The sequence below is a fragment of the Puma concolor genome, chromosome A2, assembly GCF_028749965.1.
Source record: "Puma concolor isolate L17-30 chromosome A2, mPumCon1.1.hap2, whole genome shotgun sequence".
NCBI lineage: Eukaryota > Metazoa > Chordata > Mammalia > Carnivora > Felidae > Puma > Puma concolor.
The window spans coordinates 115,189,113-115,329,287 of NC_141668.1; the positions used below are offsets into that span (position 1 = coordinate 115,189,113).

Below are 140,175 nucleotides of genomic sequence, written 5' to 3' on the forward strand. Positions count from 1 at the left end.
TTGTGCTGGGTATAGATCTTAGTTGATATGACCTGAGGTAGGCACTTCCTTCTTTACAGGCACTGTCCCACTGATGATTTCAATTAGTTCTCAAGGAGGCCTTAAAATACTTTTCACTTGATATAGTTATGACTTCCAAGTTTGGAGAATTTTACTTTCACCTCTTTTAAGCCCCATCATGCTCAAGGGCATTAGAAGGGCGTCTCTGGGGGGCCTGACTCTAAGGTCCTCACCATAGCAATAACCAACACCAACACCTGCTTTTCTGATTGGTATCTCATTAACACCCTGCAACCACTACATTGGGGGAAAAATAAGGCTCAGAGACATGGAGGGACTCCCCAAGGTCACATGGTCAGAGAGGGGCAGAGCTAATGGTAAATCTAACTCACGCTTTTTTAAAAAAAGTTTTAAAATGTTTATCTATTTTTGAGAGAGAGAGAGAGAGAGAGAGAGAGAGAGAGAATATGAGCAGGGGAGGGGCAGAGAGAGAGGGAGACAGAATCCAAAGCAGGCTCCAGGCTCTGAGCTGTCAGCACAGAGCCTGACGCAGGGCTCAAACTCACGAACCATGAGATCATGATGTAAGCCTGAGTCAGACGCTTAACAGACTGAGCCACTTGGGCACCCCTAACTCATGCTTTGTGACTATTTACTATGTGCCAGGCATTGGGCCAGTCTCTTTTAGAGCAGCCCTCTAAGGGAGGCGCTGTTTTACCCCCTTTGCACAGGTGAGGAAACCCGGGCAGTTTCTTAGTAAATCTGCCTAAGCTGCACAGCCGGTGTGTGGCTAAGCTGGGGTTTAAACCCGAGCAGGCTGTTTGAGTTCATGTTCTTCACCCCAAAACTGCTGTGCCTCCTGAGGCCATAAGGCACAAGTTTTGGCTCCATTAATGGTGCTGGGCCAGGCTGGTCCCCTCTAAGACTTGCTTTTCTCGTTGTGATTTGGGGATAGCAGTATCTTCCCCGTGGGGCATGGGACAGCATCCACACAGTGCCGGGCTGACCTCTCAGCACAGAGCCGAGCACTCAGGGAATGAGAGTTTGCTATGAAAGAAAAGAAAAGAAATGTTTAAAAAGCCTTTCTCGAGTTAGACTGCCTCTCAGGGTCCTTCTGGTTTATCCATAAATTCCTTTGACCAATGCTTTTCCAAACGCCTGCCCAAGTCTCCCGGGGCCTACGAGTCCCTGTGATCTGGAAACTGTGACTTCTCCCACCTCATCCCCTGGACTCAGGCCACACAGTCTGCCTGGCCGCTTCCTGGCCTTACCTGGCACACTTGTGCCCCAGGGTATTTGCACCGGCTGTTCTCTGTCCTGGAAAGCACTTCCCCCGGAAGTCCCTTTGGCTCACCGCCTCATTTCCAAAGACTTTCATTTCTCAGGGAGACCTTCTCTGCCTACCATCTCCAAGATTTCAACACCCTCTTCCAGGCAGCGTGTTGCACCTGCCATCCTTAGTTTCGTTATTTCTCCTTAACCTTTATTGTGCTCTGAGACATCACAGATATTACTCATTTTTGTGGTTATTGTTATAGGACTATCGGTTCCACCAGAATGGGGGTTTTTGTCTGATACATTCAGCGCCTAGTGAGTGCCTTGCGTGTGGAAGTTTCTCGATAAACGTGCATGGGATGAGGCACGCTATGTGCTCAGACTGGATGTGGGAGAAGCCATCTCTGTCCTCAAAGACCTTGTGGGTGACAGCAGATGCCCACACTGGTGACCCCCGTGTGGGAAGTGGCGGAACCTCTGGTTGAAGCCAGCGCAGGGCCCTGGAAACGCCAAAGCGGGTCGTGGGCCCTAGGCTGGGAGGAGAAGGGCAGAGGAATTGGGGGAGGGGCGGAACTGAGAAATTTGCCATTAATACCTCAGGACCTAATTCACAAAAACATCTAATTACAGGGTGCCAGTGTTTAATTGTCATTTAGGTAATGACTGCAACTGCATACAAATTATAGGGTGATCAACCCAAACGTGCTTACAGCTGCTGTAAATGCCATTTAATCTAACGTGGAGCTCCCCAGCCAGAGTCTCCGGGGCTCAGGCAAAGGCAGGGTGCTGGGGACCTCCTCCATTCGGCTTGACGTGCCACAGTGAGGTGAATCGCGTGAAGCTGGGCTACGAACGCCAGCTGGCATGAATCTCTACCCGCCCTCCTACCCCGCCCAAGAACGGTGGCTTCCTCGTAAGCCCCGGTTTGAACTGCAGCAAAAGGGGAATTTAGGTTATTGACTCGGGAAAGCTTTGGGGGGTGGAAGGGGACGGTCGGCCTCCTGGTTGGCTGGGGGCAGGTGGGGAGCCCAGAGACAGGGCCATGGCCGGTTTGGCTTCCCCTCTACCAGTAGGGTTGGACCGAACTAGAGGTCGGAAACTGGTGCCCCCTGCTATGTTTTGTCTGGGCTGCACAGTGCTCTGGAAGGACGCATCCGAGAGCCTCAGACGGGGCATATACTCTCGCGTAACCATACTCCCCACAGCTCCCTATCGCCTCCCCTGAAGCCCACTTTCTTTCACCTTCCCTGGCACCCTTACCGCCTGGGTGCTATTGGCACTGAGCTGCCTGCCCCTTCCCAGAAGGGGTGTCCACGGGTGAGAGCAACACGGGCTTTGGAGCCGGACACCCAGTGGTTGAAATCTGCCCTCTGTCCCTTGCCAGCTGAGTGGCCTTGGGCAAAGAAAAGGGTCTCTCTGAGCCTCTCCGCGTGCCAGAGAGACTATGCACATGTGCAGTATGCCTGGCTTGCAGGGTTGGGTCGACAGATTCTCCAGCTTCAGGGGGCAGCGAAGTGTACCGGTTAAGAGGGTGGGCTTTGGTGCCTACCGCCCAGCTTCCCGGCTCAGGCCCGGTACCTGTGATCTCCCCGAACTTGCATACATTACTTGACCACTTAGAGTCCGTGTTTCTCCATCTGCGAAATGGGGATAATTGTCACGAGTGCCACCTACGTCAGAGAGTTTATGCCACGAGTTCACTGACGTGCTGAGAATAACGCCTGGCACACAGCAGTAGGCACTCACGAAATGTTAGCCACGCGTGCGTGCCGCGTGCTGAGCAACTGCGGACAGGGTGGAGGACAATATAGCCCCAGTTCCTGCACACCCCCACACGCGGGGTACACACACACACACATGCGTACACATGCATGCACGTGTGTGTGCGTGTGCAGGAACTGGGGCTATATTGTCCTCTACTCTGTGCACACCCACATGCCCTCCTCTTTCTCCTCTCCGTCTCCCTTGGGAACTCTCCCCTGCTGATCCGTCTGGGGAACTCTTACCCATCCTTCAAAACCCAGCTGGCGATATCTGTTGGGCGCTAGCTGCCCTTGTGGCATCCAGCTTAGGAGGCCCCTGGCTCGTCTCTGTCTCTGAGCGGGGGTGTTTGGGGGTGTTTTGGTGGCTGGTGTCATAACCACACTGGGCACGGCACTCAGAACAGCTTGCCAAGTGTTGGTTGAACTGACCCTGTTGGATCGGCAGGCAAGGAGGACCCTCAGAGAACTTCTATGCCAGGGCGGGTGCCTTTTAAAGAACCTGTCGGAAAAGGAAATACGTGTCATAAGGAAAACTGTATACAACAGTAAAAAAAAAAAGTACACAGGGCGAAAGTAAACCTTTCCTTCTCAACGTCCTGAATTTTCTCGAGGTAGCCAATGTTAATAGTTTCTTGTGCTGCACTGCAGACTGTTTTCTGCCTCCACACACAGTATATATTTTCTCTCCAAATGGACCCCATGGTCTGCATCTCTTTCTTTCACTTGCCAATGCTTCTTGAACATCCTTCTCTTTCAAATTTCATGGACCTTCCCCATTCATGGTACTGGCACCTGGTGTTCCAAGGTGTGACTGCCTCATGATTTATTTAGCTGGTCCCCATTTAGAGGCACTGGGGCTGTTCCTTTTTGTTTTTGTTTTTAATTTTTTAATGTTTATTTATTATTGAGAGACAGAGAGAGAGCACGAGCAGGGGAGAGGCAGAGTGACGGGGAGACACAGAATCCGAAGCAGGCTCCAGGCTCTGAGCCGTCAGCACAGAGCCCGACACGGGGCTCGAACCCACAAACCGTGAGATCACGACCTGAGCCAAAGTCGGACACTCAACCGACAGAGCCACCCAGGCGCCCCATCACTGGGGCTGTTTCTAACTTTTCTCCAGCCCACACCAGCTGCACAAGCCTCTTGGTCACACACACCTTGGCATTTGCATTCTGCGAGTGGTGACGCGTTCGGGGGGGACGAGTTCCCTGACTAGGCCAGACCCCCACCCCTGGACCTTTTGGTTGCTTTTGGTCCTTTGGCATTTCGCTCACCCTTTGGGTGCTGAGTACCCACTCTAGACTGCTTCAGAGATAGCCTTATCCCAGTGACGTCCTGCCACGGTTCAGGAGCTGCAAGGTTTTGATGGGAACCAGCACTGAGAGCGAGAGCGCAGACGGACAGGCACACCCCTCTCTGGCCATTCCCCCACCCCTCATCACCACCAACCAACTGTGGCATTTCTGCTTTGCCCAGTTTTAGGTGGATTTTTTTATCATGGATGTGGAGTTTCTCAGCTACAAAACCATGTCCAAAGGCATTTATTTAGTCAGGGACCCCCGTCGCCCTCCATGTTTTAGATCCAAGGAAACTGAGGCCTGGGGAGAGGTGCTTTGTGGGTGTGAGGCCCTGCCTTGGCTGGGGCAGGGAGCAGCCGACACCCGCCTTCCCCAGGGGCCCCCGTCAGGGGCCTTCAGCCCTGTCCCTTGGCCTAATCCCGTTTTCTGCCCAGCTGAACAGTGGACAAGGCTTATTTTCATCCCATTTTAATGCAAAGGAGGCTGCCAGGCCTGGCTTGTTCTGAGTGTGGTGACAGTGGCCGTGAATGGGGACCCCAGTAACGGGGACAAAAATGTGACAGGGCCCTCCATCACGGCATTGTCCGACAATCGGGACATTATGGTTGCTCCTGGAACCCTCTCCGGGAAGGGGCAGGGGCCCCCGCCTAGTATGCTAAGCAGACAGAGGCCAGGCCCGCCTTGGGCCACCCGGCCTTGGCCTGGTCAGTAATTCCATTGTGTCAGGCGCTTGGACCTGAGCAATCGAGAGCATCCCCCAGCTGCCTTCCTCCCTCTACCTCCTGCCACCGAGGCCTGGACGTCTGGGATGTGGGTGGAGGGGCTCCTAGACCCCGCCTCGGGGAGGCCGCTGATCCCGCTGCCCTGCTGCGTGACCCCAGGACAGGCGCTTCCCTCTCTGGGCCTCGGCGGGTAACAATAGCAGCGACAATGACAATAGCCACACAACTGTGGACATTGCTGAGTGTTTTCTGGAAGCACCTGACACGCATTCTCTCCATGAATCCTCACAGTCACCTTGGGGTGGAGATTTTAGCACCCCCAGCGTGCAGTGGAGACACCCCCGGAGAAGGAACCTGGCCTGGAGGGCCGCGGCCTGCTTCGGCGGGTGGCCTTCAAGGCTGTGGAATGCCAGCGTGGCACGGTAGAAATACAGTGCAAGCCGCGTGTGTTACAATCTCAGACTTTCCGGTGGCCACGTTAAAAAATATAAAAAGAGGGGCGCCTGGGTGGCTCTGTCGGTTGGGTGTCCGACTTCGGCTCAGGTCATGATCTCACGGTGTGTGAGTTCAAGCCTCTCGTCGGCCTCTGGGCTGACAGCTCCGAGCCTGGAGCCTGCTTCTCATTCTGTGTCTCCCTCTCTTTCTGTCCTTCCCCTGCTCATGCTCTCTCTCTCTCTCTCTCTCTCTCTCTCTCTCTCTGTCAAAAATAAATAAACATTAAACATTTTTTTAATTAAAAAATATAAAAAGAAACAAGTGAAATGAATTTTAACAATATGATTTATGTAACTCTACCCAAAGTATTATCATTTCAGCATGTAATCTACATTTAAAATACTATTAATAAGACATTTTACATTACTTTCCTTCTAAATAAGCCTTTGAAGTCGGGTGACTAGTGGACACTCACAGCACACCTCAGTCCAGACTTGGATTGAGCATTTCAAGTGCTCAGGGGCCACACGTGGCTGGTGGCCGTCGTGCTGGACAGCACAGCTCTAAAGGGGACCAGCCGACGCGCTCATAGCCTGGGCTGCTCACCTGCTCTGAGACCTCAGGCAGAGGAATCTGTTTCCCCCACTGAAGCTCCCATGACAGCCCAGATGATGCAGAGAAACAAAGTGATCCTCAGAGCCCTGGCTCAGGGGCCTTGGATCATTCGGCAGCCCTCCCCGAGGGTCTTTCTCCCAGACCCTGGCTGGGGCTGCCCCTCCTCTCAGCCACAGCAGAGCCCACGCAGCTTCTGTACGTCACCTCTCTGGAGTGCTGGGGTGGAGGCTGCGGGGTATGGTAGGTGGGAGGTGAGCTGAGTCAGGGGGGAGTCCTAAGCCTGGTTTCCTGTGCCAAACCTCCACACGCTGAGCCCATTTTGCAGACATGGAGACGAAGGCCCCCTTATCCAAAAACCCGGGGAAGCAGTGGCTGAGCTGCATGTTCACCTGCCTCTTGCGGGAGTTTAGCTAGGAGAGTCCTCCCCTCGCCAACTTCTTCAAAGATCTAGGAGACTCCTTCACTGACAGACGAAAATGCCACTCCCCAGGGTGAAAGCTGTGGACAGGCAGCTGGGAAGAGCCTGTGGTCAGGAACTGGGGCTGCGTGAACTTAGCTCCCGCTGGCCCTGGGTGGTGAGCAACTCGAGGTCAAGTGCTCGTCCTCGCCACTCGGTTTGCTCACGGCCAAGTCCAGGGTGTCTCTCTGCCTCAAGGACAAGGAAGGTGGCCATGTGCAAGCTGTTCCAGTCCGAGGTGGAAGGGCACAGGGAGTGGGCATGGACGCGGCTTCTTTCTCTCTCCCTACACCACTCTCCCCAGACCCCATTGATCAGAGGAGGCTCCTGTCCTCAGAACCGCAGGCCCACCAGCTCTGCCAGCCCCCGGCTCCTTTCCATTTACAACTGGACAACTTCCAGGGCCGGAGTTGGGACAGGCAGTAATGGACCACAGAGTGAGTGATGGAGCCCTGGGAGCAGACTGGGAGGAAATGGGGGCTGGGGTGGCAGAGGACAGGGCCGTCGGGCCTCTGTGCAGCTAAGGGATGGTGTGCTCCTGTCCCCCACTTCCCCCTGGCTCCTCCCCCACTTCCCATCCTCCTCCAGCCCTCCCTAGTTGGCGCGGCAGCTCCATTTTCCAGAATTGGAGACTGAGGCTGGGGGAGGAGAAGGGGTTTGTCCAAAGTGACACAATAAGCGAACTCCAGAGTCCCAGGACCTTCTTCTCCTGGTCCAGAGGCGTGTGGGGCCCCTCCCGGCATCCTGTGCTGTGAGTCCTCCCATCTTTAGGGTCCAGCCTTGAGGCCCCCAAGCCTGCTTTCTCCCTGGCCTTGGGTTGCATCTGCCTGATTTAGGATGCTGGTTATTTCCCACCTTACGTGATATGTGACTTTGGCCAAGTCACTTCTCACTGAATCTCAATTTCCTCATCCATAAAAACGGGGAGGGGGGATTTTTGCACCTGCTCACAGAGCAGTTGGAAACAATGTGAGAATAATTGTTAGGGCCTTGGCCCTTCAAGACATGCTTGTCTGAGCCTTGACACTGGGGCCTCCTATATCCTGGAGCCCAGATTCAGACTAGGGGTCCTGAGGAGCCCTGGGCTAGCCCAGAGAAGGATGAACCTGTGTCCTCCCCCAACCTCCAGAGCCTCTGGGGCCCAGACCACAGAGTTGCCTCTGACTACAGAACTTTTGTGGGCTCTACTGTGCCTGAAGGGAGGAAAGGCCACTCCAGCCACAGTATGGGGGAGAGGCTCTTGGTGGGGGTACACAATGCTCCAGTGGTCCCAAGAGAGGCCCTGACAGAGAGCGCCAAGTCGGGGCTCCAGGAATTATTTTGTTCCTCTTCATCACCAGGCTGTGAAGGGAGCCTCAGAGGGGAGGGGGGAAACTGATCCCAGGAGGGGCAGAGTGGCCTGCCCGGGGTCACAGGGCGGGTGAGCAGCTCAGGCAGAGTGTGGGCGCATCCCCCCGTCCTGATGCTTCTGGCCTCGCACCTGCCCGCAGCACACGGTGAGGGTGTGGGAGCCACACACGCATTCTCAGAGCATTTACTGAGCATCTGCTGTGTACTGAGCACCAGGTTTTGGGGTAGACCCAGCGAAACAGTCTCAGTCCAGAGACACCCAGCCCAGTGGGGGCCTCATCGACCAGGTGGAAAAGGCCAGAGGAAAGCTGCGTCAGTGATAGAGGAATTGAAAACCATGCAGGGGTAGAAAATCACTGAGCTTGGCAGGGGGCGGGGGGTGGGGGAGGGGCACCCGGAGGGGCTTAAGGAGACCCCTCTGAAGGGAGCCTAGAGCTGACTCAGGACAGCATAGTTGGGAGAAGCGCGTCCCGGGCAGAGAAAGCAGCAAGTGCCACGATCCCAAAGTGGTAAGAAGCTTTTGGGAACCTGTGTGGCTACGGTGCAGGGGTGAGGGGAAGGGCAGGAGCGGCTCTGGAGACTCAGCTGAGGCCAAGGTGAGGAGCCGGACTTCCTTCCCGCTGGGGCGGGGAGCACTGAGCTGTTCTAGACAAGGTAGCCACATCTCTGGTTGCTTGCTGGAAAGAGAAGCCAGGAGACTCGCTAGGAGGCTCTCGCAGCCACCTGGATGAGAGCTGATGGTGACAGGCCCAGGGGGGCATTGGATGAGCAGGAGAGCAGTAGATGGACGCCACGGCTGCTAAGGAGTGGGAGACGGTAGGCGCAAGGATCAGACATGGGAGGTGGTGAAGATGGAAGATAAGTGAGGAATGATGCTGAAGTTTGTGGTCTGAGCAGGAAGATCCGGGGGGAGAATCAGGAGTTCCACGTTGGGCTCACGGAGTTGCCCGTGAGACCTTCAGATGGACAGGACGCAGGCAGTGGGATGCCTGATCTCACTGAGGTCGATATTTCATACCATTGGATGAGGTCACCTGGAGACAGACACAGAGAAAGTAAGGAGGATGGGCCTATGGCCAACTTGAGCTTAGGTCCCATTAAGGAAGGTCTATACCTAGAAAGAAGGAGGTGACATTTGTGCTTTATGCTGTTCAGACTCTTCCTGGATCCTGTGCCTGGGACTGGTTGGGAGGAACCAACCAGGATCAGGAGGAGTCTGTAGACACCATTTGATAAGTGGGGCTGAGGACATTCTGCTCTCCATCTTGAGTCACTGCAGGCTGCCCCAGGCAGGGGGAGGAGGTGGGGCTATGGCTCCAGTGGCCAGAGCCCAGAGAGGCAGGCTCCAGTGTGGCGTGAGGGAGAGTTTCCTCCCAGATGGCCTCCACAGGCATGGGGCAGGCTGGCCAACAAGGAGGGGGCTCTGTGTTCGGGAAGCTATGTGAGTTAGGAATGGACAGCCTCTCGTGGAGGGCGATGCAGATGGTCTCTGGTACCGGGTGGGGGCTGGACTCCAGGATCGGCAGGGCCCCTCCTGCTCAGAGACGCGGCTTCCGACGGGGAACAATGTTCCCAGGGAGCAGCAGGAACCGCTGCTGATTACAAATTGCTCTGTGATTTTTCTCCCGTTACCAGGGCGACAGCAGGCTGAGCATCTTAAGCAGCGGCAGGATGCAGCCGGCTCTTTTAAAGCCGTACGTGGGTTCCCTTCAGGGTTCACTTTCTTTCTTCGCTGCCTCATCCTCTGCTTTCCCTTGCCCTCCTGTCTTCTTCACACTGTTCTCTCCCTCCCTCCCTGCCACCCACCCTGTACTTGGCATTAGGGAGCATACCTGTTCCTTATCCGCCTTCTCAGTACTGGGCCTCCTCCTCGTAACTCACGGCAAAAGCTTCTTGCCCACAGCGTCTCCGCGCCTTGGTTTCGCCATGTGCAGAACAGGAAGGACACGAGCCTGGATGACCCTACCCGTCCCCACATATGCACATATGCACATATCCAGCTCACCCTTGGATAGACAGTGCTGTACTGCCTCCGGCAGGAAGTCTCTCGATTTCCCCAGCCTGAAGCGCATTTGCACGCATTCGGCCGCCTACGCCTTCCAGGGCGGCAGCGGCCGCCAGTGACTACTGAGCCCTTGAAATGTGGCCGGCGCCGTGCAATGAAATATTTGAGATATATTGGCTTAAATAACATTAAAATTAATCACGCCAGCTTATTTTCACTTTTGAGAAAGATTTAAATGACCTCCGTGCCTCGCAGTATATTTCTGTTGGGGACGACGACGTGCAGCAAACATGTGTGAATGCAGAGCAGCACTGACGATCGCAGCCGCTGTGGACGGAGCTCGGTGACTCATTTCATCCCGACAAAACCCCCGTGCTGTTCTGTTAGTATTCCTGTTTGGTGGGGAGAAACAAGAGGCTTGGGGAAGGGAGCCCCTTGTGTGAGGGCACACTGCTGGGGTGGTTGTGGAGACCCCAGGCTCCATCAGAGGCTCTAGAAAATCGAGCCGACGGTCGTGGCGTTTAAGGCAGAGACCAGGAGATGTCACGGCCGGGTGGGGCGGGTGGTTCCGCTTCTCATGGAGGGCATTCAGGTCGGTAGCAATGGCCAGGTGCTATCCAACAGGGTGTCGGGTCGTGGTAAGCCCTGACGGGCTCATCACCAAGCCTTTAGCCCCTTCTCGGGGCATCGTCCTGAAACTCCGGCGTCACCGTTTCATCCAGGTGGATCCGACACTCAGGTGCCACGGGCTGCACAGAGGTCACCCGGCCCCACACATGCACAGCCCCGGGGCAGCTTGTACAACTCACTCGGTGAGTGTGTTTGGTCCAAAGTTTCTGCGGCCATAAGACTGTAGGGGAGGGAGGGAGCAGGAGAGCCACAGCCCACCCCAGGGTGAGGCTGCCGCCCAGACTCAGTCTAAATGGCTCCCAAGATCTTGTTCTTAAGCACCCTGACTGCCCCAGTAGGCCGGCTCTTCTTCTTACCCTACCCCATACACCCCTTGCCCTTCTCTACTGTGATCGGCACCCGGAGGCTGACCTCTGAGGACCCCCTCATCCAGGCTCTGTTGCCCTTCTGCTTCTCCACCTTTCTCTGTCCAGGGTCACCGTGGCTGCCTTCCTCTGCTCTAGTTGTAGCTCCCGCACAAGGCCCCCTCCCGTGGCTCCAGCCCTTTTCTGGGGACCGCCCCCTGCCCTGGTCCTAAGCCCAGGGTGGTGATGGCACTCCACCGTGCCCAGCCCTGGCTGCTGCTCTGGCCTCCAGGGCCCCCTGAGTTCTGCTCACATCCCTGTAAGTAATGCCTCCATCCGGCGCTCTTCAGGCACCTGCTGAGGGGACATCTGTGTCCTGCCTGCACCTGCACGAATCTACCTGTGGCTCACGCATGGCCGGAGCTTGGCCAGACGCTAACTCTGGCTCCGAGTGATATGTAGCTATGGCAGCCCCCGCTCAGTGTCCCTGGCCCTGCAGCCACCCCCTTACACCCAGTTTGCTCCACTCTCTGCTTCCTCTCACAGTTGGCAGCTCCTGTGGGTCTCGGCCTCCTCGCTGGGTCCTGGCCTCACTCAAGGCCTACAGCTCATTATCGCTCAGTGACAGGGTCCCTGACCCAGCTCAGGGGCTTCTGGAGATAGGGCTCTGTGTCCAGTTCTTTCCCCATCTCCTTTATCCCAGGGCCTGGCACTCAGGAGACCCCAGTGCATGTTGTTCAATGACTGAGTGAATGAAGTCATACAGAATATCCAGTCTGGAAACAAAGATGGACACATGTATGTGTTATGTGTGTGTGTGTGACACATATATGTATAGGCACACATACATACACACACATGTATCTAGTGCACATATACATTTTTGCAAGTGCACGCATATGCATGCATATGTGTGCATATATACACAAACACACACGTGTGATACACATATGTACAGGCACACATAACCTCACATACATGTACCTAGTGCATGTACACATATATGCGTGAGTATATGCATGCACAAAACATACACACATACGTACATTCACATGCATACACACATATATACATATGTATGTTTGTGTGTGTGTGTGTGTATATATATATACACATATATATATAAAATGTTGTCAAGGACATCTTCAATTTGTAAAACGATTTAAAAATGCCATGTAAGTGTCAGACTCCCTGGCAACTCCGTGCCCTGCAGATGCCAGCTGGACACCTGGAGGATAGGACACTCACAACAGCCTCCACAGCTTATCTGGTTCACTCTGTCCAGCAAAGCATCTAGCATATGAGGAAACGTTCGGTAAATCGATGGACAAGCGCTTGCTTGGCAGAGGCACGATATCCTTGGGACTCGGTGTCATTTCTGTGGCCGGTGCCAGGCCTGAGTGCTGGGCCTGGTCCCCAGGCAGCGTGGTGAGCTAGTGGACTGTGGGAAGTGTGTGCGTGGGCAGGTGCGTGCACTGTATGGGAGCCCAGGCTCTGGCATTCACCAGCTTTGTGGAGACGCAGGCTGGCTCTTCTGCATAAGCCCCTCCAGACCCGTGCTCGGCCCTGCTCTGTGCCCCAGGGGCTGCCTCTGGGGCCGCGTCCGTGGCCTCCCAGCCCGTTGGCTTCACCTGGCCTGATAGGGGGTCAGAGGCTAAGTGGGGTTCCCTGGACTCTCCTTCAGGGCGGCAGGTGGCTGTGGCTGCATCCCCCAATGACTGTGGCTCCTGTGGGTGGCCACTCCTCCAGCCGCAGCTGCCCGCAGCAGGTCCCAGGAGGGGCTGTTCTGTGCCCCAGGCCTCAGGAAAGAGCAGCCCCCCCTCCGGCAGCCCCTGTGTGCCTCACTGTCCCTTGCTGGTTTCTGTCACGCTGCCCACGCGTCTGTAACCAGCCCCTTCGTTAATTATTTGACTGTGCTCCCTGTTCCCTGCTAGGACCCTGTGTCGTTTTCCAGGCAGGTCACTTCTTAGAGTTGAGTCTTGGCTTCTATAAAACGGGAGTAGCCAGCATGCAGGGTGGTCGAACAGGTTACGTGAGAGAATCCCTCCGGGCAGCATGGCCAGCTCATTGCTATTGCACAGGAAATGGCTGTTCCTTGAGCATGCTATAAGGGCAGGGGAGGGGAGCAAGGTAGAGTAGCACGGATTCTGCAGTCGGGTAGACGGTCTGGGTTCAAATCCCAGCTCTACCACATCACAGCTGTGTGACCTTGTGCAAATTCCTCAGCCTCTCTGTGCCTCCCCTGTAAAACGGGGCAGTGGTTAACCGTAACGTCGATCACATATTAACTCTGAATGCCCCAAACAGCAAGCGCTGTGACTGCCACTACCTAGCGGCCACAGAATCCCCACGTGTGCTGGCTAGAAGTTAAATGTTAGTGGTGGGGGCCCAGTGGGCACCTCTAGCGTTTACACCGGGGTAACTGGCAAACGCTACAGATGGGAGTCTCCTCCGATCCTGGCAGGCAGTTCAATTTTGCCACATTCTCCTGGACTTCTTCCATGTTGACAGTTGGACCGATGTGGTCCAGCAGCCCTGGACAGCGTGTTCGCGTCCTCTCCTTACTGAGTGAGAAGTCTCGTATGACGGGGGCTCTGTGGCCCCTTCTTCACACCTGGCGCCCACCCCTGTGGCCTCACGGTCCCCACCCTTTCACTCTGGGTGGATCACTCCATCCTGCCTGCCGTAGGCATGCCGGGGCAGGGGTGGGGGGGGGGGGAGCCTGCAGCCAGGCCTGCAGCTCCACGGGCCCTTCCCAGGGCCGGCGCGCCCCCCTCACCTGTCCTGGCTGTGTAACTGGAGCCCCAACCAGTGGAGCTGGTCCCGGCGGCCAGATCGCACAGGTATCAGCTGACCGCCTGTGTCCCGTTTTCCTTCACTCGGGGCGCAGGTAACAATGGCCGACAGTCCTCACAGGGGGCCCGGGCCCCCCCAGGGAGAGGCCCCGCTGTGCTATCGGGCCACACGATCTCCCCCCTTAAAAGGCCTGCCCTCCCTGCTGACATATCGCACAAACGGGGCCTTCACTCCCTGCCAGCGACCGTCTGCTGCCCTGGGAGTGTGGGCCGGAACCCGGGCCCCCGTGCCAGCCAGGCCCGCGCGGCTCACCCTCTCCCTCCATGTGAACCTGCCTCTCGATACACCTGACCATTCTTCTCCCCTCGGCCTGAATTACACCTCGTGAAAGCCCTTTGTTCCTCCGCCCTGGTCGAAACTGGGTCTGGCACGGTGAGGGGCTGTCCCGTTTCTGCCAGTGTAGCCATCTGCCCGTGTGCGGCCCCGCAGGCCCCTGACCGGCTCTCGGTGGGACCTCCAGGCTCGGGGAGCAGACTGGGGATGGTGGCCAGGGTGAGGGGGTCCCGCTTTTGCCTCGGGTAGCCCTGATATTGCCTCTTTCCTGCCTCAGAATGCTGGCCTCCTTTGCTCTCGAGGGTTCTCCGCAGGAGCACGCGGAGGCCTGGGCCAGTGGTCTCATTCGGCCCTGCCTTCCTGGGTGAATCAGGGAAGCCCCGGCCCTCGCTAAGCCCTCTCTTCCTTACCTGCAGGGTAAGGTCTCATGATGAGACCCACCTCCCTGTGCTGTTGCAAGGACTGTGTGTTCACAGCACGTAGTGGGTCTTTGGGACTGCTGGTGCTGGTGGCAGCTGACCTGTGAGAGCTCATCAGGGTGGGGGGACAGGGAGGAGGGCCGCGCTCAGCTGCAGCCATCGGGGTGGGACCTTCACGATGGACCCCACGGAGAGGGGTGGGCAGGGTAGGCCACAGAAGCCCAGTTTTAGGCCAGGCCTTGGGGTTCGTGAGAGAGAATTCAGCCTAAGTGAAGTCGCACTGGCCCGTCTTTGAAGGACTCAGTAGCCACGAGTGGCCACTGCACGCTGGGCCCAACACTCTCTGGGATGTGCTACTGGCGGGTGACTTCATTCCGCACACGCCTGCTGGGCACCTGCTGGGCACCAGGACCGGCCTGGGCCAGCCACAAACCTGCCAGTCTTGGGAGGCCTCTGGGCTTCCTTGGCTTGCCCTTCCCACACGTGCTCATTGGGTGCGTGCTGCGTGCTGGCGGGAGGGGCACCCAAGCTCTGCCCGGGGCCAGCTCGCAGCAGGCAGCGTGGGGCGAAGGCTTGGGTGCATATCACACCCAAACCCGGGTGTGAAAGGTCCCCTGAGAGCTGTGCCAAAGGCCCTGGTGGTGGAGAAGTCCCCCCTGCTAGCGTGAGGGATGCTTGTGTTTCTCCACCTGGCAACGTGCCAGATGGTCTGAGAATGAACTGCCAGGTCTTTAAGTTCTGAGTTAAGCACCCATGACTTCCACTGCCAAGGTTTTGATAAGATGTGCTTTCATACGTCCAGGAATGGGGAGCTCATTACCTCAACTTTAGCAAGACTCAGCCTAACCTCGTTGTGACAGGTGGATAATGGGCCCCCAGATATGTTCACATCCTAATCCCTGGAACCTGTCAGTATGTTACCTATATGGCAAAAAGGACTTTGAACTTGTGAGTGAATGAAGGATCTGGAGATGGGGAGATTATTCTGGATTATCCAGAAGAACCTAATGTAATCGTAATGGTCTTTCTTATATGAGTGAGGAGGCAGTGGCAGGTGGTGGGGGGGAGGTATGATAACAGAAGCAGAGATTGGGGTGATGTGGAATGAGGTGCTCCGAAGGCAGAGGGAGGGTCCGTGACCCAAGAAACACAGGTGGCCGTAGACACTGAAAAGTCAAGGAAAGGAATTGACCTCTCAGAGTTTCCAGAAAGAACGAGCCCTTGCCCACACCTCGACGTTAGCCCAGTGAAGCTCCTTTCAGATTTCTGACCTCCAGAACTGTAAAGAGAACGAATCTGTGTTGTGTTAAGCCACCAAGTTTGTGGTGATTTGTTATAGCAGCCACAGGAAATGAATAGACTGGCACAGTGGTTAACAGCACGAGGTTTGGCGCTGGACTGAAATTGGTTTGAATCCCAGCTACTACCTTTTCTAAATGGTGGTGCCTCAGTTTACCTTAGCTGAAACGTGGGGCTCATAACCACACCCACCCAATAGTGTCACGAAGGGTCATCATTCAGAAAAGTGCTGTGTGTTGGCATCACGATCATTACCTTGTGAAAGGCAGTATGTGGTTTGCTGAGAGTGTAGTGACCGGGCCCAGACCATCTGGACTGTAGAATGACTCCGTCCTGCCTCAGTTTATCTGTAAAATTGCAGTAGTAAGGGGGCTGTTCTGAAGATTGGTGCCTGCCTCCTGGGAAGCATGTAATCAACACTAATTATTATTCTTGATTTTATGGTATCCCCAGCCCCACTGCCCCATCTTGGGGACCGCCCTCCAGGCACGGGCCCCCAACAGCCAGGCCCCGGGGGCCAGAGCCGAGGATGTGGTCAGGTAGGCTGCATGGCAGTGCCCTGCCAACGGGACAGGCAGCCTGGGCCTGCGACTGGCCTGGCCAGGCCTGGCTCTCTGTTGGTCCACTTTCTCTGTCCCCCGCGCCCCTCAAGCTGTCCAAACACGGGCCGGGCGCCCGAGGAGGACTCCCAAGGAACAGCCCTGGGAAAGGTTGGCCGTCCGCAGCATGCGGCTGGAGGAAGCGGCCCTTGTTTGCTTTCCTGCAGCTCCAGGAGCTTCCTTCCCTGTGCGTGTTTGCTTTGCTTTCCAGCAGCTGCCTGCTGTGGAGGGCTGGCCGCCCAGTGGACCCAGGTCCTAGAGCCCCGGACACTTCCAGACCCAGAGAAGCAGCTCGGAACAATAGCTCAGTCCCTGGCCTCAGCTCCCAGAATCCTCTCTCGGACTCCCTGCCCTAGAAACTAATTCAAGAACAACCAAAGCCAGCACATGCTGAGCGCCCAGTGTGTGCCAGGCCCACATGTACCCATGTGTATCAGCTGCTCCTTGAACCCTCCCTGAGGCACCAGGAGCCCGTGCCTTGCTGTCCCCATCTACCGGCTGGGAAACCCAGGCATGGAGCCGGCGGGCAGTGTGCCCAAGTCCTCAACACTCATGAGTTGGATTGGATCTCCAGGAGCCCCGCTCCAAAGCCACGCGCCCCATGCACCCCTGGGAGCTTTATCAAAGAATCAGAAGCTCAGAATCACAAGATGGGAGCATTTTAAAACAGAGTCATAGCATCCAGGAACCGGATGATGGAAATTCTCAACAGTAGTACAGGATCTTTTAAGAAAATCAGAGATCCTTATTCTCAGGCTCATTACATCTCATTGTCAGGAGACCCTAAACGTTTTACGCCCCTCCTCCTGCTCAGTCCCTCCTAGGATGCATTTTCTTGCACCGCCCCCCCACCCAGTGTGGGGTTCTCTTGCCCCCCCAGCCCACCCATCCTCCCACCGGCTTCCATCCCCTCCTCTCCCTCCTACTTGCCTGCATCAATTAGCACCCCTGCCTCTGAACATCTGGTGACAAACAGTGGCACTGATTACAAGGGCCTTGTGTTTCTTGTGTGGATTTCACAGGGGCGTCCCCGGGGAGGATGGGGGAGTTGCATCCTCAAGCTGGGTGTCGGTGGGAGGCTGCTCTAGCGACCCCAGCAGGCCCCCAGGAGAGGGAGATTGTGGTCATGAAGGAACCTCATACAATTCTCGGCCAGGAGCAGCCCCAGAACCTTTGTTCGGAAATCACATCTGCTAGTGGGAACGAATCAGGGTTGTCCAGGGCAACCCAGAACTTGATGGAGAAGCCTCCTCTGCAGCACCCCGGTGGGTGGTTGTTTCAAGTCCCTTGAATTCCTCCAGCAAAGGAAAGCTCATTAGCTTACGGGTTTTCCAGGGTTTCTCCAAGGTCATCCTGTGGGATGATCAACCCTCGTTTTGGGGGAATCCCTTAAAATGTAAAAGCTACCACTGTTTGACCCAGAATCCCACCTTCTAGGAGACAAGGAGACTTTGAGGCAAGACTCACACCAGTGCCGAAAGATACATGTTCAAGAATCTTTGTTACCATGTTGTTGATGATGGTGGAAAAACCAATGGAATCCTTGTCAATGTCCTTCAACAGGGAGTTGAGGAAATAAATTTGGGTGCTTCCATGCCGTTTAAAAAAAAGAATAAGGCGGATCTACTCATGTGGAATGTGAAGGTGGAGAAAATACCTTGAGGAACAGGCATGTTCCACAAGGGGACATATAAGTCCACATTTGTATTCACACAAAGTGTGGCCTGGCTCCCTCTGGGTAGCAGGATTTTGGAACACATTTTCACCTTTTACTATAGACACCTCTATATGTATATATTTTTTAAATTTTTTTTAACGTGTATTCATTTTTGAGAGAGACAGAGCATGAACAGGGAGGGGCAGAGAAAGAGGGAGACACAGAATCCAAAGCAGGCTCCAGGCTCCGAGCTGTCAGCACAGAGCCTGACGCAGGGCTGGAACCCACAGACCGCGAGATCATGACCTGAGCCGAAGTCGGATGCTTAACCGACTGAGCCACCCAGGCGCCCCTGACACTTCTGTATATTTTTAAACCAGGGAGCATGCATTACTTTCCGTTATTAAAAGATATAAAGGAAGAAGATGTTCCTTATCCTGAGGCAGTCTGCCTGGCGAGAGCACCAAGGGGAAGGGCTGGCTCACTGACTCCCGTCTATCCGCTCGTTTGCTGCGACTGTGGGCCGGGCACTTGCCTCTAACTACCGACGTGGACACGGCTCCAGTCCTGCTGTCCTACTTGGTAATTACAGCTGGTCTGCTAGTGAAACCTGGGCATCTCGGTGGCTTAATGCCATCGAGGTGACTCCTTTGGTGTCAGCAGTCTGGAGTAGGCATGCGGCAGGAGGCCGTACAGCAGGAGGCAGTCCCAGGCTCCTGCCACCTTGTGGCTCCTTTGTCAAGGAGGCTGTGAAGGGAGAGAGGTGGCAAAGCCCACCTGCTTCTTTCCCATCAGGGTCTGGGTATGATGCATATCCACTGCTGCTCCCGGATCACTGCGGGAGAAGCGGTCCTACCGAGCCATCTCCTAGAGGGCTGGGCCCCCCGGGAAGTGGCTCTGCTCTTGCACAAATGCTCTGGGCCTCCCTGCCTTCACTACCAGCCTCCTTTCTTGTGCAGATGAAGCGCCTTGATGTAGAAGCAGGCAGTGGGGCTCAGAAGAGAAGTTAAGTGGGCTCACCTGAATTAGAGCTGAGCTAATGCTTAATCTGCCCCAGGTGGATCTGGGGTTAAAGCTGCCCCAGGGACCGTGTCTGAGCGGTGCGGAGGAAGGTGCATGGGGTCCGTTTGGGGGCTCCTGCCAGGGGCTGCTCTGTGCATTCATCAGCTTCCTTGCCTCTCAACACCGCCAAACAAAAACCTGCACGGCATAGTGTGTGGTGTGGGCAACTGCCAAGAAGGAACACAAAGCTGGGCTGGGACAAGATGCCTGGGGAGCAGGAGAGGTTGACCGGGTAGCAAGCTTACCAAAGCTTTCCCAGGTAGTGGGCCAAAGGTGTAAGCAAGCCATTTACAGAAGAGAAGACAGAAAAGGCCAAGTAGCCGATGAGGAGATGAGCAAACTCATGAGGAGTAAGCAGAGAGGCACAAGGTGCCACTTTGCATCCGTTAGACTGGCAAGAATTGGAAAGCTGGGGACTGCCAAGTGCTGGAGTGGGTGGGGCACAGAGGACACCCGATGCCCTTCGTGGGAATGGCAGGGGTGGAGCCAGTCAAGGGAGCCACCTCCCAGGGCTCATGCAAAGGAAGTCACATCTATCCTAGCTGGGGCACAGCAATTCTGCTCCTGGATACTTACCCCCGACCTTCTCACACAAGTCCCTTAGGTGATGTTCGTGTGTAAGGATGTGCCCTACAGTGCTATTCAGGGCAGTGGGCATTGTAGGCACCGGATGCCCACCACTAGAGAGTTGATGGCCATGTCCTGAGCACGAAACTATTTTCTGGGCACTATGGGGTGCACTTGACCTCATTATTTGACTGCAGAAAGAGTCCTTATATCCCTGTGTTCTGCTGTGGAGGCTGAGGCTCAGAGTTAGGAGCTGAGGTCTGTGTGACTTTGTGTCCCCCAGAGTCAGCTGTTCTGGGTGGTTTCGCTCAGCTCCCTATTGAAGGGGCAGCTCCTGCACGGAGGGTGGTCACAGGGCTGGGCAGTACCGGGTCTCGTGGGACACAACCTGGCTACTGCAGGAGCCCGGGTAGGAGCCCGGAGCCTTGGCTCTGCTGCTTAATAGCCCCGTGACTTCAGACAAGTCATCCTCAGGCTTTGCACCTGTGAAATGGACACATTTCACACACTAAGGCATTGGAGGCCTTCGTGAGGTTGTTCCAGTCCAGCTCCGGGCACAATCAATGTTTGCTTCCGTTCTCCCCATTCCCCGGGTGCATAAGGGAAATCTCTCATCACCATGCCCTATGTAAATAAGGAAGGCTTCTCGGAGGGGGTGTATCTGATCATGGAAACTGGCTTTGTGACAGTTAGAGCCAGGCAAACTGAGCTCTTCTTCCAGCTGTGTGGCCTTCGCTTCATGCCTGTCCCTCTTGGGGCCTCCGTCTCCCCCATTGTGAAACTCGCTGGTCCCGGTGAGCAGGCACTCTGACCCAAGCACTGCTACTTTAGGGCCCAGGAGCTCTGGGGGCTCTTTATGAAAGAGCCCAGTGTGGGGAAGAGGGCGGGCCCCCAAGGAGTGTAGATGAATCTACACACCGATATGGGGTCATGGTGAGGGGTTCACAGCAGCCAGAGGCTGTGTGCGGGTGCCTGCTAGCCCCCCAGCCCTTCTCTGACCAGCAGACCCTCTTCCAGGAAATCATCTTAGCAAAGATTCTTGGAGTCCGGCCTCCCCTACCATCAGCCTGGACCCAAACATACCAGAGAGGCCAGGCATGGAGGTACAAACCCTCCTCATGAAGCAAGCCGGCATCGGGATGACAGTGGCTGGTACCTGAAGACCGACAGAGGCAGGAACAAGAACTACCTGAGGCTTCATGTTTTGGCCCCGCCCCCTCTCAGCAACCTGGGCTCACATCTCACCTCTCTGTACCTCCATGGGGACCACAGCAGTGCCTACTCATGGGGTTGTTGTGACCATACAATGGGGCAATCAAGGGGCATTAAGCACGCAACCCTGATAAAGCCACAGTCATTGTTACTCTTCTAAGTCCCACCCCTCCCGGTGCAAAGGGGACTGAGCCCCCAGGGTAGCCCTCGGGCTACAGAATCCCATTTGTCAGGACCCTCAGTCAGGAGAGGCTAAGTTATGCTGCTATAACAAAAGTCCCAAATCCCACTGGCTTAATACAACAAAAGCTTATTTCTCACTCCTGCAAAATGTCCCAAATGGGTCAGCTGTGGCTTTGTTCTGTGGCAACAGAGTAGCAGCCACCGTGGGGAACACAGCCCATCGCTCTGGCACAGGGGAGAAGGGAGATGGGAGGCTACTGGCTCTTAAAGCGTCCGCCTGGAAGTGAAACTCATCACTGCCCTTCCATTCGGGCTGGCCGATGCAGGTCACAGTCTGACCCTAAGAGGGTAACGAGCACGACCCTACTATGTGCCCGGAGGGTGGAGGGACAGAATCTTTGCAAGCAGTGCCAATGAATAGCATGCCATCCGACCTTTTTTTTTTATTATTATTATTACTACGATTTTGGCCGTTATTATTTTAAGTATGGGGCTCAGAGGGAGCAAGGAGTCAGACCCAGACCACAGAGAGCTGTCACTGGCAGAACAAAAGCCATTCCTTTATTCGACAAGGGTTTACTGAACAGCTACTATGTGCCAGACACTGTCTTCAGCAGTGGGGAAATTATACAAAAAGAGAGTCAAAAAGCTCTGTGTTCGATCTTTTATTTTATTTTATTTTGCAGGTGGTAGTGGGAACACAGACAAAGAAACAGTCAACATAATAAATAAGTGAATGATAGTGTAAGCAAGAAGGCAGAAACAAGAGCAAGGGCAGAAAGGTTGGGATCCTGGAAGGAAGAAGGCCCTTTCAGTCTTAAATAGGGTGGTCAGGCCTCGTTGAGAAGGTGTCACATGAACAACGACTGGAGGGAGATGAAGGGGTGAGCCATGGGGATGTCTGGGAAAGAGCATTCCAGACAGAAGCAGCAGCATGCACAAAGGCCCATTTTGTTACTCAGTCAACAAGCATTTATTTATTAGGGCCTACTCAGGTTAGGCAGGTGCTGAAAACCTTGGCACACAGAGAAGAATGAAATAATCCCTAACTGTGAACTTCAGAATGCGATAGGGAAGAAAGGAAAAGCCTTGTCATTAATGAATTTACCGTTCATCCATCCACCCGTCTACCCACTAAGCATTTATGTAGTACCCGCCGAGTGCCCTGCCCTGCTGGGGCCTCAGTGCAGGACCAGACGCTGTCTCTGTCTTGAGTCGCGCCCTGTCTGGCGGGGGGAGGCAGGCACAGACAGCTACTCTCCAGTGTGAGAGAGAAAAGCACAGTGGTCACAGGAGCCCAGGGAGGCCCAGAGAGCCGGGAGGCGAGGGCCACGGTCCTGAGGCCTGAGCAGGCAGCAACAGTGGGGGTGATCTTTGGGTAGGGGCCAGACATTGTGACTTTGAGCTTGTCGGGTGCAGATTTTTTTGCACGTTCCTGTGAATCTTCTCAAGCTTTATTCAGAGATGCCCTCACATCCCTTGGAAACGGTGTGCTTCTCATGGGTCTTGCTTTTGTGATCCAGTAGGTGGGTCTGGAGCAGTGCTCAGTCTGGAGCTAACTGTTCTCCAGTACCGAGGCAAGCAAGGCCTTCCAAAATGCTCCACCTGCTGTCCTGAGAATTGTGAGTAGGGGTCTGGTACTATTCCCAGGTACTTTCAGTCTGGTCACCAGGTGACCCTGTCTCTGTCCCTTTCAGGTGGCTCCTCCCCTGGCCTCAAGTACTGGCCTCATGTGCATGCACTGATTGTGTAGTTGGGTCCTCGGGGCCCCTGCAGATCCGGGCAACTCTGTCCTCTTGGTGTGGCCTGTGAAGCATGGCTGCCTCAGTCTCCATGGACCCCAGCAGACTCTAGGTGCTGTGGCTCCCTGTCCCCACGCCCCAGCCTGGAAACCCTCAAGGCAGCAAGCTGAGCAACCATAGGGCTTACTTCATTTGTGCCCTGCAATACAGGAACAGTACATTGTCCTCTGTGGCCTGAAACCCAGTGTTTCGAGAATTACTGTTTTGTGTCTTTTGTCTGTTTTTGTCGGTTTTAGGCAGGAAGGTAAATTGGTCCCTGTGACTCCATTTTGGCCAGAAGTGGACAACCCCAGTAATTCTATGCCCCCCTCACCTGAATTAAACCAGGTTCTTCTCTCCTCTCTCTCCTTCCCTTCTTCCAGCTCAGGCTGATGTGTGCTCTGGGTCAGACCCTTCACTGTGCCCTGAGGGACGCCACATGGCGGTCAGAGAGGGCCCAGAGCCTGGGGAGGAGAAGGAGGGGTTCACATTGTAGCTCTGGCCAGCGTGTACTCAGAGGAAACCTGGGAGCCCAGAGGAAGCTCGCTGTGACCTCTTGGGAAGGACTGCCATCCTCCCTGCCTTTCGCAGATGACAAAACTGAGGTCCAGAGAGGTGAAGCCCCTCCTAAGGTCACACAGCACAAGACGTCAGAGCAGGATTTGAACCCAGGCCTGGCAGACCATGATATTCATAGCTAACATTTGTTCAGTACCTTTTCCGCGCTGGGCACCATTCTAAACACTTCCGTGGCTAGGCTGTACAATCCCTGGCACAGCCCCATCAAGCAGGAATGCCTACTTCAGTTTCCAACAGGGTTTCAGGGTAGTGGGGCTCTGGAATGGGGATTGAATCCCACTTCTAGCTTGTTTTCTTTTTCTTTTTTCTTTTTAAGAGAGAGAGAAAGCACAAGCAGGGGAGGAGCAGAGAGAGAGAGAGAGAGAGAGAGAGAGAGAGAGAGAATCCCAAGCAGGCTCCACGCTGTCAGTGTGGAGCCCGACGTGGGGTTCCAACTCACAAACTGTGAGATCGTGGCCTGAGCTGAAGTTGGACGCTCAACCGACCGGCCACCTAGGCACCCCCCAGGTCTAGCTTTTAAAGCATGTGTGGGGGCGCCTGTGTGGTTCAGTCAGTTCAGCATCCAACTTGTGCTCAGGTCATGATCTCACAGTTTGTGAGTTTGAGCCCCGTGTCGGGCTCTGTGCTGACAGCTCAGAGCCTGGAGCCTGCTTCGGATTCTGTGTCTCCCTCCCTCTCTCTCTCTGCCCCTCCCCTGCTCATGCTCTGACTCTCTCAATCTCTCTCTCAAAAATAAACGAACATTAAAAAAAAGGTTTTTTTAATGTTCGTTTATTTTTGAGACAGAGAATGAACGGGGGAAGGTCAGAGAGAGAGGGAGACACAGAATCCGAAACAGGCTCCAGGATCTGAGCTGTCAGCACAGAGCCCGACGCGGGGCTCGAACTCACGGACCGCGAGATCATGACCTGAGCCGAAATCGGACGCCCAACCGACTGAGCAACCCAGGCGCCCCTAAAAATTTTTTTTAAAAAGTGTGTGTGATCTTGGATCCATTGCTTAAACTCTTTTCCTAAGTGTCCTTACCTAAACCAGATGTTATAAGTCAAATTGTGTCCCTCCCCCAAATTCATATGTTGGGGTCCTAATATCCAGTCCCTCAGAACATGACCTTATTTGGACATAGTGTCTTTAAAGAGGTGATCAAGTGGAAATGAGACCATTCAGATGGCCTTAATCCAGTATGACAAGTGTCCTTATAAAAAGGGGACATTTGGACCCAGAGAACATGGAGGCAAGACAATGTGGAGAGGCTCAGGGAGAAGGAGGCCATCTATGAGCCAAGGAGAGAGGCTGGGAACAGACTCTCCCTTACGGCCCTGAGTAGGAACCGACCCAGCGCATGCCTTGATTGTGCACTCGAGCCTCCAGGAAGGACTGTCAGGGGATCAGCTTCTGTTGTTTAAGCCCGCCCAGTCTATGGGCCCATGTTCCAGCAGGCCCCGCAAACTCCTGTACGAAAGCTGATAAGAACACCCATCTCCTCCTGTGAGGATTACACGACAGAGTGTGTGCAACGTGCTTGGAAAAGGGCCTGGCACTTTCAATCAATGCTCAGTGATTGATGAGGAAGCTGAGGCCCAGAGAGGTGAAGCGACCTTCCTAGGGTCACACAGCTCACACCTACGCTCCTGATGATTCTGCTGTCCTGCCTGAACTCCAATCTGAGTTCTCTCCTGAGTGCGCTTTGCCGGAGCTCCCGGCACCCTGTGCCTTCTTTGCCCGTAGCTGGTGCCTCACCGCATGAATCGATGATCCTTTCGGAGGTCAAAGGGGGAAAAAATGAAACAACAGAGAAGAGGGCCAGGCTGGCAGAGAAAGGATCTAACTCAAGGAAGTAATTACATATTAAGTGAAAAAGTCCTATGGGCGTGCTCACTGATCAGCACCGCCGAGTCCCTGATGGATGTGCAGCCCTGGACGCCTTCCAGTGGCAGGAGCCGTGTCAGAGTGTCTGCCTTAAGTCACGTCTCCACCGCCGTCCAGGTGTGCTGGCTAGCAGGTGGGGGCTGGCAGGTGGGCGGGAGGGTGTGCAGGGCAGAAGAAGACGTTCCTGTGGAGAGGAGGGCCTGGTGTTTCAGGATGGAGCAGCTCGATGCCTAATTAAGCGCTAAATGACGGGCCCTAGGAGCCGAGCCTCAGTTTCCTAGTCTGTAGAATGGGTGCCACTGTGATCAGGGAGAGCCAGGACCTGGGGGTTTTCAAGAACCTGTTGCTGAACCTGCTGGAGGCCAGAGAGGGTCGGGGTGAGGCTGCAGAAAATAGTCCTCTCTGGTCACCCGATGGGGGAGGGGTGCAGTTGGGTGCGGTGGGGAGGCAGAAGGAAGACAGGTGGCCTTTGGGGGATAGCAGAGGGGTGGGGTGAGCAGATTGTACAGCTCGGGGACAACCTCTCAAAGTCATCCTGATGGGCTGTGGGGTGCGGGGCTGTGGTGTGGGGGTGTGTGAAGGGGGCAGTTAGCTGGGTATTGAGAAAACTCCCCCAGGGTGTGAATTTGAGGGGATATGTTAGCAGAATGAAAAGTGCCTATAATCATCGCAGCTCAGCACCCCCCCCCATCTCTGCCCTGGGGAGAGGAACCATAATGCAGACCAGAGAGGGAAGGCATTGTCTCAGGATATACAGCCACAAAGTGGCTGGGCCATGCTGCCTGGGGACAGCACCCCAGGACGTCCAGGAGGCAGGGGCCCTCAGCACCCAGGGGCCTGGGCACAGTTTGGGTCACCAGATATTTTATGTATTTATATTTATTTTAGCAAATAAAAATATAGGATGCTAGTTAACTTGAATTTCAAATAAACAATGAATTCTTAGTATACATATGCCCCATGTAATATTTGGTACATACTTGTACTAAAGTTTCTGTCGTTGCTTATCTGAAGTTCAGGGTTAACGGGGCATCTTGTATTTCATCTGACAACCCCAGACACAGAGACAGGCAGGAGATGGCTGGGTTTGGGGAGGGAGCTTTCAAGTCGGACTCACTGGAAATTCAGCCTGAGTTTTCTCCTCCATCTTCAGGGTACCTGCCTCATGAGACTGACGTGAGGACTCCATGAGATCCTTCCAAAGCCCTTAGCGCGCGGCCTAGCATGCAGTCTAGACTCAATGTGTACCTTATTATTTACTGAATTTGGCTGATCAATTGCCAGCCATGCATGTAAGGCAGCAGGTTTCAAACCTTGGGGTCTCAGGACCCCTTAACACTTAAAGAAATTACTGCAGACACAGAGCTGTTGTGTGTGGTGTGTGTGTTTGATCTATCAATAGTTATGATAATAGAAATTAAAGCTTTGGAAAAAAATGTAAATATTTATGTATTCCTCTTAAATGATAATTAGCCCACTACGTTTACATAAATAACAGATTGAAACATTTTTTAAAAAAATTTAATGCTACTTATTAGAGAGAGAGAGAGAGAGAGAGAGAGAGAGTGAGTGGGGGAGGGTCAGAGAGAGAGGGAGACACAGAATCCAAAGCAGGCTCCAGGTTCTGAGCTGTCGGCACAGAGCCTGACACAAGGCTCGAACCCACAAACCGTGAGATCATGACCTGAGCTGAAGTCGGACGCTTAACCGACTGAGCCACCTGGGCACCCCCATAAATGACATATTTTAAATGGAAATGGCTCTGCATTTTAAAGCCCGTGGAAAAAGTGTCATCGCTTTACATTTTTGCCCATCTTTCCAATGTGTGGCTTCATCGAAGTCAGCTGGCCTCTCGCGTCTGTGGCTGCATCCGGTGCCCTATGCTGTCCCTTGTCATCTGGCCTCTGGGAAATTCCCCTGCACACCTAGGAGCCCAAGAGTGTGAAAAAGGCGAGTATCTTAGTATTACCATAAAAATAGTTGTGACCTTTTGATCTGCTAATCCCGACAGAGGTTCCCAGATCACAGGGATCATGTGTTGAGAAGCCCTGAGGCCCCTCGAAGCCCTGGCCACACCCGCTGGCGCTGGCGGTGGGATGGGATCCAGGCTGGCTGTGCGGCCGCGCTGGCCTGGGCTCCTCCGCGGTGGGTGTTCACAGCTGTGGCCTGCGCCGAGAGCCACAGGGAGCCCGCCTGGGATCCACATGCACTTTAGGCGACATCGCTGAGGTTCTGCCAGGGGAAGGACCTTCCTTGCCCCGTCCGTCCAGAGCGAGAGGGGGCAGAGCTGTGATCAGAGCCCAGCATCTTGAGCTTGGTTAGAGCGGGGCTTTGCCGTGGGGCGCGCTGCTTATGTGAGGCCAGAGCAGAGCCTCAGAGGGTGCTGTCCTGGGCCTCAGGAGTCGTCTCTCTTCATACTGTGATCTCCTGCCTGGGTGTGCTCTCCTGAGGGAGACGGCCCTAGATGTCCTCCAGCCTGCATACCCTGATTCCCACCTGCACCTGCACACAGCACACACACACACGCACACACACACACGTGGCCAGGGACTACAGGCAAGAGGTGAGGGTCAAGCCAGGGCCTTCCAGGTAATAAAGGTTGCTCAGTCTGTGGGTGGCCTCTGGGTGTATATCTTATGAGTGTGACCGTGTACCCCTTGGGGTGGCCTGTATGTGTCTCAGGTCCTGTCAACGGGGTCTGTCTGGGGCTCTGGTCACGGAGGATGTGTGTCTGTACTTCCCCTTTGTTTTGTTTTTTTAATTTTGTATGAGTTTATTTTTGAGAGAAAGAGAGAGTGTGCACGAGGGGCGGGGAAAGAGGGGGAGAGAGAGACTCCCAAGCAGGCTCCATAGTGGCTGCGCAGAACCCGATACAGGGCTCGGACACACACGCTATGAGATCATGACCCGAGCTGAAATTAAGAGTTGGACGCTCGACCATTTGAGCCACCCAGACACCCCAGTGTTTCCCCTTGGTGAGTGTCTGGTCCCTCCCTTGGCCATGTGCCGGTCCCTCTGGGTCTCTCGCTCAGTGTCTGTGTGCGACTGTGGGTCCGTGTGGACGCCACACAAGCGTGTGGCATGATCTCTGGGTCAGAGCAGCTCGCCATCGTGGGGGCTAAGCTGGAGGATGGCTGCAGAGTTTTCCTGTTGTCTCCAGCACATTCTTCTGGGGCTAGGAGTGTTGTTGTGGCAACCGGTGGCCACCTTGTCAATGGAGCAGATGTGTCTGTGACCACGTTAAGAGAGCTTGATCTGTCTTTGCGCTCCCATCTGGCCCCCGAGCAGGCAGGCAGCACTCAGGACAGGCCAACTCTTGTCCCCTATCTCCTTAGCTCTAGCAGCCCGCCTGAGCCCACTGCCCCCCCCCCCCCCCCCCTCTGCCTGGGCCCCAGCAGGGGCCCGGTGAATCTGGGAACAGGCTTCAGGTCTTCAGTCATTCCGATTCAGCAAATATTTATTAACCCCAACCGTGTGCTGGGCACTGGAAACCCAGTGGCACCAAAGACAGATGAAGTCCTACACTCGGCAAACTTAATAAACATATTAATACCCAAACCTCACACTTCCTTAGCCCTTACAGTGTGCCAGGCACTGTTTTGCAATTTATATGTGTCAGTTCATGTAAGGACTGCAATAATTCTGTTTTACAAAGGGGGAAATGCAGGCACAGAGAGGTTAAATTGCTTGCTCTAAACCACACGGCAAGAGAGGCAGGTTTGAATACAGGGCATCTGGCTCCATGCTCTTAACCACTATACTGCATAGCCTCTAATAAATAGTTAGAGCCTCTAATAAATAAGTAATAATAAATTACCACTATCTGAAATATCATTTCAGATAGTGGTAAATACCACAAAGAAACAAAAATAGTGGATGAAGGGTGCTGGACCCCAGGGTCGTTGAGGTTATACCATTGACAAGTTGGCATCTGAGTTGAGTCTTATTAGCCAAAGAGAGCCAGCCATGCAGAGGTCAGGGGAAACAGCATGTGTCAAGGCCCAGAGGCAGGACTGGAACACGGCATGTTGAAAGAACATTAGGCTGGAGCCTAATGAGGGAGGGGCTCTGTGCTATAACAGATGAACTTCCAAATCGAAGTGGCTTCCACAAAAAGACCTCTATTTCTTGCCTGTGGGTGTTCCTGACCAGCAGGGGGCTGTCCTCTGAGTGGCCATTCAGGGACCATCCAGGGCCCTACTTTCTGTGGTTCAGTGGAACCATACCCTATGGCCCCTGGGTGGCTGTGTCAAGCTAGTGGAAGGAAAGGAGCATGGAAGGGAAGGAAGTGTTGATGGGCTGGGAATGGAGTACTTTGTCATCCAGAACCTAGCCCCCTCGGCCACTCCCAACTTCAGGGGAGACTGCAATTGCTCCAGCAATGTGACCCGGAAGAAGAAGACCCGGGCATGGCAGGAACGCAGCCGGACTCCTCCAGCGAATGGCCGCCGAGTGTGCCGACAGAGGGATCAGATTTGGGTATATTTTGACTTAGACACATGGGATTTGTTGACGGATGGGAGGTGGAGGAAGACAAGACCCAAGACTGCCTCTAAGACCAGGCAGCCGACAGAGGTGACGAAACAGAAGTTCTGGGGTGGGGGAGAATGGGAAGATCTGGCGTTCCCTTGGACAGCTGCCAGGGTACTCCCTCCAGGCCTATCCCTTTAGGGCCCTTGGGAAGGCCCAGACCCTGCCCGGTGGAGCCTTGCGCTAGGTTTAAACAGAAGTCCAGAAGGCATGTGGGTGTGTGTGCACCTGCATGCGTGCATATGTATGTCTGAACAACAAATAGGAACTTTATCCCTCCCAACACCCCCTCCGAACTACTTTGCTGCTGCTGAGATGCACTGTGTTGGTGAAAGGCCTTCCCCAGGAGACATAAGTGCTGGCCTCAGTCTTCTTTCCACTAGACTTGCTGTGTGGTCTTGTGTAAAGCCCTGCCCCTCTCTGGGCCTCAGTTTCTCCATCTCTGAAACCAGAGGTTTGGAGCAAATCGGAGGCCGCATGCTGGTGGCAGAAAGGCCAAGTTCAGCTTGCTGCCTGCACCACCCTCATGGTGTTTGTCAAAATACCCCAAAAGTGGGAGATTTTACTTAACATTTTGCTTCAGTCTCTTAAGATTTTGGCCTTGTTAATGTTCGTTTTGTTGAAAAGCCACTTCAGGAATAAGCCAAAGAGGGGGAAAATACCTTTGCCCAGCAGAGTCAAATATTTATTGCCATAAGCTGTGTTTGAAGAACCTTATCATTACGGAAAGAAGAGTAATAATACTAATAACTAATAATATGTATCATTCATCTACTGCTCTGAAACTCCAATCATCAGCAGGAGGACCCTCACAGCAGCCCCGTGACGTAGGTATTATTTTCCTACTTTTACAGATGGAGAAACTGAGGCACAGAGCTCACCTGGGCTGGAGGCCTCGGAGAGGGAGCAGGCCCCAGGGTCGGGGACCAACAGTGTGCCAAGGGGCCAGGTGACAGATTGGCAGCCGACCCGGCCACTCTTCTCGTTGGCCTGGCTTCCCTCATGCCACGCGTACTCTTCATCTGGATAGTGAGGGACTTCTGGTATCTGGGGAGGCTGGTCAGAACCTTCCCCCTTCTCAGGCACCATGAGGCCAGGAACAGAGGGATGCAGGCTTGGAAACTCTTCTTGCTCATGGCAGACTCTGGTTTTCTAAGGCAGAGAGAAACTGTGACGTGGGATCTGCAAGAAACTGTTGTACATCTTCTCCTCCCTTACCTAGCCCCCCAGCCCCCCAGCCACGCACCCAGCCAGCCAGCCACCCGTCCGTCCACTCATTCCTTCACATCCCTTCCCACCCTGCCCCCCAAGTAAAGAAGAAATAAATGGTCCAAGGGAAGAAATCAACCAACCATCCAGCCATTTTATTTGTCCATGCTGCGATCCGGGCCCAGTGCTGACATTGGGGGATCCAACAGAGCCCGGACACCGAGGGGCTCCCAGCACGTGAGGCCATCAGGCTGTGGTCTCAGAGGTATCTGAGTTTCACCAGTGTCTGTGGGCACAGAGCCCAGAGGAGCCATCTCAATGGCTCAACACAATTGCCAAAGGTCCCTGCACACCACACCTCACCCACAAGCGGAGACACCGGGGGACCAGCAGCTGCCCAGGCGCACGCCCGCATGCACACTTCACCCTGAATCTCTCAGGCACATGGAGAGAGAGACACATACAGCCGGGCATATGCGGGGGCACACAAGATGTACGCACATCGGGACCCCAGAGGGGCGTGAAGGTGCAAAGTCACACGACGACCCCAAGTCTCCCGAAGGTCTCACACACACACACACACACACACACACACACATGCGTGCACACGGAAATGCAAACGGACACGTTAGGACACCCACAGCCTCTTGGAGGAGAGCTTTCCAGGTCAAGAGGCACTGGATGTAGGTGGAGCCGGAGCACAGAGGCCTCGTCTACACCTCTCTGCCAGTCTGCCCCAGGACCGTGACATCCGTAGGAAGCCCTGCCGTCCTTGGGACCCCTCACCCCAGCTTTTCTGCCCCGTAACTGAGGACATGGCCTCACCTCTCGGGACACACGGCAATGGCAGGGACATCCTGGTGAGGAGCAGCCTCCCTGAGCTGGTTTCTGCTGAGTGGCGATCAAGCCCTGTGATGGTCACCCAATGCCAAGGGCACGGGCCTGCCTGCCACGTGGCTCATTACGAGGTCACTGCTCAGTGACCCTGCTCAAAAGGCCTGAGCTTCACAGGTGAGGCTGGGGATCTGATTCCTTTCCCAGGTAATACCAATGACACTTCAGTCCAGCCATCCAGGGGCCACTTTTGCCCACTTGGCCAACAGAACTCGAGAACCCAGCTATGTGAGGGTCCCCGTGGGGACCAGGCCTCGCTCCTCCTTACCCCAAAGTGAGTAATGGAATTAAGAAGAAGCACAGGCCATGGAATGATACAGGCAGACTCGATATAAATAAAATATTCATATAAAAATAGTCTCTTAACAAAATATTCTCTCTTATCCAGTGGCTCACTTTCCAAAAGATGGAAACTGCTGGGAGTTTTATTATTATCTTTCCTCTCTCTCTGTATTCCAAACTGGATTTTTCTACTGGTGTCAGTTTGAGCTGGGAAGGACTCGCGGGTGGGAAACGTCTCCAAATCTGGACCAGCTTAAATTTCTGGATAAGTAGCAGCAAACAGCAAAAAAATATAAATGTGTGTGTATATATATCTATATATGTATAAAGGACTTCTGCTCTTAAACATCTAGTGCTGCAAGGGGGTACCTGCAAAGTCAACTAGTAGAAATATCTGCATAAAGAATTATGTACAGTTCTACTCGGCTCCTTGCCCTAGTGACAAAATTATCCCGCAAGGAAAGCAAGCGGTCCACTTTGATTGCAGAAAACGGATCCCGACGAGGTGGAAGGATTCTTTTTAATTAAATAAATTAATATTATTTTTTTTATCAGAATAAATTGTTAAATATTGCTATGTTGAGGCCCAAGGATCCAGAGCTCCTGGTGCGAAGAGGCTCTGCTCCTGCCAAGGAGGGCCCCCCCCCCCCCACCGGCGGTGTCTGGGGTCGGGTGCAGCAGCAGTGGGTGAGGAAGAGAACAGGCAAGGGCTCTGGAGAGATCTTTCCGACCGGCGCCCGCCGGAAACCCCGCGAGAGGTGTCCCTACAGCAGAAAAGACAAGCTCAGCATTCCTGCGGTTCCCCGTGCAGATCCGGGAGGAGATCTGCCAGGGTGACTGCAGCTTGGAAGCCGTCCGGTCCTCCCCGCAGTCTGACGTGCGGCTGGAGGCGCCCACCCGGCCGGAGGGCGGCCGGCGCGGCGGCGTGCGGGGCTCACTTGCACGTGTACACCTCGGTGCGCTCGCTGCAGGTGTTGCACTTGACGTAACAGCACCAGTGGAACTTGCAGTTGCACTGCCACACGCGGGCGTACTGGTGGGTGTTGTAGCCGCGGCCGCAGCACATGAGGTCGCAGCCGCTGGCCTGCGGGGCCGTCTTGTTGCAGGCGCGGCCCTGCGTGCCCACGCTTCCTGTCACCGGGTCCTCCTCACAGTAGTTGGGCGACTTCTCGATGTACACCAGGTCGGTGTCCATGGGCTTGCGGTACGACAGCGGCTTCTTGATCTTCAGGAAGGTGGGCCGCTTGTTGCGGCTGGCGCGCACCGGCTCCACGTGAACGGCCTCGTTGTACTTGTCCTTGAGCACGTAGCCCAGCTCCCGGAACTGCGGCAGCGTGGTCCAGCACGTCTTGGTGGTACAGGAGCCCGACACGCCGTGGCACTTACACTCCAGCTTCATGTTCTCCTCCAGGATCTGCAGGGGCGGGCGGGGAAGAGCACAGCGCACACGTCACTGCACGCCGGCCACGGGTGGCCCCCAGCCCCGCCCACCCCCGCCCTTCCGGCCCGGCCTGGGCTTCCTTCCTTGTAGGTGGGGGAAACTCACACCTGGTGTCAAGTCCCTCTCACCTCCGGGCTGTGGGCTGTGCTTCTACCTGGAACTCACCTCTTCTCCTGGCCTCCCAACTCCTATCTGGTCCTTAGACTGGTGCTCAGATCAGGCCAGTCCAGAGCACACGGAGGTTCTCTTTGGCCGGCCCAGGCTTAAAATCATTTTGAACCAACACTTGAAAACTGGGAGCTAGACTTCCAGGTGTTTTTTTTTTTGTTTTTGGTTTTTTTTTTTTTTTTTTTGACAAATAGAAAGGGCATCTGGCGATTCTAGAGTGAGACTCAAATTATTTAATAACTGGTACAGCTGAGTGCTGACGTTTGCGCATGGAAGCTGGCCGAAAACGCCAGCATGGCAGTCCTGCTCTCCACGATCTCTGCCACACTGCCACATGGCAACAGCGCCTGGAGCCGTACCTCCAGCTTCCTCCTTCACGGGCTGTCAACCCCCAATTTGCCACAGTCCCCACCACTCCCTACTGCCTCCCTAACCTCAAGTATGTATTTTCAGAGGTCATCTGCTTTGACCACTTATGACATCTGCCAGGCACAGTGATTGGGAACCCTGGCTCTGATCTAACCTTCCCTGACCTCCAGGCTAAGATGATGCGCCTCTTCTTCTGAGTTGCCAATACCTTTGGGCTCCCATCGCCATGGCACTGAGAAGCAGCACTGTATAGGGAACAAAAAGCACAGATTCTGGAGCCTGGGTTTAAATCCCAGTTCTAACATGAACCTGCTGTGTGCCCTCGGGCAACTTACTTGAGTCCTCTGTGCTGCAGTTTCCCCATATGCAAAACAGGGATGATAACTGTAATTAATTATAATCACGCAACAAATTACCTGACAGCAACAAAAAGGAATGAACTTATACACACAAGAAAAACAGATCTCTAAGATGTGATGCTGAGCGAAAGAAATTGGATGCAAAAAAGAAACATACTGTATGATTCCACTGATACGAAGTTCAAGATCAGGCAAAACTAAAGGCTGGGTTTCACTTGGTCTTTATTTGCATACACGGGCAGTGGGCCACAGATGGCTTGTGAGCTGCATTTTCCTGACACCTGCTTTGGAATATCCCAGCAGGAGGGGCGCCTGGGTGGCGCAGTCGGTTAAGCGTCCGACTTCAGCCAGGTCGCGATCTCGCGGTCCGTGAGTTCGAGCCCCGCGTCGGGCTCTGGGCTGATGGCTCAGAGCCTGGAGCCTGTTTCCGATTCTGTGTCTCCCTCTCTCTCTGCCCCTCGCCCGTTCATGCTCTGTCTCTCTCTGTCCCAAAAATAAATAAACGTTGAAAAAAAAAATTAAAAAAAAAAAAAAAAAAAAGGAATATCCCAGCAGGAAAAGAAGGCAACATTTACCCAACTCCCCATGGTACTAGATATTTAGGTTGTTTTCAGGCTGTGGATTTTTTTTAAAAATCTTTTCTTTCCCTCCCTTCTTTCTTCTTCTTCTTCTTCTTCTTCTTCCTTTTTTTTTTTTTTCTAAATTTAAATTCAAGTTAGTTTATATACAGTGTGGTCTTGGTTTCAGGAGTAGAACCCAGTGATTCATCACTTACATATAACACCCAGTGCTCGTCCCAACAAGTGCCCTCCTTAATGCCCATCACCCATTTAGCCCATCCCCCCAGTTCCCCCCCCCCCACCAACCCTCAGTTTGTTCTCTGTATTTAAGAGTCTCTTATGGTTTGCCTCCCTCTGTTTTTATTTTATTTTTTTCTTCCCTTCCCCTTTGTTCTTTCTTTTTTTTTAACTGTATTATAGAAGGGCGTATCTTTGGAACTAAAGCTTCTCTTCCCTCCTTATCATCTTTTGCCTGATTTTATCCCAATAGACATTTATGAAGCTCCTACTGTGTACCAGGCCCTGGGAGGGGCATGTGCTAGTGAGCACAGTTTCTGGGTCATAGTGTATATGAGCATTTTCATGGTCTTCATCTGGACTGCCAAATTAATTTTGCCTGTTGTATAGTGGGGAAAAAGTGCATTAGTGAGTAAATGACTGAATATTAATCACCTGTATACACACTGGGCCCATGCTTTTATACATGGCATTAGTTAACTCCATGAGGTTAGTATGATTCCATTTTACAGGGGTCAAAACTGAGGCTCACTATGTCCTAGAGCTGGTCTATGAGGCATTCAGAGGAAAGGGTCTTATTGCTGAGGGTTGTGCATCAGCTGCTTGGTGGCTGCTTACTTGCTTTGTGACCTTGGAATTGTCACACCCCCTCTCTGGGCCTCAGTTGCCTTTGCTGAAACATGGAATGAAAGCAATTCTATCTTTTCTGACAAAAGTCAGGGTGCTGGAACAGAATCAGACATTCAAAAAAAATAGTCATTAGTTCTGCCTCTGTGCCTGGGCCTGTGTGGGTGCTGGGGACACAGAGGTGACAAGATAAGGTCCCTGTCTCCAAGGAAGGGCTCCTGTTCAGGGTCCTCCCATTTCCAAGAGCTCTGCATCCAGGAGGAGGTGACCAGTGCTCGAGTCAATGGACTCAACAGGAAGGGAGGGCCACCCTGTTTCAACCACAGTATCGGCAATCGAATGAGCCAGCAACGCCACAAGCATCCAGAATGTTCAGGGACAGAGAATCCAGTTGGCCGAATGCTCTGATTCCAGGACACCTAGTGTGATAGAGCACCTACTGCATACAGGCAGCCTCGTATGACCTGCACACACATACAGCTGGTACTGATGAGCAGCCCCCAAATAACAAAAATAATATCCCTTTTGGTTGTCAGTGAGGAGATAGTTCCCGAGCGTCTGGCCTTCCTTCTGGCCTTGGCCTGAGAAGCGCGGGGAAAGAGCAAAGCTCAGGGGCATGGCAATGTGCTTTGGGGGCCGGGTTAGGCAGCAGCTTCCGGCCCATTGAGATTTCAGTGCAGTCAGACCAGACATGCTGGGGACACTCAGAGCGGATTCTGACAACACTGAGGACGTAGGGCACCTGGAGCCCTCTTCATGGCTCGTGGGTGTGCACACACAGCATGCGTCTAATAAAGCTGAAGACGCTCAGAAATTTCACTTCCAATGTATATACCTGAGAGAATCAAATGTTTGTGTGCACAGGAAACAGGTTCAAGGACGTTCATCGGCACAGCATTCATGGACACACGGAGAGTGCCCAGTGTGGATTCATGATCTCTCTCCACGCTGGGCACTCTCCATACGTCCATCCATGACGGAATGGGTAAGCTGAGGGGTGCAGTCAATGGGACATTACAGGATAGTGACAATGAACAGCCACAGCAAACCACACCAACAGAGGTCAAGGTCAGAAACACAGGGGAGAGGGAAAACAGCAATCATAAGAGACTTCCACAGAACCAAGTTCAAAAGTAGGCAAAACTGGATTGTATTGTTCAAGGGCACGTTATCGAGGGGAAAATTATAATAAAAGGCAAAGAAGTGAGGGTCACAAATATCAAGACAGTGGCTGTACCTGGAGTTGGGCACGAGGGTTTGTGGTTGACAAGGGTCACCTGGGGCACTTCTGGGGTGCTGGCAATGTCTGTTCCTTGATATGGATGCTTTATAATTATTCTTTTAAACCAATGTAGATGTTCTCTGTGCTTTTTTGCACAAATGCTTTATCTCACAATTTATAAAAATGCAACGCGGGGCACCTGGGTGGCTCAGTCAGTTGAGCATCCGACTTGGGCTCAGGTCACGATCTCACGGTTCGTGGGTTCGAGCCCTGCGTCAGGCTCTGTGCTGACAGGTCGGACCCCGGAGCCTGCTTGGGATTGTCTCCCTCTCTCTCTGCCCCTCCTCACTTGCACTCTCTCTCTCTCTCTCAAAAATAAATAAACATTAAAAAAAATGCAATGGGTACAATAGCTACTAAGCACAGGAAAGGATGCTCAACAGCATTAGGCATCAGGCAAATGCAAATCAAAATCACAGTGAGATACCCCTTCCCACCATCTAGGATGGCTGACAGAAGAAATACAGACATAGCAAGTGTTGGCAAGGGGGTGGAGAAATGGAAACCTTCACGTGACGCTGGTGGGAATGAGAAATGGAGCAGCCCTGTGGAAAACTATGCAGTAGTTCCTCAAAATGTTAAACAGGGTTGTCACATGGCCTGGTGCTATGACCTCCCTTGAGTCTTACAGCCCCCCTACCGCCATATTCATGTGTTGAACTCCTAACCCCCAAGGAGTAAGTGGGGACTATGGAGGTTCTTAAGTCATGAAGACTTCATGCCTTGTTAAAGGAGGCTCCAGAGAGACCCCTGGCCCCTTCTACCGTGTGAGGACACAGCGAGAAGGCACTGGCTTTGAGCCAGAAGGAGGGCCCTCACCAGAAGGCAACTGTGCTGGCGCCTTGAGCTTGGACTTGCAGCCTCCAGAACTGTGAGAAATAAGTGTCTGTTTATCAGGTCTGTGGTATTTTGTGATAGCGGCCTGCACAGACCGAGTCCGCCCAGCAATTCTGCTCCTACGGATACACTCAGGAGAAATGAAAACATTTGCCCATACGACAACTTGTAAACTAAAGTGAACAGCAGCATTCTTCATAATTGCCAAAGTGTGGAAACGACCCGACTGTCCATCACCTGATGAATGGATAAACAAAATGTGGTGGATCCACACAATGGAACGTTATTCCGCCACGAAAAGGAATGAAGTGCTGACGCGTGCTACAACATGGATAGACCTTGAAAGCATTGTGCTCAGGGACAGAAGCCAGACACAAAAGACATAAATGTTATGACTGCATTTATGTGCATTGTCCAGAATAGGCAAGTCCGAGAGACAGAAGGTAGATTAGTGTGGTTTGGGAAGAGACTGGGGGAAAGGAGGCACAGGCTTCTTTCTGAGGTAACGAAAATATTCTAAAATTGTGATCATGGTTGAACATATCTGAGAATGTGTTAGAAAGTGTTGGACTGTTTACTTTAAATGAGTGCGCTATATGGTATGTGAATTATACCTCAATAGAGCTGTCTTTTTTTAATAGAAATTTCTTTCTTTCTTTTTTTTAGTTCATTTATTTATTTTGAGAGAGAGTGAGAGAGAGAGAGAGAGAGAGCACACACACGCTGGGGAGGGGCAGAGAGAGAGAGAGAATCTGAAGCAGGCTTCCCGCCGTCAGTGTGGAGCCCGACGCAGGGCTCGAACTCACTAACTGTGAGATCACAACCTGAGCTGAGATCAAGAGTCGGACATTTAACCAACTAAGCCACTGAGGCGCCCCAAGCTGTTTTGTTTTTTTTTAAAGTCCCTGGAAGGTTTTAGTGAAAAAGCAATAGGTTGTATTTGTGAGGTTGTGACACCCAATGTTTTCGCTGTGGCGGATGCTGGGCCCTGAACCCCAGTGGCAAGGGTCAGGCTCCCGGGTCAGGTTGGGTGCAGCTGCCACTCCCGCACATCGCCTCCCTCTTCCTGTGAGGCCACAGCTGGCCTGGGGCCATGGCAGTATTTGTGTGGGCCCCTAATCAGATGATGTCCAGCCCGTTAACCCTGCAAACTCTGCATTTTGCGAGCCTTAGTGATTGCATTATATCTGCGCTAAGCCGGGCATAATCGCAGCCGCCCTTGCCAGAACTGGCCACCCAGACGGGCATCCGGATGGGCACCCAGCCCTCTGCCCGAGGCAGGGGACAACAGCAGAGGAAACAAGTGTGGGACAAAGCCACATTCTTTGCGGCCCCTGCCCCCACCCCCCGAGGCCAGGCTGGCTACGGGCTTCTCGGCTGTCCAGGGAGACTTCCAGGACTCCCTTTACACTTGAAGAGTCTGGACTGTGATGCAGTGACACGGAGTCAGAAGGTTTGCAGGCTCTAAGATGACACAACCCGGTGTACCCTCCCAGTGCCTGGCACGCAGCAGGTGCTCAGGAAATGCCCAAAGGTAAACTCACCATCAGGGTGCGCTCAGACTGTTCCACGACCAGCAAGGGGCACCCTGAACGTTCAGGGTCCGGGAGGCCTTGCCTGGCCAGGCATCAACCCTGCGTCGCTGGGCCGAGGGGAAGTGGGGAGGACCCCGGGGGCAACCGTGATTCGGGGAGGGGCAATCACAGGGCTTGGAGCACCCGGTATGGACACGTGTCAACATTTTATGTCCCTGGTGGCACTGCTGGGTCCCAGCTTACGGAGCAGCCACATAAGACTGGTTGGGGCCTGCCATTTCACCAGCCTGTGATGCAGACATGCCTCAGTGCAAAAGGAAAGTGAAGGAGAAAATAAAGCTGTGAGGCCTGGAGTCTGGTGCCTCACAGTGTCTCGGGAGAACATGGACTTCTCCCGCCTCCCACCAGTGCCCTGGGGTCTGAACACCGCAAGGGGCCTCAGGTTAGTGGGGTGGGAGGACTTTGGGGGCAACAAGAAGTTCCTGCTACAGGGTTCAAGTTTTACCTGACGAAGGGGCGGAGTTCCCTTCTCTTCCCCACCTGTCGCTGCTGCTCGGCTAGGAGATGGGACTTTATCGTGAGTGGACAGGGAAGCCAGTGGAGGCCAGGACCACGAGTCAGGATTTATAAAGCTCGCGTAGCCGTTGTAACAAACGTACCACACTCGCGCAGAGAGACTGTGCGTGCCAGGGCCGGGCGTGTGTGGGAGATGCCTGTACCTGCTGCTCAGTTTTGCTGTGAACCTAAAACTGGTCTGAGAAACAAAGTCTATTTTTAAGAAGAAGATCTCAGGGGCGCCTGGGTGGCTCAGTCGGCTGAGCATCCGACTTCAGCTCAGGTCATGATATCGTGGCCTGTGGGTTCGAGCCCCTCGTCGGGCTCTGTGCTGACAGCTCGGAGCCTGGAGCCTGCTTTGGATTCTGTGTCTCCCTCCCTCTCTGCCCCTCCCTTGCTTGCACTCTGTCTCTCTCTCTCCCTCAAAAATAAATAAAAATAAAAAAATTTTAAAAAGAAGATCTCAGAAGAGAAGCTGTATGCGGGGATGGTCTCTGGCGTGGAGATTGGGCCGTCTCTGATGCTAACTGGCTGGGTACCCTCGCTGGCCCTCAGTTTCCCCATTTTGAACTCAAGGGTCTGAACTAGATGATCTCCAAGGCCGCTTCTGCCACAGTCTCTCTGTCTTCTGACTCTGTCTTGGCTCTGTATCCATACTGCTTTTAACCTATACAGAGTGTTTTCAGACCCTGATGACATCTGATTTTCCTGACACTCCCTGACAGATGGACATTAAACTCCCATTTTACAGGTAAAGAAAGGGAGGCTCAGAGAAAGGGAGGGACTTCAGCAGGTTCACAGAGTGTGTGTCCATATGTGTCTCCAGACCGCTCCCCACACTTCCATCTCTTGACCTTGCCCCAGGGGACGAAATGGCCCCTGACCGTTGCTATTGGTGATTGGTTGGTTGGGCCGGCTGCATATCGGTCATAGGACAGTTTGAATGCAGCTGTGACTTCTACCTGGGCCTGACCAGTGGAAGGCACTAGAGGGAGACTGGAGGGAAGGAGGAAAGTCCTGACAGGTCCCGCTCCTACTTGCTCCCTACAGGGCCTCACATTTTCCATCTCCCTAGAAAGAAACACCATACCCATTAGAAGTCATTCCCTATGTCTCCTTTCCCCTCAGTCCTAGGCAACTACGAAACAGCATCCTGTCTTTATGATTGGCCCCTTCTAGACATTTCATAGAAATGGCATTATACAACAGGTGGCCTTTTGTGTGTCTAGTTTCCTTCATTCAGCATGTTTTCAAGGTCTTTTTCATGGCTGAATAATACTCCGTTGTCCGGATATGCCACACTCTGTCCCATTCATCAGTGGTTGTGTCCCCTTTATGATATATTTTTAGGTTTATTTATTTATTTTGTGTGTGTGTGTGAGAGAGAGAGAGAGAGAGAGAGAGAGAGAGAGAGAGTGCATGCACAAGCAGGGGAGGGGTAGAGAAAGAGGGAGAGAGAGAATCCCAAGCAGGCTCCGTGCTGTCAGCACAGAGCCCAATGCAAGGCCCGAACTCATAAACCATGAGATCATGACCTGAGCCAAACTCAGGAGTTGGACACTTAACCAACTGAGCCACCCAGGTGCCCCAGCCCCCTTTCAAAACTGCCCTCAATGTCCTAGTCTGAGTGCACCCAGTATACCGGCCATGACCCAGAGGCCACACAGGCTGCACGTCGTTCCTCTGCGGCGAGCTGACAATGGGCCCCTACCTCTTGACTCCCAGGTCCGTCCTTGCTCTCCCTCCTCATCCACCTCTTGGCTCTGACCCCTGTTCCTTGTCTGGCTAATCTTTACTGCCACCCCAGAGGCTCAACCCAACGTTTCCACCACTGGATATGTACCCTCTGGGGAGGCTCACGCATGTGCCAAATGACTGGGTGCATTATCTGAAATATCAAGAGGCCGAGAGAATCTAGAGATCCACCAAGGGGGACTGGTTGTAGAAATGATAACACTTCTAGTAACTGGAATGTCCTGTAGCAGTTAAAGAGAATGAGGCAGGTCTGTACTTCCTAATGAAGGCTGATGCATAAGATACATGGTTAAGAGAACACAGCGAGACGTGGAAAAGTATGCAGAGCATGAGCTCACTTGTGGGAGAAAGAAAAGATCTGTGCATGTGTGTTAGTAAGAGCACAGAATATCTCTGGAAGGATACATGGGAAATTAGTAAGAGTGGCTACTTCCGGGGAGGTCACCCAGTGCCGGCGGACTGGAGGGACACGAGCTTTACCTCTCATGGTATTGTAGTTTTCGAATATTCTATTACGTCAGAAAAAAAGTCACCTCATCCACAAAGCCCTCCTTGATTGCCAAGGCAGTCAGTGACTCCCTCATGGTTTCTATGGCTGTCCTGGGCTGTGGAGTATCTGTCACCTTGGCCCTGTGACAACTGTCTCCCTGTCAGCATCTCCCATCAAGCCAGCAGATCTTTTTGGTGGACGTGGGGATATACTATTCAGATGCCCCTTCAAGGGAAGTCTTGCTTCAAAGCTACAGCTAGTGATGTGCTAGTAGACTGGCCCTCAAAAAAAACCAAAAACCAAAAACCCCAAAGAAACAAACAAAAAACAAACAAAAAAAACCCCATACAGCCTGTTTTGTAGTGTTTCCTAATTTCTTTGCGATAAATGTTCCTACCGCAGCTGATTTTAGGCTGCAAACGATTTGACAATTGGCTCACAAATCCCCGAATCTTTAACACTGGGTCTTGTGAGCCCACGGGAGCCGGCTCCAGCGCATCACGGGACGGGGGGTGGGATCCACATACGGCCACCAGCTGTCAGATCCTTCAGGGCCTGTCCCAGCCTCAGAACCACAGTTTTCCCCGGGTAGGCTGCAGCCAGGGGCTGAGAGAGGCCAGAGTAAGAGGTCTGGCCACTTCGATGGGCGATACCTCCCCCGGAGTTCCCGCCACAGCTTTGTCCAGCCAGCGACGCAGCTCCACTCCAGCCCAGTCCTGCTCCTCCCCTTTCCCTTTGCTGATCCCTAATGAACAGCTTGGACCCAGAACTCCAGCTCAGCCTCTGCTTCTGGAGAACCCCACCTGTGCCATTCCTTGGAGGCTGGGGCCAGGACATTCACCTTCCCCACCCCAGCCTCTGGCAGAGAAAGCCTGGTGTGGAGAAGGTACTGGCCAGTAGGAAGCAGAAAGAAGGACCTAGCGTGTGTCTATTCGTATTCACTCACTCCATCATTGTGCACTGAGCACCTACTGTGTGCTACGGGGCCTCACCCCTGCGGCACAGGCCCTGGGAGGACCGTGATACAAGGTGATGCTCTTCCTGCCTTCTTCAGGCCTGCAGATCCGAGCCTGGAGCAGTTATAATAATCCACCTGCATCTGATTATAAATTTGTGAGTTCCATGAAGGAGTGGAACAGAACGCAAAGAAAACTTCTGACCCAAGAAGCTGCTCTTATGTGCACGTCCAGGAAGCTTCCCTCAAGAAGGCAAAGGCAGAGCTGGCAGCCAGATAACAGGAAGGATAAAATAGGATCAGCCAAACTTGCAGGATGGGGAAAGGGTATTTCAGACCTGGAAACAGTACATGCCAAGACCCGGGGGTGGGAGGGATGTGGCCTGCCCAGGAGGTGAATGGGAAGGGGCAGCGGGGCTGGCCACTCGGGGCAGGGAGGAACCCGGTTAGCTGCACGCCAAGGGGTGCCACCGAGGGCCTTTCACACAGGGGAGTGGTGAGGTCCGAATGACACCTTTAAAGATCATTCCGGATGGGGCAGAAATGAGGTTAGGGAAGGCCAGAGTGGCAGGATGGAAGGAAACTGTCCCCATCCAGAGATGCCAGTGGCTCTGACAAAATGGTGGCGGCAGAGGGAAGAGGGGGAGCCACATCGGCAATACTTGGTGCGCGGTGATCCGTGGGGAGTTTGTGAGGGGCCAGGGGCAACTCACTGGCCTCTAATGGGGACGGAGATCATGCACTAAAACAAGGAACCCGAAGGAGGACCCGGCTAGAGAAAGAACATGCACTGAGTGCATAATGAGGAAATCCCAGGCCCAGGGAGTAGCCCAGAAGAGGGGCATCTGGGGAGCCTTCAGTGCCACTGAAATCTGGCCCCCGTCAGCATGGGTGCCCACAGGACATCATGCGACTAGAGTCCCAGTCAGGGTTCAGTCACTTCCACAAACTAGAACATGTGGTTGACACCAGCCAGAAGTGGGGTAAGCGCCTGTAATTTGGGGTATTAAAAAAAAGATTACAAGAGTACAAGACATGAAACTCTGAGAAAGACTGGAAGCTTTGGACAACCACAAGTTCAACATGAGCTAATAAGCTACTAAAAAGCCAATGGCCTGAGGTCACATTAATGGAGGTCGGGTGCCCACAGTAAGGGAGGAGATTGCTGTGTGATTTTCAGAACTAACTATGCCCTGGCAGATGGACAGAGACAGACAGAGATAGAGCATGTGTAGGGGAAGGGGCTGGAGACCCCAAACCGAAGGAGCTGGAGCTGCTTAGCCTAGAGAAGGCAGTTTATGATGTCCCTGGTCACTGTCTCACCGGCTGTGCAGGCCTGTCCTGGGGCAGGGTGAGTGGGAGGGACTGTGTGTCCATCCAGAGGGTAGGACTGCAAAGCCAGGTGGAGGGGAGCCACAGGACAGCAGATGCCTGCTCGGTGAGAGGCCAGCCCTCCCCACCAAGCTGACCAGAACTGGATGGGGGCTGCTGGGGAGGTAATGAGCTCCCTGTCCTGGAGAAAGTGGCAGCAGCAGCTGGGGTCTGCAGTGGGGATTCCTGCACAGGGTAGGGTGGGGCTGCTCTCAAACTGCTTCTCTGGCCCCAAACCTGTCTGGAGAGGAGGAAGGATTTTCTGCACCGCTGGAGGGAGAAAAATCAATCTCTTTCCGACAGGTCCCCCAGGAAGTGCCAACATTGTACCAGGTGCTGCCCGGAGCCCAGAATTACCCAGGGCAGGATTCTTAGGCCTGGGAGGGGCCTTGGGAGAAACTTGGCTCCAGAAAATTCCTTGATTCATAGCACCGAATAGATACTATCAAAGTTGGCCTCCTGTTGCAGACTCTTAGGGCTGCCCAGAGGATCTGGGGGTGAACTTCCTGGAGGAGGAAGGGGTTCTGAGGGGAGGGAGGTCAGACAGTGACCTCTGGTTCCCACACGGTCCATGCCACATGGCGCTCCTGCGACTGGAAGCTTCTGAGCGTCCTGACTCTCCAAAGCGTCCTGAGGGGCATCTAATTTTTAAAACCCAAAAGCCATTTCCCAGCGTTGAATTCCACCACTCCCTTTCACAAACCCTCCAACACTGAGGCCACCAGGAGGAACGGGAAGCCCTACACAGTCCGGGAGGAAATCCTACCTCGTGGAGCTCCGTCGCTCCTGCCATGCCCTCCCCTGGGTGTGCAGTTCCCTCATCCCCCCATGGCCTGACCCAACCAACCCTTCAAGGGCCTCCAAAAATGGCCCTCTTTCTCAGAGTCCTGCCCTGCCCACTGTATGCTGGCAGGACTCCGCCAGCAAGGCCTTCTCCCCGTCCCAATGCCCTTCTCCTTGTGCCGTGTTTCACAGCAAGCCTGGCATGGCCTTCAGAGCTCTGCAAATCCTGGCTCCTCAGTGAGGCTTGCCCAGACTAGAGTAATCCTGTCAGTGATGGCTCCCAGCTCCCACCAGTCATGGCTCCCAGCTCCCACCGCTCATCCCTCCCAGTTCCCACCAATCATGGCTCCCAGATCCTACTGCTCATCACTCCCAGATTCCACTAGTCATTACTCCTTGTTCCCATATCCCCCTGATCATTGCTCATGGTTCCCACCGCTCATCACTCCCCGTTCCCACTAGTCATTCCTAAGGACAGGCTCATAACCCAAGCCATCAGAACAAGTCCTGGGGATTCCGTGTGAGGAAAAGACAAGAACTGTTAGTTATTTCCCACCATATGTGAAGAAGAAATTCAGGGGCCAGGGCTATGGATAGGCATCTTGCAGTCAGTCATGTGAGTCTGAGAATGGAGAAAGCAGAACTGAGAAAAAAGAGAGGGTGATGGGTGTGTGCAACTGATTCCTAGAATATCTCTGCATCTGCATCCTGGATCAAGCTGGACCTGAATTCATTCCCCCAGGACCATTCGGTTCCATGAACTGATGAATTTCCTTCGTTTCAAAGCTGACTTGAGTTGGGTTTCTGTCCCTCACATCCTAAAATATCCTAAGTGATACACAGCTCCCTTTATCTGTAGGAGAGGTGCCCTTTGTAAAGCTAATAGCCAGTCCATGAGTTTCAAGTCACAGCATGGAGCAGATCTGGAAGGGGGTGGGGGAAGGACTGTGGGTTTTTTTTAAGGGCCTTGAAGAGGCCAGGGCCTCGAGGGCTAGAGACTGAGGTCTGCTGCTTCCGCCCCTTTAATCCCCTCCACTGTTGGCCAGCCTGGTTCCTCTGCAGGAGGGGTCAGTTCTGGGCCATTTGCACCCCAGGTAAGGAGCAGTGACTCAAGCAATCAGAATTGGTCCTTACATGACAGCATGTTGTGATGAAAGGCAGCCTAAAGCTACCTAGGTAGCCCAAGAACCCTGGTTCAAATGCGACCTCTAGTTGCCACATGTCAGCGATGACAGAAATGACCAAAGGGAGCAGGGCACACTCCCTGTCTCGCTCTCCATTTCCTCATCACAACCAGCCTGCCTCTGACCACAGAGGTGGAAAACCCAAGACACCACTTGATAAAAAGAGAGACCTGAGAGAGTAACTTTTCGTTTCCTATATTCGGATGCTGTGGTGTGACAGTGAGATTCCTGGAGCTTAGGCAGCCATCTTGTGACCAAAAGTCAAGAGAACCAGAGGCTGACAAGATGACAATGGCAGACCAGAAGGATGGAAATAACCTGGGCCCTGGAAGAGAGCCTCTGAAAAAACAAACAAACAAACAAACAAACAAACAAACAACAAAAACAAACAACAGCAAAAGACCACCTATATCCAGACTTCATTTCGTAAGAAACAGCCACCTCCTATCACTGAAACCACTTCCAGTAGGACGTTTTGTTACTTGTAACCAAATGCATCCTCAGTGATTCACTTCTTGTAAAGTAGGAGCAAGCTGTTCCTCAGAAGGAACAGTGTGGATTGAATGGGAGAAGGGCGATGGGGACTTGGTGCAGAGCACCTCACCTAGCAGCCCTGGCCTGTAGGAGTTTTCCAGTTTCCTTTACGAATGCTGAGATGCATGGGCACAGCCCTCCAAGGGCAGGGGCAGAGGAGCAGCGTTGTGGGCTGTAGGAGCAATCGGCTGGAGGTACTCTACACTGCTGTGTGGCTGCAGGCCAGTCCTTCTCCTTCTCTGGGCCTCAGTTTCCCCCACCTGTACAATGAAGGAGCTAGAGAGGGATCTCCAAGAGAGAAGACAGGGACGCAGAGGGGCAAGGAGGGCAGGGACGTGAGAAGAGCAGCTGGCCACGTCCTCCCAGGCGTTCCCGGGGTGTGTGTTAATTTCAGCGTGGCACAGCAGCCACGCAGACACGGAGGTCATTGCGCGTGTCGAGCGTACCCTGCTGAGGAGGTTCTGGGTCTTCATCCTCCCTCCCGCCTCCTCCCACACCCAGGCCGACTCACCCCAAAACCCATCCTGTTGTGAACACCCCGAGCACAGCTCCTGAGGCTTGTCGGTGCAGCTGCCACATGGCACAGGAGCCCAGGGCATCTCCATGAAGCCCCCGAGAAGGCCACGTCTTCTCCCGCGTGGCGCCCGTTCCCGGTGCCTGCAGTGTCCCCTCCCATCAGTGTCATCGCCGGTGTTTGCTCCCACCCTGAGATCCTGACCACCCTCTCCCTAGTAGGACACCTGGTCCCAGAACCTTCTCTGGACAAATGCCGAGTGAGCTGGGCCACCAGGAAAAGCTGGCCACTGGCCAAGGAGAGGCCCAGAAAGCAGGTGGTGGGTCTGCTGGGCATGGAGGCCTTGTCTCCCTAGGGCTGGTGCGTGGTTTCCACCGAAGGGAGGTGACCTGGGCTAGGACATGGTCACCGAGTCCTGCTGGCTTCTCCCAGGCCTCCATGCCCTCGCTGCCCGCAGCCGCATGTGACCCAAACCACCTGCACCAACCGAGCTGAACCCTTGTCCCTCATCCTCTGTGTGTGATCACGGTGTCCCTGACTGTGCATGTGCCACTTTCTGTGCTCAGTGCCTCACAGACACATCCCAAGGAGCCTGACAAGATCGGGGCCCTGCTGGAGTCAGGCCTGTTCCCTTGCTCACCTCCCATGAGAGCCTGGTTGTGCCGGGCAGTCTGTTTGCCCCCTTCTCCAGCCCGGAGGCTCACCTGTGTACCCCACACCCACAGACCCCCTGTCCCCCAGCCTCATGACAGATCTGACCAGTGGGAGACCCCACAGAGGACGGAAGCGCAGGAAGAAAGAGAGGCTGGGACACTTCTTCCCCCGATTCCCTCTCTGTGGGGCCATTTGGTGGCTGTCACCGCATTCCCCTACCTATAATCGTGGCTCCTGCCAGCTGGTCCCTCTCCTCCAGCTATACTTTCTCCAGTGACATGGTTCTCTTCACTGCCCCTTCAGGACTCTAGGCAGTAAGAGCTCCTGGGGTTACCAACACCGGGTCGGCAACAGGCCTCACAGGATTCACCCGATGCTGCCCACACCCCTGTAAGTAATCCCTTCGGCAGACTCTCTTCTGGGACCCCAACTGTGTCATCTACAAGACCCTGGCTGGGCCACCTGGTGAGTCCCACCACCTCTGTGCACCTTGGTTTTGCCCCCTAAGTCAAGGGAACACACCGGCCAGCGGGAGGGCCAACACCGAATGACCAAAGGCACGGTGCCGGGCCCGGAGGAGGCTGTCAGGAAACACAGCTGCTGCTCCTAGGACTTATTTATTTCCGGTGTTGTGTGAAATCTTTATGTTGGGCTCGGATAAGAGCGGGGACACTTTCTCAGAAAAGGGCTCCGTGCTGGCCTCGCACCTAAGCTTCACCTGCTCCTCCCACCAGAGCAGGAGCAACTCTTTGAATCTGCACAGCAACCATCTCAGGCAGGATTATCCTCATCCCCGTTCTGCGGCCGAAGAAGGAGAGTACGGCTGAACAGAAGGAAGGCCGAGGGCCAGGAAGGCCTTGTTCCCTCAGGCTGTGGTCCCCAGGGCTAGTCTGCGTGGCGGACCCTGTGGTGCCCATGCAGGTCCCCCTCCAGGACTCACGCTCACCGCCCGGCTGCCCGGGCCATGGCCACTGATGCTCGAAGGCCAGTTCGTCCTGGGAGCCGCTCTCCCATCATGGGAGCCACCTCACACAAGGTCATGACCCTCCTCGGGGCAACCCCAGCCGGTGATCAGTAGGTACTGGCTGCAAAGGCCCGGTCTCCCTGCCTCCGCTGGGGACAACTGTAAAGGGCCATTCCAGCCCAGAGCGTCTCATGGGACCAGCCGAAGGCTCCGCTGTGGCCGCATCGCGCCTCCTTCCGGGCGTATCTCCCCGGAGCCCTTCCTGGAAATGCCCTGTGTGTGAATTTCCACGTCGAGGCCCTTTCCAGGGGCCCCGACTGAAGACTGTGTGGAACTCAGTGGGCCGCTGGCCATGGACCGTGCCCCCAGGAGACCACAGGTGGGAGCACTACCCTGGGAGGAGAGGCTGCAGGCTGACAGCCCAGAGTCCACACCACTTGCCCCTGCTTCTGCTGCTCCTCCTTATCTTTCCCTGATCCTCCTCCTCCTCCTGCTCCTCCTCTTCCTGTTCTTCCTCCTCCTCCTGCTCCTCTTCCTGTTCTTCCTCCTCCTCTTGCTCCTCCTCCTCCTGCTCCTCCTCCTTGTCTTCCTGCTCCTCCTCCTCCTGTTCTTCCTCCTCCTCTTGTTCCTCCTCCTCCTGCTCCTCCTCCTTCTGTTCTTCCTCCTCCTCTTGCTCCTCCTCTCCCTGTTCTTCCTCCTCCTCCTCTTGCTCCTCGTCCTCCTGTTCTTCCTCCTCCTCTTGTTCCTCCTCATCCTGCTCCTCCTCCTCCTGTTCTTCCTCCTCCTCTTGTTCCTCCTCCTCCTGCTCCTCCTCCTGTTCTTCCTCCTCCTCTTGCTCCTCCTCCTCCTGCTCCTCCTCCTTGTCTTCCTGCTCCTCCTCCTCCTGTTCTTCCTCCTCCTCCTGTTCTTCCTCCTTCTGTTCCTCCTCCTTCTCCTGCTCCTCCTCCTCCTCCTGTTCTTTCTCCTCCTCTTGTTCCTCCTCATCCTGCTCCTCCTCCTCCTGTTCTTCCTCCTCCTCTTGCTCCTCCTCCTCCTGCTCCTCCTCCTTGTCTTCCTGCTCCTCCTCCTCATGTTCTTCCTCCTCCTCTTGCTCCTCCTCTCCCTGTTCTTCCTCCTCCTCCTCTTGCTCCTCGTCCTCCTGTTCTTCCTCCTCGTCCTCCTGTTCTTCCTCCTCCTCCTATTCTTCCTCCTTCTGTTCCTCCTCCTTCTCCTGCTCCTCCTCCTTGTCTTCCTGCTCCTCCTCCTGCTCCTGCTCCTCCTCCTCCTGCTCCTCCTGTTCCTCCTCCTCCTCTTGCTCCTCCTCTACCTGTTCTTCCTCCTCCTCGTCTTGCTCCTCCTCCTGTTCTTCCTCCTCCTGTTCCTCCTCCTGCTCCTCCTCCTCCTCCTGCTCCTCCTCCTCCTCCTGCTCCTCCTCCTCCTGTTCTTCCTCCTCCTCTTGCTCCTCCTCTCCCTGTTCTTCCTCCTCCTCCTCCTCATCCTGATCCTCCTCCTCCTCCTCCTCTTGCTCCTCCTCCTCCTGTTCTTCCTCCTCCTACAGCTCCTCCTCCTCTCCCTGCTACTCTTCTGTTCTTCCTCCTCCTGCTCCTCCCCTTCCAGCTGGTCCTCCCCCTCCAGCTGCTCCTCTCCCTCCTGCTGCCCCTCCTCCTCTGCTCCTCATCCTCCTTCCCTTCCCCCCCCACCCCCGCCCCGCGTGTCAATCCATCATGAGCAGAAAGCTGCATATCACCCAGCTGCAGCTGTATTCCTCTGGGCAACTCAGATGAAAGAGAGGAAAAGGCAGCTTTTTTTCAGTAAACATTTGGAGTATTTTCTTCTCAGCCACATTCTTTAAGTCATATTGGATGCACTGACCTCAAGCAAATATCCCCGTCTGCCTCAGGTGGGAATGGCAGGGGGAAAGTCACACCCCACAGGACAGAGGTAGTGGAGGGCAGCCGGGTTAGCCCTGACGGCGAGGCAGGCCCGGCGTCCGGCCCGGGCCTCAGGAAAAGGAGTGTCAACCCAAAGCGGAGAGAGAAGTTTCCTGGTCTAGACTGGGACCTTCTGAAACTCAGCGCTGGCCAGGTTACAACTGCTCAGAGGCCACCCTGGCTCCCTGTCGTTGGGGTTCGAGCCCAGTCTGCCCGGCTCTCGAGGCCTCCACGGACTGGCCCCTGCCCAACCTTGGGGACTCGTAGGGAGCTACGTCTCAGGGACAGACTCCCCTCCACCCCTAGACCTGTCTCCTTCTAGGTTCCCGCTCCCCCCAGTACACCTGTACACCCCTGCACACAGGCACACACACCCAGACACACCCCTCGTGCCACCTACACACGCACCCTCCACGTATGCATGGCCCCAGCGGCCCCCACCCCGTTCACACCCTCGCGGTCCTCACCACACAGTCGCACGGGTGCTCGGGCTCGCCTGCTGCCCCACTCCCAGTCACACACACGTGTGCACACTCTCACACACCACCACACGCCAGTCAGCCCTGCATGGCACATACTCACCCACCCCGACACACCGTATAACCTCCTGTGCTCGAACACATACATACACACATAGAGCCCCCCCCATGCTCACACATCATACACACATACACTCCTCACAGGCTTGCACACATCACACACATACACACATGCTCACACACACCCTACACACACCCTTGGAGGTGAGCGAGTCCAGCTGGGAGCAGCAGACGGGCTTCACTGTGCTTCCTGCCAGGGGCCCTAGGCCAGGCCTCAGCTTTGCTCACCTATCAGCTGATTCTAGCACAACCCTTTCAAAGGGCTGTTGAGGGCATGGAAGGTAGAAACCCCATTTTCGAGGTGGAACGGACAGGCCCAAGGGGGCCAGTGGTGGCTCCAGGAGCCGCCTCCTAGCCCCAGCCCGTCTCTCCCAGACACACTCTGTCTGCTTCTTTCTCATGAGCGGACTTACTGGGGGGAGCTGGGATGACTAAGGGGCAGGGGCTGCCTCCGACGGGGTCAGCCCTAGAGACGGGGTCTGGGTGGGGAATGTGGACCGTGGCCTGGATGGTAGTCAGGTGACCCCACTATAGCATGAGGGGCAGGGAGGCCGGCAGGAGCGAGGTGGAGCCACTGAACCCACACGTTCCCCCCGACTTCCGGAGCATTCATTCATTCATTCATTCATTCTTTTACTATTCATCTTTCCACCACATGTTCATTTAATCCCTGCCCTAGGCTGGGCCCTGAGGTTGATGGCCAGGTGGGCAGGAAGAGGCAAGCCCCCTGCTCTCTGGAAGCTTACGCTCTGCGGGGAAGGTGACCATGCACCCAAGTGTCACACAGGCTGAGGCCAGCCTCTCCCAGCGGTGGCTCTGAAGGGAAGCACACACCTGCCCCTCCTGTGGTCATAGCCCCCAGCAGTTTGCCTCCTGCAACCCGACTGGAAGACGTTTTTGAGCCAATGGAGGAATCTGAATCAGATGGGGTATCATAGAGCATTGACGAATTCTTTGTGTTGTTCCAGGTAATAACAGCACCATTATTATGTTTTTAAAAAATCCTTATTGATTAGTGGAGTAACATGATGTCTGCCCTAAGCGGTTCTGGTTTAGAGGAACTGGGGTGGAGACTAAAACAATGTTGATGGCTCTTGGCCAAATGTTGGGGTTGTTGTAGTTCGGCGTTGGGTACATGGGGCTCATTATACAGTTCTGTCTCCATCTACCCCTATCATCCCCTGCTACCTCTGACCTCACCTCGGATGTCTTGTCCACTGCGCTCAAATTACAATAGGTTCCTTTCTGCTTTTCCCACACACCAGGCATGCTCCTGCCTCAGGGCCTTTACACTTGCTATCCCTCTGCCTGGAACACTCTTCCCCACCCTCCGTAGGGCTCCGTCCCTCACTTGACCCTTGCTCAAATCTCTCCTTTCCAAGAACACTTTCCCTGACCCCTGCCCTGATTCATTTTGCTCCCTTGTGTCAGTAACTGACATAGCACGCGTTTTCTTTGTTCGGTTGCTCTTGTCTCCCACTAGAATGTACATTGCTCAAGGTAGGGACTTGTCTGTCTGCTCCCCGCTGGGTCCCCAGCACCTAGACTGGTGCCAGGACCATAGTTGGTGCCGGAAAATACTCACTAAATGAACGACTGAGAGCAGTAACAGAGGAAACTGACTGGAGTGAGGTGAGGAAATGTCCTCCTGAGTCAAGACCAGGATGTCGAGAAGGACGTGGCCGGACAAAAAGGAGGCAAGGACAGACCAGGCAGAGAAAAGAGCATGGGCAAAGGCCCCGGAGCACAAGGGAGCAGGAAGCAGTCAAGACATGAGGAGAGGGCCAGCCCGGCCTTCACATGGGACACAGAGGGACTTGGCATTTGGGAAGCCCCCTCGGGTAGTCGCATGGATGACAGACCGGGGGGCTGAGCAGGTGCGGGAAGCAACAAGACGGGGGCTCAGCCGGGCAGAACTGAAGATGAACAGCAAGGAAGTTCACAGAAGCTGGAAGAGAGCTTGGCCATTTTCCAGAGGAAGGCCCCTATGAACCTGCTTCGGTGGTGAATCAGCCACACCCTGCCAGCCCTACGGGGATCAGAGCCCCAGCGCCCAGGGCACGGCCGGCCCGTGCTGCCCAGCAGGCCGGTGCCTATGTCCAGACCCTCCTCTCTTGACCCAGAGACCTGTGCGCCTTCAAGGACAATGCTGAAGGTGAAACTTCAAAGGCCTGTGGTATTTGACCACAAGGACAGTGCAACAGTCAGACCAGAAACACGCATCCATGCAAGACTCGGACGAGAATGTTCACGGCAGCACTATTCGCGGGAGCCCAAACATGAAACGACCCACGCGCCCACCTGCTGACGAGCAGATAAACAGAATGTGGCATATTCGTATGATGGAGTATTACGCAGCCATAAAAAGGGATGAAATACTGACACAGGCTCAACACGGACGGACCTTGAAACCATTAAGCTGAGTGAAATAAGCCGGACGTGAATGGTCACATGTTGTACGATTCCGTTTATATGGATGTCTAGAACTGGCAAATCCAGAGAGAGAAAGCAGATTAATGGTTGCCCGGGGCTGGGGGAATTAGGAGTGGGGAGCAACTGCTAATAGGCACGTGCTTTCTTTCGGCGGGGATGAAAACATTCTAAAATTTTTATGGGGCTGGTTGCGCGGCCCTGGAAATCCCTTCTGTAAACACTTAATGTCAGGTCTTTCTGAACCACACGAAGCCCACGCTGCCTCAGGGCCTTTGCAGCTACTATTCCCTCTGCCTGTGACACCCTTCCTCTGGTCCCTCAGCTACAGTTCCGCTCCTCCAAGCAACTCTCCATGGTGGCCCATGCATTCTCCCCCAGCTGTCATATCTCCACTTACATCTTCCAAGACTCGGTCCCTGGAGATAACTCATTTTCCTCCCCCCTCCCTGCCTAAATGTCAGCTCCAAAAAAGCACTGGCCTTATCTCTTGTTCAGGAGGCATCTAGAAGAGGCTTGCCTCATGGGAGGTACTCAGCCAGCATTTGGATGCAATCAAGGAGTGAGTTAGTGAACAAATGAATGAATTCATCCCGGCTCAGGAGCCTAGCTGGCCATTTCCTTCCCGCTGGGATCTTGTAAAGAGGCCCTGACTTAGTCCACAGAGGAAGGCTGACACCCCAGGCAGGGGCCTAATGACAGGGGACATAAGGGATGGACGCTCCAGTGCATGGAGGGAAGACTCAAGAATGAGGTCATCCTCTGTGCCCCTGGCCACCCCCAGATGAACTTCCCTGATCCCAACAAGGCCCCACCTGGGCGACCAGGTACTAATGAAGCCCTTTGAACCCCCATCCCAGGACAAAAGTTCTCTTTGTGTCAGTGTCTGGGCATAGGAGCTGGTATCCAGGAGGGTGGGCCGGTCTGGCCTCAGGTTCCTTGTTGCCCCACATGTCCCAGAGGACATGGGCGCAGGCACACGTCCCCTGAGATATGCCTTTTCCTGCCCCCGATGTAGTCAGGTTTTTTCCAGCCAGGCAACTGGGAAAAACACCCTGGGTTATCTCTATGCCAGGCCAGTTTCCAGAGAGGTGGGGTGGGGCCTCGCCCCGCAGCGGAGGGGGGCCACGATGGAGGAATAACTGATTTCTTACTGCTCTGAAGCTACAGGGAACTGCTTCAGGAGCTGAGACCCAAGGGCTCAGAGGCACCTGGGCTTTTGTCCCAGCCCAGCCACCAAGAGCTGTGTCGCTTCTGTGCCCCACTCTCCCGGCCATTTCTGAGGCTCTGTCAGTGCCACGTGGGCTGGCCCTGCGAATTTGGTGGAGTGCGAATGGGCCTGGAAGGTCCTCGGAAGCCAGATCACACCAAGGGAACTGGAGCATCTTAGAGCAGAGAGAGGAGTTTTCAGTGTCCCCGCTGGGAGTCCTAGCTCTGGCACCTCCTGGCTGGGTGATCACAGGAATATCACTTCACCTCTCTGAGCCTGATTCTTCAGCAAGAAAACTGGGGGTTGAGAACAACAACAGAAACCGGCTCAGGGTTGCTAACCGAGGAAGAGTATGTGACGTGCCTGCCTCACAGGAGGGAGCTAGAGGACAGGGCTTCAAGGGGGCCTGGTCGGTGCTTCCAGATTTTTGCAGGACTCTTTTCTGCAGAGGATGCCAATGAGCTGGAGGACCTGGGGAGCAAAGGTGGCTCTTCCTAGTTGTTTTAGGGCGCAACTCCCAACTGAGCCTGCAGGATGGGAGTGAACTTTGCAGAGGGAGTGGGCTCTCCGGCACCAGAGGTGTGCAAGCCAGATTTAGATCTGCACCGTCCAAAATGGGAGCTGCCGGCCACACGAGCACTCAGACTGTGGCCAGTCTGCATGGAGATGAGCTTTAAGTGTAAAGCAAATACCAGATCTCAAAGACTTGTTATGGAAAAAAAAAATAACATAAAACATCTCAGTATCTTCATGTTGATTACATATTGAAATTATAACATTTTGGGTGTTTTAGATTAAATAAAATATATTATTAAGTTTAGTACCCCCTTTTTAACTTTTTTGATGTGGCTACTAGAAAATTTAAATTACCTACACAGCTTGTGTTAATTTCTATCGGACAGCTGGTCAATTCCATGTTGCCCAAAGCATGGCCCCAGGACCAACAGCATGGCCTCGTGGGGGCTTGTTGGAAGTACAGATTCTGGAGTCTGCTTTTCCACACACTCGCTAGGTGATCTGTGTGCATGTGTAAATTTGAGATGCCTTGTGGACGCCTCGACCGGAGGTCTGGGGGATCCCCGTTTCCGGCATGGAGTGGAAGCCAATGGCCCGAAGTCCAGCCTGCATTACATGAAATCCTAACGGATGCCATTGTCCCAGAGTCATACACTTGGTCCATGCTGTCCTTCAAACCCTGCTCTCTCGCACCAGGAAGCAAACATACTTTCAAGAAAAAAGGGCAGCTTCGCGAGGGACCAGTCTCTCTTAGAAATGCACACAGAATACACCATTAGTTGGCACCTTGTAACTTTTTAAAGGCTGGGAAATAATCTCAGAAAATAACTGGAAAACAGAGCTGTGTGTTAAAACAGCAACAACAAAAAAAACAACAACAAAAAAAACAAAAACCAATGTGACCAACTCCCCCTAAATTCCTCCTTCTTTTTCTCTCTGAAAACTTGGCCCACAGGCATTAAATGGCACTAAATATAGAAATGGTAAGCAAGTAAATCACTCAGAGGTGCCACGGGTTGCCCAGGGCCTGTTTTACGGTTGAGTTGTAAACCATTGAGAGCTGAGAGCTGTAATTAAAATGCTGACAGCCTCCCAACTGTGAGCCGGGAGGGAGCAGGGCTGGGAACCCACAAGAGGGGAATAGGGAGGGTGGTGCACTTCCAAAGGCACATCGGCCCAGGTTCAAAATCCACCATTGGCTTTCCAGGACACAACCAAACCCACAGGGGTTGGGAGGTGATGTGCCCTCCCCGCTCCCAGCCCCACTCCCAAACACACCCATGTGACTTCACCTCCTACCTTCCCCTCTCTCCCTCAGTGAGAAACACACTGGCCTCTGGGCCTCAGGCTCTTGTGCCTGTGGTTCCCTCTGTCTCCAATGCTATTCCCCACAGGGCCCCCTTCCTCACTTCCTGCTCAGAACTCACCTTCTCAGAGAGACTCCTCCTGACTACCCAGTATAAAACGCCCCCCACCCCTGCCCCTGTCATCCCCTCTTCTCACTGTGCTTTCCTTTTTTAATCATGGCTTTATTGCTCTCTCACAGTAGATTCTCTCTGTGTTTGATTATTTGTTTGTCCTCTGCTTTCCCTCTGGAATGTCAGCTCCATAAAGGCAAGCACCCTCTAATCCCAGAACCTAAAACAGTACCAGACACATAAATAGGTGCTTAATAAACATTTGCTGAATTAATGAATGCATGGATTTCCATCCCTTTCTTTCAGCTGGTCTGCTGATCTCACTGGGAAAATGTCCAGCTTGCCAGCAATGAGCTCAGCTTTTCACCCATCCATTCAACCAGCCATCCTTCCAAATAACTATCCATTCATCCATCCATCCATTCATCCACCTGTCCACCCATATAACCATTCATCCAACAATCCTTCCAAATACTATCCATCCATCCATCCATCCATCCATCCTTCCAAATACTTGTCCATCCATCCATCCATCCATCCATCCATCCATCCATCTTCTAACATCTATCCATTCAAGTATCCATCTATCCATCCACATAACTATCCAACCATCTGTCCAACCACTCAGCCATCCACCACCCACCCATCCAAACCAACCCCCAGATGGTTAGACCTCATATCCTGGGGTCCCACAGTCCCCTATGCTGTCTCTTACCAAATCCAGCTTATGCCATCATGAATATATGCAGTGATTCACCATTTCCTTCTGTTATTACAATGTAAGGATCTCAAAAGCAGAAATATTATCTCTGATTTCCAGTGCCTAACACTTAGTAGGTGCTAGTGAATGTTTACTGGATGAATATTTTTTTTCCTTTCCCCTTATTTACTTGCTCTTCACTTCCTATAAGACTGTGAGCTCTCCGATGGAAAGGACCATGTTTTCTGTCATCTGTGGGTCTCTAAAATCTTGTGTTTGACACAAAGAAGACAGTCTATAAATACATAACGACTGAGTGAGTGCAGAAAAAAGGAATATAGCAAAAGTATAGACTCTGGAGCCAGACTGCCTGGATTCAGATCCTGGATCTCCCTTCATTAGCCGTGTGACCTTGGGTGAGTCAATGAACTTCTATGTGCTTCAGGGTTCTCATTCATAAAAGGCAGCTGACAACACTACTTACCTCACAAGGTTGAGATTTTTATGAGTTAATAGATATGAAGTACTTAGAATAGTGCCCAGAGTAAGACAAAGGCTACATAGGAGTTTAAGAATGAAATCCCAAAGTAAAGCTGGTCCATAGGAACCAATATTGAAGGCACAGACTTGAGTTTAAAAGGCGGGAAGGAAGCGTCTGTCTGAGCCTGCACTGTTCCCATAGGAGGGCTCCTACAGCAAACACTTTTAACTTTTCCCAGCCACACTGGGATCATTTGGCAAACTACCAATATTATGTCAGGTGGTCATAAGTACTATGTAGAAAAAGAAAACACGGAAGGGGACAGGAAGTGGTGAGGCAGATGGGGCAGCAGTTGCAAACAGAGTGGTCAGGAAAGGCCTCCTTAGGAAGGTAGTACATGAGCCAAGACTTGAGGAGGTGAAGGGGTGAATGTCTGGAGGGTGAGCATTCCAGGCAGAGGAAACCGCAAGTGCAAAGGTCCTGAGGTAGGGATAGACCCAGTGTGTTTAAGGAACAGGTAGAACAGAGAGAGCAAAGAGGAAGTAGAAGGAGATGAGGTCAAAGGGTCATGGGGGCCCAGGTCATGAAGAGCCATGTCGAGCATGGTGAAGACTTGATGTTTACTCTGAGTGAGTTGGGAGCCACTACAAAGTCATGAGCAGGGGAGACATGGTTTCACTGATGCTGGATAAGACCACAGGGGCCAAGGTGGGAGAAGCGAAACAAGTTAGGAGGCTGTTGTACTATTTCAGGGAAGAGATGACGGCAGCGTGGACCAGAGGATCAGGGGTATGGGCTGTTAGAAGGGGGAAGATTCCGGAAAGATGTCACAGCTAGAATCAACAAATTGGATGTGGGGTGTGAAGGAAAGTGTCAAGGACCAAGTCAAGCTTTTGGGCCTGGACAACTGGAAGGATGGAGCTGGGGGTTGGGAGGAATGAAGCAGGAGCCCGTTGGCAGGAGCGAGATGAGCAGGGAGGTTTGGGGCAGGTGGAGTTTTCCAGCAGATATCCTGGAGCGGAGAGTGGCAGGCAGCTGGATGTGTGAGGCTTGCCTTTGGGTGGGAAATCTGGGCAGGAGACGGGACTGGACAACCTGCAGGTCCCGGAATGTGGCATGTACTTGGGTACCTGTGGCATGGGGCCAGAAAGGGCAAGGGCAGGGCCCTCTTTGGAGGTGGCGGCTCAGACATGACTGACAGACCCAGACAGACCTCCTCTGTCTCAGAGCCGGGAGGACCAGTGTGGCATTGCAAGGGCTTGGTCTCCTGTCCAGTAAAGTGACAATCCCAATGACCTCTCACACATCTGCTCCCCAGTCCTTCCAGCATGCTACCTGTCTGCTATGTGGGGAAAAAGGGAGCTTTAAATGGAGCTAGAAAGATCCTTAGGAATAGGATATAGGGATTAAAACCTAATCGTATCTTTAAAATGACTAGCATTGCTACTAATAATAACAATATTCACAATAGTAGCTACTGTTTTCTGAGCACTCATCAAGCAAGAGAGCACGGAACCCAGCACTCTTGAGCATTGTCCCGTTCAGTCTACACAGCGGCTCTGGGGAGTACAAATCATCACTTTTCTCCCAGTGAGGAAACTGAGGCTCAGAGGGGGAAAACTGCCCAAGGTCACGCCATATACAAGTTGCAAAGTTGGGGTTTTTATTGTAGCTCTTTCCCTGGCTGTGTCATTCGCAGCTCCCAGAGTGGAACAAAAGTCCAACATCCCTTCATGAGTCAAGAGCACAGTGTGGCCAGGAGCCCTCTGACCTGCCTCCCCGCACCCTGCCAGGAGCCTCAAAGCCCAGGGGAGAATAGCTCCCCACAGAGCAACCCTCCCAGCAAACTGCGTGGCACCCAGCCAGAGCCTCAATCACATTGCCTGCAAAATGGGCACATTTTCACCACTCCCTTGGAAGAGCGTTTCAAGCCTTGGCCATCAAAGTGTCAAAGAAAGGTTTTGCAAATTATAAAGTGTTTTACCAATGTTCTTGTTAGAATTATTACTTTGTAATACAACCAATCCTCTAGGCTCCCCCTCCCTCAAATACATACACGTACACACACATATTATGTATATATAAACACGTATGTGTGTATATACATATACAGTACACACACACAACTATATATATACATTACTGCAGGATGAGAAGAGGCTGCATAGAGCACAGGCTACAAAGGCAGATGGCCGGGAAGGAATCCTGACTCGGATGCTTTCTACCTCAACAACCTCAGTGTACCACTTAACTGATCTGTGCCTCAGTTTTCCACATCTGTGAAATGGGAGTGACAACACAGGCCCTTCCCTGTGAGATCATTTACAGAGAGCACCTGGAATGGGCGGGCACGTGTTACGTCAGGCCTTGAGAGGGGTGCACAGAGCAGCTGAGTGCTGGGCTCACACTGCCTGCACCCTCCTGGCCCAGAGCCTGGTCCCACCCCCAACATCCAGGGAGACCCTGAGATGAGGTAATTCATTCTGCTACCTCTGGGACTTCCCAGGAGCCTGAGATGCTGCTCAAGTCATTGCCTGGACCTCAGCTGCCCTACTGTGGAATGGAGTTAACAAGGATCCCCCCCCCCATCTCCCAAGGTTGTTAGGCCAGTAAAACAGATTAACTCCCTTAGACAGAGTGCTGGGACACAGCAGCACTGGCCGCTGTGAGCAGTGTTGGTTATTTGCAACTCTACGGTACGCTGCAAGGTCATGATTTAAAGAAGCCCATTTCTCAGGCAAGGAGCCCTTTTTCAGGACATACAGGCACCTGGGTTTCTCCTCAAAGGACATGCAAGCTTTCAGAATTAGGGAAAGTGACCCGCCTGCTCCCCCATCTCGCTGGGCCCCACCCCACTCCTCCCTCCTCCCCTCTAAGACCACTCCTGCCCCTCCCCTCCCTGTCTCCCCCACCAGCACTTGGCTCCCCCTCCCTTCATCCCAGCAGATTTGATAACACCCAGGAACCTCAGTCCCCCTCCTGAGGACAAAGGCAGCGATTGTCCCTGGTGGGCGCCTTCTGACTAGGTCTCACCACGGTGAAATTGAGCCCCCTCGGCTTCACCCCACTTGGGAGGCCCCTCAGGGCCCCCTCCCCACCTCACTTCGGTTTCAAATGAGCCCCCTGGCTGAAGGGCCAGCAGCCACACTGAGAATTCCTTCCAAGAGAAATCAGATGGCCACTATTTGAGAACCCCTTGGGCTGGCTAGGGGCCAGGAGGTGAACGGATTCGCTCCCACTGCTGCCAAGACCTTCCCGAGTCCCCTTAATAACAACACCAATGTCTGCGCCCACTGCTCCCCCAAGCTGATGGGTGCTGTCCAACAGACCTCCCTGAAAAGATGAAACCGTCTGAGACTGCAGCCATGAGACACATGTGGCCCCCCAGCACTTGAAATGTGGACTGAGGAACTGAACGTTTACTTTTATTTGTTAGTAATTAATTGAAAGTTAAATAGCCACAGAGAGGGGCCCCTGGGTGGCTCTGTTCCTTAAACGGCTGACTCTTGATTTCCGTTCAGGTCATGATCTCACGTGGTTCACGAGTTCGAGCCCTGTGTCGGGCTCCGTGCTGTTGGACTTACACCGCAAAATTGTACATTTCAAAATGATTAGGATGGTAAGTGTGATGTTATGTATATTTTACCACAATTATAAATAAATACATTTTTTTTTAAATAACAAAGAAGGCTTTTGTTGATTTCAAAACAACTAGCTCATTAAAAAAACAAATCACAGGGGCGCCTGGGTGGCGCAGTCGGTTAAGCGTCCGACTTCAGCCAGGTCATGATCTCGCGGTCCGTGAGTTCGAGCCCCGCGTCAGGCTCTGGGCTGATGGCTCGGAGCCTGGAGCCTGTTTCCGATTCTGAGTCTCCCTCTCTCTCTGCCCCTCCCCCGTTCATGCTCTGTCTCTCTCTGTCCCAAAAATAAATAAACGTTGAAAAACAAAAAAACAAAAAAACAAATCACAGACTTTGGGACCGGGGGTCAGTAAGTTCTTAGCCCATTACCAAAAGCACTATCCACGAAAGGAAAAACTGATAAATTGGACCTGATCAAAGTTAAAAGCTTACTGCTCTGAAAAGACCCTGTGACAAGGACAGATAGACAAGCCAGACACTGAGAAAAAAACGATTTGCAAAACATGTGTCTGACAAAAGACTAGCATCTAGAATGTATAAAGAAACCTCAAAACTCAACAGTACAAACATAAACAGCCTAATTAGAAAATGGGCACAAGAGGGGCGCCTGGGTGGCCCAGTCGGTTGAGCATCGGACTTCAACTCAGGTCGTGATCTCACGGTTCGTGGGTTCGAGCCCCGCGTCGGGCTCTGTGCTGACAGCTCGGAGCCTGGAGCCTGCTTTGGATTCTGTGTCTCCCTCTCTCTCTGCCCCTCCCCTGCTCCCCCCTCAAAAATAAGCAAATATTAAAAAAAAATTTTTTGACTCAAAAATAAAAATAAACGGGCACAAGACATGAAAACATTCCACTGAAGAAGATATATGGATGGCAAACAAACACACGGAAAGATGTGCAGCATCATTAGCTATTAGGGAAACGCTCATTAAGGCCACAGTGTGTCGGTGGCCTTACCACCATCACGCCTACCAAAATGGCAACAGTTAACACCAGAGGCAATGCCAAATGCTGGTGAGGACGCGGGGTAACTGGATCCCTGTACATCGCCGGTGGGGATGCACTTTCTTACAAAGCTAACCAGACAACTACCATCCACCCCAGCGTTTGCACTCTGGGGCATTTATCTCAGAGAAATGTTCCATGCCGTGACTGTATCGATGCCAGCATCCTGCTTGTGATATCGTACCATAGTTTTGCAAGCTGCTAGGGAAAACCGGGGAAAGGTACGCGGTATCTTTCTGTGTTGGGGCAACTGCACGTGTATCTATAATATGTCGGCATAAAAAACTTGTACTTAAAAGTACAAGAAACATGGTAAAAGTTGAATTTGAGTTAAACAGCAATAGTTTCTTGGTATAAGTATGTCCCACATAATATTTGGGACATACTCATACCAAGAAACTATTTGTTATCTCAAATTCAAATTTAACTGGGAGTCTTGTATTTTATCCGGCAATCTTACTCCTGGGAAATTCCCCAAGGTAAGAGCAGATACTTGTCATTTCATTCATTCACTCAGCAAAGATCTCTTGAGGACTTAATATGTGCCAGGCACTGTCCTAGGCACCGAGAACCCACCTGTGCACTTACCTCATCCCTACCCTGAGGTACTGGCATTGAAGTGGAAGAAGACAGGCAATAAAGACATAATGAGCTATGTAAATAAGATAATTTCATATGGGGGTAAGTGTTCCATAGAAAATAAAGCAGAGTAGTATCCAGAGAGAGCTGAAGTAGATGTAGGGGAGGAAAGTCAGGGAGGGACTCCCTGAGAAGGGGACATCTAAGCAGAGGCCTGAAGGAATAGAAGGAGCTAGTTATGCAAAGATTGAGGGAAGAGCATTCTAGACAGAGGAAAGAGCATGTCCAAAGGCCCTGAGGCAGGAACAAGACTGGCAAATGCCAGGAATGCGTGGCCTCAGACAAAATTGGTATCCACTGGTCCTAAGAACCCTGTGTCCTCCCCTTCCCCACATGTCAGATCTGGAAGATCTTTCTGAGACCATGGAAGAGACCGAAGCTCTGGAGGTCAAGATTGGCCCAAAGCTGCCACTGGTCCATGTGCCTCAATTCTGAATAGAAGCCTTTCCATCTGGGAAGGTGAGAACCCATAGCTGCTCCTGAATCTGGGGCAGAGATGGAGGGCATGGTGGTCCCAGGAGGACTCAGCCTTGCCTGGGCAGCCGGCTTCAGACCAGGTAGGGCTTGGCTCCTCCTCTGGCCCTCAACGTGCCACCGCTGAGCACTCTATCTGGTCAAATATGCAAGTGGCCCTCTGCACGGTGGAGAGGAGCATAGCTGAGTAAGCCTTATCTGGGTCCCGCCCAGCTGCCAGGGGCCAGGTCTCTGGTGTCCCTTGACTCACAGGCCTGCCTGCAGCCAGGGCAGGGTGGGAATCCAGCTCCCAGGAGCACCCAGACCAGACGGGGCAGGGCAGGAAGGGACAAGACCGACCCCCCCCCACCACCACCACCACTCCCGTGAGTGAGAGGCTGGGCAGGGACTGGAAGGTGACTTCTCACTCCAGTGGCATTCCATCCCCCTGAGCTCACCTCCCTCGGAGCAAGCAGCACATTCCAGCAGGGCCAGCCCCATCCCAGCTGGGCCCCCATCCCTGGGGGCTGTCTCTCTGGGACTCAGTCACCACACTCCCAGGAAGGGATCTCTGAGGGCCCCTCCCTCCCTCCAGGCCCCAGAGCTGCAGCACACTTCCCTCTCTGTGCACAGCAAGACCTCACCAGCCTGCCCCGCCAGGTGCAATGTGTTTGTGGAGGCTCCAAGAGGCCGGTCTCCTATCCCCCTGGCTGGGGTTCCAGAGCTGGCACCTGGCAGAGGCTGGGCTTTTCTGAACCCCACAGGGGCATTCTACACATGCAGCGGAATGTCTCTGGAAGGGCCCCTGCACCTGGCTCTCCTTCCACCCCCAGGACTGCTCTTTGGCTCCCCATAGTCCTCCTGCCCCATGCCCACTTCCCAAAGGCAAATGCCCAGCTCTCCTGCTTTCCCACTCAAATCCTCCCTCTGGGCAATCCTACCAAAGGCCAGGGCTTCTGTTACTGCCTCCTGCTGGTGGCTGCCAGGAAGTGGCTCCAGACAAGATCTCTCTCCAGAATTAAGATCTAGGCATCCAGGATACCCCTGGGCACCCCCACTTGCAGGCCACAGGGTCTCCCAGTCCCAAAAGCACCCAAAGGTACCCTGATCATTTCCCCTGACACTGGTCTCCCCCTGCCCCAGGTCCTGATCCCAGTGAGAAGAGGCGTCCACCCATCCATCCCAAACACAACCCAAGGTGGGTCTTGTCTATTCTGCTTCCTGAACAGCTGTCCCTCCCCACTCTCCCGAGGCCCCTGCTGAGTTTGGGCACATGCTGCTGCCCTGCCCCCTTTACTCTGTTGTACACTATGTCCCAGAGAGGAACAGAAACCTGCCTACACACTTCTCCACCAAAGCCTCTTCAGGAACCTCCTGCAGAAGGGGAAAGTCTCACTCCTTGAACTGGCATTCAAGGCCCTGCATTTGGTCCTCACCCCTGTGCAGCCTCATCGCCTATTACCCCTCTCTCCCAGGACACACAGAACACCTCACCGGCCACCTGCACTGCCTGAACTATCCTCCTTCTTCCCACCTGCCTTGTCCACCTGGAGGACTCCTACTTAACCTTCAAAGCCCTGCTAAGGAGTCCCTTCTTCCTCCCAGAGGTCTCCGGACTTCTCCAAGAAGAAGCCACTCCTTCTTTCTGCATTGCATTTCTCCTGTGGAGGGTAGCCCGGAATCCTATTTTTTGTTCCTCTTATCTGACGCTCTCACAAGACTGAGCATCTTGAGGGCGAGAATTGTGGTTAGTTCATCTCCCCAAAAGGCTGGGAAGAAATCATGCAAAACCACAAAAATCCCGCCATCCAAAGATGTCAGCCCAGCGCTTCTGACGCCTCTCTCCCTCCCAACCAAAGATCCTATGATTCCAAACTCCACACGTGAGCATGTGAACCTCACGTTCTACAATCCCAACCTGAGCGGTCTGTGATTTCATTCCAAAAATATCATGCCCCTGATTTTCCAATAGGGAGAGACTATAATTCTAAAATCACCTTCCCAAAAGAGCTGTTGGCACCCCCATTTCTATCTTCTCCCCTGACCATTCTGATTCGAGGACCGCACAACTTCATGAGACAGTGCGGGGGGAGCCCTGCCGGCCTGCAGCGGTGCCCCTGCCTCCCCAGGCCCAAGGCCCACATCTGCAGGTGAGTGACTGGCTTTGCCCGGGCTCAGACCCAAACTGGAGACCCGTAAGGGCAGGACGCCCCATGGCGTTTATTCTCCCTCATCTGCCAGGTGAGGCGGTGGGCTGCTCTGGGTCCCCCGTCACGGGGCCTGCCACCCCACCTCTGCCCCTTAGGACACATAACCCTTCCCTGACTTCCTCCTCCTTTTGCTTCTCACCAGCTGCCAACAAGCCCAGAGCCTGTGGTCGGGTTGAGTCTTGTCTTCTCACAGCAGGGGCAAGGGAGCCAGCGATAAACACATCTGTGATCCTTTCCAAGATGCTCCGTCAGGAGCGGCTGCGGGCTGGCCCCTTTTCTGCTGTCAGCTCCCTACCTCTGCTGTGTGTGGGGCCCACGGAAGCCTACTGTGGGGGAGGTCCTGCGGTGGGACCCCATGTCTTTGAATAACAAATAGCACCCTGCAGGATCCCGCGGGCATCTCCCCACTGGGGCCCTCACCGGGCCCTGACCAGCACCTGAGGGTCCAGAACAAATTGAGGATCAGGGCCCCATTTAACAGATGGGGAAACGGAGGCTTCAAACAGAGATGGGACCCTGAGCTGATATACACTGAGCCTTACTAACCCCAGCTAAGTGGCTGTCCTTGCTCCTGACCACTTAGATATGTGCCTGGACCCTTGGCGGGCCCTGTAGTGGGGAGTGACAGTCTGGCCACCGCAGGGCTAGGCTGGAAAGCTGCCTTCCCTCTGTGCTCTGCCTGAATAGTATGGCCACTGCCCTGGGTGGCCTCCCTTTGCACCCTACAAAGCGGTGCTCAGGTCTATTCCCGTGTACAACGGGAAGTCCTGAATTCTACTTCCGGGCTCTGGAAAATACATGGCGTCAGGGTCAATGGCTGTTCCAGGAAGGGTATCCTCAAGGGTCCTCCCAAACTAGAGTGGAGTTGGTAGGTATGGGGAGTATCCCCTCAGCTGGGTTTCCCTGAGCCGTGAGAGTTGTTCCTGCTCAGAAACATCAAGTTGGACCCAGCCTGCACTCTTCCCAGACCCTGTTCCTGACGCTGCCCAAAGCTGTACTCTGCATCCCTGGTCAGTTTCTATGATTTTCGGACCTCCTCCGCTCCAGAACCATCAGCGACCATGAGGTGCTCAACCATTCACTCTGTACGTATGCAGGTCTCTGTATGCCAGGCTCTGGTGTGTGGCCGTGAATGAGACACACAGGGTCTCTGTCCTCATCAAGCTTATTTATGGTCTAGGGAGGGGAGCAAGCTCCAGAACAAGGCAGCATCTGAGAAAAGGCTAAGAAGGAATTGAAAGGGAAGCTTCTCTGAGAAGGGGACATCTGAGCTGAAAGGTGACCAGTAAGAAGAAGGCAGCCCCACGAAGATCTGAGGGGAGAATGCAAGGCCCTTCTCACTCCTTAACGTGGCGGGTGACCTTGCAGGTAACAGCGGCTGTTACCCCTTCAGGGACCCATGACCCCCGAACTGACCCCAAGTCCCCACCTCTGGCCTTTGGCCACCCCCTCCATACAGCAGACCTGGGTTACCTTCATCTCTCTTCTTTGCTTAGTCAAACCTCACTCATTTGGGGGGCCCATCTCCTCCAGGAAGCCCACCAAGGTTGGTTTTCTGATCTCTGACAGTTCCCGGCATCTGCTTCCCCCAAGAGCTGCCTGGAACAGCAACCATGGCCCTCACACCTGCTGCAGTGACATGGCTTCTAAAACCCTCTCCCATGTGATATACACAGGTCCTTTCTTACCCCAGGCTAGGACTTCTCTCCTTCAGTTCTCACAGGGGCCCAACCTGGTAGGCACAGGTGAAGAAACTGAGGTCGGGAGAGGGAAGCCGCTTGCCTTCCTTCTGTCCACCCCCAGGGAGTGACAGCTTCCAGGGCGGGACGGAGCCTGTGGCCTGCGACCCCAGCCATAAGGAGCGATCTGACCACAGGAATACAGAGGAATGGGCAGCTGGGAACCCTGGAGGGGTGTGCTGGCTATAGGTAGGCACTCCCAGCCACAGGACTGGATAGGCAGGGCCTTACACTTTACCCCAGGACATCATCCTGGGGCAGGCCAGGTGAGCAGCTCGGCCTGTGTGACTCACCCTGGCAGCCTGGGAGGCTCCGACACACAGGATGTGGCAAGAGGCTGGAGAGGAGAAGGAAGAGAGTGGGAGGCCTGCTTTCAGGCCCGGCTGGCCTGTGTCACTCCTCTGCGCACCCGGGGGGCTCGCTCCCCTCTAAGGTGTGCGTGCGTGACCCCCGCCACTTGCCAGACAGACTCCCTCTCCCACGACACATGCTCACACGACTTGTAATTATGCCCAGTCTGTGCTGAGGACCACCTAGGTGCCAGGCCCTGGGGTAAGTGCTCCCCTGCCCCGTCTCTTTCCCTCTCCACCTCAGCCCCGAGGACACTCCTGCCAGCTCTGCTTCCTTCTCGTGAAGGAAGGAGCGACAGAGCCAGAACGCAAACCCAGGCAGCCTGCTGCCAGCCCGTGCTGCGACCACCACGCCGTGGCAGCGCGTGGCCAGCTCGAGAGCTAGGAGCACTGGGTTCGAATTCTGACCTTGCTCATTAGCTGTGGGAACCTCGGCTTGTTACCTAACCTGGGAAATGGGGATCATGATAAGACCATTCATAGGAATGCCTTGAGGATGAAGTGAGCGGATGCCTCCAGAGCTAGAAGACTACCTGACCGACGAACAGGCTCTGGCAGAACAAGATTGGTGCCCCTTAACCATCTGTCGCCTGAATGGGCAGCTTGCGGCCCACACTTTGCCAGGAGATGTATGTGTTGGAGCCTCTGGTCATCTTCCTTTTCACCTTTTTCTGTATTTTTTAAGAGCTACCAGTGACTACCAGTTCTAAACACCCAGACTTAAAAATGAAGGGACTGCACAGAAAAATCTGAGTGTAAAATCGGAAGGTCCGGCCACAGTGGGCCGCATTCCCACAGAGCCACACCAGGCAGGAACCACGCTGGGCTCCTTGGTTCGCCATAGCCCTGTGCAGTTTCCCTCGTTGTTGTCACTCCTGTTCCTGCCCGGCTCCTGTGGCCTCCTGTAGTGCCCGCACATGTCCTGTCACTGCGGTGGTCTATCCCCCACCCAGGTGGCACGGAGCCCTCACTCCCAATCTGCCCTGGCTCACAGAGGCTTCTCTATCGAGCTCCAAGCGGCCCCCAGAGACTTTCCTCTCCCAGCACCTCCTGGGCCTGGGGGCTCCAGCGCGGGCTCCCAGCACCGTGGCCTTCACAGGCACTTACAGAGACCACTCCCAACCTCAGGCCTCTGTCTGGGACAGCACCCAAGCCAGGCGGCACTGACTTGGGAGCCCCGAGACGCCTGGCCAAGCTGCTTGTGCTTGAATACTTCTTGGGGCAGGGGGCTCACTTCCTTGGTAACTCAATCTGTTTCTCAATGGCCGTGGCTTGTCCTCACACCGGTAGGACCTGCCTCTCTGTGACACCCCCCACCCATGGGCCCTCACTCTGTACTCTGGGCCTGAAGACCCATGTGCCCCCTTGCCTTGGGACAGCCAGCTCCTCATGGGAAGAGATGTCCAGCCCCCTTTCGATCCCAGCACCTCCACTAGAAACATTCCGAAACATCCCTGACTCTCTTCTAAGCTGAGCCCAGAATCCAGGAGGATCTCAGGAGGCAATAAAGACAGAACAGTCACCCATATCTTGATTAAGGTGAGCAAGGACATTTCAGTGGCCCCGGCAGCTGCTCCACAGGGATGATTCTCACTGAACTCACCTCACCTCCTCCCCACAATCAGAGATCTGTATAGCTGATTTTGTGGGCCCAAGGATAAGACATCACATCCGTCCCTCGTTCCATCTTGCCAAGTTCCATCCAGTTTGTTTTACCAGAGACTCGGTTATTCAATCTCTCCAGTAACTGACACGCTTCACGCCATACCCAGATCCTGACCAGCAGCAAATCGACGACAGAGTCCAGCCGAATGAGGCTGAGGGCAGAGCCCTGGGGCTCACCACCAGACACCCAACACCAGCCGTTAGGAATAAGCTGTGTCACAGCACATCTGCCAGAGCCGCCCGGCTCCCCTCCCTGGCTGCCTACCTTTCGGCCCGCCTCGTTATTGTGTAAGTTCATGAGAGTCCGGGCATTCTGCTTGATCTCCCGGGCATCCACAAAGACCTTGGCGAAGCCGATGCCGTAGCGGATGTCGGCAGAACAGCCACCCCACTTCCAGCCCTCGTCCCGGTGGTACTGGCCTTGCTTCTCCTTGTCGCAGCCACAGTCACTCAGGTTGCCTTGGGTACAGGCAGCTGTGATGGCGTGGGCCACACCGGCGGCAATGATGGCGTACGTGAAGGCAGCCTCCCGGCTCCCTGCAGGGAGAAGAGTGGAGAGACTGGGGTCAAGTCCGGGGCACCCTGGGAGAAGGCCAGCCTGGATAAGAAGGGGAGCCGAGCTCACTGTAATGCTCTGCAAAGACGGACTGAGTGCCTACCATTCCTCACCCCCCGAGAAAGCTCCGTCTGGGGCCGATGACAACGCCCGACACCCGCCAGCATGCACACACCCATTCAATCCTGTCACTGAATGCCCTTGGGGTGTCAGCTGGGCAGCGCAGGGGTTGTCCGGCTTCCGGAGGGTTGGATGAGGGGACCTCTCTGTCGATTCCCACCCACTCCCCGCCACACTTGATGTGGCCGTGTAAACTGTGTGCACACTAACGGCAACACACTACAAAGCGGCATTTCTTAAAACACCTCCAGTGTGCACAGGCCCTGGAGCCAGAGGCCTGGGCTCAGATCCCAGGACCGTCAATCCCTGGCTCTGAGACATTCAGCCAATGACGACTCCTCCCCGTGTCTCAGTCTCCTCAGCTGTAAAATGGGGACATGGCCGTCGTGCCTTTCTCAGAGCAATGACAGAGAACGTTAAGAGTTTGTCCGTGTCAAGCTCTCGACTCCGTGCCCGGCTCATGGCACCTGCCTGACACAGCAGGTCTTGCGTTTGTGGTCCCTATTATCGTGGCTGTGTGTCGCCTATAAGGCCCATCCCCTCCTCTTCCCCATGGTCCTCTCACTAGACTGTGAGCCTCTCCAGAGAAGGCTGGGACCTGGCCCCTTCGTGTCTGTGTCCTCAGGCATCATCAGTCTGATAGAGAAGGCAAGGTGTAGAGAAGGGATGGGGACTGCCCACAGTCAGGGTGGAAAGGGGCAGGAAGGAGCCTGGACAGGAAGGTTCAGGGGAGGGAGGGCGTTTGGGGGGCACCTTTCCCACAGGTCTTCCCAGCTGCGTGGAGATGGCGTAAATCCTGTAAGGATTTACAAAGGCTCTGCAGGATGGTGCTAGGGCTTTAAGTGGGAGTAAAAGGGTCCTGAGTAGCTGGGGCACAGCAGCGCTGCCACCCTGCCCCTTAGCCTCTCTGAGCCTCAGTCTTTCCATTTGTAAAATGGGCCCGAGAGCAGCGTCTGCTGTATGGAATGAAGATGAACCCAGGCACTCTCTGGGAAGCCCCAGTGAGCCCTCAGCAAGTCCACTCTCACAGTGGGGTGGGGTGGTTCAGGGAGGGCTCCCTGGAGGAAGAGGCCCCACACCCAGAGCAGGCAGATGAGGCAGGGCTGACCAGTCATGAAGGGGCAGGGAGAGGGTTCCAGGGTGCTGTGATGCACGTGACCTCAGCAGTGGGTAAGGCAACCTCCAAGCTGCTTCGGGCCTCAGGTCACACTGATGCACACTCAGGTAGATGCCTCCCCCATCCACCCCTCATCCACCTCCTGGCCTCGCCCACCCGGGCTGCTGAGACACAAAGAGCCTGCCTCCCACCCCATCCCCAGCCACTGCTCTCCCACTGTCTGACGTCGGCCTGCCCACCCGTCAGATGGCTTCGCTCTACTAGGGCGCTTTGCTCCGCCATCCCGTGCCAGCCCGTCCGTGGCACCCCTGTTCACACAGTGCCTCCAATCCCAGCCCCACCACTTCCAGACTGTGACTCAGGCAAGCTCCTTGTCCTCTCTGAGCCTCAGTCTCCCTGCTTGTGAAATGCAGATGATGCCAGTGCCTACCTGACAGGAGCTGCTCAGAAGGAAAAGGAGTGGGGGTGACCTGCTTAGCCCGGTGCCTGGCTCACCAAACACCCCTAAACTGGGCACTCTCTCCTTTTCACTGTACCTCAAGCTCGAACCTGGAAAAAGGCATTATTTCAGCACCTACCAGGTTCCTGACCCTGCACACCTTATCGATCACATTAGTATTAGAAACCGTGTGTGTGTAACACGTGCCCTGCAGAGCGCTGAGCACAAGGGAGCATCGACAGGGGACAGCCCCAGCGTGGACAGGGGACAGCCACAGTGTGGGCACATGCACAGGCTGGACCTCGGGCAGGCTGGATTCCTGACAATGCTTTCGTTCTGTGAAATTAAGAAATGCTGCGTAAGATCGTCCGCTGCGCGGCCGGGCTCACAGGAAGGCAAGGGAACCCGTAGGGGCCGTGTGTTGAGGACAGAACTGATCACCAGCAGGGCGAGTAGGCATAGGATGTGGCCATCTTGTGTTGCTGGGCTCTGCAGAAAAGGGAGCTCATGAATTAAGGCCTCAAGGCCTGGTGATCAGGCCCTGGGTCCCAGAGGGGCAGGACATTGGAAAGGAGCTACTACTTGATGGACAGAATTGCAGAGAGGGCATGCTGGGAAAGTCGCTGCTCACGCACACACACCCAGCAAAGCAGGACAATAAACAAGCTACCTTAGGCAGCACAGGAGGTGGGAAGGTAAGGGGTGAGGACATCAGAATCCTGGAAACTGGGAGCCTTGTCCCTGCCTTCGAGATATGGCTCAGACTTGTCCTTCTGCATGCTCAGGGGTTCCCAAGTCAAGGGGGAAGACTGGCCCCAGGCCGGTCATTCCCTAAGACCCCTCGAGAAGCAAAGATAAAGCTGCCAGGCACCAGCTCACAGGAGAGTATGAAACACACGAGGAAATAATATACTAGATTCAGCCAACAGTGAGATTAGACCCTCAGTGACACCAAAGGAAAGAGTAATGAGATGGAGAGCATAAAGAGAACAGGATGGGGGTCATTCCCATTCCACCACTTCCCAGCTGTGTGACCTCAGGTGAGTCACCTAACCTCTCTGTGCTCCAGTTCCTCCACTATAAAATAGGGACGGCAACCACCCACTTTCTTAGGGTAGCTGAGAGGATTAGAAACACTAACAAAGATAAAACATTTAGCACAGAGCCTGGTATGAGAAAGGGGCCCCAGATACTAGATTTATTACGATTTCTATTCATGACGGTAGTAACAATTTTTTTTATTTATTATTTTTTAAATTTACATCCAAGTTAGTTAGCATATAGTGCAACAATGATTTCAGATTCCTTAATGCCCCTTACCCAAGTAACAGTTCTTTATGAGAGGTTGAGGAGGTAAAGAGTAGGAGGCAACGTCGATCTTCATTTATGGTTGAAGAAAACGAGGCCAAGAGAAAGGTCTGGCTTGCCCTGGGGCCACCCAACGGGTGGGCAACAGAGCTGAGCTGCTGACTTGGCCTCCAGACACCCCATATAGATCAAGTCTGTCCCAGGGATTAAACAGCCAGAGGTGCCGCAGCAGCTGAAAGGAGACTGTGTCCCCTTTATCAGACCAAGAATGGAGTATGCAAATTGAGGAGGGGGCGGGGAGCCAGGCCGGTCATCTGAGACTTGCCCTTCTCCCAGACTCCTCCCTGGAGGCGGGGCCAGGGGCAGGGTGGGGAGGGGTGGGACCAGAGTCCTTTGTGGTAATTTTGTGTGCAGTGCAGGTGACCTGCCCCTGGTCCCTCTGAGCCCCCTGAGCAGCGCACACCAATGCAGGTGGTGAGGGGCAGACAACGAACTAAACATGGCTTCTGTTCCCAGGTACATCCACTTAGGTCGGGGAAGCGCAGTTGAACCCCCACACAGTTAACTCCCCTAAGTTCAAGGTGGACCCCACCCCCCTCCCCGCTCCACAGTGAAGTCCCATCATGGGCCATGGCCTGCCCCTCCCCGCCAAGCTGGCTCTTACCTCAGCACCCACTGCCCCTGAAAAGTGAAAATTGTGGCTTAAGAGTTCCCAGGGACCCAAGTACTGGCTGCTCAAGCCCAATGCCTCGGGGTGCTAAAGGGTCACTGTGAGCCCTGCCATTGACCTTGATGTGGGCCTTGCCCACCTACATTAGACTGGCACTGCCTGATCCCCCCTCCCTTTCTCCCCCACCCCCCACCTGACCACTGAGAAAACTGGCCTGTGCATCAGGCTACCTGCGTATCTAACGTCAGGCCTGTTAACCGCTTTAAGCCTCTGTTGTTTCTTCTGTGAAATGGGCATAATGACAGCATCTAGGTATCATGGGCTATTGAGCAGACTGAACCACAGAACGAGGGGAAGGGGCTGAGTACAGAGCCAGGCATATAGTAAGTGTTCAGTAAATGCCAAGCATCGTTGTTGTTTTTGTTATTATTACCCCCAGGTCCCATTTTGCCTCACTGTGCTCCATAATGCCCCGAAGGATAAGACAGCCTCACACAGAGGCAAGTGGGTGGGGTTGAGCCAGCCATGTCTGCCTGCCCAGCCAAACTGCAGGTTCACAAGGCGACAGTGACCACATCTGTCTTGCTTCCATTGTTTACAACCCCCCCCCCCCCCCCCGCCATAATGCATGAGGGATGAATGAAGGAGCAGGTCTGTTTCCAATTTCAACCCCGCCAGGAGCTGGATGACCTTGCACGAGTCACTTAACCTCTCTTCGTCTCCATTTCCATACCTGTTCGTGTCACCTACTCTGTAGGAAGAAATATGTCTCACCTAGCACAAAGCTGGTGCTTAAATAAACTGCAGTGAGTATTACAGAGATTATAATTGATAAAATTACAGGCACACTGTTGGGAGATACAGAAAGAAAACTCCCCTCCCCCCCCATTTAGTTTTTTTACATAGCCCTCCTGCCATTTTATTTTATTTTTTTTTTTTAATTTTTTTTTTCAACGTTTATTTATTTTTGGGACAGAGAGAGACAGAGCATGAACGGGGGAGGGGCAGAGAGAGAGGGAGACACAGAATCGGAAACAGGCTCCAGGCTCTGAGCCATCAGCCCAGAGCCTGACGCGGGGCTCGAACTCACGGACTGCGAGATCGTGACCTGGCTGAAGTCGGACGCCTAACCGACTGCGCCACCCAGGCGCCCCGCCCTCCTGCCATTTTAGATTGATTTGCTTATTGTCTGTTCCTCACACACCTACCACTCCCATCACCCCACTGGAATATAATTTCCTTGAAGGTAAGCATTCTGTCATGTTCCCCATTGGGTCCCCAGGGCCTGACACATAGTAGGTACTCGGTAAATTTCATTGCATGAATGAATGAATGAATGAATGAAAGCTTCAAACGGTGGCCAACAACTTTTATTTAGGGCTTATTTGCCAGGCTCCCGGTTAGGCAATTTGGGAAAGTCTGCTCACCTCTTCCTTAGGAAAACAACCCCGACTGAAAGGTTCAGAGAAGGTCTGACAGGAGGGTGGGGAGCAGTGGTGAACTCAGCCCATTCAGCCTACTTCCTCCAAGGTACCAGCACAGAGTTAGCCAGAAGCTGGGGTTTTTGAGGGGGGTTTTGGGTTCAGGGAGAAGGCCTGAAAGTAACATTTGTTGAGCACCTACTATGTGCTAGACCCATACTTGGCTCTCTGTGTCGTGTTTCCCAACTGCCCTATCGGTAGACGTCACTGTCCACAATTTTACAGATGAGGAAACCGACACTCTGAGAGGTAAAAGTGATTCACTGAGGCCACCCACCTACAAACTGGCCACAACTGGGATTCTAGACCCAAGTGTCCTTTCTCAGCCCCACCCACCTCTCTTCCTGGCTCCTCGTTGACGGTTAAGAGAGATTCTTTTGGCTTAAGGCATGGATGCTTATCAAAATGCCTTTATTTCTGTCAAGAGATGCCATTAGGTTATCAGTTAAAACCTATCAACAAATAATTTATAAGACCCATTCAAGTGGGATGGCTTGCTAAGCTAAGAGCCGGTTTTGATGGCAGGGAGAAGGTAGAAAAGGACTCCAGAATCTTAAAATCTCAGACTCTCAAGGTGAGAGGCCATGTTACACTGCATCCATCCGTGGGTTCTTCCTGCACCCATCCCACGTGAGTAACACCTTGATTTATCAGTGAGGAAACTGAGGCTCAGAAGAATGACTTGCCCAGAAGAGCCGGGATGCAAACTTCGAGGTCACATGCTATCTCCAACCACTCCGGGGCAATGCCCTACACCCTGGCCATTCTCAGGGCTCCCAGGACAGCCCGTGTCTCAGCTGCTTGGGTGATTTCCTGAAGGCCACCTTGTTTGTCTCTTATGAGGTATCTGCAAGAGTGCATTTAGGGTGTCTGTTTATGACATCCTATGCCCAATGGCATAGTTCATCATAAGCATGGCAAAGTCATAAAATGCTTATTATTTGAGAGGCTCTTTCCTAAGCACTCAATATAGATCAACTCAATCCTGGCAACTGCCCTATGAGGTATGGACCATTACTATCTCCATTTTACATATGGGGAAACTGAGGCCTGGAGAGGTGACGCAACCTGCCAGGACTTAAACTTGGCTCAGCTCCAGAGTCGGACCCACTCTCCTGCCTCCAGGTCATGACACCCACTCAGTCCTCCTGACCCCGACCCAGGCACTTTCCCAGATCTTCCACATGGAGTCACTGAGCAGCACACGCTGGGCTTGGCCATTGCTGACCACGCGCCCTCCAAGAACAGACCCACCCCCCCCTCTGCCTGGAGAGTCTACCTGTCTCTCCTACCCCTGAGCTGAGGAAGAACCTCCATCAAATCTCCTGGACCAAGCCATGTGCCCTGTGCCATCACTCCACAGATATTTCTTAAGCACCTGTCATGTGCTGGGGCCTGGGGATACCGACAAGAGAGACTCAGACATGGCCTTGACTTCATAGGGGAACAGACAGCACGATCACATCATTCAGTGGCAGCTGAGGACTCTGAAGAACATAAAACAGGGCAGTGTTGCTAGCCGGGTGCACCGGGGGTCGTGCCTTTAGAGCTCAGAGGAGCCAGCTATGCAGCTCTCTCTGTGAGGAGCCCACGTGATGGCCCTGAAACAGAAGAGCCGTTGGCAGAAGCAGGAGAGCCAAGGGCACAGGGGAGCCGAAGCTCTCAAGGGCGGTGGCAGGTTCTGCTGGCTCCACCATCCTGCCCTGCACAGAGGCATCCTCAGAATCAGAGAACAGACTCCCAGAGCCGCAGACGTAAATTCCTCCTGGAATGATAGGTTCATGGAGTCCAGGAGACTTGCCCAAGGTCACCAGTGACTCAGCGAGACTAGGGGGACTAGAACGAGGCTCTTCTCCTGGCTCCCAGCATGGGGTCCCCACTCTCACCTCCACCACATCCTCCTTAACTCTCAGGGCACCCACATCTCCCGGTAAACTTTCCATCCAGAAGCCCAGGTAACTGGCTTTAGCTCAGAACTTGGATACGATGGAGCTTATCCATCCTTCCTCCTCTCTACTCCTTATTCGGCTGGGGGGACCCTGAGCAAGGGCTCTGCCTCCCCGAATCTCAACTTTCCCATCTGTGAAACGAGAACCACCAGGAGGACACTGCCAAGTTGCCATGAAGAGTAGTGCACCCTCTGTGTAAAGAGCCCAGGCCCTAGGAGGTGCTCAGGAAAGTGTTATCATTGAGGTGAACATGGGGAGCCCGAATGGTGCCCTCCACACAGCCCAGCTCCATAACGATCCCGGTGGGTACAGAGGAAATAAACTGATGACCAAGCCTGCCCGAAAGATTCCATTCCACCGCCCTGTGCAGCCACCGTAAATGGTTTGCACCGGAATATTATCTGGGTGTATTTACGGTATCTTACTGGAAACCACAAAGTGCATTGTATTTTTTTTTTCTTTTGCTATTTAAAGCCAATGGGTCAGAGAGTGAGCAATCTGCAGTGACACGGGCTGAAATATATGATGATTTGGAAAATATACAGATGGAAAAAGGTTGCTTTTGCCAGTCCCGTGGCATGGCAGCTCACAGCCCTTCTGGGCTCAGAATGCCACATCTGGCTGTCTCCATCCAGAGGAACTAGAGAGCTTCTCGGTGAACAACTGGAAGAACTGGGGGTGCTGGGAGCACATGTCTGGGCTGAGCCTGGCTAAGATAATAGGCCCTTAGAGCTGGAAACTGGGGGAGGGGCAGGTGCAGGCCCCCAGTCTCCACCCTTCTCTCCTGCCTCAGTTTCACCTCAGGGTCTCTCTTCTCATGGGCAAAGCCAGTGCATCCTGCTGACCGTCCACGAAGGGTCAACATCTGCCCCTTCCTGCCTCCATGCCTTTGCGCATGCTGTTCCGTCAGCCTGGACATGGTCTTCTTCCCATCTGCCTGGTGAGAGGCAGGTGTTTTCAAAGCAGGGCCCTGGAGGCGATAAATCTGGTTTCACATTCTGGTTCCACTTCCCAGTGGCAGGACCTTAGATGTGTTCATTGACCTCTCAAGGCCTCAGTGTCCTCCTTTGTAAACTGGGAATACAGTCACCTTCTTAAGGTCGCTTGGATGGTTAAAAAACCAAAGCACATGACAGAATCTGTCAATCCCTTATCCACACCTGGTAAGGGATCAATAACCAGTAGCTCTTACAAGATGCACTGTTGGTTCACCAGCTCCAGTGCCCCCTCTCTGAGGGACCTTCCTGATATGCCCCTCCTTCTGCTTGTGGCCCAGCACCTTAGCTCTCCTTACTTGGTGTTGAATTGAATTCTGTCTCTTCCCACTAGATTGTGGGGAGCTGGATTATTTATCTGCGTAGCCTCCATAGTTGAATGAGTGAATGACAGTGTGTGTAAAAGCGTGTAAGCATGTGAGTGTGTGTGTGTGTCTGTCCACCATATGAAAGCTGGAAAGAGAACATTATAACAAAAGACTCATCTCAAAGAATAGTGTCAGGAGAGCTAAAACCCAGGATGAACTGAGGCTTGCAAAAAAAAAAAAATGCAAAGGAGACAAAAAGTCCTTTGTTAGCTGCGTTCTAAGCAAGAATAGGGAAAGAATAGGTCTTTCGCTCAGGCAAGATGGCGCATTGTTAAGAAATGGCAGAGAGAAAGTGGAGCTGGCCCGCCCCTTGCTTCTGTCTCTCTCACTCACTGGAAAGGCCTTCGAATCCATCCTTCCAAGCAGTCATTAGCTCACCAGACATGTGCTTTGGCTGTTTTCACAGCCTGAAATGGGTAAAAAGACGGAGCCATTTGTGTGAGGCACGGATTCCCAGACGAGGGAACCTAGGCCCAGCGGGTCACCCTGCTCTAAAGAGTGCCACAGGAGCAAAAGCCTAGAAATGCATTAAAGTCATCCGGTGTGCAGACACAGGAGGGTGGTACTCCCCTCCCAGGGCCTGGATCCTAGGTCATCTGTGCCCATCCCTGGAAAAATTCCGGCGGGGGAGTACCAAACAGGAGGTCGTGAGTATCTGGAAAAGAATGCAGCCGTCCCGCATGTCGGGAAATCACCATTTCTTTGTTGACAATAATGCTGGGGACAGAGCAAATTTCTATATGTGCTAAGAATGTGATTATCTTCCCACATCCTGTCTCTCCCCTGACACAAGGGAAAGAAATTCTTCTGACAGCTCCCCTCCCAGGCAAAGCACTGGTGGACTGATTCATGCCCACCTCTCTCTCCAGCCTCTTTCTGCCCTCCCTCCCCCACACCCTAGAGTCCAGGGTGTCCAGATCACACTCCGGACCCCCTGGCTCTGGGCTGGGTCACACCTGCAAGCCTCTCCTGACGGGTTCTCCCCTGCCACAGCCTTCCCCCCTCTAGTGTGGACCAGCCCATCACAGATGACCCCTGCAGGCAGCCTTCTGTGCTACAGTCTACCTGCCTGGTGCCCTCTCCTCGCCTATGAGATCCCAGAGCACATTTTCTGCTCTGATGGTGCTGTCTGTCCCCACCAAACTGTGAGCACACTGAAGGCAGAGCCATTTCATCAGTCTACCACACAGAAGATTCTAGTAAATATCTGTGGGACCGATAAATGAATGAATGGCGGACACACGGTGGGGCAGGGGAAGCTTGTGGTGTGGGATCCCATGAGCATTTAAATTCTACAAATTCAACCAAAAGCACCTAGGGGAAAAATAAATAAAAACACTGTATGCGTGGGAACGTAAATTGGTGTAGCCACTATGGAAAAGAGTATGGAGGTTCCTCAAAAAATTAAAAATAGAATGATCATATGATCCAGCAATCCCACTTCTGGATACATATCCAAAGGAAACAAAATCACTCTCTTGGAAAGATACCTGCACCCTGTGTTCACTGCAGCATTCCTTACAATAGCCAAGATGTGGAAACAACTTCAGGGTCCATCAATAGATGAATGGACAAAGAAAACGTCATATATGTGTGTGTGTGTGTGTGTGTGTGTGTATTTTATGATATATACATAAAATGTGATATATAAATGGGATATACGTATATATGCATATACGTGCACGCGCACACACACACATATATGTATATATATATATGAGTGGTGTTTCTTGTGGGGTGGGGGGCAGGGGGTGCCTCTGCAGAGCATTCTACCAGATGGTCAGTGAGTCCAAGGTCAGAGATGAGTGGGTCCTCCAGGAAAAGTCTGCTCAAGCTGCTCTCTTGTCTGTAAGACTTTTCAGGGCCTTTAATACGCTGGTGGGCATTCTGGCTCCCCCAAGTAGGGAGCTCCCCAGTTTGTCATCCAGGGAGCCCTCCTATGTTTCTCCAGAGATGCTGGTGGAGGAAGGGAGCGGGTGGACAGTATCATTCTGCTGAACAGATCCTGGGAACGCGTCTTTTTGAATCATGCCATGGGGAAGGGGTCTTCCCTAGGCCTTGACCTAATTAGCATGTTTACCCCATTTGAAGCCAATGCAAAGGTGGAAGGGAGAGCCAACAGAATGCCAGGCTAAAACGGATTAAAATGAAATGGGCGGGAATGAATGTTCAGCCTCGTATTGAGGTCAGAATGAAAAGCATCCACTCACACAACAGAGGGAACAGAGTGCTTCCTGTGTGCAAGGTACCACCGACCTGGGAGTCAGAAGGTAAATAAGACCTGGGCCTTGTCCTCAAGGGCTCAGAGCAGCTGCTGGCACATAGGATAGAGAGGAGCTCCGGGGTCATGTGTTTCTTCATGTGTGCTCTGAGCACCTACTGTGTGCCAGGCCCTGGGTGGGGCATCCCAGGAGAAGATGCTTGACAGGCCTGGGTTCCATGGACACCCCCACAGTCAGGGAGAAGATTGATATTGGACACATCTTTGCAAAAGTAAGCAATGTCCCTTCTGAAGGTGGTAAGTGCTGTAAAGACATCAGAACAGATTGACCAATCTCAGGCTGGACAGTCCAGGAAGGCCTCCTGGAAGAGGTGGCATTTGGGTGGAGACCTGCATGATGCTGGAGCAAGCAGGTTACCTGCCATCTCTTGGCAGCTGCTCCCTTTCACCCTTCTCCTCTGCCTCCTGCTCCAGAGGGAGCTGAGGGCGGGTGTCTGCACCAGTACCCAGGGAGGTCCCCACATCCTCTGGTGCCCGTCTGTGGTCACCATGCCCTCCATGTACCAGGCGCCATGTCAGAGGCCTCCGTCTGCTTCCTCACAGAGCTGCCTTCTGGCCCAAGAGAGAGATGATAGCAACATCACAACTATGATTTCCGGAGCACATCCTATGTGCCAGGCGCAGTTCTGAATGCTTCGTGGGGACTAAATGATCTCAGCCCATGGGACACAACCTATGGAGCAGACACTATTATCACTGCCGTGTGGTCAAGGTCCACAGCTAGTAAATGGGGAAGCCAGGAAAAGAACCAAGCGGACAGTCTAGGGGCTGAACTGTTATACAGTGCTGCACAAATGAGCAAATAGGGAATATGCCCTGGAGTAGTGAAGTGATACGAAAAATCTGGCGAGGTAAGGGGCAGATAGGGACAGGTGGTCGACGCTACCCATGGGTGTCCTCAATGGAAGGACAAAAGAGCATCCCAGCAGAGGGGACAAGGCAGGGCAAAGGCGTTGAGGTGAGAAGGGCTTTGGTATGCTTGAGGGTGGAAAGAAAGGCAGAGGGGCTGGAGATGGAGGGGAGAGGGGGTCTGGGTGCAGGTCACAGGGGTCTGTAAAGAACCAGGGGGCCTGTTGGTATTTTATTCCTGGAGGAACAGTAAACCACTACAGGGTTTTGCACATTGGGCGGGGGGGGGGGGGGGGGTGGCTGCCATGATCAGAGCAATGCTGAGAAGATGCTATGCCGGATGGCTGTGCAGCTGGGGAGGCAGGGGTACATGAGGAGGCTGACGTAGCTATCTGGGCAACAAGTCTCTAAAGATGGAGGTTTTGAACCAGGAGGTGGTGGTGGAGCTGGTGAGAGGTGGACAGACTGGCAGACACAATTCACAGGTAGAGTCAAAATGGCGAGCTTAGATTAGCAATTGCACCGGTAGCCTCTCCCTATTCTCTGTATCTCCTCACTCTGTTGCACCAAGAAAAAAACCCAGTGCATGCATCCCCAATTCGTTGAGCTCATCTTTGTCTGAGATGGGCATGTGAGCCTCCTGGGAGGGACAAAGGGATACCTTCTGATGGCCCTAATTTACAGGTGCCAGGATTTTAAATCCTGCACAACGTTGCCACGTGACTCCCTCATTCTACAGATGGGAAGACTGAGATAGGAGAGGTGAGGTACTCTCTCAGAGTCCTCAGCAAGGTAGTGGTGGGGCTGGAATGGAAACCTGGCCATGTGACTTTGATCCCAGTGCTCACTTGGTTGCCATATGGCCCAGCAAGACAAGGTTCTCAAATACGTGGCATCTTCGAAAATCTCAAATCTGGCAGGCTCACACAAGGAGAAGAATATCCCAGCATCAGGGAACTCACTACCCATCTCAGCTCTGCCACAAAACAGCCATGTGACTTTGGTCAGCCTCCGCCTCACTCAGAGCCTGAGATGAAGGTAGACAGACCTCCTGTCGGGGGGCAGATGAGGCCATACATGAGGAAGGGCTATCGCGGTGCCTGGCCCTCACGGATCCTCAATGAAAAGACAAAAGAGTGAACCCCACATGAGCCACCATAGCCTGGGGTGCTATCTGATCCAGCCTCACTCCCCTGCACCATGACTCAGTACTACTACCACGACAGTGAAACCTGAGGCAAGAACACACAACTGGATGGAAAAATGGGTAAAAAGCATGAACAGGCAACTCACAGAAGAGTAAACATGTAGAGCCAGTAAATATAGAAAGAGGGTTCACCCGAATTACTTCTCAGGAGAATGCAAATCAAGACGATAGTGAGAAAGCATTTTATACCCAATCCCTAGGCAAAAATGAAGTCTGGATAATTCCAAGTGTTGCAGAGGCTGTGGATCAACACTGCTGGCTGGCAGGAGTGGCACCTGGCACAATCACTGTGGAAATCAGGTTGACATTCATACCTGTGACTAGCAATTCCATTCCTCTGTATACACCCAAGAGAAACACATGCACATGGGCCCCGGGAGATGTGAACAGGGAGGCATGTGGTGGCAATGTGACAATAAATGCTTAGAGGCAACCCAGATGTCCCACAACCAAAAGCACAGGAGCATAGATTAGAGTCTATTACCCCAGCTAAAACGAATCAGCAACAGCTAAAGGAACAACGTGGATGGGTTTTATTACTAGTGAGTGAAAAAAATAAATTCCAAAAGATTGCGCATAGGATGATATCTTTTCTTTATAAAATTAAATAGAACTAAAACCAAATAATTTACTTCTGGGGACTATATCAATACGATAAAACAGACACAAACAAGCAAGGAATGGGAAACCCACGGTTCAGGATAGAGAACGTATGGCTTGGTGAGGAGAGCAGGGGGTGGGGAGAGCAGGGGGCACACAGGGATGCTCACAGGGGTGGATGTAAATTACCCATTCTTGTTCTAGATGTTGTGTTGGGTGCTGGATTCAAGGGGGGGTTCACTGTATTATTTCAGAAAAGGAAAAGGCTGAAGGGGGAGAGGTGAATGCCTTCTTAAGCCCCCAAGGGCCACACTGGGTAGCAATTGATAAAACCAATGTGGAACCACTATTGTGGCTTCCAATATTGTAGATTCCAATAATCCCTGGCATTCAAGACCCCTGAATAGCTGGCCTGCAATCTCATCCGAGACTTCTGACCCCCTGCATCTTGAGGCTGCAGGGCCTTGTCCAAGATCCTCTTAGCAATCCAATGTCCACATCTTTGCCCCACAGTTCTCTCCGCCAGGGATCGCATTCACTGGTGAAATTCTTCCTACCCTTGAAGACCCAGAGCAAGGGCCATCTTCACTGTCCAGTCCACTTGTCTCACCTTCACTGTCCAGTCTCACCTCTGAGCACCCACCACACCATCTGTGCCTTTCCCTAAAGCACGAACCATTCCACAATCTGCTTGCTCGTTGTTATGGGCTGATTTATGTCCTCCCCAAAAGTAATATGTTGCAGCTCTAACCGCCAGTATTTCAGAATATGGCAAGGGGCAAGATGTATTTGGAGGTATGACCGTTAAATAAGTGATTAAGTTAAAATGAGACCATCATGGTGGGTCTTAATCCAATCTGACAGGTGTCCTTGTAGGCAGAGGAGATTAGGACATAGAGACATCAAGGGCCTGCGCACGAGGGAAAGATCATGTGAGGACACAGTAAGACGACAGCCATCTGCAAGCCAAGGAGAGAGGCCTCGGAAGAAATCAAACCTGCTGACACCTTGATCTTAGACTTCCAGGCTGCAGAACTGTGAGAAAGGAGCATCTGTGTCTAAGCTGCCCAGCCTGTGGTTCTTTGTTACAGCAGCCCCAGCTGGCTGATGGACCCGTGAGCGGTGCCTCTCCTCCAAGGGACGGTCTAGGTGGGGCTCCCACGTCTGGCCAACAAAATCACTGCCGTCGTCGGCCACTATGATTGGTTTGGGATGGACACATGACCAAAAGTCAAGCCCTGTTAGCTGATCCAGTCAGGTTGAACCCTAGGACTTTTGTAGGTGCAGCCAGAGAAAGGCTAAGGCTCTTCCTTGCAGTTCTAGAACCTGGAAGCTGCGGTGCTGGCACTTGAACAGCTATCTTGCTTCCCCAAGAAGCAGCTGTGGGGTTGGTAGAGGCCAACACCATCTCTGGTTCAAGCCATTCAAAAATTAGCACCATCCCTGACTTTCCAGTGACTTAGGCAGACATAAATTCCCCTTTTCACCTTGAGGTGGCTTGAACTGGGGTTCAGTTTCTAGCATCCCAGTGGCCTTTGTCTGGTTCACATCCCTGGCCCTCTCCTGAGATCTATACAGTAAAATCTGGAACATTCAGAAGGGGAGACAGAGCCAAGAAATGCAGAGCTGGGGACCAGAGTGGAGACTGAGGAGGCAGTGGAAGGCGAGCCTTTTGGTCCCGGTCTCAGCATGGGATGGATAACTATGCCAGGGGGTGGCTGCCCACCCCAACATCAACGTTCCTCTTCCTCCTCAGTCACAGATCCTTAGCTGGTCTCATAGCTACTCTGAATAAAAGACTACAGTTCCCAGCTTCCCATGCAGCTAGGTGTGGTTATGTGACTGAGTTCTGGCCAATGAGATGTAAGCAGAAGAAGTATGAAGGGGGTAGGCCAGGAGGCTTCTGGGAAGTCTCTTCAAAGACAACGTTTCCTGCCATCCAGAGTGCGGTCTTGATGGCCAGAGCTCCCAAAATCAAAGACTACACTCTTGATGCCTCACCTACAAGCAGCCTGTTGGCTGGCCATTGCCAGGAAGAGGCAACCCCATGAGGGTAAGAGCACTGATGAAGAGCCCAGAAAGATGAAATCTGAGGCTTGCTGCTTGGTGTCTTTAAGCAGGATATGTTTATACGTGAGGAAACCAAGGCTCAGAGGGGACGTGACTTCTCAGACCCAAGGGAGGGTCTCATCTTGGCCTCCTTTTCCTCTCCTCCACTGCCACCACCTTACAACTTCCCAGCCAGGGTAATGCCTTTCTAAGTGGCCCTTGAGTCGTTGGCCTCCCTCCATCCTCTGCAACTCACTTCCAAAGCAGATACCCACAGCTATCACTCAGGCCAGAGCCACTGTCACCTCCTGTCTGGAAGACTAGACCAGACTCCTAACTCCCAGTGGCACCTCCAAGGTTCATTCTGTTCCCAGCAGCTACAGCAATGCTGCTAAATTCAAAGTCGGATCCTGTCATTCTCTTGACCTCCATTCACTGGAGGAAGACCCAAACCCCTGATGTGGCCTGAGAGATGTCACGCTGTCCAGGTTCTGGCTCCTTCTCTGACCTCTGAGACTTCCTCTTCCCCCTTGTTGCTGTACTCCAGCTATACCAGGCCCCTCACTGTTCCTCAAACTGCCAAACACATTCCTGCCTCAGGGCCTTTGCACATGCCATTCACGTTGCCTAGCATGCCATTACCCAGAACTGCCATAGCTCAACTCCCTCATGAATCTAGAGGCCTTCTTTGACCAAACAGGTTGGAACAGCAGCCTCCAGCCATAGTGGGCACTCAATAAATAATTTGGTGAGTGTATAAGCTAATGAATGACATAACAAATGAATGAATTTTATAGCCACCCGTTAATGAATCTTCCAGGATTGCTATTAGGCTGGATCATACGATGTTGCCATTTTTGCAAGCCAAAAATCATTGAATAGTGGCTATTTCATACAGTATGACCTTACTTTGGCAGCTATGCCATTGTTCAAAATTCTCCAATTGCTCCCACCGCCTAGAAATCCAAACTTCTGAGATGGATGCCACACACCTCCTGGCCCTGGCTCCCACTCCCCTTCCAAGCCTGTGAACCTGTTGCCCTAGCATTGCTATACTATCATGGGGTTTTCTTGGGCTCCTCTTATTGTTTGAATTCCTTGAGACCACCCAACGTGCAATGAATTCCCTCAATTGTACAATTCTAGCCAGCGGGGGGCTGCTGGACAGTAGGGGCTCCGTGTACCACAGCCCTCCAATGCACCCCAGCAGGCACTACTATAATGGCAGGCTAAGGGCTGGCTATTCCAAGGCTACAGGCTGTGCTGGCATAAACCCAGTCCCAGGAGACCGTGTCCTTCACTTTTGTTGGCCTTGGACAAGTCCCTTCTGAGCCTGTTTCCTCATCTGTAGCATCTCATATGTCAGCGAAACGCGAGTTTAAAATAATGCCGGAGCCCAGGCTTGGTTCCCAGGAACAGGGGGCTGGAGATGTGAGCAGGAGACGGCAGAAAAAACCACAGATGCCAACAAGACGGGGATTTCAGCGACCTGAATCGGAGTCCCAATTTCGTGTGAGCAGGGGGCAGCCCACACTCTCTCTGGGCCTTAATTCTCCGCCTGAAAAGTCAGCCCTGAGGTAGGGAAGAGGGAGAAGGAAGGGCAAGTGTTGCAAGGCAAAAGTCTAACCATGAAGATGTCAGAAGGGCACACAGGTGGAGAGAGGCACTGCAAGAGGGGGCTGATATGCCCCCCTGCCAACCTCACCATGATGCTGAGCTCTTTCCCTCTCAGGTGTGAGTAAGCAAGGGCCTACAGAAGATTGTGACACAAGACCCGCTTAGGACCAAGATGATACTGTTCTTCCTTCCAAGAAGGAGGAAGGAAACATCCAGCGGTGGATGTGACAGGGGAGCCCCAACCCTCATGGAGCCGGCGATCTCAGTGGGTGAGGAATGATTCAGACGGTGCCGAGTGCTTGGCCAATGGGCTGCAGCTTCGTAGTGAGAGGGGACTTTAGACACCTGTGATCAAGGGAGGCCCCGGGTGGCCCAGATGCCGGGAGGGAGAGATGCACAGAGAAAAGGGGCCCCGGTGCTGCCTGTGAGAGAGCATCTGAGGCAGAAGGAATGCGTGGTGCTGGGGCTCCAGCATAGGACCCAGCGTGGTATGTTTGGGAAACAGAACAAGCCTGGGTGGGCAAGGGGGGAGGGGGCAGATGGGGGCAGATGGGGGCGTTTTGAAACGAGAGGAAGCCTCCATGGAGTGTTGAGCAGAGAAATGATGTGATCTGATTTTCATTTACAGAGGAGGACCCTGCCTGCAGGAAGGTCTGCAGGATAGTCAGGGGCAACAGGATGATGTGGGTGCCGGGGAGCCCAGCTTCGTGACCTGAGAGGGAGGATGTCAGGACACAGAAAAATGGCTGGATTTTGGATGGATCTCATCAGTGTCCACTGAATTTGCTGGTGTTGGGGCTGAGGGAGAGAGAGAAAACTCAGGGGTGCCTTTAGAGCAGCCCGGCAGTCCGGCTCAACCACTCCAGCCCAAAGACACTTGAGGCTGACTTATTTTCAGGGAAGTTCACAGCTTAGCAGCGAGCCTGCAGAATTCCTGGCCCCCAAGCAAGACACACACCATGACATTTTCCACAAGTGCTATGACCAAACCCCTTTCCACCAGGTTTTTGTCACAGTTGCTTTGAAAACCAAATGTGTGGCCTGACGCTTTGTGCGTGTCTGTGTGTATATGTGTGCAGGTGCACGTGCACGCCCGTGTGTGCATGTCCAAGCAACCCACAATCCCCACAAATCGCAGGTTACCAATGCAAATGCCCACAGTGGCCTGGTGGGTCACATAAGGGGACTGGGTGGTAATAGGGAGTGGTAGGGACCGTGGCAGTGACTGGCCTGCCCCGGCTCCACTTGAAGAAGCTGCATTCTCAGTCTGACCCCATTATAACTATGTACACACATGTATAAGTCATCAGATCTGCTGATTTTTTAAAAGAAGACAGAAATTCATATTTCTAGGCGAAACAGTTTTTTTTTTTTTAATTGGTCTTCAATTTAACGAAACAGCAGAGTGCTATATCAGTCAGTTAGCATTCAGGCCACTGGTTGCTGTTTTTCAACTTTGCCATAAATGATTGGGGGGATCTGGATTCAAATTAGGAAGCCAACCCTCACGAGGAGATCTGAATTCAAGTCATGATCCCATATTAGGGAGCATTCCCACACGGGGCAGGTGAGAGGGTCCTAGAGGGCTCCCGGGGGTATTGTGGTCTCCCACAGCCTGTGAGACCTTGCCTGAGGTGTCTGGGTGAGCACATACCCACTTTGAGCTCCTTCCCGAAGACGGTGCGCTCTCCCAGTGCAGAGCAGTTCCAGCGGCCATTGCGGAACTGAAACTGACACTCGTCCAGGCCCATTTGTGAGCCTTCTCCTATGACGATGATGGCGTCGGGACGGCTCTGGCAGATCGCCCGCTGTCTGGGAGCCAGGCCTGGGATCTTGTTACAGATGATGCTCGCGCCCAGAGCTACCACCGAGGAGAAGCCACTGGAATAGGGGACATAGAAAGAAGGAGTGTTAGGCCAGCAAGGTGGAGGGCACGGCTTGCAAGCCCTCCCAGCGTGTCTGGCCCTGGCCACCGCCTCCCACTGCTCCCAGCAAGGGTCCCAACTTTTTGACACTGCACCCCCAACCCACATTTATTCATTTTTTTATTCCCTATCGTCACTTTTGTAATATATATATACAATATCAGTGAGGCTTGATTTCCTTTTAAGATATACACACACAAAGACGATGTATGTCACAAACATAATGTGCACAAAAGAAGTTGCCCTTGTATTTATGGTTGGGTTCAATTGAGATGAAATTTAAAATCATGCAAAATACAACCTAATATTGTCTAGGAATCATCTCTATGTGGTAAAACTGCAAAGTCAAGCCAGGGAATGGTAACTGTAAAGTTTCAGGCAGCAGTTGGCACTGAAAGGTTGTCCATACACAGACATTCATTTAAAAAACGGGGCGCCTGGGTGGCTCCGTCAATTAAGCATCCAACTTCAGCTCAGGTCATGATTTCATGGTCTGTGGGTTCAAGCCCCGTGTCAGGCTCTGTGCTGACAGCTTGGAGCCTGGAGCCTGCTTTGGATTCTGTGTCTCCCTCTCTCTCTGCCCCTTCCCTTCCCTCTCTCTCTCTCAAAAATAAATAAACATTAAAAAAGTTTTTTTTTTTTAATTAAAAAACCCCCACCCAACTGCTTGTACATGTTATATATACTCTCTGGTATGTATGTATGTGTTCTATTAGAAACAAAATCTTTAAAAAGTAATTGTAGGGGCGCCTGGGTGGCGCAGTTGGTTAAGCGTCCGACTTCAGCCAGGTCACGATCTCGCGGTCCGTGAGTTCGAGCCCCGCGTCAGGCTCTGGGCTGATGGCTCGGAGCCTGGAGCCTGTTTCCGATTCTGTGTCTCCCTCTCTCTCTGCCCCTCCCCCATTCATGCTCTGTCTCTCTCTGTCCCAAAAATAAATAAAAACGTTGGAAAAAAAAATTTAAAAAAAAGTAATTGTAAATAGAAGTCCTATTTACATAGAACTTCATGCCAACAGAGCATGTGTATCCCATTCTAGGCATGACCCACCTAGAGGATGCCTATGACGGAACCGTCTACAGTTCCTACGTTCCTGACTCATTCTCTACACAGATACGTCTTAGACCCCTATCAAGTGCCAGGCACCATGCTGGGACAGAGGCAACAGCCTGCCCTCCAGGAGCTATGGAAGGGGACTACACCCATTTCACAAATGAATAAAACAGACCATTGCAGACAGTGGTGGGCACTATGAGGAAAGTAAATGAAGACACTGTGATGGCATTTGGGGGATGGCTGGGAGGGAAGAGAGAGGGCCCACTTTAGCTGGGGTGGTCAAGGGAGGCCACCCTGGGGAGGTGCAGAGCAGCAGGGCCTGAATGGCCAGGAGCCAGCCATGGAAGAGTAATCTGGGCAGAGGGAACGGCAAACACAAAGTTCTGGGAGGGGAGCAAGCTTGTTGGGATGGCTAATGAACAGAAAGAACCCACAGAGGCTGTTGCCTCAGGCTCAGGGAAGGGGAGGGTCTGGGGAGAGGATCTGGTAGAGAGTAGAATTTTCTCAGGTGCATCAGGATGCACTGAAAGGCTGAAAGCGGGGAAACCCACAGGATCCCCTCCCTCCAGCCCCACGGGGGCAGGGGTGGGGAGGAATGCGGGATGCCAGGGCAGGAGAAGGGAGAACAGACGGATGGGTAAGAGGGGTGGTGGCTTAGCCTTGGCAGCAGTGGGGGAGGCTGCAGATGGGGCTGACCAAACTTGCTGATGGACTGATTGAAGGCAGAGCTGAGGGGAGGGATGGGGTAGGGTCTGAGGGAAAGACAGGCGTCAGTGTGACTCTTGGGTGTCTGGCCTGAGAGTGGGGCCATTTCCTAATATCAAGATAACCCCAGACAGGCTCCAGTGGTAACCCTGCGATGGTGCAGGTAGCCCTCCCTTTACACAAAGATGGTCCGCACTCTGGAGCTTTTAAAGAGAAGACCTCACCCCTGATGCCTCACTCTGGTTATAATAATAAGAGCTTCCATTTATTGAAGGTCACTGCCAGCCCTGGGCGAAGTGCCTCACACTTTCCATCCTGGGGCTCAGCTACAGGAAGTTGTTCTGGAATTGGAATTTCTTAAAGCGAGGCTCTGTGTACCAGTGGCCCAGGAGATGAGGTGATCCCAGTCCTTTCCAAGCACATAACAGACCACTCCTGCCCTCTTTCCCTTCATTCCTTCCTCACACCAGCCCTCTTCCTGCCTCAGGCTCTTCCTCCCTCAGGTCCTTACCCGTCCCCTTCCCTGGAATCTCTCTGGTCCCCTGAGATGTCCATCATTCTTGCCATCATTCATGTGACTTCAAGGGACACCTTCCTTGACCACCGCAGCTAAGGGAACCTGCCTCCACATCCCGCCCCTTATAACTTTCTATCACAGTCTCTGTTTTGTTTACTTAATTCTCTTTATGACTTACGGTCTTCTGAAATGTTTTAATACGTGTTTGGTTTTGCGTGCCCACTTTGTTCCCACTTGTCTTATTAGACTATGAGCTCTTCGGGGGGGCATGGAGGCCGTCTGCTGGTTCACTAAATGGCTACTGAATGAATGAATTATGGAGCTTCAAAAATATCACTCAGAATAAGTACCTGTGTTCAACACAGCAGGTGCCCCCCAAATACGTGCTGAATGAAGGAGTGAACTTTGGCAACATCCCTACCATATGCCAAGGCAGTGTGGCCGGTGCTGCTGCAAACATTAGATACCTGGGACCTTCCTAAACAGCCCTGGCCGCCAGGAATCACCATATCCATTTCGCGTATCTGAAAACTGAGGCTCACAGAGATTGAGATCTGGGGGCCAGTGGGTCACAGATCTGAAATAGGAGACTCAGTAGAGCTCTCATTCATTCACCCGAGGCACTAAGAGAGAGTCTAAGACACCTAGAGCCAGACTATTTGAGATGTTTGAGGAAGAGGTGGCAAGTGGAGACGTTTTGGCCCCAAGTCAGGAGGAACCTGTGAACACCTGTGACCCCCAGAGAATTCCTACACCAGCAGAGTGTAATGATATATTAGGGTCAAAAATTCATAGGAACGATAATCTAGCAGCTAAGAGGTCAGGCCTAGGGTGCCATCCAAGCTTCCTTCACCTACTAGCTCTGTGGCCTTGGGCAAGTTACATCCCCTCTCTGTACTTCCGCTTCTCCATCACTAAAATGAGGATATTGATAATTAGTCCTCATCTGTCAGAGTGGCTGTGAAAATTAAAACATAGAAAGTGCCAGGCACATAGTATGTACTCGGTAAGTATGCTGCTCTCGTGGTTTTGATTATTATTGGATTTGCTGTCACAAGGGGATAGTGCTTGAGACACTTGCCCTAGCATCAGTCCTGAGCAGGGAGGAACCAGTCACATCCTGGGAGCTGGAAGGCTTCTGAAGGACCTTGGGACTTTACTCCTCATATCCATTTTACAGATGGATAACCCGAGGCTCAGGGAGCAGTGGGGCCAGGCCAAATTCACCCTGCAACTTCTTCTCCTGACCTGGACCTCTCCCTGCCCCAAAGGGCGACGTCGGTGCTGAAGGCCAGCGCCCTCCTAGCTCCCTCCCTCCCTCCAGGGCAGCTGGGCCCCCTCGGGGCCAGTGAGGTCTCCCGGCAGGCGGGAGGTCCGGCGGGCGGGGCAGCTAGGGGAGGTTATTTTCTGTTGTTTTCCCTTTCTCTCTCCCTTCCCTGGTCCCTCCGCCCCGTTTCTAATTAAAAAGAAGATAAAGCCTCACGCGGCCAGCGCCAATCAGCCCGACCGGCTTCCTGGATGCTGGATGCGCGCGGGGCGGCGGGGCGCGGGCCAAGATGAAGATTAAAGCAGGGAGAAAAAGAAAAGCCACCCAGACGCGGATGAATCAATAACACTTAAAACACACCCGCAGGCAGACAGAGCGCGAGCCCCGCAGCCGCCTCTCCGCCTGCGGTCGCCTCTCGGTCCGCGGTAGCGGCTGGCGGCCGCCTCGTCCGCTCTGTGCGCACCTGCTCCCACCGGCGGCTGTTCAACTTGCGAAATGCCCGCTCGCTCCGGAGACGCGGGGTGGGGAGAGGGGAGGAGTGGTTGTGGCAAAACACAAAGGCTCTGCCACACACACCCCCTCGCCGCAACCCCCGCAGTCTGCCCCCTCCCCAAGCCGAGCGGTCGGGAACGCTGGGGGGGAGGGGGGGCGGCGGTGGTCACCGCTGGAGGTGGGAAAGCAGGTTGTGTGAAACCTGCCAAGGTGGCCCTTCCTTTAGCGTCAGAACCTCTACCAATCCCTAAAGCCCCCCACTCCCGCCCCTCTGTGCTTCACACGCATTATCTCCGAAGTACAAAGGGTGACTGGCCCTGCAATTGCAGCTCCGAGACGCGTCCCGAGCCACCCCCTCCCACTTTGCAGCCAGAGCGCCGCCCCAGGCCCCACCTCCACAGAAATGCTGGAGTGAAGCGGGGAGGGCTGCTCCGCAGGCGCGCCAGCGGACTCGGGTGCCCAGTTTTAGGGGGCGGGGTGGCCCGCGTCTCTCTGGCGCTGGCTCTGCGAGCTTGTCTCTCTGGGTGTCTAGGGCCATCTCTCGTCCTACCTTTGTGTGTGTTCGTGGGGATGGGAGGAGCTGTCCCCTTGGCCTAGGAGAGGGCTCCGGGAGTACGAGGGTCCTCGGAAATCGGGTGGTGTCAGGGCTCTGAGCAGCGGTTTGTGCTTTTGCCATCGAAGGTCCCTCCCTTTAGGTACCTGTTCCCTGTTGCACGGACTAGCCCCACCTGCCACCCCGGGACTGCCCTGACTCCAGGAGTGGCTGTGCCCGCGCCTCTGTGTACAGAGTTCTTCTCGGGCTCCGGGGGCTGAGTTCCTTGGGAGCTGCTGTCGTTCCGGCTCCCGGCTCCAGAGCTCCTGAAGGACCTGCTGTTCCTATGCCTGGGTCAGAAGTGTCCCTAGGAGGGGCTGACCCTTTGCAGCAGCTATAGCTCTCTTCAGAGTCCCCCAGGCCGGACCGTCCCTGCTGGTTGTCTCTGGTTCTTGGGGCTTCCAGACTCAGACATCCTCAGGATGGCCGAACCTCTGCCCGAGTCTCTAGAGCTGTGCGCGCCCCTGGGGCGCCCGCCTGCGGGGGGCCTTTGTGCGCCCACGGCTCCCACACCGCGCCCACCCAGCCTCCCCGAGGGGCCGAAGAAGTTGGTGGCCGGCGGCCGACCCCCTCCCCAGGCCACACCAACTTTGCCGGGACGGTGTGCAGGAGATGCGAGCGGCCCTTACCCGATCCGGAGGTAGACCATGCCCAGGCTGAGAAAGAGGTGGCCCAGGCAGCGCCGCGCTTTCCGGTTCATAGTCCCCGCTGGCCGCCGGGGCCGCGGGCCGGGCAGTGCTGATCCCGCGGGCCGGCCCCGGCGGGGCTATCAACATAGCCCGCCCGGGAGGCGCGGGCCGAGGCGTCCCCGGGGCCGTCTGTCCGTGCGCCCGTCCGCGCGCTCGGCGCCTGAGCCTCGCCGGGAGCGCGGGAGCCACGGAGCGGGAGGAGGGAGGGAGGAGCGAGCGCAGCGCGGGGCGACGCCGGGCTGCGCGCGAGCGGCCGGTGCAAGTGTGTGAGGCGCGGGGAGTGCGGGGGCGCTGCTGCCGCCCGCCCCCGCCCCTCCCTCCCTCCCTCCTTTCTCCTGTCCCTCCCCCACCCCCTTCCCCGCCCGCCTCCCCGGAGCGCCCGCCCCGCACCCCAGAGCCCGCGGGACAGGGCCGCCAGCTCCAAGCGCGCGCTCACGCCTTGCCCCAAGCGCTCCCGCGGCGCCCCCTCCCGGCTCCGGGGCGCCGAGCCGGGCAGGGGGCTGTGGAAGTCAGTTCGACCCCCACGCGTCGCTACTTCGCAAGTTGCAGGTCGAGCTGGCGCCCTGGGACTGCCCCTCGGGTTGAGAGGATCGAGGCGCGACCGAAAACCCCCGCACCCTGGCTCGCCTCCTCGTCCTCCCCGCCCGGTGGAACGCTCAGAGCTGGGGGGCGGGGTGTTAGGTGGCACCCCGGTTCCCCCTTTCCCCAGGCTTCCGAGCCCAGCTTCACGGGAGGGCGCCCCCTTCCGCGGAGCGGGGATAACTGATTCAGCATATTCCTCCCCGACCCCTGTCTATTAGAGAGGGTGCGGCGGGTGGGTGCCCAGGTAGGGCAGCTTCTTCTGGAATGCCGCTCCTAGCGGACTGTCGGAGTCGGGCGGAGGCCAGGATGCCGGGCACGAGACCCGGGCGTGGGCCTCCGGAGCCGCCCGAGGGCGCCAGGCTCCGCTGGCCGCTCAGCACGCGCTCGCGGCGACACCTGGCGGGCGCGGTGGGCGCTGTTAGCTCCTCCTAGTTCCCTGAAACTGGGTGCTCGGAGCCTTCCAGCTGAGTAGAAATGCTGATCCCTTCCTATGATGTACACCCCAGAGTCCAGTTGAGCTAGGGGCTGGTGGACTCACGTTTCAGCTGAAGAAATTGAGGCTCGGAGACGCGAAGGTATTTTCCCAAAGTCAGCAGCTAGTGAGTGGGAGAGGCAGATTGGAAACACAGCCCCCCACCCCCCACTCTAACCACCACCACGCCAGACCTGCCTATCGTTCAGAATTGCTTTTCTAAATCTTCCCTGAAAACCGCTGTTCATGCATTCATTCACATTCCGCAAATGTCTATGCCAGGCATCATGGCAGGCTCGTAGATACAAGGAACACGAAGGACAAGGGACCTTCTTTCTTGGAGCTAGTGAGGGAGACAGACCAGAGAGAGGTAAACACATAATTTCAGACATCACAGCTTCCTGTGATGTGAAGATAATATAAAACAGAATGATGAGGGAGACAACACTGGGTGCCTAGGGATTATTTGAGATCTGAGCAGGTGGTGTTTGAGTTGAGAGCTGAAGGAGGCAGGATCTGGGGTCCCAGCACTTCAAGAAGGAGGACAGCAGTGCAGAAGGTTGGAGGTGGGCATGAGCACCAGGAGGGGAAGTGGGGCTCTGCTCAAGAAAGAGAAAGAAGGCCAGTGGGATGGAAGGGAGGAGATGGGGGTACACAGATCCCACAGAGCTGTGTAGGCATGTCAAGGAGCTTAGATTTTAAGGGGAAGTTCAGTGGGAAGACATTGGAGGGATATGAAGAAGGATGACTCATCTCATTTGTGTGTTCAAAAGCTCCCCTTGGCTGCCCTGTGGAAAATCCACTAGTGGGGGAAGGGTAGGGCTGGGCAAAGTGAAGCCAGGCAGACCGGAGAGAAGACAACCCCATGGTCCAGGTATGAGACACTGGTGGTTTTAAAACACGAGCACACAGGGGCGCCTGGGTGGCGCAGTCGGTTAAGCGTCCGACTTCAGCCAGGTCACGATCTCGCGCTCCGTGAGTTCGAGCCCCGCGTCAGGCTCTGGGCTGATGGCTCAGAGCCTGGAGCCTGTTTCCGATTCTGTGTCTCCCTCTCTCTCTGCCCCTCCCCCGTTCATGCTCTGTCTCTCTCTGTCCCAAAGATAAATAAACGTTGAAAAAAAAAAAAAAACACGACCACACAATTATTCCATGTGCCTCCCATTGAGAGGTGGGCTGTCTGCTCTCCCTGCTTAAATCTGGGTGGCCGTATGTGTGGCAGAAGTGATGCCACAAGACTTGCCACAGACTAGGTCATAAGAGGCAGTGTAGCTTCTGCTTGTTGGCTGGAACACTCCTGCCGGAGCCCTGAGCCACCATGGAAGGGGTCTGGAGGCTGCCATGATGTGAGGAAGCTCAGGCATCGACAGAGGCCACATGTGGGTGTTCTAGTCCACAGTCCCAGCTGTGTTCAGCGTCGGAGTCCTCCCAGCCCAGGTGCCAGACATGTGGATGATTCCAACCTGCAGCCACCAAGTCATCCCTGCCTTTGAGTCTTTCTGGCTGAGGCACCGTGGACAGGGGCTTCTGTGGCCATCCCTGATGTGCCCTGTCTAAATCCCCAAGCCCCATAATTTGGGAGTAGAATAAAATGATTGTTTTATGCCATTCTTTGGGGTAGGGTGCTTGTTACACAGCAATTGTAACTGAAACAACTAAGGTGGAAGGGGAGTGTGCAGGGAGAATGGAGGATGCTGGGCCTGGGCCACAAGAAGGTCTGACAGGACTTGGAAGGGCCTGGCCGAGAGAGGGGCAGGGAAGGGACAGAGTGGAGAGAGGGATGAACAGTGAGCCCCTAGGATGGCTGGAGTCCTGGATGGATGAAGGCAGTCATGAGTGATAGTGGGGGAGGGGGATTGGAGTAGCTAAGGGCTCGGGAGGAAAGTCACAGAATCTGTCCTGGCCATGTTTTTCCTCCTGTACTCCTCCTCCTCCTCTCCTACCCTCAGATGCAGTCAGTAATGAGCTCTGAGCAGTCTTCCTCCAAAGCATCACCTAAATGTGTCCTTTCTTTTCTATATGCATTGTCATTCTCTTAGACAAAAGATTCACTCGTGTCACAAGTGTTGGGGGACACTCATGATCAGGATGTTGGGGTAAGTGCTGCGGACATAGAAGTGGATCAAATGAATCCAGTGTCTGCCCTCCTGGAGCAACTCTTCTGAGGGCTGATTTGATTATCAGTCATACTGGTGGCACTTACTATGTACCAAGCACTGTCACCAAGAACTGTAGCACATTGACTCATTTATTTTTTTAATTTTTTTTAACGTTTATTTATTTTTGAGACAGAGAGAGAGACAGAGCATGAACGGGGGAGGGACAGAGAGAGAGGGAGACACAGAATCGGAAGCAGGCTCCAGGCTCTGAGCCATCAGCCCAGAGCCCGACGCGGGGCTCAAACTCACGGACCGCGAGATCGTGACCTGAGCCGAAGTCGGACGCTCAAGCGACTGAGCCACCCAGGCGCCCCCACATTGACTCATTTAATCCTCTTATAATACTATGAGGTAGGTACTATTCTTATTTGTTAATATTTTTGTTATAATCATAATTATCATCATTTTATAGTATGGGTAAAATGAGTCATGGAGGGATGAAATAAAATCCCAAACTCCACAGCTACCACGTGGCAGAATTGGGATTTGAATTTACGGAGTTTTGACTTCAGCATCTGCTCTTAATCCTTCAATTATGCCTCCCATCTAATGGAAAAGAGAGACGTGGGCCACTGCAATAGGAAAAAAAAAAAGGTATTAGGCATCAAGATGGGGAATGCAAGGACTGTGGGAACACAGAGAAGAGGGCTCCAAATGGGTGGGTCAGGGAAGGCTTCCTGGAGGAAGTGTTCCTAAACGGGGATCCAGAAAGAATGATTTGGGGTTCACCGGGCAGAGTTTTTGAAGCCAGAGGAAGCAGGGCTCACTAAGGTCTGGTGAATGAATGGAGCATCAGAGGGAATGGGGGTAGAGAGGGAGTCTGGGGACATAGGGTATATTAATAAGTTTGGGCTTTATCATAAAGGGAAGCAGGGGTGTCATACGGTCAGATTTATGCTTCAGAAGGTTCATGGCAGCTGTTATGCGGTATTGAGAGAAGGGGGCAGGGCATGGGGACAGGAGGTGTCACAGACATGCAGGGCAGAAGAGGTCCAGCCCACACAAGGGTGGTGGCAGATGGTAAGGAGACAAGCGGATGGATTTGAGAGCTGGTCTGAAGGCAGAATAGACAGAATGATGCATCTCCAAGGACAAGATTCTGCCCTGGAGGCACTGTGGCTGGTGAGGACAACACAGAGATGGGACAGGGAGAAACAGGTGATGACCTTGGTTTTGGAGATGCTGAGTTTGATGTGCCTGTAGGTCACTGAAGGGGCAGTTGAGTGAGTGTGCTGGGCACTCAGGAGGGAGTGTGTGGACTTTTGAGAGTGATGGTCTCCAGAGTTGGATGTGGGCAGTCCTTCAAACCAAGGCATGGGTGAGACGTCAGAGAGGCCAAGAAGGCTGAGTGAGGACAGCCCAGCACAGAGCCCCAGTTCAGCACGATTTAAAGAACCAACTGGGCGGGAGCGTAGGGAGAAAAGCAGCCAGAAGCAAGTGAAGAAGACTGCCGGAGTGGGCAGGAAATTACTCAAAGAGCTAGAGAAGGAGCAAGTAGTTTTCAGGATCAGAGCTTGTAGGAGAAGCAAGGACTGAAAAGGGTCCAAACTCAACTCGAACATCCAAAGATCTTTACAGTCTGACTGAAAATCACCTTTCCAGCCCCTACTTTTCCCAAATCCCGTGACCGTATCACAAAAAATTAGCAGGTTGCCACTAATGTTTACAAAATGGAAACAGACCAGAAAATAATAGGGCACTGTACATAATAAGGCTCCGATTGTGTGTGTGTGTGTGTGTGTGTGTGTGTGTGTGTGTGTATCGTAGGTTGTAATAAAAAAAAAAAAGTTGAGATTGTTACTCCATCCTGTTATCCCCTTTCATATGTCTGGAATGCCTTTCCCCCTCCTTTTCCAACCTGGCTGATTCCTCTCATCCTTCAAGGCCCTCCCAAAGTGAACTCATCTGAAGAGCCTTCCCTGGTTAACTTTGCCTCTGTCCTGGGCACTTAGTCTCTTTCTCATTCATCCATCCATCCATCCATCCATCCATCCACCAAACATTCACTGAAGATTAAAGTGTGCCAGGCCCCATGCTGGGTATGGGATACAGCAGTAAACACATTTTTTCTCTTTGTGCTCCATGGCCCCTGAGCTGATCCTGGCAGAGTCCTTCCTCCCAGAAGGATGGCTGGGCTCACGTGCCTCCCTTTTCCATTAGAACCTGAGATCTTAGCAGACAGGACCCTCTCTCCTGCATCTCTGTATCCCCAGCATTGATTGAGGACCATGGCTTGATAAAAAAGACCACAGACTTTGGGATCGAGAAGGCCTGGGTCTGAATTCCAGCTCTGCCACTTAATAGCTGCAAAATCCAGGGCAGTTTCTTAAAAAATGTATTCTAAGAGTTGTTGGGCTTTCACTGAGGCTAAAAATCTTTCATTTGACTGACACCTTCCCCAGAGGGAACTGTATCTGATTCATTGCAAGACCCCAGACCAGCTGTGACTAACTGCTTCATGACTCAGTGAGACCTACTGCAGAAAGTTCTTCTTTGACAGAGCTATGCTAACCAAGAGGTTTTCTCCCCATTTGGCGCTTTCTGCTTGGATCAAGGGAAAAGGGTGTCTCTACAGCAGACGCTGCTCCTTTTTTAGCCTGCCAAGCATGCCTGGGGCAGGGGCACAGAGGGCCTTGGCCTTTGGCTCCCCCTGCTGGATGCGGAAGGAGAGGCTGCTTGGGTCCCCAGGACCGCATTATTAGGAACATGCATGGAGCACTGCTAGTTCTGGACTGGTTCAAATCTGGCTCCACTCTGTTATCTCCATGACCTTAGGCAAGTTACTTAAATTCTCCTTGCTTCAGTTCCCTCATCTGTAAACTGGGGATTATAACAGTTTCTGCCTTGTAGGGTTGTTGTGAGGTTTGAGACGCTACACGTCAAGTGCTTATGATGCTGCCTGGAACACAGCGAGTACCACGTGTGCAACTGTAACATTAAACTAACGGAAAGGCCACAACCACTGCTTGGTGCCACCACCGATCCAGATAGGATGTCCACGTTTAAAACAGTCTCCATCATCGGATTCCCAGGGTTGGGATAGTAGAGTCTTCCCATTCGTATTTGTTTCTTTTGTTTCTTTGTTTGTGCTTCTAAGAAAACCTCAGCAACAGAAACCAGAGAAAAAGCCTGGAGCTGTTGGGAGCAACTGGAAACAGCAGCGATTCCCGTGAAGCAGGCCCCCAGTGATCGGCATCTGGGAAAGGCTGTTGGAAAAGTGTGTGGGTTTTTTAGCATGAGGGAATACTGGCACCATGGGGCATGAGGCAGCTCTTCTATGGAAGCCAAGAGAATGAGGTTCTCCCCTCTGTTTTGTCACTACCCTGTGTGGCTTTGAGAAAGTCCCTGAAATGTCACTCTTCACCTTCCCAGACCCACTCTAAAGTAGCCTCACCTTCAGCTGCCTGCCCTCCCTTCACCTATCTCCTCCCTTCACAGCACTGGCCTCTTCATGGACCCTGCTTTTATTCTCACTGTTTCTTTCTTGTCTGTCTCCTCATGCTGGGGAGGGAGGGGTTTCCACGAGGTTAGGGGCCAGTGTAGGGTCCTGTTCACCACCATAGCGCAGTCTTTTTTTTTTTTTTAATGTTTATTTACATTTGAGAGAGAGACAGAGAGTGCGCGAGCAGGGGAGGAGCAGAGAGAGAGACAGAGACAGAATCTGAAGCAGGCTCCAGGCTCCGAGCTGTCAGCACAGAGCCCAATGCGGGGCTCGAATTCACGAACCATGAGAACATGACCTGAGCCAAGTCAGATGCTCAACCGACCGAGCCTCGCAGGTGCCCCCACAGTGCACTCCTAATAAGGAGTGTGAGAGAAAGTGGCTTGGTGGGGCCTCTCAGCTAGTGCGGCCAGAGCAGACCTCTCCGCTGAGAACCGAATGACACGCTTTGAGATGCAGTCCCCTCCTCCAGAAGCCATCCCTGGCACATTCCTCCACCAGGACCATTATTCTTCATGGGCCCCGCGCTGGCCCCCATCACAGCAGCCAGCTTGCTGTATCACCTTCGCCTGTGTGCTGGTGTGCCCCCCTCACCTGGCGCGAGCACTTCCAGAAGAGGGTGCACAGAGGCCGCGCTCCAGCAAAGCTCCCGGGACCCAGGGCCGACCAGCCCCTGTGGAGCCCCGGGTCGGGGGGAGAGGTGGAGGAGCCGGCAAGAAGGTTGCAGAAGCCTGCAGACTTCATTCTGTAGATGTGGGAAACCGCCCACGTCCCCTGTGTCTGAGCAGGGCGGTGACCCAGTGTGGGTGTTCGAGAGTGAGGCGGGCCTCTGTTGTCTTGTAGCTGCCCCGTGTCCAGCCCCCTCGTGACTGTCACCCTGGCTCCACTTGGGGGGGCTCCCGCTGTGCGTCAGGCTGGTGAGTGTGCTGCAGCCTTTCCCACGGAAGCTCCGCCTCCTCCACCTGCTTGGGGCTGCCCACCTCCAGGCCTGCTCTCCCGGGATGGGGGCAAGTGGGACGAGAAGGGGGGCGCTCACAGGCCACATTCCCATGGCCAGGAAGCAGCCCCAACACAGAGACCGCCCACCTGGTACAGTAAGGACAGGGTCCCTCCCTCTGAGCTCTGACGGCATTCACCATTTACTGAGCACCCGCCATGTGCCAGGCTCCATTTCTTTGCCCCCTGGAAACACTCTTCTCCCAGGTAGTTTTATCAGTGGTCCCTTACTTCATGCGAGCAGCCCCTGCCCATTCATCCTGTCCCTTCTCAGCACTCCACACACATCTTACCCTGGCTTTATTTAGCTTCCTAGCATTTCTTGCCACTCTCCAATTTTACAGGATGTATTTCTTTGCTGACTCATTTCTACCTGTTTTCCTGGCTGCCCTGTTAGCCCTAGGAGGGAGGTAATTGTCACTTCGCTGCTGCATTTCCGAGAAAGATGGCTGGCAAATAATCGGCCCTCGATGGATGATTGTTGGGTAAATGAATAATCGAATGGGTGTCATTTAGCCCTCGTAACCACCTCATTCTCCAGAAGAGAAAACTGAGATGTTGAGAGGTTCAGTTGGTTGTCCAGCAACTCGCTGAGTGTCTGGCACCCAGAGAGTGCTTAATAAAAGTTAACCGTCAATTTCCTTTCTGTCTCCATGTCTCCCCACCCTGCTAACAACAGGGGCCTCTACTCTGGTTTCATCTCCATCCCAGCCCTCCCACTGCTACGCACTAAGTCCATTCACCCCAGGCCAGTGATTCAGTGCTTAACACAGGGGGGCCAGGATGAATAGGGCTGAAGCACCCCGACTGGGAGGAGCTGGAACATGGGCATGCAGGCTGGAAAAGCAGCACCTCACTCCTCCTGCTGCCAGAGTCCCGTTAGCTGCTCGGCTGGGCGGCAAACCCAAAGGCCAGTTTGCAAATTTGAGGCAGAGCCCGAAGAGTGCAAAGAGACTGTCCGTCCCATAGATGGCGAGACTGAATCCAAAAGCAGGTACTAGAGGCTCCCAAGACATGGCCGGTTAGGGGAAGAGTCAGATGTGAAAGGCCGCTGAGGCTGCTGGGGCAGACCCAGCCTTGAGCCTCGGCTCAGCCACTTGCTTTGTGATCTTAGGAAAATAATTAGCCTCTCTCAGCCTCAGCTACCTCCTCTGTAAAACGGGGAGGATAATGGTGCTACCTCTGAGTCACATGAAGTCATGTACGTAAAGCATTTATCAGAGTATCTGGCATATATCATGCACTCAACATATGACAGGTATTTGATGATGATGATGATGACGATGACAATGGTCATGACATATATTGGAACCCAGCCTTTAGGACCAGCAAGAATCTTAAAGGTCATCTGTGCCAGTGTTTCTCAAACTTCTTCATCCATCAGAATGACTTGGTTATAAATACAGATGCCCAGGTCCCCTCCAGATCAAGCAGGGCCTCCTGGCAGAGGTAGGAGTCGTTCTTCTGCTTCTAAGGAGCTCCCCAGCTACCAACCATGTCTGGCTTCATCGGAGCAGAGTCTGTTGAGGATCCAAATACTAGTGCAGTGCACAGACCCATGGGCTGGGAGGCAGAAGTCAGATTGAGTCGGCCTCTGACGGACTTACTCCGGAATCCTGGGCAAGCCCTCTGCCCTTTCTGAGATCCATCCTTCCCGTCTGTACCTTCAGCAGTTTGGGCAAGTCAAGCGCCTCATCCAGAAGCAAGCATAAGACCCGAGGCCTGGCTTGCCGTTATACGTCTAGAGCCTGGTGGTTTTGCTGGTGAGACTCTGGGTCCACACAGGGAGCATGTGGAGAGGGAAGACGGTCGCCATCTGAGCTCCCTGCTTTGGAGAGGCCAGTTGGCAGGCTCCCATTTCAAATCCCATCTCGGCGTGTGACCTTGAGTGAGCAGCTTAGCTCTGAGGCTCTGTTTTCTCATCCTGAAGGTAGAGATGCTCCTCCTCACGGTATAAGGTCTCTGAGAGGTCACTTTGGCAATGCATCTGGAGCTAGTGGGCCTTCTTAGATACACGAGTGCTCCAGCCACACGGGGCCTGGCTGATCACTGGCCAGCTGACCACAGGCTCCTGGTCACCTTGGGAGGACGGTGCTTATCACAATTCCACCCCCAAGGTCTTCCTCAGGATAATCTGTCCCGGGTGATTCATCTCGTGGGTTGGGCCCTTCCTCTCAGGCCTGAAATATCTCCCTCCCTTCACCATTCCTGGGTCAGGCCTGTGACCCCTGCCATGTGACTTCCTCTGGGGACTGGCCCTGGGCTCCTGCCTGCCTGCCTGCCAGCCCTCCAGTCCCCGGCTAGTGACCCATTCTGGGCCTGACATATCAGGCAGGGCTCAGCTAGGGTGGAGGAAGCCCACAGCTTGTTGTGCTGGGGAAAAAGTGCATTCCCCACGTCCGGCCCTCACCCTGGCCCAGCCACACCTCTGCCTTCAGCAGGCTGGGCTTCCGCCGCACATCCTGGCCTAACCTGACCTGTTTATCACCCAGCTCCCACGTGGTGCCCTGCCCCTCAGGCACACACATTCCCAGGGAGGATTCTGGGCTGGCTGGAGCAGAGGGGTTGGCCGGTGTGCCTCACAACTTTATGGAAGTCACCCTTTTCTGGAGCCAAAGACAGCTCTTTGGAGAAGGTGAGGAGATGTGGACCCACATCCCAGCTCCACTGTGAACTTGCTGTGTAACTTTGGGCAAGTGAATCCACCTCTCCGGATCTTAGTTTACCTAATTTTAAGTAGAGAGAAAAATACCTCCATCTCCAGTTGTTGTGCGCTTTAAATAAAATACAGTCTTACTGATGTCTGTGCTTCACCTCCAACCAATTAAATCGGAATCTGAGGGATAGGTCCCAGGCATTGGATGCAGCCAGTGATGGAAACCGCTGGTGTGGAATAATTGTTAAGAGCCAAAGCTTTGGAGGAGACCAACATGAGTTTGGATTCTGGCCATGTTATATAAGTATGGACCCTTGAATAGATTATTAGCCTCTCAGAACCTCTGTTTACCTGCCCATAAGATCGGGATGACAGTACTTACTTCCCAGTGCTGTTATGAGAACTAAAAGGAGTAACACATATTATGCGCTTTGCACATGTGAGCACCCCAAGTGACCCATGTGAGGACGAGCACCTTGTCACTTCACCACTGTACCCACTACAGCTGGCTCTGTGCCAGAGTCACATTTGGCATTTCAAACAAATATATGAACGTGAGTAAGTGTTATCACCATAGGTTAAAAATCTATGAAGAAATATCACTTATCATGACCTGCCAGAATGAATAAAATTAAAAACAAGGAAACAACACATGTTGGCGAGGATGTGGAGAAAGGGGAACCGTCTTGCACTGTTGGTGGGCGTGCAAACTGGTGCAGCCGCTCTGAAGTACGTGTGGAGATTCCTTAAAAAGTTAAAAATAGAACTACCCTATGATCCAGCAATTGCACTACTGGCTATTTACCCAAAGGCTACAAAAAGACAGATTTGAAGGGTCACATGCACCCCAGTGTTTATAGTAGTATCATCAACAATAGCCAAACTAGGGAGGGAGCCCAAAAGTCCATTGGCTGATGAACGGATAAAGATGTGGTATATATATGTATACATATTTATTAATTTTAAATAGAAAGAAATATATATATAATGGAATATATATATATATATATATATCTGTCTATCTATCTATCTATCTATCTATCTATCTATCTATCTATCTAGATACATAATGGAATATTACTCAGCCATCAAAAGGAATGACATCTTGCCATTTGCAACCACATGGATGGACCTAGAATGTATGATGCTAAGTGAAATAAGTCAGTCAGGGAAAGACAAATACCATATGATTTCACTCATATGTGGAATTTAAGAAAGAAAACAAATGAACCTGGGGGGAAGAGAAGAGAGGCAACCATAAAACACTCTTCACGACAGAGAACAAACTGAGGGCTGATGGAGGGGAGGTGGGTGGGGCATGGGCTAGATGGGCGATGAGTGTTAAGAAGGGCACTTGTTGTGATGAGCACTGGGTGTTCTATGGAAGTGATGGATCACTGAATTCTCCTGAAACTGATATAATACCTTATGTTACCTGGAATTTCGATAAAAACTGGAACAAAAAATAAACTAAACTAAAATAAAATAAGAAACATCAGTTATCATGAGACAAAGCTTCTGTCTTTTGACAGACTTAAAAACGTACAGATCCCAGCATCTGTTGCTGCTAGGAGTGGCCATGGCTCTGTGGCGGCCACTGAGATGTAGATGGAAGTCACAGGTTCTTCGTCCCTTGCGTTTTCCCCTCTTTGTGGTCCTCGGGCTGCCATCTCGAGAACGGCAGAATGAAAAACTAGAAGGATCCTGGGACTCACCGGCCTGGGTGAGCTGCCCTTGCAGCCCAGAAGGCAACTCTGGGCTTTCGTTTTTCCCCCAAGTGAAAAGAAGATAGACTTCTTGTTGTTTAGGCCTCTGGCTGGGGAATTTTTGTTTCTGATAGAAGGAAAACAGATGCTTTGGACCACCTCATTGTTCCACTGTTTTTCTTTTCTTTTCTTTTCATATGGAACACTTCGCGAATTTGTGTGTCACCCTTGCACAAGGGCCATGCTAATTTCTATGCCGTTCCAACCTTAGTATATGTGCCCCCAAAGCGAGCACACTCATTTTTCTACTTTCTGTCCATAGTCATCAGACTCCAGATAAAGCTATGCCAAGAGGACCCACTAAGAGGGCTGAGGACTTCCTGGCACCACAGAAATCCCAGTCCTGAATGTGATCCCTTGGAGTAGAGCTAGCCATGGGTTCCTATCCACGTTCCTCTGGCCTCCTCAGAAGGTTCAGAAAGAGGGCGTGCCTCCCTCATGCCCCCTAAAACTAAAACTCATGGCTCCCATTGCCCTCCTGAGCACTGTCTCTGAAGTCAGGCGAATATAGATGAGAATCTTGACCGTTGCACTGTTTTGCCACGGGCAAAGTGTCTTCGAACAAGCCTGAGGTCACATTTGTCAGTGGGACTATGTCAACCAAGAGATACAGTTAGACAGGGAACTTGGAGGGAAAAGACAAAGTAACAGGACCAGAGGTAAGCAGTGCTTCCAAATAAACTCAGAACTAGGTCTAAACATCCAAGGGAAGGGAGGTGGCAGAGTAAATGTGATTATCACAGACCTTGGCATTATAAAAACAATAGCCCAGCAGCAGAATGTTGGGCGTGGGCAGGGAAGAGTGTGAGGGCCTTACTTTTCTCATCCTTCACGGTAGGGAAAAATAGAGCGGAGTGAAATGTGTAATTTAAAAAAAATACATGACCCCCAACTTCTTAATATTCTTCATAATCTTGGGGGGTCTTGTAGGAAATAATATCTGATATGGTAACAAACCAACGAGTAAAGTTAGAACTGCTTTTATTTCCATTAAATTCTTTTTCTTTCGTTAAATTCAAAAATCAGTAAGCTCCATATGTTATTTTAAAATTTAGCATACAGAATAAGAAATAGGTGTACTGCGAAGAAGCATCATGAGCAAATGGAAAAGAGATGGATGATTGACTCAAAAAGATTTTTGGAAAACTACTTAGTGAAGAATAACTAAGCATTTAACTTACACCATAGTAAGGGGTTTATTAAAGATTTTAGTGTAAACAATAAAACTCTAAAACACTAGGTGAAAACAGATGTGTCTTTTAACTGGCATGAAGGTAAAAAGGTATCTTTTCTAAGATAAGATAAAGGCAATGAAAGAGATCACAAAGGAAAAAAATGATGTAATGAAGTTAAAATTTCTGTACGTTATAAAAAGCAAACAAAACTATACACAAAATATTCAAGTACATATTCACTTAGGTAAAAATAATTTTGGCTAGAGGTAGCTACCCTTGATACATAATAAAAGGCTCTAAAAATCACGATTACTCTAATAAAGAAGAACATGGGATAGCCAATTCTTGATTGAAAAAACATTAATTAGAACAAATATATAAAAAATCACCAAACTCAATCCTAGAGAAATAGGCAATAGAGCCACAATAAAATACTATTTATAATCTGTACACTTGACCAAATATACTTTAAATGTGAATTTTCAATACCCACTGAAACAGGTATTCATGAGGGGCACCTGGGTGGCTCAGTCCATTAAGCATCTGACTCTTGAATTTGGCTCAGGTCATGATCCCAGGGTCATGGGATCAAGCCCTGCATCGGGCTCCCTGCTGAGAATGGAGCCTGATTAAGATTCTCTCTCTCTCTCTCTCTCTCTCTCTCTGCCCCTCTCCCCCACCCCACGTGCTCCCACCCTCTCTCTCTCTCTCTAAAATAAAAACAAAACAAAACAAAAAAACAGGCACTCATGCATTATTTGTGAGGTTATAAATTAATACTAATTTTAGGAAAGCAAACTGAAAATCATCTCAAAAATATTCATAGTCCTTAAATAAGTAATCCTACTTCTAAAGATATAATCAGAGATAGGTTCACAGATATATGCATATGCAAAGATGTTTCCTGCAATGTTATTTATAACAGTGAGAATTAGCAATAATCAAAATGTCCAACTTTAGGTAAATAAGAGAATAAGTTATGATTTATAATTCATGAACTTGATAGAATATTATGCAGCCATTATAATGTTGCTTCCAAAGCATATTTAAAGACTTGGAGGGGCACCTGGGTGGCCTAGTCCTTTAAGCGTCTGACTTCAGCTCAGGTCAAGATCTATCAGTTCATGAGTTTGAGCCACGCGTGGGCTCTGTGCTGACAGCTCGGAGCTCGGAGCCTGGAGCCTGGAGCCTGGAGCCTGCTTCGGATTCTGTGCGTTCCTCTCTCTCTGCCCCTCTCCCACTCATGCTCTGTGTGTCTCTCTCTCAAAAATAAGTAAACATTTGAAAAAAAAGATTTGGAAATTTTTCATTATTTAACACTATTTCATTATTCATTATAACATTATTTCATTATTTCATACTTAGTTAAATAAAAACTCAGGACTCAAGTTTATATTTGTAGTTGTTAAAATAAACATTACAAATGGAAATCAACAAAAAAATTAGCATACAGAGTGTGACCCCACTTTATAAAATTCTTTCGTTTCCTTCTTTCCTTTCTTCTACCCTCCCTACCTTCCTTCCACCCAAACTTTCTCCTTCCTTCTCTCCTTCTTCCCTCCTGCAATATATATGCCTAGAAGGATACCTGGAATGATGTTGCCTAATATTATTCCTGCATATCTGGGGTACTTGAATATATGTGATCCCCCCTCCCATTTTGGCAGTATTTTTTTGTATAGTGTGGATTCTTTACAAAGCATTTCGTATTTTTATAAGACAATAAAATCACTTTCCAAAAAAATTAATCATACCTACTTCTGTAGGGTTCTCATGAGCATTGACTAAGATAACCAGGCAAGCACGCGGCACAGTGTGGGAAGCAGCTTTCTGAGACCGCCCCAAGATTCCTGCCTTGTGCTGGACATGCCCTGTACACGCAGCTCCTACCTAGAAGTTCCCCTTCCCTTCGGTAACTTTCTACTCATCCTTCAAAACCTACTCCAATGTGAAACAGGTCCTGACACCTATGCCCCATTAATCAGACTCCTTCTCCAGACACACAGACTCTGAGCAGGGACAGCTCAGACAGCAGAAAAGGTTAGAGAGTGCCTTCAAAAAGCAGCAGTGTCCAGGAGTGACTGCTCAGAAGTTTGGGGCACCTAAACCACCTGGGACAGCCCCGCTCCTGCTTTACCGACCCTTGTCTTCAATCACCCCCCATTCCACTATCTCGCGGTATCCTTCCAACAACTGTTGTTACGCAAATTAGTAAATTCAGCTTCTGCAGCCTACAACTCAAGCCGCCAACTGTTTGCCGTTTTCCCGGCACCGAGTTCAAAGCTACTAAATGTTTCTGGAATGAATCTATCTCAGTCACACACAGAGTTGTTATAAGAGGCTATCCTTGCCCCAGGCCAACTTTCTAAAGGATGGGAAACGGGACTGACACCTGTGCAGCCTCTTTCTGAGCCGTCTTGGGCTGGAGGGCAGGGCGAGCGCAGACGGTTCCTGCTCGCTAAGGAGCTATGCCTACCTTAAGGAGAGGAAACGGATTCAGCGCGTCTAAGCGATGTGCTCAAACCACTGGGGCAAAGCAGAGAGCCAGGTCTTCTAAAACATTTCCAGTTTGGTCTTGACTGCTCCCGGAGGATGCTGGGCCGGAGATCATCCTGCGTCCACACTCACTCAGCACATAGATGGCTTTTCGCACGTGCTCACTGGCTCCCGAATCCTCCAAGTAGCCTCAGGAGAGCGGAATTTTCAACAGCTTCCTGGTGCAGATGGAGAGACGGAGACTCAGAGAGGGGAGGTGCCCCAAGTTCATCCAGTTGTGACATGGGAGGCCCTGGACGCGACGCCAAGTCCGCCAAACTCAGAACCGTCCCTCAGTCCGCGAGGCCACCGCGATGACGTAAACCCTGGGAGACCCTTTCGGGGTCACCTGGGACCAATTCCCCCAGAGCGGACTCACCGGTAAGTGAGGACTTGGCAGGTGCACGGGCGTGCGGGGGAGCTTCGTAGGCGACTGAAGAAGGGAACGAGGTGTGCCCGGTGGAGCCGAGCTGTGCGCGACACAACCCGAGGTGGGCCTGGCCCGACCCAGCAGGCGGCCGCGTGACTAGCCACGGCGAAGGTGAGAAATTACGAGATTCCACTGGCTCAGAGGCTAAGCACGTGTGAGCCGAGCGAAGCCTCGAGCGGGGCCGAAAGGGGCCGAACGGGGGCCGAGCGGAGCCGAGAGAGGCCGAGTGGAGCCGACTGGTGCCCGGAGCGAGTCGGGTGGAGCCGAGTGGTGCCAGGAGGAGGCGAGCGTCAGCGCAGAGTCACGTGGAGCCCAGCGGGTGACAGGAACGAAGCCGAGTGGGTCGCGGCTAGCGGAGGCGATGGGAGCGTGCAGAGGTGAGGCTGCCCCGGAAATCCTGTAGCACATCGTCCCTGGACCCCTCCTTTCCAGGACCAATGGGAAAGCCGTGCACTCCGGTTTCCCGAGCCTGCGAAGTAGCTTCAGAGAGACTCTCTTCTTTGGTGGCCTCAGTTTCCCCCCTTGTACAATTAGGGTAATGGAGGGAGGCAGAAGACGCAGCCTTTCTTAAGCCCTCCCCCTCAGGGGATGATGCGGAGTTTTTATATTTTCTAGGGGGATTGAATGTTCCCTCTCTCGTTGGGGTTCGTCCTGGGGAATGTCACTTGAAAGACCGTTTTTCTGGAACCATAATTAAGCCTCATTTTCCGGGCGTGCGGTAGATGCCATAACCTGGAGGTCCAGAGGGTACATGTGTGACACCGCTGACACACGGTTAAGCCTTGCCTGGTCCCAAAGTCCAACATATTTACATGAAACAGGAGCTCTCTGGGGCCTGAGCAGTGAAGGAGTCACAGATGGGGAGAGGGTCTTTGCTCTTAGCAGGGCAACCTCGCTCAGCCTCCTTGTTTTCACCTGTAAGGTTAGGAGACTGATGCCTGCTGGTCAGGCTTGTGAGATGCCTTATTCTCACAAAGGTGCTTGGGGGGATGGATGGGGTAGGGGATCTGCACTTTGACAGTATTATCATGGCGTCTTTCTATTGTGACATGTGCCCCTTTCATTTTTTAAGAAGAACTCTTAAGGTTCTAGGCAGTGTGGATAGAGATGTGAGCACGTCAGCTGATAATCCCTGCTCGTGTTCCGTTAGAAGGCAGCTATTCCTATGATCTGGCCCAGGAATTCCGATAGTAAGCATAGGCTTGGACATGCTGACCCCATAAGCACCTGATGCCTTCTTGAAGCCCATGACTGTATGCCTGCACCTGAAGTGTTCTAAAACACACATCTGATCACCTCACTGAGGTGCTAACAGCCCTTCAGTGCCTGTGAAACACAGGCTTCCTTCAGGAGCTGGCCCCAGCCTGTTTCTCCATTGGCATCTCCCTTCCGTCCCTAAATTTTCAGGAACACTTGGCTACTCACCCCTCCCAGAGTCTATCAACTCCCTCATACCTCTGCTGTATGTTTTTTTTTTCTTTTTCTTGTTTAGAAATGCTGATCTCGATACTGACACAAGATGGCGCCGAAACCGTATTCAAAGCTTTCTCCAGTAGCCCCTGAGTACTGGCTACCCGTAAACTGGCTTGGTTGTTGGAACTTTTAGAAAGACCGTAGACAACTTGTTTTATAAACTTAGGTTAGGTGTTTCTAGTACAACTCTCAATGAATTTTATGTATCTCATTAATATTCCAGATAGAAACAAGGACGCTTACCTACCCAGTGTTTTGGTACTGTCATCTATCCTTGGACAACAGGCCCCATAGTGGACTCAGAAGCTAGTTCGGGGTCCGAATTCACTCATAGCTTCTTCGTACAACCTTTGGTGCCTGGATGCTTCAGGGACCTTGGCCAAGGTTGGGAACATGCCCTTCCCTTTGTCAGGCTGTTTTTTCATAAACCAGGAAAAAGAATTCCATCAGAAGGATTTTTTTCCCCGCAAAGTCCCATTTATCTTCCACCCAAGTAATATTAGGTAAATATCAGATAGTGTTACTTGCCTTGGTTTCTTGGTGAAATATCTAACATTTCAGATGTGTGAAATTGTAGGCCCCTCCCCATCGTAGGAGGGGCCACAAAATGGATTTTTGCTTGATGTCATGAAGCAGTCACGACCTGGTCTCTGCTGCCAGATAGTGAGGGGATAGTCCATCCTTTTATAGATGAGTTTCCACCAAAGACAGTCTAATAGAATGAAAGGAAATATTAGAATTATTAAAAGAGCTATTATTTTGCCTTGTTCAGATTTCTATTTCTGGTCATGTTGCACAATGCGTATAATGAACTTTAGTTGTATTCGTCAAGCCTGTGTTTTGCACAGGGCAAATGGCCAACAGTCTCACTAATTTGTCCCAAGATCTTTTTTTTTTAATTTTTTAAAATTTTTATTTATTTATTTTTTGAGAGAGAGAGAGAGAGAGGAAGACTGCAAGTGGGGGAGGGGCAGAGAGAGAGAGGGAGAGACAGAATTGGAAGCAGGCTCCAGGCTCTGAGCTGTCAGCACAGAGCCTGACGAGGGGCTCAAACCCACAAACTGTAAGATCATGACCTGAGCGAAACTCGGACGCTCAACCAACTGAGCCACCCAGGCACCCCATTTCCCAAGATCTTTTGACCTGAGTAGACTCCCTGGAATTGAGTAGTGCCTCTTTGGAGAGTTTTGTCCTCCTCCACCTCTCAGCCTTATTTCTTCATCTGTGAAATCGTGCTCATAATCCCTATTTCACGGAGTTGTGAGAATTCATTCAGTGAGATCCGACAAGTGAAAAGGCTTTGAAAGCTGTGGTGTTGGGAGCAGGATAATGAAGGCTGCTGTTAGACTCCACAGCATATTTGGGAAGTGAGAAAAAGCCATCCCTTTCTCCGGGTAGACTCAAACCAGTGCCAGGGTGCATTGCTTGGTGGATTGAGTTGATTGGATTTCAGCCCCATTTGCCCTTGTGGCCAGACACCCAAGGATGCAATCTACACAGTGGTGGTGGCAGCCCTGTGGATCAAGTCCAAATTCACACAGGGGTGCCTGCCCAGAGTGCCTCTCCCATGCACACACCCTGAGTTTATAACAGAGTGAGGCCATCGGTGTCTTGACAGTAAAGGATCATTTCACCTGTTATGCTTTGCACATGTGGGTCCTGCCGACTTGCATGCTCCTTCCCTTACTCTTGCTGTCTCATTGAGCTTGTGCTCAGCCATGAAGACCCACCTTAGGCGCGTCTTCTTTAGGTGCTCCTGATTTGATCACTTCTACTTTTGTGGCCTTTCTCCTTGATCTGAGCACACATTCTGTCCTCGCCCTGATGCAATTATCCTTTCTGTTCTGCCTCCCTGCTAGCTTTGGACACTGATGAAGAGACAGACCCAGAGAGTCGGCTCCCTTGTGTCCCAGACAAGTCCCATCTTCAGCATGTGAGCTTGTAATACAGCACAGTTCTTTGCACAGAGTGGCCACTCTGATGAGAAAGCTGCCCAGGGCCAGGGAACATGACTCATTTACCTCATCCTGTCCAGTTTGTGACAGTCCAGGGCCCAAGGGATTGGTGCTGGTGTCTGTTGACTGATTCGTTGACTGTATCTCATCCTTTCCTGCCCTAGCCCTGAGCCAAGGCATGGAGCCCAGGGAACCATGGAGCTGAGTAAGGGAAAGGCAGTTCGGGAATAGAGTTTTCCAGGAGCAAGAGGAGGGGAATTCAGGGATTGTCTTTTTAAATTTTTATTTTTTTTTTATTTTTAGAGAGAGAGAACATGCAAGTGGGGGAGAGGGGCTAAGAGACGGGGAGGGGGGGAGAGAGAGAGGAAGAGAGAATCCTAAGCAGGCTCTACACTCAGCATAGAGCCCAACACAGGGCTCAATCCCACAACCCTGGGGTCATGACCTGAGCCAAAATCAAGAGTGAGATGCTCAACCAACTGAGCCACCCAGGTGCCCCCAGGGATTGTCTTTTAAATTTGTTATCAACACCTAAAATGTATGCATTGTGAAAATAAAAACATTGTAGATTAGGCTGAGGTTCACCTTGTCTGATGCACCCAGTTCAAGCGCCGTCCCAGAGGTAGCTACTGGTCCACGTGGATCGGTCTCTACATGTGCTTTTTATACGTGTCCATCCATTAGGGTACATGCCGGCTGCAGTGCCCAGAAAGCTCCCAAATGTCAGTTGCTTAACATAAAAAAGTTTATTCCTCACACTGCATGGTGTGATGTGCTCGGGAGGCAACTCTGGGCAGCAACCCCGGAAGGTGGTTTGGGGTCTGGGCTGGAACAGCTTGTCGCTCTGCCAGCTCCTCGACCCCTGCTTCCGGCCTGTGAGAGGAAGACTGAGGGGGACATTTGAAGCTGGGGGCAGCATATGCTACCTGTTTCCTTCTTCCAGCAGCATGAACCCAGTCATGTGGTCTGAAGTAAGTTCAGGGAGACTGGGAAGTGAGGATTTGTGAGCACCTGGCAGATCTTGCCACAATAGACATGGGTATCAGTAGAATGTATATTGTGTCATGGCACGTGACTAGATGATAGACTAAAAGCGCTTGGATTTGGGGTAGACGGTAAAACCTTGGATTGCGAGTAACTTGTTCTGGGAGTGTTCTGTAAGACGAGCAAACATTTCTAACAAATTTTATTTTTTTATCTTTATTTTTATTTTTTTAATGTTTTTATTTATTTTTGAGACAGAGAGAGACAGAGCATGAGCAGGGGAGGGGCAGAGAGAGAGGGAGACACAGAATCCCAAGCGGGCTTCAGGCTCTGAGCTGTCAGCACAGAGCCCGACGCGGGGCTCGAACTCACGGACTGTGAGATCATGACCTGAGCCGAAGTCGGACGCTCAACCGACTGAGCCACCCAGGCACCCCAAATTTTTAAATTGGTAAACGAGCAATGTCTTGTAATGTGAGTAGTAGTACGTGATGCTGAATGTCATGTGATCACAACTGAGCCAGTGGTTCTTCTCTCTCTCTCTCTCTCTCTCTCTCCCTCTCCCTGCAGGATTGTGGGTGATCATCTCCCATGCTCAGATGCTTAGTCTCACACCATGATGTTTGGTAGAAATCCGTGATTTTTCAGAACATTGGAAGGTGCCCACAACTGGCACTCCTGTATTTTTTGTCACTTCAAAGCACCTATGGACAGTCCTTTGCTTTTCCATACAAGAGTAAGCTTAGGAATGCTTTGCTTCATTCTAGGTCAGGCTGCCTGCAGACATAGACCCTTTCCTCTGCTGCCTTGTTGCCAGTTACATTAAATACAGCATCTGACAGGAGTTTATTAATACGGTACTGTAGTCAACATTCATGCAAGCGTATACAATGGCCCCCATGCAGAAAAAAAGATTCCATTGAGTCAATAGATTGCAGTGACTCCATTAGTGATAATGAAAGTTGTCCTACACAATAGCCCTCCTCTCTCTTGTCTCCCTCACACCACTCATGAAGTTTTTCAAAGGTAAGTGCAGGTTAATTTATTTTTCTTTATATTTTATAGTTTCTTTATTATTTTGTATTATATTACAGTATTATCATCATTTAAAAATTTTTAAGTTTATTTTGAGAGAGAGCAAGCGTGAGTGGGGGAAGGGCAGAGAGAGAGGGAGAGAGAGAGAATCCCAAGCAGCCTCCGTACCGTCAGCGCAGTGCCCACCACAGGGCTTGATCTCACAAACCACAAGATCATGACCTGAGCCGAAACCAAGAGTTGGATGCTCAACCAACTCAGCCACCTAGGCGCCCCTGTAGTCATTTTTATATGAATATTTTTGGGTTGTGGGACAAGTCATCTGAGTTTCCGTTATTTCTTATAGGGAAATTCACTTTGATATACAAGTGCTTTGGATTACAAGCCCGTTTCAGAACGAATTATGCTCGCAAACCAAGGTTTTACCATATATTATTTTGGCTCTAAAGAAGGCAGGGTTTGCTGATGGATAGGTGTGACAGATACAGGAGAAAAGCATCTAAAGATGATTCCTGAGCTTTTGGCTTAGATAACTGTAGAGAGCAAGATTGTGGAGAGCAAGCAGGTCCCTTGCTGATAATTGTAGAGAGCAAGCAGGTCCCTGAGTCAAGCAATGACACAAGCAGCCAAGCGTACCGCAGCTACCAGATATCCCTGAGACCAGCGCCAGCTGATGACACCCCAGAACTGAGAGCAGGCAGAAGCAGCGGAGGTCTGCAGGGGCCCAACGCTGATGAAATCCCTTTAAAGGGGGAGGATTTTGGCAGCAAGCTGTCGGACTCCTCAGACACTGACCCCTGCCTGACCACTTCAGAAAGGTAGCTGATGCCGAAGGCTCCGCCTGACTGATCTCCAAACAGAACTGGGATCCCTCGCTGCTTGAACATAATAAGCAGTAAGTGCCGAGAGCTGACCCGGACCGGACTGAGGCCTCATCTCGGCTGTGAGCCCACACACTGACTTCGCGTTTGGTTCCTTAGCTTCCTACCCCCCGTATGTTAGCTCGTTTGTTGTGTGACTTGTCTAGTGTTCTCCTTTGTGTGCCATGTAAGGAGCCAAGTGAATCACGTGGTGCAATGTCACTGGGTTGGGAATCCTGAACCTGCTTTAGAATTATGTTAACCCTGCTTGATGACTGACTTAAACTGGCCTCGTGGAAAGACACGACTTGCGTGTCTTCTGAGCGTACGCCTTCATAGCATGCTCGTGACAACAACACAGAAGGCTCATGTCACCTGCTCCTGGACAAAGAGGAAAAGAGACTTGGGGCAGGAAAAACAGAGACAGTTTTTTTCCCCAGGGCAGGAGGACTTCCATGTTTGCATTGTTAGCGTGAGATACTCTTAGATATCCATGGGGAGAGCCCTCCAGGTAGGAAGAAGACAGGAGGTCATGGGAGTTGGATAATATTTAATGCCATGAGACTGCAGGTGCAGACAGAAGCATAGAGACCTCACCCTGAGTCCTGGGCACACCGACTTTAGAGAGAGAGGGAAGTGCGTGAAGGAGACAGAAAGGGCATTCAGTCTGGCAGATGGCAAACCAGGTAAATGTAATGACAGGGATTTCAGAGAAGAGGTGATTTCAAGAAGGATGATACCACCTTGTGCTCAAAATGAGACACTGTTCACTGAGGCAGTGAACAGAGACACCAAGGGGGACGATGAGATTTGGGAGAATGGGAGTGAAGGAATTGGAGGCAACAATCAGGGGTGTCTGGGTGGCTCAGGTGGTTAAGCATCCCACTTTGTCTCAGGTCATGATCTCCTGGCTCATGGGTTCGAGCCCTGTGTCAGGTTCTGTGCTGACAGCTCAAGCCTGGAGCCTCTTTTGGATTGTGTGTCTCCCTCCCTCTCCCTTTGCCCCTCCCAGCCTCAAACATTAATAAACATTATTTAAAAAGTTTAGAGGCAGGGGCGCCTGGGTGGCTCAGTTGGTTAAGCGTCCGACTTCAGCTCAGGTCGCGATCTCGCGGTCCGTGAATTCGAGCCCCGCGTCGGGCTCTGGGCTGATGGCTCAGAGCCTGGAGCCTGCTTCCGATTCTGTGTCTCCCTCTCTCTCTGCCCCTCCCCCATTTGTGCTCTGTCTCTCTCTGTCTCAAAAATAAATAAACGTTAAAAAAAATTTTTTTTTAAGTTTAGAGGCAGCAACTATAGGTAGTATTTCTCTAAGGAAAACAGGATAAAAGGATACCTGCCCAGGATGTTAACATTGCTAATATTGGGGCCGTGGGATTCGGCTGAATTTGTAAAGTCCGTAATATTTTTTTTCTCATTGTGGCCACTGAAATACTGGCTATTTGACCACATCGGTCAGCTGGTAATTGGTTGGAGAGAGATTTTCTTAAAAGCATGGAGCTAATATGTGTCGGAGTTGACTGAGCGGCACTGTGTGTGTTGGGGCATTGGCTTCAACACTGCAAGTCACTTTATAATCCTGTCTTAGTCTTTGCTCCCTGCTTGCACAAAGCATCATGACCGGCCACAGGCGAGAGAACTCGGCCTCATCATGCCTTTCCTGGCGTACCTGTAGCCCTGAGTGTGAACAATACCCTGTATGTGCTCGTGATTTTTAGATTCCCCTGGAATTCGGAGCCCCCCATTGACCCTTGTTCTCCAGATTTTCTCCAGATTATACTTTTTAGAAGGTTTTGGTTAGCTTGATTTTTACCTCCTCCTGTTATCACCACCTCACGTGGCTGAACTGCTGCTGATTGTTTTTGACCCAGGGCCCTGTTACAAAGGCTTCTCACTGTGGGTAATCCTGAGGAAGATAAAATAAAGAGAAAGCTTTCGAGTGGGGTTATCTCAGGAACTTCCAGACAGATGAAATAAAGATAATTCTCTTGGAATGGGGCTTTGAATGTGTTCCATCCGGTTCTTTCCCCTCCATTGGCTGCTGGGCTGCGGATTTTCACCATGACTGCTGGCTCTTGACTTTCAAAAATACCCACAGACAAGGAGAAGAGGGTCTGAATAGAGCAATTTAAATGCCCCAGAGTGTGCTGTGCTTAACCCACATCCAGCTGCCTTTCTTGAATAAATGCTCTCTTATTACAAGCTTTTGGTTAATTTCAAGAGTCTGAAAGGGTTGATTTGGACTATTTTTTGCTGATGTCCTCGTTGCTTTTATGAAGCAGGGATTGGAGGTACTTAACTCTGCCATTCTCCCTGACATCTCTCTAAGCTCCTTAGTTTCTAGTAGCTCTCCAGTTTTCTGCTAACTTCTTGTGTGTGCTTTATGGGTTTGCTGCATCGTAGGAGATCATATCTGAAATAATTCAAATGTTCTCTTCCCCGCTTTGTCCATTTTTGTACCAGTTGGCTTAGGATGGGTACTTTTTCAGACAGGGAAGGGACTGTTTGCACTTGAGAGTTTTAGTACTGGAAAAGTAGACCTGAAATCAGAGTATCAAACAGACAACAGGGCTCTTCTGACCAAGCATATGCCGAGGTAGATTACAAGAGTATTCACAAAGAAGAGTTATTTGTACCATTTATGGAAAAGGAGATTTCAAGCCAGTTGTATTCATTTTCAAGAAAGCACTGGACTGCGCAGGAAGGACATGAATATGGTCAAAGTGGAAACCCAATTGCATCTGAGCTCTGAGCTTATTCCTCTAAGAAAAATATCCCGTAATTGAGGGCATTTCAGACGTAGTTTAGGCGAAGATGAGAGAAACTGCTGGCATGAGTGAATTCTTACGGACACAGCGAATGTGGGAAATTATTCTGTGCTATTGCACAAGCCATGCAGGAGTAAAACTTCTAAAATGTAATCAGTATGGGAAAACCTTCAGTCATAACAAACCTCATAAGATCTCAAGGGATTAATAAAGTGGAGAGATTCCCGTAAGTGTGATAAAAGTAGGAAGGCCTTCACTAGGGAAAAGAGCAAACAAGTCATACTATAAAGAATCCCTCTGATTTTAATGAAAGTGAGAAGCTATAGATCCAGGAGTTAAAACTCCTTAGCCACCAAAGTTCTGCAGAGATGATAATCCTTATAAAAGCAATGAATTTGGTAAAGCATTCTTCAAGAAGTCACACTCTATTCCACATCAGAAGAAAACCCCTGGTAGATTTCTAGAGTTGCTCTAACAAATGACCACAAACAGAGCGACTTAAATAGTAATATATTTTCAACATCTATATAAGTCTGGCATCTGTTGATTGTGTTTATCCCTTCCAATTGGTCACATTTTCCTGTTTGTATATTGAGTCCTTTTGAATTATATTTAGACGTTGTGAGTATTATGCTGTGTTCTCAGGCCTGGTAGATGCCTTTTGAGATGTTGTTTTGCTGAAGAAGGCAATCAACCTGGTTTGGGTCCATCAACCTATATGTCTAGTTCAGATTCTGTGTACTAGATCACATTGCTCTGTTATTCTGTATGTGTGCCATACGTGGTCAGGGGTTTGGCTGGGACACTGCCGGGCCTACACGGAACTAGGACCCCTTTTCTGGTTCTCTCCTCTGGAGTTCCCTCCCACACCCTCTGGTCCTCGAAGGTCCTTTTTCTGTATCCATGGGCCAGATGGATGTGGTTTCTGTTACTACTGCCGGGCCAATTCAGGAGAAAAAAAATGCATGGGAGCCAAGAAATGGGAAACTTGCTCCCCTGCATAAAATCTGGTTCATTTTTAGAGTATTTTGGATCTTTGTTCATGTTTTAAGTCTTATATTTATGTCTTTAATATTTTCATACTTACATTACATATGTGGTTATTACAATATCTGGACTGTTGGTTATTACAGTATCTGGACACTTAATTTCACCAGAAATTAGGTTTCTGAATATTCTGAAAATTTAGATTTTTCACTCATATATAGCTTATCTTATTCTTGGGACTATTTTATGAATGACTTATTATTTGCTTCCTTCTTGTTCTTGAGAAATAACTAGAGAATGTATAGATTCCAAATCACTCACATTCGTAGAATTTGAAGTCCAAACTAATACGAAGGAAAACTTTCATTACATCATATCCATATGAAAATTATAAAAATAATGTGGAAGAAATTTAAATTGAAACTTGATGGAAGAGTTCCAATTCTGCTATTGAAACCTGTTGTTTTTGCTAACGACAGCTAAATCTTTGGGGGAACCGTAAGAGGCAACTGTCCGAGGCCTCTGAAAAGTCAACAAAAGCAGGCCAATTGTGGCGCGAGCCAAAACCAGAAGATGCATCCTACATGAGAATGAGTTTCCCATTTCTTTTCTCTCGTGAATAGTAGAAACCATGTTGTTCTGGCCAGAGGAAACAGAGGAAGGGGACTTCTGAGGGTCAGAAGGAAACTGACACAGGCTACGATATGGATGAACCTTGAGGACGTTGTGCCCAGTGAAACGAGCCTATCACAAAAGGACGAATCCTGAACAATTCCACTTACATGAGGTCCCTAGAGTGAAATTCAGAGATGGAAAATAGGATGGTGGCCGCCAGGGGCTGGGGGAGGGGCAACGGCGAGTTGTGTTCCATGGGGACAGAGTTCAACTATGCAAGATGAGAAAAGTTCTAGAGGTGGACAGTGGTGATGGCTGCACAGCAGTGTGCGTGGGCTTAGTGCCTCTTCAACACGGTTAAGATGTTAAATTTTATGTTTTATGTATTTTATCCCACTTTTGAAGAGGTAAAAAATTGCTTTGCCTTTATGTCTGTTTCACCTGATATTAGAATAACCGCCCGGGACTTCCTCTCCTTACTCTTTACATGGTATGTCTCTCACTTCCTGTTTTAAAGTATTCCTATTTTGGAATACATATAATATGGACTTGTCTTTTTTCTTTTTTTCTTTTCTGAATATAATTTATTGTCATGGACTTCTTTTTTTAAATCACTCTCCATCTTTGCCTTTGGATTGTTTATATTAGTAACATTTCATATAATTATGGATACAGTCGGATTGAGAGCTGTCATTTTCTTATGTATTGTCTGTTTGTCTCTCCTGTTTTTTATTCTTCTCTTCTCCTGCTTTCTTTTGAATCAGTTTAATAATATCACTATTCTAACTTATCACACGGCATTTTGGCAATATGTCTTCGAACATTTTTATTTCTTGCTGCCCTGAGAATTATAATATACGTATCTGACTTTTTAGAATCTACTTAGAATTAATAAAGTACCACTTTATGTAAATTCTCAGAACTGGGACGCCGTGTGGGTTCATTATGACCCCACTGCTGTCTTATGTGGTACGCATACGCGGAGTGAAACAGCCACTAACCTGTGTTATAAATTTTGCTTTAAACAGCCCTTGTATATTTTAATGAAAATCTAGGAAGAAATAAGAGGTCGTATTTTCTACTTATCTTGCTATTTACCATTTCTGGGCTTTACTTTAATTCCTGAAGTACTGGCTTTCCCTCTGGATCATTTCCCTTCAGGATGAACTACGTTAGCCTTTCTCATTGAGCAGATTGGCCGGCACATACTTCTTTGAGTTTTACTTCAATTGACAATTAATTCATTTTACTCTTATTCCTGAAGGAAATTTTTTTTTGGATATAGAACAGGTTTGGGAGGGTTTTTTGAGGGGGGGGGTTGGCACCACTTAAAGATATTTTTCCACTGTTTTTTGACATTTGTTACTTCTGATGAGAAATCCATGGTCATCCAAATCATTGTTTCCCAATATGGAATGTATCTTTTATCTCTTACTGTTTTCAAGAGACTTTCTTACTGGGGCGTCTGATAGGCTCAGTCGCTAGCGCATGTTCCGTTGACCTGTATGTCTGTTTTTGTGCCAGTACCATACTGTCTTGATGATTAGAGCTTTGTAATATAGCTTGAAGTCCAGGATTGTGATGCCTCCTGCTTTGGTTTTCTTTTTCAGGATTGCTTTGGGTATTTGGCGTCTTTTCTGGTTCCATACACATTTTAGGGTTGTTTGTTCTAGCTCTGTGAAGAGTGCCGGTGTTATTTTGTTAGGGATTGTGTTGAACACGTAGACTGCCTTTGGTAGTATTGACATGTTAACAGTATTCTTCCAATCCATGAGCATGGAATATTTTTCCTTTGTTTGTGCGTGTCTTCTTCAATTTCTTTCATAAGTTTTCCATAGTTTCCAATGTATAGATATTTCACCTCTTTGGTTTGGTTTATTCCTAGGTATTTTATGGGGTTTGGTGCAATTGTAAATGGGATCGATTCCTTGATTTCTCTTTCTGCTGCTTCATTATTAGTGTATGGAAATGCAACCAATTTCTGTGCATTGATTTTATATCCTGTGACTCTGCTGAATTTATGGATCAGTTCTAGCAGTTTTTTGGTGCAATCTTTTGGGTTTTCCATATAGAGTATCCTGTTGTCTGTGAAGAGTGAAAGTTTGACTTCCTCCTTGCCAGTTTGGATGACTTTTATTCCTTTGTATTGTCTGATGGCTGAGGCTAAGACTTCTAATACTGTGTTGAGTAACAGCGGTGAGAGTGGACATCCCTGTTCTGTTCCTGACATTGGGGGGAAAGCTCTCCGGTTTTCCCCATTGAGGATGATATTAAAGTTGGGTCTTTCGCATATGGCTTTTACGATCTGGAGGCATGATCCTTCTATCCCAACTTTATTGAGGGTTTTTATCAATAAAGGGCACTGTATTTTGTCAAATGCTTTCTCTGCATCTATGGAAAGGATTGTGTGGTTCTTATTCTTTGTTTTATTAATGTGATGTATCACATTGATTGATTTGCGGATATTGAACCAGTCCTGCATCCCAGATATAAATCCCACTTGATCGTGGTGAATAATTCTTTTAATGTATTGTTGGATCTGGTTGGCTAGTACCTTATTGAGAATTTTTGCATCCATGTTCATCACAGAAATTGGTCTGTAGTTCTCCTCTTTAGTGGGGTCTTTGTCTGGTTTTGGAATCAAGACAATGCTGGCCTCATAGAATGAGTTTGGAAGTTTTCCTTCTGTTTCTATTTTTTGGAACAGCTTCAGAAGAATAGGTGTTAACTCTTCATTAAATGTTTGGTAGAATTCCCCTGGAAAGCCATCCATCCCTGGACTCTTGTTTGTTGGGAGATTTTTAATAACTGAATCAATTTCTTTACTCATTATGAGTCTATTCAGATTTTCTATTTCTTCCTGTTTCAGTTTTGGTAGTTTATATGGTTCTAGGAATTTGTCCATTTCTTCCAGATTGCCCAGTTTATTGGCTTATAATTGCTCATAATATTCTCTTATTATTGTTTGTATTTCTGCAGTGGTGGTTGTAATCTCTCCTCTTTCATTCTTGATTTTATTTATTTGGGTCCTTTCCTTTTTCTTTTTGATCAGACTTGCTAGGGGTTTATCCATTTTGTTAATTCTTTCCAAGAACCAGCTCTTAGATTCATTGATCTGTTTTACTGGGTTTTGGGGTTTTTTTTGGGGGGGTGGATTCTATATTGTTTATTTCTGCTCTAATTTTTATTATTTCTCTTCTTCCGCTGGCTTTGGGGTTTCTTTGCTGCTCTGTTTCTAGTTCCTTTAGGTGTGAGGTTAGATCCTGTATTTGGTATTTTTCTTGCTTCTTGAGAGATTCCTGGATTGCAATGTGTTTTCCTCTTAGGACTGCCTTTGCTGCATCCCAAATGGTTTGGACTGTCATGTTTTCATTTTCATTTACTTCCATATATTTTAAAATTTCCTGGTTGACCCATTAATTCTTCAGTAGGATGTTAATTTCCATGTATTTGCAGGCTTTCCAAATTTTTTCTTGTGGTTGATTTCAAGTTTCATAGGGTTGTGATCTGAAAATATACATGGTATGATCTCAGTCCTTTTATATTTGTTGAAGGCTGTTTTGTGACCCAGTATGGGATCTGTTTTGAATAATATTCCATGTGCATTTGAGAAGAACGTGTATTCTGCTTTTGGATGAAAAGACCTGAATATATCTGGTAAGTCCATCTGATCCAATGTGTCATTCAGAGCCGTTATTTCCTTACTGATTTTCTGACGAGATGATCTATCCATTGTTGTAAGTGGAGCGTTAAAGTCTCCTACAATTACAGTATTGTTATGTATAGATTTATTTATGTTTGTGATTAATTGATTCATATATTTGTGTTCCTTCATGTTAGGAGCATAAACATTTACAATTGTTATCTCTTCTTGATGGATAGACACTTTAATTATGATATAATGCCCTTTTTCATCTCTTGTTACAGTCTTTGTTTTAAAATCTAGTTTGTCTGATATAAGTATGGCTATTCCAGCTTTCTTTTGACTTCCAGTAGCATGATAGATGGCTCTCTATCCCTTCACTTTCAATCTGCAGGTGTCCTCAGGTCTAAAATTAGTCTTTTATAGGCAACATACAGATTGCTTTTGATTGGGGCATTTAATCCATTCGCGTTCAGAGTGATTATTGAAAGATACGGATTTAGTGTCATTGTGTTATCTGTAGGTCTCATGCTTGTGGTGATGTCTCTGGTCCTTTGTAGTCTTTGCTGCTTTCCACTCCCAGAATCCCCCTTGGGATCTCCCACAGGGCTCGTTCAGTAGTCATGCATTCCTTTAGGGTTTTTTTTTGTCTGGGAAACTTTTAATCTGTCCTTCTATTTTGAATGACAGTCTTGCTGGATAAAAGGATTCTTGGCTGCATATTTTTCCTATTCAGCGCATTGAATATTTCCTGCCACTCTCTTCTGGCCTGCCAAGTTTCAGTGGACAGGTCTGCTACTACCTTTATGTGTTTACCTTTGTAGGTTATGGCCTGTTTGTCCCCAGCTGCTTTCAGAATTCTCTCTTTATCTTTGTATTTCAACCTCCAACTCTTGATTTTGGCTCAGGTCATGATCTCAGCATCATCGTGAGCTACTTGTCAGGCACAGTGCTGAGTGTGGAGCCTGCTTGGGATTCTTTCTCTCCCTCTTTCTCTGCCCCTCCCCCACTCGTGTACACTCTCTCTCTCAAAAATAAATAAATAGATTTTTAAAAAAGAAAATATAGAATTTTATAAATAGGTAACATTATAAAAGTGATCAAGTAGCAAGTTTCAATCATATGCATTAGGGTGAAGGACTCCCATTATTTTCAGTGTTATTAAGGGGACTACAGTCCTACAAATAGAAATGATTAAGGAAGGAAAGGCAGGAGTGTGTAGTTGCCATGAACTTGCACTAATATTCAAGAAATCATGGTTGAGGTGGTCATTGCTTTAAAACCACTGGATCCTGGGGGCACCTGGGTGACTCGGTTAAATGGCCAACTCTTGATCTCCGCTTAGGTCATGATCTTACAATCGTGAGATCAAGCCCCAACTCAGAGCTCTATGTGCAGCATGGAGCCTGCTCGAGATTCTCTCTCTCCCTCTCCCTCTGCTCCTCCTCCACTCATGTGTGTGCTCTCTTGCTCTTTCTCAGAAAAAAAAAAAAAAGAAAAGAAGAAGAATCATGAGAAGAGTAATTATTTCTCCAAATTAAAGAAACATTAAAATCCCAGAGGCACTACATCACAAATACAGAGTTGTCAAACCTCAGGAACTCAAATGGTCCTACATGAGAATTGGTTTCCCTGATCAACCAAACAGTGGTGAAATAAGAGCAGTATGTCTTTTTTGCTAAACTGATTTCACTTTTATTTATCACCAAAATCTTTGTATTTCAGTAACAAGAAAGGAGATCAGTTCACGTTTACCTCTTCATAATAAATGCATAAGGTAAAGTTTGAAAAAATAACTTAAAACCCAAACATAGCGATCAGAGTCATAAATTTTCTTCCTAATGAAATGTGTTCTGGCATATCCATAAATGGAAGGGGTAGAGGAATTTGTTAAATGAATATGAACTAATTTGTAGAGAAAAGATAAATGGAACCAAATAGTCTTTCTCCTCACAAATTTTTGGGAGATAGTGTTCTTAAACAAGCAGAAGAGACATCTATCATCATCACTTTGTTTTCTTTATTTTTAATTAGTTGCAACCTTACTTCCAGTGTCCTGTGATTTGAAATTTCCTAACTGTTAGGGCACAAGCTTAAGTGCTGATGCCATTAATTTGAAATCTGTGAAATTAAAACTGGGGCAAGAAAGGTTTCGTGAGAAAATACTGGTGGATATCGTATAGTACTATGAGGTTAAACTTGCTTTGTAAAACAATTTTTTGAACAAAGAACCTTATTTCCCAATAAAGAATCTAAGTTTTCTTAATTACACAAATTATAGAAGACACTTATTAAATAATAGTTCTAGTTGACTCATGGAGAGACATCAACTGAGTAATTAAGAACCAGACCTGATGCCCAACCTCCTCCTGTAGGTTGAAACCCAGGCGGTGCCCAGATGCCCGCTTACCACTCTTCTCTTGTGGACCCTGACACCAAACTCATTGGAAACATGGCACTGTTGCCTATCAGAAGTCAGTTCAAAGGACCTGCCCCTAGAGAGACAAAAGATACAGATACTGTAGATGAAACCATTTATTACTTCTTCTTCCAAAACTATGAGATTAAGAATGAAGCTGATAGAACCTTGATATATATAACTGTCTGCATTTCTGAGTGTCTAAAGAAACTCCAAAAGTGCAATTCCAAAATCCAAAGTGAGAAAGAAATATATATGCTAGGATTCACTAATTTTCCCACTCCTGGAGAGCCTGGTTTTCCACTTAATGCAATTTATGCCAAACCTGCAAACAAACAGGATGATGAGGTGATGAGGGCCTGTTACGGCAGCTGAAACAAGAGACTTGACTGAGACTTTGTGAGAAAGTTTTGGACCCTCAGCACGTGGTGGATTTGCTTGTGAAGAGACAGTTCATGAACGAGAGTCTTTCAGGACCTGGACAATAAAAGGAGCCTGGGCAGACACTTTTCCACAGCCATGGGCAGCATTTTACAGCAAGATGAACACATTTCTTTGCCTTTATTTGATAAAGTTTTTTACAGAAGAGAGAAGAGAGTGTGTCTTCGCTTGAAGAGCTCTTTATCAAGAATTTGGGTGGGGGAGGGAAGAATGGATTGTCGAAGGGTAATTGGAAATTTTCTGCAGTATTGAATTGGTGCTTAATAAGAACAAGTAATAATAAAGACATTTCTGACATTCCAAAAAAATAAATAAATAAAAGACCAGACCTGAAATGTGCCCTTTCAAGATGAGTATGAATATGAATTAGTAAGGTTTTAGTTTAAAATGAGTCGATAATATAATAATATGTACCTTCTGAACTGATATAGGAAATAAATGAAAGCCATTTTATTCCGAGAAATGAATGGTCGCAGTGCACAGCAGAGAAAATAGTCCTCTGAGCTGTGGGAGATGGTTAGAGCTGGATGGCTCATCAGAGGCTACCAGAAACTTCCCTATTACACCCAATTTGCCCACTTCCACCACCTGCCTAGGACCCTACCCGGGCACTGATTCTAAGTCTGGGGAAGTTTTTCACACTTATCTGGGTGGACATGTAGGGTGACCTGTGCACACTGGAAGAATCTGCACAGTTTAAATATTTTTGTAATATTTTTTTACTGTTTATTTATTTTAGAGACAGAGAGACAGAGCACAAGCGGGGTCAGGGCAGAGAGAGAGGGAGACAGAATCTGAAACAAGCTCCAGCCTCTGAGCTGTCAGCGCAGAGCCCAATGTGGGGCTCGAACTCACAATCCGTGAGATCATGACTTGAGCCAAAGTTGGACACTCAACCGACTGAGCCACCCATGCGCCCCAGGAATCTGCACAGTTTAAAGGCAAGGATGTCATTAGCTCATCTTTCTACAGGCCTGTCATCTCAGTGTCTATAGAAAGGTGACAGGGACAGGATGGGGGAGGGCAGAACCATGGGGTCCCCAGTGGAAACATTTTCCCTGTCTCTTAACTCTACTTTATTCTCTCCTGGGAAGAGCTGAGCTCAAAACTTTCCCAATCACTTCCCTTGCCACATCTGCGTGGAGAGGTCAGAAGAGAACACAATCATGGTAGAACTTACTAAGTTTTCTCATTTCAGTCTTAAAATCAAGTTAGTACAGTCTCACGTCAGACTTTGCAATACCACTACTTTGGTAAGAGATTCCTTGCACCTCCCGTGAGTTCAGAGTGGCTGTGAGCATCCTGTCTCTACAGTGTGATGGACACCCTCGTCCCTAGGTCAATTCTCAGATGAAACTCATGGTTTCTAGGTAGCATCGCTCATGCATCCCATGATTTCCATGCTTCATACAAGTCCTCAACTTAAATTAGGTATAAAAATATCCCTCATGGCAACAGGTGAAGGCAGCAAAACCCATTTGGAGCCGATTGGTTTTCATTTTCCAGGAATCCCTGCAGTGGCCCCACATTGGGTTATAAACATGCATCCCCTGCATATTGGTGACCCCAGATTTTTGGGGGGATGGAACAGGTGCCTGCAAAGAGCTGGGAACCTTCTGCATTCTGTGACTGAGGTACTGAGAAATCCAGGTTCTGATCCCTCTGAGACCACCGGTGAGAAACACATCATGATGGAACAGTGTGGTGTTGACCAGAGGGTTTTCTGGCAGTAAAGCCATTGCAGACTTTCATAAGGACATCCCTGTAAAAGCAGAATCCTTCCACGATATGATCTTGAGTGATTCTCACATTTTTTCCCCAATTAAATTCATTAGAAAGGGAATCAGAAAGAAGACAAAAGTTTCTGTACATTCAAAGAAGTTTAAAGAGAGGAAAATAAGATGCTCTGGGCTGGGGGGGGGGGGGATACATTCCTACCCAGACTAAATGTAGACCATTGCTATTTAGTAAATCAAGGTTTCATTTAAAAAGTGCCCTAAACGTTAACAGGTCTTTCATGGATGTGGACTAATCCAGACCATGTAGGATCCATCCTCAGGTCTGCATTTGTGCCCTGATCAGAAATATGGAAACTTGGGGCGCCTGGGTGGCTGTCAGTTGAATGGCCAACTCTTGATGTCAGTTCAGATCATGATCCCAGGTTTGTGGGATTGAGCCCCACAGCAGGCTATGCACTGAGTGTAGAGCCTAAGAGTTTTTTTCCCTCTCTCTCTCTCCCTCTACCCCTCTCCCCATCTCATGCACTCTCTCGCTCTCTCTCTCAAAAAAAATTTGTTAATGAAATAGGGAAGTGTTCTCTGTGACTGCTAAGCAGACATTCCAAGCAAGAGTGGAAAGCTGTGTGTGTGTGGGGGGGGTGGTGATCACAGATGCCAACGGCCGAGGTCTCTCCTCCAGTAGTGTCAGGTGAGCATCAGCTAGCAAATACATCCGCCAACTAAGTTTGGCTTTTTTGTGGACATGCTTTCAATTTTCTCGGATAAATGCGCACGTAGAATTGCTGAGTAAAAGGGTGTTCGTTTGACTCAGCAAGAAACTGCAAAAACTTTCCAAGTGTCACTCATTGTACCATTTTGTGTTCTTCCCAGAAATATGTGAGACTTCTAGTCGATTAATATCCTTGCCACATTTTTGTTGTTTGGTTCTTAACTTTAAATATCCCAGCGAATGTGTAGTGGAATATCACTGGAGTACTTACTGCAGTCTCTAAAGACGAAGTGAGCAATTCTTCCTGTGTTTATTTTGTGCTGTCTAGTGTTTATTGTCCAGACATCTTGCTTTGTGAAATGTCTGCTTATGTCTTTTGCCAGTGTTAATGGTTTGTTTATCTTTTTGTTATCGAGCTGTAGTTGTTAAAGAATCTGGATACAAGTATTTGGCTGATAAATACTGTTCACATATTTTCTTTCAGTATATGGCTTTCCTATTAATATTTGAAATTTTGACTTATGATAAATAAGAGTAGTCTTTGCAAAGTCTAATCATCATTTTTTTCTGTTATGGTAATTGCCTTCTGTGTCCTGAGAAATCTTTGCCTACACAACATAGCAAATATGGTCTGATGTTTTCTCCAAAAGACTTTTTAGTTCAGCTGATTTAGTTTTGAAGACTGTGACTATCCTGAGTTAATTTTCATCTGTAGTGTAAGGTTCTGGTCAACGTTCATTTTTCTTTTTTTCAAAAAAAAATTTTTGTTTAATGTTTATTTACTTTTGAGAGAGAGAGAGAGAGAGAGAGAGAGAGGGAGAGAGAGAACACAAGTGGGGGAGGAGCAGAGAGAGAGGGAGACACAGAATCTGAAGCAGGCTCCAGGCTCTGAGCTGTCAGCCCAGAGCCCAACGTGGGGCTCGAACCCACGAACCGTGAGATCATGACCTGAGCCGAAGTCGGACGCTTAACCGACTGAGCCACCCAGGTGCCCCTCCATGTAGATTTTAGATGAAGCTTATTAATGTATGTGGAAAAGACTGCTAAGATTATGATTGCATCGAATCTCTAAACTAATTTGAGAACAAAAATTTAGGCAATTTTGTGTCTTCTGATCTATGACTATGGTGTATCTCACCATTTATTTTGGTCTTTTTTTTTTAATTTTTTTTTTCAACGTTTATTTATTTTTGGGATATAGAGAGACAGACCATGAACGGGGGAGGGGCAGAGAGAGAGGGAGACACAGAATCGGAAGCAGGCTCCAGGCTCTGAGCCATCAGCCCAGAGCCCGACGCGGGGCTCGAACTCACGGACCGCGAGATCGTGACCTGGCTGAAGTCGGACGCTTAACCGACTGCGCCACCCAGGCGCCCCTATTTTGGTCTTTAAAAATATCTCTAAACAAGTTTTATAGATTTCAGTGTATAGATTTTACAGGTTTTGTTAAAATAATTCCTAAGTATGTCATCTTTCTTTAATGGCACTTTCAAAGGTTATGATTTTTTATATGTATTGCTGGATTCTGTGTTCTAAATTATTTTTACGATTTTTTTGCCTATAGTCATGAGGAATTTTGTTTCTGTTTTTTTTGTTTGTTTGTTTGTTTGGAATGTTCTTGGTTTTGTATCAAGGTAATGCTTGCCTTAAATAAAACAAGTTGAGAATGTGCCCTAGTCTTCTATTTTCTGGAAGATATTTTATTACATTTGCATTATTTCTTCCTTAAATATTTGGTATGGTTAACCACTAACTGCATCTTAGAAGAATTTTCCTTTGTGGGAATGTTTTCATTGTTAATTCAATTCCTTTGATAGCCATGGGCTAGTCAACTTACACATTTCTTCTTGAGTGACCTGTGGTAATTTGTGTCTTTAAAAACATTTGTCCATTTGTTTTAAAGTTGTCAAATCTGTCACAATAAAATTTTTCCAGCTAGTCTCTAAATTAGTTTTTTGAAACAAGTTTATTGGGGCACCTGGCTGGCTCAGTCAGAAGAGCACACAACTCTTGATCTCAGGGTCTTGAGTTCAAGCCCCATGTTAGGTGCAGAGATTACTAAAAAAAAATAAAGAACACTTTAAAGGAAGTTTATTGATTTTCATAGTGGCTGAATCAATTTACATCCCCACTAAGAGTGTACAAAGGTTCCCTTTCCTACACATCCTGACAACACTTACTTCTCATCTTCTTGATGATAGCCATTCTAACAGGTGCGAGGGGATATTTTATTGTGGTTTTGATTGGCATTTCTCTGATGATGAGTGATGTTGAGTGTCCCAGGGGGAGGAATCTCATTTAGCACCTAGTTTAAGGCTGACTGGGAGCCAGACTCTCAGACAGCAGCTTTTAAAGTATGCAAATATATATAATCCTGTGAAGTCAACTATATACAGTCCTGTGCTATCTTCTTGTTGAGTATTAAGGATTCTCGTATGTTTCGGTTCCAAGTCCCTTTTTATGTTATTTGAAAATGGTGTGGCTTATTTTTCATTCACTTAACAGTATCATTCAGAGATCATAAGTGTTTAAGTTTGGTAAAGTCTAACTTAATTTTTTTTTTTCTTTTATGGATTACACTTTTGGTGTTGAATCTGAAACCTCATCACCAAACCCAAGGTCATCACATTTTCCCCTGTGTTGTATTCCCAAAGCTGTGTATTTTTTACTTATGTATTTAGGTCTGTGATCCATTTTCAGTTAATTTTTGTGAAGGTGTAAGGTCTGTGTCTAAATTAATTGTTGGCATATGAATGTCCACTTGTTCCTGTATCAAATTTTGAAAACACTGTTCTTTCTTCATTGGATTGCCTTGTTCCTTTGTCAAAAAAATCAGTCGGCTGTATTTTTGTTGGTCTCGTTCTGGGCTCCCAATTCTTTCCCATGAAACTATTTGTCAATTCTTTCACCATGCCATCATGATTGTTTAGATTTATAGTAAGACTTGAAATTGGATAGTGTCAGCCTTAGTTCCTCTACAGTATTTTTATGTTTATTCTGGATCTTTAAAAAATTTCCATATAGGCTTTAGAATCAATTTGTCAATATCCACTAAGTACGTAGCTGGGATTTTGACTGGGTTTATTTTGAATGGAAACATCAAGTTGGGAACAATTGGCATCTTGGCGATATTGAGTCTTCGTATCCATCCACCCGGACTCTTCATTTATTGAGATCTTCTCGGATTTGTTTTTATCAGTGTATTGTAGAATTTCTCAAATAGATCCTGTACATATATTTTCTAGATTTATACTTAAGTATCTCTTTCTTGTGTGCCAAGGTAATGTGGCTTTAATTTCAAATTTCATTGTTCATTGGTGATATATAGGGAAACCATTGACTTTTGTCTGTTAGCCCTGTATTCTGCAATCATGCTTGAATCAGTTGTTAGTTATGGGAGGTTTTTTTGTTGATTCTGTGGCACATTCTACTCAAACAATTCTGTCATCTGCAAAGACAATTTAGTTTCTTCCTTCCCAATCTGTATACTTTTTATTGCCTTTCCATGTATTTGTTATTTCGTGTTATTGCATTAGTTAGGATTTCTAGCATGATGCTGAATAGAAGTTGTGAAAGGAACATCTTACCTTATTCCTGATTGTACAGGGAAGACATCTAATTTCTCATCATTACTACGATGGTAACTGTATGTGTTTTGTAGCTGCTGTTTATCAGAAGGAAGAAGTATCCCTCTATTGCTACTTTGTTGAGAGCTTTTATCATGAATGGGTGTTGGAATTTGTCAAATGTTTTTCCTGCATCCATTGATACAATTACATGTTGTTTTCCTCCGGCCTGTTGATATGATGGTTTGTGTTTATTGATTTTCTTTTCTTTTAAAAATTTTATTTAAATCCAAGTTAGTTAACATATAGTGTATTAATGGTTTCAGGAGTAGAATTTAGTGACTCATCACTTACGTGTGACACCCAGCGCTCATCCCAACAAGTGCCATCCTTAGTGCCTGTCACACATTTAGCCCATCCCCCCTGTTTCTCGATTTTCAAATGTGAACCAACTTTGCACACCTGGAATGAATCCCATTTGGTCATGGTGTATAAATCGTTTTACACATTGTTGGATTTGATTTGCTCATCTTTTCTTGAAGATTTTCGCATCTATATTTATAAGACGTATTGTTCTGTAGCTTCCTTTCTTATAATATCTTTATCTGGCTTTGGTATTAGGGTAATTCTGTCTCATAGAATGAGTTAGAAACTCTTCCCTCTGCTTTTATTTTCTGGAAGATATTGTGAAGAATTGGTATATACTGGTATAATTTCTTCCTTAAGTGTTTGGTAAAATTCACCAGTGAAATGATCCAGACTTGTCGCTTTCTTCTTTGTGGAGCATTTTAGTTATTGATTCAATTTATTTAATAGATGGGGACCCATTCAGATTATGTTTCTCTTCGTGTGGGTTTTGGTGGTTCCTGTCTTTGAAGGAATTAGTCCATTTCATTTCGGTTATCAAATTTACAAGTTTAGAGTTGTTCATAATATTCTTTTATATACCTAGATCAGTAGCGATGACTTCTCTTTCATTTATGGTAAGAGATTTATCAATTTTATCGATCATTTCAAAGAACCAGATTTTGGTTACATTGATTTTCTGTATTGATTTTTCTATTTCAATTTCATTTGATTTATGCTCTAACTTATTATTTCTGTACTTCTGCTTGCTTTGAGTTTAATTGGCTCATTATTTTCAAATTCCTTAAGATGGAACCTTAGATTATTGGTTTTCACATCTTTCTTCTTTTCCAATATATGCCTTCAGTGTTTTGAATTCCCCTGTTGGCACTTATTTCACTGCATACCACAAATTTTGATGAGTTGTATTTTCATTTTTGTTTAGTCCTATTTAACTTTTTGAGATTTCTATTTTGAACCATGTGTTATTTACAAGTAGTTGTTTAATCTCCGAATAATTGGGAGTTTCCCACTATCTTTCTGCTATTGGCTTCTAGTTTAATTACATCAGAGCTCTGGAGCATGTATTGTATGACATCTCTTGTTAAAATTGATTAAGATGTGTTTAATGGGCCAGGATGTGCTCTGTCTTTGTGAATGTTCCATGTGAACTTGAGAGAATGTATACTCTGCCCTTGTTGAATAAAGTAGTCTATAGACATCAATTGTGTGTAGTTGATTGTTGATGTTGCTGAGTTTAACTGTGTCCTTCTTATTTTCTGCTTGCTGGATTTGCCCATTTCTGATTGAAGGGCATCAAAGTCTCCAATTATAATAATGGATTCATCTGTTTCTCTTCTCAGTTCCACCAATTATGGATCATATACATTGATGCCCTGTTGTTAGCCACACATACATTAAGGATCATTATGTCTTCTTGGAGTATTTTATAAAAATCAGTCAAGTGAAGGTGACTAATGTGTCATTCAAAACTTTGCTTTTCTTACTAACTTTTTTGGTCTTAAATAATTCTATGAATAACTGGAAAGTTAAAAAATCTGTAATTGTGGATTTGTCAACATCTTCCTTTTGTGTTGTCATTATTTCTTTATGTATTTTAGAGTTCTGTAAATAGTTGTACACATAGTATTACTGTGTCTTCTTGAATTGTTTTAACCCTTTTATCATTATGAAATACTCCATTTTATCTGCAAACGGAATAACATCTCAGACATCATGCTCGCTATTTGTAAGGTGTCTCTTTCCCATGTAGCAGCCAGGTGTTTGTTTGTTTTTTTTTTTAGTTTTTTTAATGCTTATTTTTGAGAGGGAGAGAGAGAGAGAGAGAGAGAGAGCGCGCGCGCGCGCGAGGGAGCAGCAGAGAGGGAGACATAGAATCTGAAACAAGCTCCAGGCTCTGAGGTGTCAGCACAGAGCCCGACCCGGGAATCCATCACCAGAGCGGTGAGATCATGACCTGAGCCAAACTACCACTGTGAGTTTTGATGCAGTTTCAAAAACAATGTACACGGAAAAGGCCATAAAAATACTCCTCCATTTCCCATGACATATCTATATAACAAATTTTCTCCTTATACTTTAGCCATGATACTATTCCGTAAAAGATTGCAGAGAGTAATATACAAAGGAATCCAGCTCTTTTCTCTTAAGTCAGACATTAAGGAGGTTGGTAAATATGTAAAATAAGGCCATCTTCTCAGTAGATTTGCTTCTGTTTAGAAAAATATATCTATCTTTATTAAAATACCTTCTAATTAACAGAATGTTTTCTAAAATCTTTTATTGTTTAGTGAATTAATATAAAATGTTTTTAGAATCACTCAGTTTAATTTCTAAAAAATTAAGTTTTTAACATAACCTATGCGAACAAAAGCTCTTTGGTATCATTAATAAGTTGTAAGTGTGGAAAGAGTTCTTATGACCAAAAAGTTCAGAAACTACCACTCTAGGGATTATAATATGTATCCTTAACCTATCCCACATTCTAAGTTAATATTTAATGTAAGTGTATGTGTATATGTATATATATAAAATGTAAAACTTTTGCATTATACTTCCTTTTATCCCATTTATGTCCTTTGTCCTATATTTTAGTTGTACAAATGTTATAAATCCCACAATGTATTACTGTATTATTATTTTTTCTTTAGTTACTTAAGAAATTAAGAAAGGAGAAAAAACATAATTTTGGTTTTTTTCACATATCTACCATTTTTTATTACTCATTTGATCCATATTTCAATCACTTATTCTGTGAAGAATCTTTTATTATATATTTTATTTATTTCTACTGGTGATTAATGCTCTCAGTTTTACTATAGCTGGAAAAATATCACTAATGTTATCATCATTAACCATTATTTTCAGTGGGCATAGAAATCCGTAGAAAAAATTTCTTTAGCTTTTCAGATATTGGTTATTGTCTTCTGGTTGCATTATTTCTGAAAGTAAATTGTCTTTCATTCTTACAATTTTTGATCTATTGTAATGTGTCTACTTTCTGGCCGCTTTTACGATTTTTTCTTTGTTTTTAAGCAGTTTCACTGTAATGTGCTGAGGTCTCATTTTCATTTCCTTTTATTTGTTTGTTTGCTTGTTTGTTAATTTTTTTTAACATTTATTCATTTTTGAGAGACAGAGCATGAGTGGGTGAGGGACAGAGAGATGGGGAGACAGAGGATCCAAAGCAGGCACCATGCTGTCAGCGCAGAGCCTGAGGCAGGGCTCAAACCCACGGACTGTGAGATCATGACTTGAGCTAAAGTCAGACGCTTAACCGACTGAGCCACCCAGGCACCCCTGAGGTCTCATTTTATTTGTGTTTTTCTTAGAGTTTGTTCAGATTCTTGGTCTACATGTTTTATCAAGTTTGGGAAAACTTTGGCCATTGTTTTCTTCTAATATTTTCCCCCTCTTATTCTGAGACTCTAATGACACATATTTTAGAATACTTCTTTCCTTACTTATGCTTGTTTCATTTTTTAAAACTTTTTTACCCTCTTTGCATGAATTTGGATGTCTGTTAATTTGTTTTGCAGTTCCTTGAAGCTTTTTTTCTGCAGTATCTAATCCTCCATCAGACTTGTGCATCTGAAATCTTAGATTGTAGGTATCATATATTTTAGTTCTTGTATTTCTATTTAGTTCCTTTTAGGTTTCCATTTCTCTCTAGTAACAATTTGTCTTTTCATCCGTTATATCTGTTTTAACCCTTAAAATATTGATAATATTTATTTTAAAGTATATCTCCTAATTCCAATACCAAAACATCCATGGGTCTGCTTCTAGTGATTATATTTTCTTTCAATTATAAGTCACAAGGTCCCATTTAGTCACAAGTCTTACAATTTTTTATATAATTTTGTGTAAACTGCATTTGATACTGAAGCATTATATTATCTTGTTTATTTCAGAGAAAGCACTCCTACTTCCATTAGTTAGAATGAAGGTTGGATTATTCATATTCCTCAGACAGTTTAATTGAGATGGGCTATGCTTCAGCTTTAATTACATTCAGTATACCTGTGATTACCTCAATTCTAAGCCTCCAGCTCTGCCTCTATTTTTCTCTTTTGTATTTTCTTTTTAAAAATTAATTTATTAAATTGACTCATAGCTTGAAAACTGAAACTATGATTTTGGAAATCATGAAGTACATGACCACTAACACTCAGAAGCTACATGCTCCATCTCAGAACTGACCTAGGCGTGAGGATGCCCATCACACCCTGCAGGAAGAGGACACTCAGAGCCGCTGTGAACTCCTAGCAGGTGGCAGGAATCCCTCACCCCAGTGAGTGGCATTACAAGGAATGAAATGGGATTGTACTAATTTGATCTTAGGATCAAAATGAAAGAACTGGTATTTTCTGCTATGATTGTGACTCTTCTGATCTTTCCACACAGATATGCAAGGAACTTTATAGAAAAGTTTTGAGCACAGATCTTCCCAGATTATTTTCCAGGAGAGAATAAAGTATGATTAAGAGACAGGTAAAATGTTCTACTAGGGACTCCACGGTTCTGTCCTCCCCAGCCAGATCTTTTCACCTTTATACAGACACTAAAATTATGGGCCTACAGAGAGATGAAGTAAGGATATTCTTTCCTTTTGACCATGCAGGTTCTTCTCACATACAAAGATCATCCCACACGTCCATCCGGATAAGTGCCTCTTTATTCCACAGACTTGGAATCAGTACATGGACAGGATCCCAGGCAGGCTGGGGAAAGAGGCAAATAGGGTCTCTACAGTAAGATTTTTGGTAGCCTCTAATAAGCCATCCAACTCTAATCATCTCCCACAGCTTAGAAGATTATGTTCTGTATAATAGAATAGGGACATGTTCTTGTAAGTATATTTAGTCCTTTAATTTAGTGACTCCTAAAAATAGTCAACCTTTCCATTTGAAATACTGAATTAATTTCAGTTATGCATATATTTTTCTGAATAGAGTTACTTTTATTTCCTTGCCATTTCAGTTCTCAAGGAAGATATTACATTTTGTCATTTTATTTTATTTTATTTTATTCATTTTTAATTGAGAGAGAGAGAGCGTATGTGCACACAAGTGAACAAGGGCAGAGAGAGAGAGAAGCAGGGCTCACCCAAAGCAGGGTTCGAGCTCATGAACTGCAAGATCATGACCTGAGCCGAAGTCAGACACTCAACTGACTGAGCCACCCAGGTGCCCCATTTTCTCATTTTAGAGCAGAACATTAGTAATGCATATTTGTATTCTTCATAAAGGGATACAT

At 50.5% G+C, this 140,175-nt stretch overlaps 1 protein-coding gene, 1 non-coding gene and 1 pseudogene across 2 annotated transcripts; 1 reads left to right on the forward strand and 2 right to left on the reverse strand.

The window, feature by feature from the left end:
* Positions 1-31,124: 31,124 nt before the first annotated feature.
* Positions 31,125-95,450, reverse strand: WNT7A (Wnt family member 7A). Its single transcript, XM_086697324.1, has 4 exons — positions 95,090-95,450; positions 89,563-89,789; positions 70,568-70,839; positions 31,125-33,580 (listed from the first exon to the last, which is right to left on the reverse strand). The coding sequence occupies exons 1-4, from the start codon at positions 95,158-95,160 to the stop codon at positions 33,101-33,103; spliced, it is 1,050 nt and encodes a 349-aa protein (XP_086553450.1). The 5' UTR covers positions 95,161-95,450; the 3' UTR covers positions 31,125-33,100.
* An 11,900-nt stretch (positions 95,451-107,350) lies between these two features.
* On the reverse strand, positions 107,351-107,454 carry LOC112859541 (U6 spliceosomal RNA). The gene has a single exon (XR_003223528.1). It is a non-coding gene; the product is annotated as a U6 spliceosomal RNA (small nuclear RNA).
* A 20,500-nt stretch (positions 107,455-127,954) lies between these two features.
* LOC112859006 (actin-related protein 2/3 complex subunit 3 pseudogene) lies at positions 127,955-128,583 on the forward strand (annotated as a pseudogene).
* The last annotated feature ends 11,592 nt before the right edge of the window (positions 128,584-140,175 follow it).

Excerpts from the sequence above, each read along its gene's own strand:
- WNT7A (XM_086697324.1), bottom strand. The coding sequence starts at position 95,160 with ATGAACCGGAAAGCGCGGCGCTGCCTGGGCCACCTCTTTCTCAGCCTG. Across the intron at positions 89,790-95,089 it reads ATGGTCTACCTCCGGATCGG|TGGCTTCTCCTCGGTGGTAG; the intron begins GTAAGGGCCGCT and ends CCCCTATTCCAG. Across the intron at positions 33,581-70,567 it reads ATAACGAGGCGGGCCGAAAG|ATCCTGGAGGAGAACATGAA; the intron begins GTAGGCAGCCAG and ends CCGCCCCTGCAG.